General features: G+C 40.3%; 1 protein-coding gene across 4 annotated transcripts; it reads left to right on the forward strand.

The window, feature by feature from the left end:
- Nucleotides 1-42,909: 42,909 nt before the first annotated feature.
- On the forward strand, nt 42,910-103,497 carry nsmfb (NMDA receptor synaptonuclear signaling and neuronal migration factor b). 4 transcript variants are annotated; one of them, XM_019365610.2, is made up of 16 exons: nt 42,912-43,649; nt 64,050-64,111; nt 65,969-66,733; nt 66,896-66,968; nt 68,038-68,043; nt 71,783-71,851; nt 75,583-75,635; nt 76,898-76,987; nt 77,541-77,668; nt 77,764-77,847; nt 81,171-81,204; nt 81,458-81,528; nt 82,576-82,655; nt 84,227-84,329; nt 94,680-94,755; nt 99,911-103,497. In XM_019365610.2, the coding sequence occupies exons 1-16, from the start codon at nt 43,579-43,581 to the stop codon at nt 100,006-100,008; spliced, it is 1,863 nt and encodes a 620-aa protein (XP_019221155.1). In that variant the 5' UTR covers nt 42,912-43,578; the 3' UTR covers nt 100,009-103,497. The 4 variants fall into 4 exon arrangements, with proteins under 4 accessions (XP_019221156.1, XP_019221155.1, XP_019221157.1 ...); XM_019365611.2 differs by lacking the exon at nt 76,898-76,987 and having other exon boundaries at nt 42,910-43,649; XM_003458997.5 differs by lacking the exon at nt 71,783-71,851 and having other exon boundaries at nt 42,918-43,649.
- The last annotated feature ends 901 nt before the right edge of the window (nt 103,498-104,398 follow it).

Genomic DNA, 104,398 nt, shown 5'->3' on the forward strand with positions numbered 1-104,398 from the left:
GACAGCTCTATAGCAATACTTGTCTTAAGTACATGTTGGAAATATAGACTGTATATAAAGATGCACAAACACACTGTTAGTTCACCCACTGATTTCTAGACTGATCATTTTGAAACTTTAGTATTAGCATATTGGCAGCCCATGTTGAATGAGGAGTAACTTTGGAGTAGAGAGTGGTCAGATAACACTAGCATGGTTATCCATTTAGTTTCTCAGTCATCCAGGCCATGGTAGCCTTGCGTGCTTGGTTAGCAATTTGTATCCATAAGCTTTACAGGTACAGGTAACATAACTTGTCCCTTTGATACAATTATGAAAAGGGCAAAATGTTTTTATACCAGCTGGGTTATTTTAACATGGGAGGTTATAGGGATGGACTTACTTTTAGAAACAACCTCAAGTGTCCATGATAAAACCAAAATGAACCAAGCAAAACAAATTAGCATAATTAGCCACAATCAGGAAAAAAGTGCAGATAGGGAAACATAGACGTGATGGGAGTTTATGTGATTTATAACACATGCTTCTTTGGTGTTCTTTTTGGCGAGAAGATAAACACACTAAAATTATACGTTTTCAGTAAGTTTTTTTAAAATTTATTAAATGGTTGAAGGTTCAAGTTAACATGGCGCCATAGACATTCCTGTGTTCAGTGGACCAGACAGACAAATGGTGCCACTCGCAGGTGAATAAAGTTTTTATATTATGATACTCCATAATTCACACTCTCTCATCTCAGGTCCCCGGAATCAGGAAAAGGAAGAAGACCTCGTTAGTGCAATAATCTCCATCAGCCTTCCTTGCACAGCACTTTGGGCCCACTGCAACACCCCTCTGCAGAGCCAGAGACCACACCCCTGCCACAGACCTCACAAGTTAACTGATAATCTGCCTTTCTATTTTCCGTTCATCCCACAGTCTCCGGAGCTGAGGGAGGAGGACGATGCATTCTATCTATCCTGCAAAGAGATCAAACAGAACAGGATTAAGAAAAGCAAGAGAGCTCTGAAGAGCATTGTAGCACACAGCAGGTATTGTTAAATAAAAAGGAAAGCAGCAGTATTTACAGGTGCCTGGAAACTCCTGCTGGGAAGGCCTCCACTGAAGTAGCTTACTGTATATACAGTAATACAGATTTAAAGTTGGTTACATCAACAAACAGGTACAATAGGAAATACTTTTATGCATTTGTAGAGAAGTTTTAAACTACAAAAAGTGCATTTTCATTTTGCTTTTGATAGAAAACCAGTGCAATGATAATAAAACTCTTACTCAACTTCAAAACTTAATTTTCTCCATTTGTTCAATCAAGTATACTTTTTATGTATGATTTTTACTTACTTTCACTTCAGCACTGTTACTTACACAGGGTACTTTCACTTGTATCTACTTGTAAAATATTCTGTTGGTTCTATTGTAAGGTATATACACATTTCTGCAAATACAAATTTTAAACAAGCTTCTATATGAATTTGCCCCAAAACACCACACGGTGGGAGCATCAGAAAACAGCTCATGTTCAGCCACTTGAGGTAGATGAACATGTATTACAGTGTTTCAGTGGGAGCAGCCTCGGAGCTGGGGGAGCTGGGGGAGCTGGGGGACACCAACAGACTGAATACACTGATTAAGAAGGTTGGCTCTGTGACTGGCTGCAGACTCGACACTTTTAAAGCTGTGATGTGGAGGAGGTCACTGAGCAAACTGTTACCCTTCATGGATAATTGTGACTATCCCATGCTTCACTTACTTGACATCCAGCAGGGCAGCGGATAAGGACAGACAAAAAATCCTTTATACCTCTTGCTGTCCCCCTCTGGCATGTTCTCTGTATTTAAAATTTTCATTGCCATTAAAAAAATACCCTATTTATCTATCATTCTATGAGACAGTGAGAGAGATGAGACAGAGAGTGATGAGATAAAAAAAAAAAAACTGTATATATATGTATATTTAAAATTTCCCTGAATATAGAATAATAAATATAGTAAATGAAATGATGACTTGTTATGTCTACCCTTTAGGTAATTTGACATAAGGTGTCTAAAATAGTATAGCCAGTAGGCTTAATTAAAGTTACAGCTTCGCATTCAGAAATAAACCATTTAATCCAAAACCTGAAAACATATAAACCCTTGGTCCTGGGATTTCAAAGTTTTGACATTATCTTTTTGTCTCTCAGCTTGTTGGTTGGAGCTAAGCTGCATCTTTAAACCATAGAGGTGCAGGGTAAAGCTAAAACTGACGCTCTAACTTCTTGGACAGTGTGTGCCACACAGTGGCCATATTATTTGTCAGATAATACCATATAAAATGCTCTAACATGCACGAACAGCACACATCCTGTCAAGAAGTCTAGCTCAGTGACTCTAATTAGTGAAGTAAAGCCAAGGACACCGCTATCAGTTATAGCTTTAATTGACAGGTGTGCTGACAAACCTGTCAATTAAGGCATCCACTACTCAAACTTCAAGGCTTACCACTATCAAAATAGAGGAAATATATATAAAGAAAATTACCTGCACACAGACGTGTACAGTTGTTACTCTAGCCTCAGAGAGCAAAACAAATTTTAGTAAAACAGCTGTAAAGAGTGCAGTTTCACATTGGAGGAGCTGCAGTTCCTCATATTGTCTTCAAATGTCACCCCCAGTGCTTCCTGCTTGGAGTGGAAATTTGCGGGCTTCCCTAACCCTAGAAAAACATTCTATCTGTATGTAATGGCATAAAGGCATACAATATGTTAAATATCAACACTTCACCGAGTTCTTTTGATTCCTCAGAGGCATCTGATGGAAGACAAAACACTGCTCAGTAGACCGTTTAACACTTTATTACTCTTTCACATTACTTCTAGAAGGGAGATGCGTCCTGCATGACATGCTGCCGCGGATCTCAAAATGGTGGTGTGCCCCTAACAGTTTTATTACAAAAGCTCTCTCATTCTAGTCTAAACAATAGTGTCTCAGTAACTTTCCACTAGAGATGGTCCCCTCTTATCTGCATTTTCCCAGGCAAGCATGAGCAAGAGTCTGCAGCTTTCTACTCCCCAAGGACACATGGTCAAATGCCTTTATTTTTCAGGGCTGTGTCCGCTTAATACTACACTATATAACTTTATAACACTTATTAATAAAAAGCATAGCATTATTGAGGCACTGCAAATTATTTAATCCGAACAAATATTAGACTTGTTCCATGTGCAAATTAGCATGCATATGCTTGGTTATTACGGAAAAGTGAGCAAAGAGCTTATTCAGACATGAGTTGTGTTAAATTGCTGTTAGATTACACACATTAATTGTGTCTACTTACAAATTATAGAATATTTCTTTTTCAGTTCAATTTTATTTATATAGCACCAATTCACAACAACAGCGGCCAATCAAATGACCTCCTATGAGCAAGCACTTGGTGACAATGGAAAGGATAAACTCTCTTTTAACAGGAAGAAACCTCCAGCAGAACCAGGCTCAGGGATTGGAGGTCACGTGCTGCAACCAGTTGGGGGTGAGTGGAGATTCCTTAAAAGATCAGCCTTCACTACACAAGTATCCAGATTCAGTAACTATATAGGTTATATGTATCACTGTAGGATCTTTATCTTACAATATAACAGAGGTTCCCAAAGTGTGGGGCCCGCCCCCTAGGGGGGGGCGCAGAGCCATTGCAGGGGGGCGCGGTATGAAAAGGAAAAAAAAAAAAGAAAGAGCGCTTGGACACTGTGGACAGGTTTTTGACGGGGCTCCCACATAAACGCAAAGCAGGAGATGAAGCATCGCCAAATATGTTTCCAAACCAACTTCCTTCCAAGCCAAAGACAGGAAAATATGGTGAAGCATATCTTCCCTTTGGCTTCACCTGCACAAGTGCCAAGGTAGGTCTCCCTGCTGAATTAGTTTCCCTGCGTCAGGAGCAGCGCTGGGCTCTCCAAATCACGGACAAACAGGATCCCACATTCTTGATTTTTAGTTCACAAACACTTCTTGTAACGACTAACTACTCCTGACATTTTGGACATGTTAGCTCTTTATGCAGTAAAGTTAAATAATATCAGGCTGATCCTGCCGTAATTTGTTCCCCCGGTTCAAATCACGGACAAACAGCTGTTTATGTGTTTAAACCCATTTTGCACAGAGAGGGATTTTTTTGAAAAATGTATTGATAGCAATGTTGAAAATTATTACACAGGAAAAAAAACAACTACACGTAAAATAATTACACCGTGACGCCTCTGCCTTTCTAAATGCAGGGACAGTAACTGCGTGTGTATATGTAAGCGTGTAAAACCTGCAGATAGTCAGATTAACAGTAACAGTGTTTTGTCTCTATCTGCCATTCTGCAATTCATCTCATGTAAGCAATAACGTGGCGCACAGCGTGACGTGAAAAGAGGCACATACCTTTGACGTTGCGTGACGAACTCTGTAATCCTCGTCCACACGTAAACGCAAAAAAGGAGTTTTAAATAATCTCCGTTTTCGGTGAATCGCAACGCCGTTTACGTGTTGACGAAAAGGCCAAACGCATAGAAACAGCTGAGTTTTCAAAAATACCCGTGTAGGTGTGGACGCAGCGTAAAAGAGTTAGTAGTATATTTTATTACTACCTGTAATTTATTGCCGTTTACTTGTATTTGCTTAATTGTTTACTAAATGTTTGAGGTGTGAAATAAACCGCAATGGAGTTTGTAAACAAAATATGGGTGTGTGTGGTTGGAGGATGTGTTTGTGCGGGGGGGGGGGGGGGGGGAACATTTTTCTTGTAAAAAAGGGGGCCTGGCAAAAAAAGTTTGGGAACCACTGCAATATAAAGTGCCTTAAGACGACTGCTCTTGTGATTTTTTTATTGTATAAATAACATTTAATTTAATTTAATTTAATTTAAAAATGTTATAACTGTAATTTGATAGGTCATTTTTGCAGTGCATGCACAGTCACATGCAGTTTCACACATTAACTACAAGCAGCTATCCAGCACATTCAGTGTTAACACCCTTTTAACTACAGGATGACACAAGACAGCCAGATATGTAGCACTGCAGCTATCCAGACAACACACACAACACACACCACCTCCCCTTAGGGAAATGAATGATATTCTATCTGGGCTAGTGGCCTGCATCATTCTGTTGGCAAACGGTGGTTTCACCTCCACCATCACACTCTTTCTCCTCCTCCAGGTTTCTCTGGGCTTCTGTGCCATCATATGTCATCTACAACGTAAAACAAAGCAGGTCACACAGGTAAGTAGGTCATCGCACAGCTGAAGTTGCGAATCCCTCCGGCTTCAGCACATGGCTATGTACTGCGCATGTTGCCACTCTGCCAACTGCTCCCGAAAGACATCAGACATGTGGAGACAAGGCACGTTTCTCTGCTGGAGACTCAATGTGCCATGTGACCTGCTCGTTTTCCACCCGCATCAGCTCCTGTTTTAATTGAATAACAGGAATTCTATTTTTTCCTCTCTGTTTGTCTACTTTCTTTACAGCATAGTTTGTACTTGGTGGTAACAACAAACACATTCATTTTATATCTGTAAACTGTACTAGTTACATTTTCAACCTGGAGCAGAGAAATTTGGTCACAATAATAAAAAGAATAGTTTTCACCACAAACAACTGCATCCCTATGGTTATGCCGGGTTGCCAACTCTTTTAACTTTAATGCTTTTGGTGTCTGACACATTTAGTCTCATAGCCACAGCATCCATCCATTGAAGTAGAGGGAGCCTCAACCAGGCCTGTGGTTTGATTCCGAGCTCTTTGCACATCGAAGATACTTGGCAAGAGACTGACCCCCTGAGTTACCACAATGTGGACATCACAGTGTGTGTACATGTGAATGCTTAATAAAAAGTGCTCAAAGTTTTGAATGTGTGTGTGAAAGAGATTTGAGTGCTCAGTTACAGTAGAAAAGGACTGTTTAGGTCCTGGTCCATATTCTCAGTACTTAAGGAGTTCAAACAGCTTTTTTCAAAGAGATGAGTTTAGCGTCAGCAGCAAGGCCCGGTATAAGATGAGTAAGGATTATGTTGCACTGCTTTATGCAAAGCTACTCTAATAGAGTCCAAGATATGAAGGTACGCAAATGTGCAGAATGGGTTACCTTTTAAGAACAAGTCCCCCTTGCCTAAAGAAATATACTCATATATGGAGAGAGAGACAGACAATTTTTCCAACCTTTCCTTTTTGAGATTGCACACTAGTTGAGTCAGAATAATTATACACATGCACCTGCTGCAGGTCTTCTTTTCTCTACGGCCTGTAATTAAATCCTGCTGAACAAGACGAAACACTCTGTGGTGATGCCTCTATGGACTCACATGGTTCTTTTTCTTTATGGAGGTGTGTAGCCAGGGGTGAGAGTTAATAACATGGTCTTAAGCACATGAACTAAATAAGGTTCCTGAGCACACACTTTGTTAACATATACACTGACCAGGACAGAGGAATAATCCACTGAGTTTAACAGATTAAACGTATTAATAGACTAGTACTGACTTCAACTGACATAACACCTAAATGTTTACCTCTTCTCTTTCCCCTTTTGTAATAACATTAGCATGTTTGAGCACTAGCTCAGAATAACAGTTGTATAGCATGGAGTCAGCTTTTTTTTTTTCTTTCCAATATTTAAAATAAGATGTTCATAGAGCATTTTAAAAGCATTGTTTTTCTTAAGAAATACACCTACTGTGTAGTAAAAGGTTGTTTCTTGTACTGGTTGAGAATGTACTAGCTTATTCTATATTTATCTATTTTAGGATGCCATTAATGCTGATTAATAAATTTAATTTTCATTGATTTCTTTTTTTTATGCTCAGTGTAGACACTGCAGATGACTAGCTAATGTTACCAGTAAAGAAAGACAGAAAAAAGAAAGAAAAATTTACATGTATTTGCATGACGATGCATTCAATCTCAGCATTTAACCATTTATCAAATTAGCCGTGGATTCATTAAATTAATTCCCATTTCATAATACATTATAACAATTTCTATAATTTTTGATACGCCTAAAACGGATTGCTTGATTGAAGTTGTTTATTTGATCATATTTTTGGTTTAAAGTTCAGATTTTTGATAGTATCATTAAAAATTTAAAACTTAACTAACAGATTCAGTACTAACTTGTAATAATATTTACGTTATTCACAAACTAAGCTTCGCATGATATCATTCTACTGCTTACTAATAGTCATTAAACATGAAGTACAGCTAAAGCTGATGGGAATGACAATTTGTTCATTACAATAATGAACTGTGAAGAAACTGTGTTATAGCTTGGAAATTAAGGTATTACTGTCACTTATGAACCTACCATATTCATAGATGCAAAGGTTATATATTTATGGTTATCATGGCTAATGCTTTGTTTACATGCTAAAGAGCTGCACACTAATGGCCTAAATCTATTTAGCTGAGGCTGTTAAAAATGTAGTTTATAAGGTTGTAACCAATTACTGTAAACTGGCACTGCAATTAATTTGCAATTAATGATTGCAAAAGATTAGATGTGAGAAAATGTTTTGTGTTGATAATTTACTGCTAGGTTTTGTTATGGAAATTCACTGAAAACCAGATCCAGTACTGTCAATTTCATAATTGTTATAGAGAATTCTTACCCTACATGAAGCTAAAACTCTAACAATGACCTTAAAAAAAAAGCAAAGATAATATACTGCAAATCAGCAGTGGAATATTAAGTTCTGCTCTTTGTACAGGTTCCAGCTGGACAGTCCTGTTGGGAATGGATGCTAATTTGGCAGGATTTGCATAGTAATAAGAAACTCAATCTCTAGACCCAGGGACAGTTTAGCCAACTTATCACTTGACTGACAGCTGGAGGGAAAACAAGTAAATAGCACAAACTGTCCTTTTGCTCTGTTTTGTGTCCCATGCTCTTGTGTGATGACTTTTGTTGTGCAGCTGAATGAGTGGAAATAATAAGGCTAACTAACAATATATCTCCTTGGGCTGGTTCCCTCTTATCTGTGTGTTTATATGTGTAAAAGCTACCACCAGTATAGCCTTCGCTCTCACAATGTTGAATGATTGTCCCGTGAACAGAATTGTGAAAAAATAAAACTCTTTAATACTCTGCAACTGTTTCCTGGAATGATCTACAGAAGGAAATGAAACTGTCTTCTTATAGTTCACTGGGATTTAGGGGTCGAGCCTCACCAGATGCAGAATGCATGGAATGGGTTTCTACCATAGAAGTTCAGTCCATGATGTTCTCCATAGACTGTTCTTGAGCCAATTTGAAGGCAACATGAAGTTTGCAGGTCTGTAGCGATTGACTGCAGAAACTTGGCGACCACTGCACACAGTGCTCCTCAGCACCTAGTGACCACGCTGTGTTATTTTACATCCCCTACCACTTCATGGCTGCCATCATTCCCAATCCCTTCTACTTTATTATTATACCCCTAACAGATGCCTGTGGAACACTGTATACAAACATAATAAACAAAAGACTCGTCTATATCTGCATTGTATTCATAACTAGCCTAGTGTACTCTACTGGACTCAAGTAAACAGATAAGGTGCTAAAAACTTGCAGGTAAAAATAGAAGAAGAAGGAAATACAGGTTCCACTGTCTTCTAAATCTCTATACCAGGGGTCGGCAACCTGCGGCTCTGGAGCCACATGCGGCTCTTTAGTCCTTATACTGCTGCTCCGGGTGGTTTGGGAAAATAAATTAGAAGTATTTAGCTGAAGTGTGTTTTATTTGTGTTTAGTTCTTTTTTAACTTGTAGTTCTAAATTGGAAGATTATTGTGATATTGAAATATAAAAATAAAATTATATTTTATTATTTTTCGTCGTTCAAAATAAGCGTCACACTCGCGGAAGCCGGTATACCCGCCAAAACGCCATGCATTTATTGAGACTTTCAACCCCAGATAGGCCAATTATGGATCTTCGAATCCACATTATGTCAGCAGCTATTCTCCACCGTGAACTCATGTTAAAGACAAACACCGCTCACGCCTCACAGATGACAGCTTACAGTCCTGCGTAAAGATAAAAGTGACTTCATACAGCCCCGATTTGCAGACGCTGTGCGCAGAGGTTCAGGAGCAGAAGTCCCATTGTAAACATACCACGGCAGACCCGACGATGTTTCCATGAACACGCTTTACAGCTTCTCTTTATTGAGCACGTTTCACACACGCTTGCTGTACGCATACAGCCGGCTGTAGCTTTTCAGCTCACAGCCTGACATACACCAACAACAACACAACAGCACAGACAGCGCAGACTTTAAGGCGGCGAGGCGTGATTGCGGGTGCCGCTGAGATGCGTCCGCCTCCCCTGCAGCGGCGCTGCAGACCACGCCCCGCCACAAACATTAACCAGGTAAAATACATATTTATGCAGAATTTTGCAAATATATATTTTTCATTTTTTTTGTAGCATAGTGATTTTTTTCCAATTATTTTTTAAAATTCAGGTCAAGGCTCCGCTACGTTCCAAAAGCCCAAAGGCGATATAAGGGTGGCGGCTCACAACAGTTTTTCTTTGCTACATGGATCATTTCAGTTCAGCTGGGTGTCTTTCTTTTTGTTATATTTCTTTAAGAGTTGAAAATGTGTTAATTACATAAATAAAATGTAATTTTCTCTGTAGCACTTCATGGATTTCATAAGCAACACACTTTAGTTGTTCACAGAAAGCACAAAGGTAAAAAACAATATATACAGTGTTATCTTCATTTTAGATGTCAAAAAGTATTTGCGGCTCCCAGTGTTTTCTTTTGCGTGGAAACCGGGTCCAAGTGGCTCTTTGGATGTTAAAGGTTGCTGACCCCTGCTCTATACTAAGCCACAGATGACATCCTGTGTTTCAGTGCCCAGCCTCACCTATTCCTGTGTCAGAGCTGACCTCCCCTGTTCTGGTGTCTAAGGTGGCTCCACCTGTGACTGTCACTGTGTTGTTCTCCCCTTTTCCTCTTCCATTCACCTGCCTCCCTGTCACATTGCCAGCCTCACAGTTTCTGTCACAGTGCTGGCCCCCTCGGCTCCTGTCATTCTGCCACTCCAAACATTTGAAAATGTAGGCCAGTATACCTGAGATAACACCTGGGTTAACCAAAGAAGTGTTTCTAAGACCAGAAGTTTTCTTTTGGAAATATGGCATCGGTGTCTTCTGGCTCTTTGGGTGCTCACAGACTACTTCCAGTATGTTGTGTGACCCAAAGAACAAGTCAGTTTAAATGTTGTTTCCATGTACAAGTACACATCTGTGTATGGCGCTTTTGTGAAATATAAAAAATCAATATGAAGGCCAAATTTGAAGATATGTGTGAGCCAAGATCTTGTGGCAGGTGTGGTTTCCATTTGTATGTGCTTGAGCCGTCTTTTTCATTTCATTCAGAGTAGCTTGTTTCCTTTGATAGTGTGAATCATATTTTCACTGACTAAAGGAAAGAAAAAAAAACAGCCTTTACAGGCACAGGTTGTTGAAACAACTTGTTGTTATTTCTCGGGGTTTTTTTGCTAATGCTGTGAGGGAAAAGAGATGAGAACATCTTTTCTAAATCATTGCTATAAATAGCAGGTGCAGAGATCTGTGTATGTCTATTTTGGTTCAGTGATGCTTGCATGCTGAGTTGAGAAGTTTGGGGATGGGGCTGGTGGGCCCTCTTGGTGTGAGTCATCGAGTAGTCAGACATCTAAAAAAAGCACACTGATCACAATCCTCATGTCTGGCAACACCAAAGAGACCCAGTTTTCACAACAGGTGTAGAAAGGTCTGAAAGTTACTGCAGCAACACCTCGACTCACAAGTTCAATAGTATTGCTAAATTTTATAGAAAGGCCTCAGCGTGAAAGAGCTCGAGGCTGTGTGTGATGAATGACTGCAAACAGCTGTTAATTCTTGTGTCTGTCATAAACATATTCACAAAATCAGAACATAATGATTTTAATGTATGCTGGTGTGCTCTGTTCTGTCCATCTATTGAACCATCAGTAGGGGTTTTACCTTACAAAATAAAACGGACATGTGTGATTACAGTTGTTGTGATTTGGTTCTATATATAAAATATATATATAGATAAAGATAATATAAATAAAACTGATCTGAACTGATCTGAACTGAACTGAATCTCACTCTGGGCTTAATCCTTTGTCTCCTTTGTGTCACTTAGATTGATACATTAAATTAGTTCAAGAAGTAAAGTCCAAGGGGCAACCTCTGCAGCTGAAAACTTCAGCCAGAATTGGCAAAAACTGCAGTTCTTCAACAGGCTCTAAAAACGGCAACTTTAAAACCATATTTACAGCAGGGTTCAGCCTGGTTGTTTTCTCATGGTTGCTCCCATTAAGGCAGTCTTCTGTTTTCAGAGGCAGAGGTTAGTAAAGGTGGTGGCTCATCCATGGTTTAAAATTGTGGAATGTATGAATATTCTGTATAGGCTAAAACAAAAGAAATTCAGACTATGGACTGGGTGTTCATGACAAACAGGCTGGGTAGAGATGGCTTAAACGGTGAGTTCTCAAGCTAGTAGGTATGCCACCTCTTCACTATCCCACTTCTGGTTCCTATCCTGTTTTTACCTATGTTGCCTCTGTGTCTGGATGGCAATCAGGCAAGTCCTTAGCAGCTCCTCTGGAATAAGGGAAGTTGGAGGCAGGATGAAGCATTTAAAACCAATTACTAGTATTTGTTCTTGGTTGTCTGTGGAATTTTGTTTTGATTGTAAAAAGAGGTAGAAGTTCAGAAGAAGTATGAAATTAAATACATGCCTCCATTTTTTCCCACATCCTCCTGAGGGATCCCATGATGTTCCCAGGACAAACCAACTACATAATCTTTCCATTAGATTCTAGATTCTAGAGCTGCTTCTAGGTGGGTGTGCCCATTAAACCTCCAGAGGGAGGCACATAGGAGACTGGGGTAGCTGTCTGAGCTCCCTTGTCTCCCCATCTCTGAAGCTGAGCACCAGCATTTTATCAATTGCTAGTCCTTCCTATCACATTGGCAGGTAGTTTTAAATAGCACTTAACAATAAAATAGCAAATTTTAAAAAGTAGTTAATAATAGTTTATATATGTGACAGGTTGAAGGACTACTGTTGAAGGACTACTGCATATAAAACTGTTCTATTAATACTAATTCATATCAGTTGATATAAGGACAAAAATAATGTAAATATGGTAAGAAAATGGTTAAGAGGTTATTATTTTTCATGTTATATTAATGGCTTTCATGTTACTTAAGAGAACCGATCGGCTAGTAAGCCTTTTCTGGGATCAATTAGCAGTGTCTCTATTCTCCACTAGGGGGCTTTCGCGCGTTCTCCTCGCTGCAATAAACGACTGCATGAGAGATGCAAGTCATAATCACTATCGTGATTCTTTTCCCCCTGTTTTCAGGTAAAAGTGTTTAAAGGTTGATATATTTTCAATTTGTACACTGTTAAGATATTTAAGAGGTAATCCTTCATTGGTTTGTAAGCTTTAGAAGCATTGTATTACAGTTTTGTGCACATATACATGGCGGTTTTGTTTTGAGCCTCATTTTTGTACTGTGTAATGGCCATTAAGATAACGGCAGGAGCTAAAAACGCCTCTATTGTCAGCCATTTTGTCAGGAAACCTGTTCTGGCATATATAGTAAGCACTTTAGTATTTTGGTTTATTATTTAGTGTTTTTCTTCCACCATGTGACATTAAGCAGTACAGAATGTGAAATGTTTCTGTTCATTTTCACTGCAATAAACGACTGCATGAGAGACGCAAGTCATAATCACTCTCGTGATTCTTTCCCCCCTGTTTTCAGGGGTGTAACATATACAGTTACATAAAAATAATTATTAAAAATGGGAAAATAACATGTACCGCTCAACTACCTGTCACAGACCAGGCCATCAACCCACCCACCCCTTTAAGGGGAACAACAATGTGACAACACTCCCCATATCCCAATCTGATCCAGGATCTTTGAGACTTTCCAGTGAAAACTGGAAGGCACATTCACAAAAGCCTCGACCATAGAACCAAAAGTCCCAGTTCCAGACTCTGCAGGATGCCCCTCAAAGTCCTAGGTCTATGCTCCAACTTGTCAGAGTTGTTTTGGTGGAAGAAGGGGGAGCTACACAATCTCAGGGGTGAGTGGTTTTCATGTTGTTGCTGACTGTATTATCTGCTTCACCATCTAGTTGCTATAAACCTTCATGGACTTGCGGTCCAGCTGCTTTTAAGCAAAAAGCTTATTACTTTCTGATCTTCTTGTGTACTTGAACAGTGACAGCAATAAATTGATCACAAAACTGGTAAGAAGTATGTGACTCTTCACAAAGACAGAGAGAGTGAGAAACTTTAACTACTGCCAAAAAAGAAGAAGTTCAAAATGCCCAATGATCTTGAAAGAACAAGTTCTAATAATTGATTTAATACTATATGACACAATCCGCAGGTGGGTGTTAAATATTAATCGGTTTATTAATCAGACTATTTAAATCACACATAATAGACAGCTAAGGTGAATAACTTTTGTCAGGGGAAAATCTCCCAAATAGAAGGCTGCCAAAGTAAAACAGAGACACAGTGAGACAATATAATCAATCACATGTACATGGGGTGAGCGTCTCAAGAGACAGTCACACCAGTACTCTTCTTTATTGCAGTTTATATAGGCATGTAGGTTACACAGCAGACGGAGGCAGTCTCCGCCTGTTCTCAGAATATAGATTGCTTAACTGACAAATGCATATCTTACTAAACATTCTGTCCGTACTATACTAAACGTCTGCTTAAGTGGCATTTTCCGTTGCTCTTTGCACAGGAACTTGTCTTCACAGGCATATGATAAGCATAGGCAAGGTTTCATGTTTATCAGGGTGAATCGTCATTCAGAGTTTACACAATCACAAGCAAAGCATATCAGAATAATAAACAAAATCTTTTCACATTTCCCTCCTGTTGTTTAACTTTCACACTAGTTAAAACACCATTGGTTTATTATCTGTGCATGATTTCTTGCAGCGCATTTTTAATCAGCACGTCATACATTGGTGTATCACAGCATTTCAGTGTCAGGTAGATTATCATCATCTTCGTCCATGGGCAGTGTCAGGTATGCCTGCACATGGACTGCAACAACTTTATTAATCATTGATTGTGCACATGGCAAAATACAAGAAGTAAAACAACAGAGTAGGAGTAGAAGAACTCCTACAAAAACCAGTCCTTTTATTAAAAGAGATTTCCAGGAACCACTCAACAGCCAGGTAAGCCAATCTTCAGTGTTCGTGACATAGTCCTGTTGCTGAGCGTCCCTGAGTTGTCTCAGCGTGCGTAAGGCGTCGGTCATGTTGGAAGAGTGAACATTATCTGGAATGTATGTACAGCATGTGTTGTTAAAGAGTATACAGAGTCCTCCTTTTTCAGCTAGAATCATGTCCAGTGCGACTCGGTGTTGCATCACAGTTATGCGCAGGGCATCAATCTCTTCATTTTGTTGATTGTTGATTTTGCATGAGGCATTCAGGAACAGTCCAAAGCGGTAATCCAAAGTTTCAATTCTTAACATGTTCTTTCCGGTGCCCACCCATGGAAACAGTGAGTGGAGGACCTTTTGTCCGGTGGTCCAAAGCTTAAATTCCTCTGGCACATCACTGCCATAGATGGGGTCATGTGGTTGTACTGTGGAGACGTCTCGTCGTCATCTTGTAGTCTGAGAGCTATTTACAGCTGACATCCTGAAGGTGTGGTCTGAAATGAAGATTGGGGCACAGGTGCCCGTCCATCCGGGTGGCAGTATGAAGTAGGCACGTTGTCCACACAGCCAGGCCATTCCCTGCACCCAGTAGGTGCCGTTGCTGGGCGCGGACATGTTTACAGGTGCGCCCTCTCCGTTGGCAGCGGTTTGGTTACAGTTGGTGGTGTCGCCTAGGGGTCTGTTACCGTTGTCTTGTCGGTAGCACATGGAGTGGTTCTTCTCTGGGGTTTGGTCCAAGAACACTGGGAAGTGAACGGACGTGTTCCGATTCGTCACGTTGAAGTTGATCCAGAAGAGCTGGTCACACGTTCCGTTGTCAAGTCCAGCGTTTTCGACGGTGATTACCTCGTATTGGGGTGGTCCCTGAAACATACTAAAGAAGGTTAAGCGCATAGATGACAGAGCTTGTCTCATCAATGATGATTTTCTTATGTTGATAGCCAATGCCCGTGAAGCTGGCAGCGCACTTGGCTTGTGTTTTATTCATGTAGTTTCCATAAAAGGTGGGATGTGTCGAGGTGCATGGCATGTGGGAGCAGACGTAACATGCAGTGTTATTAGGCTCTCCCTTAGTTCTGTCATGTACGTAGCGGTACCATGCGTTATTCATCCATGGGTGAATGTGGTCTTGTGTCATGTCACGGAGGTGTGAATTGTCATGCGTCCATCTCGTCCGTAGATGGTGCTGTTCGTTTTCTGTACCATCCTCTAGAAACATGAGGAGTCCTGCTGAGAGTAGGAGGACAGCCACGAGGACAACAGGAGTCTTCATGGCGACCAAACACACCTAGGTCCTCAGGTGAGTAGACTACTGGCAAGAAGCAGAGGGCGGGATATACCCGATCAGCCCTCCCTTCACCAGTCAGATCACCTGAGGGTAGGGGTGCCGGCGCCTAGGGGTCTGGGCTGTCACTCACTTTCTTGCAGTGGCTTTGGTGAATCCAAGATGGTCTTTCTGCTATCTTACAGGCAGTTGGTGTGGTGATAAGCACTTGGTATGGGCCTTCCCAACGGGGCGAGCTCCAATTTTTTCTATGGAGAACTCGAATCAGGACCCAATCACCTGGCTTCAACCTGCAAGATACTGGAGAAGATTCAGAAGGCAGTTTATTGTTCAAAACAATATCTTTGTTTTCTAGTAGCTTCGACATCCATTCTGCTAGTGTAGTTTCTCTGATTGATTTATCTAAAGGTTCACTTGTGATTGGCAGTGGAAATGGTCTGCCATGAATGATTTCAAAAGGTGTAAGTTTTTGTGAACCTTGTGTTAATTTCATCCACATTTTTACTAGGCCCATGCACTCTGGCCACGGCCTTCCTGTTTCTTCCATACATTTTCTAAGCCTCTGTTTTATTGTGCCGTTTGTCCTTTCTACTAGGCCGGCACTTTGAGGATGATAAGCACAGTGATATTTGATGCTGAATCCTAGTGCTTCAGAGACTTTGCTGATTACCTCATTGACAAAGTGTGTCCCATTATCTGATCTTATCAGAGTGGGGATGCCATATGTTGGAATAAAATGGTTACATAAGCATTTTGCTACTGAAATGGCATCTGCTTTCTTTACTGGATAGATTTCTGGCCATTTTGAGAATACGTCTATGATCACTAGAGCGTATTTTGAGCCTTGGCATTCATTTAGTTCAATAAAATCCATGTGGATTGTGTGGAAAGGATGAGGTGGTGTGGGAAAATGACCTCTCTTTGGTCTAAGATTCCCTTATACATTGTGTTTTTGGCAAATCATGCATGTTCTGACAAATTCTTTTGCTGAAGTTTTGAAATTTAGAGTGTAAAAGTGTTTTGGAGATTATATCTCCTATCCCTCCTGTTGACGCATGGAGAGTAACTCCATGTGTCACTAAGGCTGCTGTTTTGTGTAGAGATTTTGGAAGTATTATCCTATACTGCTGATTCACTGCTGATTTACTGTGAGTGAGTTACACTGTTTCACGACATTTCATACTGCCGAGTTATGAAGAGAATATTGTATTCAGAGAGTAGGGGCCTCTCTCTTTTTTTTTGTGATAGTAAAGAGAACAGAGCACATGCCACGGGAGCGTCACCCCCACCCTTGGTGGAAGCAGAAAAACAGGGAGCCAAGGTCATAACTCAGGCTCACAAAGAGTCAGAAAGAATGTGAATACTTAGTTTTGTGGCTGTGGCGCATTTTGTATAGCTTTTTTTCTTTGTTTAGTAGCTTTCTGCCTTCACCTGAGGGTGTGCCCTAAGCATGTGACTTCAGGTCTCCATAATTGGAGTTTATTTAAAGATAAATAAGATGATTTCATATATTGCTCGCAGATCATGCACTAGACGATATGTTGCAGTATTAGCCTGCTTCAACACTTAAACAAAACATCACTCTTTGTTTTATTATTATTGTTATTATTATTATCCTGTCTCAAAACAGAAAATGAAATTGTAGTTGTTCTTGGCTGAGAAACACAAAACCTCTCTTTTTTTTTTTTTTTTTTTTTTTTCAAAACAAGAACCTAAGTTTTAATTTCTCAGCCTTGTCACATAAAACAAAACAGATAACCCAGCTCTCAGCTGGCTCTGGACTTATCATCATCAAGGACACATGGTGAGAGCTACTTCAGAAGTTACAGTGCTCATCACTCAAGCAACATTTAAAAAAACAAAAGAACAAAAAACAAAACTCAGCACACTACACAGAGAACAACAACAAGACACAACTGAAGATGTTGTTCTTGTTTGTTCTCCTTGAATTTTAGAATAAAGTTATTACATCTGCATTAGTAAATCATATGCCTAATCATTCTGTGCCACTGTGATCCACAAGTATGATCACAGATTTATTCATTTTTCAAACCAACAAAACAAAAAACAAAGACAAAAAAACAAATTGCCGATGGCATGAAGGCTTTACACACATGAGTCAGGACACAAAAAGAAAAGAAAAAGCTGCTGCCAGAAACAGAGCAGAAGTGTGAGGAAAAAAACTGAGCTCACAGACAGCTGCATGTGTGACCTTTAATATGCAGCTTCTGCTCTAAAAAACAAATAAAAATAAAAAAATGTGTAACTTGCTCATCAGCTTGGTAGTGTCCACATATTTAATTCATTTTATTCAGCTTCTCAAACCTGTAGCTTTAGCTGTTGTATACAGGGTTTGGCTTATTAGTTGTTAGTATAGGTTTGCTCTTCATCTTAACAAAGTCTCATCTAAGATGACAGGTTTACAAGCAGGTCAGGTGTCTCTATGCACCTGATTAGTGTAGTTATTTCCTTATTTTCTTCATCTCCTATATCATTGTACTGAGTTTGAGCAAACCTTAAGCTTGAATCAGACTACTTTTAACAATCTTCCACCTCACATCATAACTGACTGAGGTGCCTCTTCCTATTAATAGTATGTCATTATTAATGTTATCATTGTATTGTTTTTCCTTTTTTATAACAGCAATAGTATATTACAATACACTACTTTACTACTAATATACAATAGTATATTAGTTTATATTTTATTATGTATCCATCAAAGGCCTGTGTGAACCTGCAGCTTCACACCTTCCCAAGCTGGAGACATTTTCCTTGGCTGAACAATGACACAGCCTTAATACACCTTATGCATCTCTCTTTTTTATTTGATATATTTTGTGTGAATTATCTGGTTTCACGCATCCTATTCATTCAGCTTGGTTGTCTTCCCAATTTTGTTTCATTGCTTTAATTTAAGTTAACCTTAATTTAACCTTTTGTTTATTCCACTTCATTCCTCTTTCCATGCTTTAAAATATTACAACTCTTGTGTATGCTTTGATTTCTTTTTAGCTTCCTTTTCAGTATTTATTTCTGCTTGGAGGGTTTCTTATAATTTAGTTAATGCATTTTCCCTCCCACGTGGGACATTTAGGTTTTCTTTGGATTTCTCCATCTATATGCACTAATTTGTCCGGCGCCTGGACATTTCTTTTCTAGCCACTGCTCGTCAGCAGTGAGTTTTGTTGCTTTATTACCCATTATTAGTTTATGCTTCTTTTAGCGCTTAGTAATACACACACACCTGCGGCGCTTTCACTGGCACGAGAACAGAGAGAGGTAGCTGACACGCCCTTCTACTTTCAAGCTATTCTTGAAAGCGGTGTCACCTTTACGTGATAAAACACGACCTTCCTCTCAGCTCACCAGTACTTCAGCGACCAACAGTAAACAAATCAGTGGAATAGTTCAGCCTCCTTATTGTGCTGTAAAAATCAACTTATTCCACCAAAAAAAGACAATAAAAGACAGACAGTTTTAACGCGCGTTCACGCTACCAGCCTCTTAAGGCGAGCGTAGTGCTTCCAGCCACTGCGGGCGAGCTAGGCCTATTTTACCCTTTCGGGGAGCTACCAATCACTTATGACGAGCTCAATATTTATTTTAGTGCTTCCAACCCTCTGCGGGCGAGCTGACTACCAGTCCTCAAGACGAGCTTAATGCTTCCAGTCTGTCTTGGACGAGTCTTAAGTTTCGTTTTCGTTTTTGCGCAAACCTTTATTATCTCAAAGTAGTCTGTCTTACCATGGCGCTGGTTTCTTCAGATGCACCTGATCAGCCCCCGACGGTGCGGACCACTTGTAAAACGTTGACCAAGACCCGAATTCACGCTCTTGGGTTTTATCACACACCTAGTGCGTGAGCTGCCGGCAGACTTCAACGTGGGCTTCTCGCACCGACGGGACCTGATGAGGTGCTCTCTGTGAGAGCTGCTTTAAATAGGCTGTCTCATCCGGTTTCGAAGGACCAAGAAATGTCAGGGGAAAATCTCCCAAATAGAAGGCTGCCAAAGTAAAACAGAGACACAGTGAGACAATATAATCAATCACATGTACATGGGGTGAGCGTCTCAAGAGACAGTCACACCAGTACTCTTCTTTATTGCAGTTTATATAGGCATGTAGGTTACACAGCAGACGGAGGCAGTCTCCGCCTGTTCTCAGAATATAGATTGCTTAACTGACAAATGCATATCTTACTAAACATTCTGTCCGTACTATACTAAACGTCTGCTTAAGTGGCATTTTCCGTTGCTCTTTGCACAGGAACTTGTCTTCACAGGCATATGATAAGCATAGGCAAGGTTTCATGTTTATCAGGGTGAATCGTCATTCAGAGTTTACACAATCACAAGCAAAGCATATCAGAATAATAAACAAAATCTTTTCACAACTTTACATACAGGCTGGATCTGGATCTAAGAAATATGGAGAATGTTGGTTCAAGGATATGCCATCCAAAGCATAAATTGCAACTCTTAACCTCTACGCCATTCTTGGCATGCTCTCAGCATTGCTAGACTAGTGATATATAAATGCATTAATACAGAACTTCCAAGGTTAGAATTTCCCTTTTAAATCAATGAAGGGCAAATAGATCTCTTGGCAAATAACATTACCGTAAGACTAAAGGCCGGTAATGATAAGAAACTGCTCTGCTACTTCAGTATCCAATATTGTCAGCTGCACTTTTTCAGTTGCACTTTTAACACTGGTCAGCAATACATCTTTAACATTTATATTCATAACTCAGGTGTTTGGGAAGACTGCAACACCAATTGGTCCTTGAATATTAATTTGTAATTTATTCATGTGTCACAAGAGTCTGCTCCCATACATATAAGTTGGACTGATGACACCAAAAAAAGGTTTTCAGCAAAACTGCTGGAACTGGAAAAGCCTGATTTAAAACAGCAATTCTTCCACAATCATATGTTGACCTGCAAGTGACCTACTACACAAAACATTTGAAAATATGAAATGAGGTTAGAAAATACGACTTGGACACTGTGAACCTTTGCTATTTCTTTGTCTGCAACCCTGTAGTTTAACAAATCTGCTAAGTGCATTTCCTGCCTCATAAAACATTTATAAAACAGATTTTTAATACACTTTAATCTGACATCAGTGTTTTACACCATGCAGTCTTCTTATTAGCTAGCTTTGACATCAAATGTATGAATCTATGTTGGAATGTATTTCTATCTTTATACCATGGTCTTTAAATTTTGAGTGCAGTATGTCTTGTTTTTATGTTCACATATTGTAATGCTTTGCCTCAGAACATTGTCCTAGCAAATAAAGTTTCTGCATAATATTGGTCATTCATGTTCTTAACTGTTTGTCTTCTATCACATATCTTTGCACAGATACCTTCATTGCAGCGTGTTACCTATATCTATCTGTCTGTCTGTCTGTCTGTCTGTCTATAAAACCATATGATTAGGACATTTTGTTCTTCTTTCTTGTTTTTATCAGAGGAACAGGTGAAATAGTTCCACATGTTCTCAGTATTACTATGGAGGTGCTATCTCATAGCTTGGAACAATGGGCTGCAAGACAGACTAATTACAATTACTGTGACACATATGAGTCCCACTTGACAAAGACAAGACCTAGTTTGATCTTTTCTGAATAAGACTCTTCATGTCAGCTTGAAAGGTCGAGTTTAATGGCTGAAAAATGTCTGCATAGTCCAACCACAACGGTGGTTCTCAAAAAATTGCCAAATTACTCCAAAAAATGCAGCTGTATGTGGATCACACATTTGTTCACATATCTTTATTTGTCTTATTTTCTGAGCTAACCTAAATATTGTTGCCTTGACACAGATGGGAAATGGCCGGCTTATGCTGATGTCTGGAAACCAGTTTTACTCTCCAGGGCTCTGTGCTGTATGAATTAACCAATTTGCAACCAGTGACGGATGTGGGGTCTAATTTTACAAATTTTACAAACATATATATGTTTGTATATCATTACATCATTAATTAGTGTCAAACAAAAATACAACTGAGGCTGATGAGATTGTAAAAAGTATTTAGTAAAATGTATTTATTCAGTAACCAAAGTAATGGACTAAGAAAGAAAGCTGAAAGAATCAGCTAATGATTAAAAATGAAGCTATTTTACTCAAAATCACAAACATGGACCACAGGGTGGACCGTGAGGAAAATCTGGAGTATTTAAAAAGTCAGCAGAAACCAAATAATCCATGGCAATCCTTTCACTTTTTGCTGAGATATTTGAGTGTGGGTCAAAAGTGATGGTTTGAAAGACTGACATAAATTGCCATCCCTGGAGTCAAGCAATAAAGCTACCGAAACTACTCTTTCTGCAAACAGCTCCGCTAGTTCAGTATCCTACTAAAAAGTAAAACTAATTTACATCTTTAATCATCTGTACATTTTTGTACATTATTGAACTCGGTAAACTATCTTTCTTTTAACTGCAGCAACACTCTAAATTTTGGTCAAACTGAGGGAGGCTGGGAGGCAACCTAATTTGCAAAGGTGATGCCATAAAGAACGGTGGGATTTTGAAAAATGCTGCAAGATTAACAGATTAAAGGTTAACAACATTTTCTCCACTACACAGAAAGCAAAACACAGAGTCAGAGTGAAAGAGCACAAGTGCTTGAAATTCTTTTTCTATTCTGGTTCTCAGTGTTTCCATTTTCAGCTCTTTCACTCCAGATGTCCATGCTTTACATCTGTTTAATGACCCCTGGATTATTCAACCCAGATATTGTACCAGCATAGAACCTTATAGTATATAGCATACAGTTATGGCTGGATCAGGTTACCCTGAATCCTCCCTTAATTGTGCTATAACAGGTGTAGGCTGCTGGGGGATTCCCATGATGTATTGAGTATTTCCTTTTCATTCACCTTTCTCACTCACTATGTGTTAATACACCTCTCTGCACCGAATCATACTTGTTATTAATCTCTGGCTCTCTTCCACAGCATGTCTTTTATCCTGTCTTTCTTCTCTCAGCCCAACCGGTCGCAGAAGATGGCCCCGCCCCTCCCTGAGCCTGGTTCTGCCAGAGGTTTCTTCCTGTTAAAAGGGAGTTTTTCCTTCCCACTGTCACCAAAGTGCTTGCTCATAGGGGGTCATATGACTGTTGGGTTTTTCTCTGTATGTATTATTGTAGTGTCTACCTTACAGTATAAAGCGTCTTGATGCTGTATAAATAAAATGGAATTGAATTGAATATAGACTAAGATGCTCATTATTGAATGGATTATATTTCATTACATTCGGTTTAGTTGGACGTGCTTTTACAATCTTTAGTACCAAAAACACTGTCAATTTTGTTAAGGTCTAGGGGCAGATCTAGAGAAGTTTTCTTTGGGTGGCATGAGGATGGCATAGAAATTAGATAGAGACATTATCGAGGAATTGAGAAAAGATTATATCATCCTTATTTCAAAAATAATAACAATAAAATTGATATGTATTTGTATTTTGAGTAACAAACAAACACATTAACCCAATCACATAAGCTTGATGGTGGCAAATCTCTCTTTACGCAATCCTGGGTATGTTTTAGTCTGCAAATGTTCTTGATTTGTTTACATTATCATAAGATTAATGGATAAAACTTGCTGATCAGGGCACCCCATATGGTGTAAAAATTTAGGTTTTTACTATAAAATTCTTCACAGTCCTAAATTCTGTGTAAATCAGTGGTATTATAAGGTGTTCCCTCCCACTGGTTAACATCCACATAAATGCAAATAATTCTGAGCACTGAATTTAGATCTAGATTTAGTGCTCTTCACCCATCTTATTCAGTGCTTTGGCAGTTACATTGCGATAATGAGGTCAAAGTGATTGAGCATTGCCTGAGATTAGCAAGAGACTCAAAATTTGATAAAACATCAGTTAAAAGTGGAGACTGACTGTTGCTGCACAGCAAGAAGTGCCTGTTGCATCCTTGCCTAGGGGAAACCACAGCGCTGTACATACAGTATGTGACTGCCGTACTCCTTCTCCAAGGAAGGACCAGTGCTACTGAGCACTGATGGGACTCCTCCCACGGTCAACATTTTTCTTAAACATGTTGATGGGACTTTTTCTTCCTATCGGGTGTCTTATTCACGTAATCTGTGTCACTGAGTTAGCACTCACCTTATAAGGAACACTGAAGACTGGAAACAAACAGGTAACAGAACTAGAACACAGTCTACTGGCTGACAATGGCTACTAGCTCATAAGCAGTGTGCAACCTTTTCCTAAGGGAACTCACATAGCTTGTAATATGCTAAGCATGGGCTGATCGGCAAGCCACTTCTCCTGCCACAACCACAGTGGTTTACATACAGTCAGCCTGAAAACCAGCTCAGCTGGACTAAAACCAAGTGACTCCTATGTGGTTTTACGAATGGCAGACTACAACAATGACAGCCCACTCTTTGGACTCTACACAATATTTTTGCAGCATGGATTTCGAAGCCTGATAAAAAAAACCCTAGCACCCCCTGACTCTCTCAGTGATAGGCACCCTGTGCTTCCTATTAAGCACAGGGTGATCTGTTGATCTGTTCAACAGTGAAAACACATACACATTACATGTGTATGTGTCCAAGCGTGTGTCTGAAGCAGGCAATGAAAATAGCATCAGAATGCTGAGCTTTTCTCTAGCTATAGCACAAACACAAATTATCACTTGGTATTACATCAAATTACACAAAATTACTTTTTATTTCTGTAGAACATTAGACCCGTTCAAGAATGTCCACCAAATCACCAAGCTTATGAGCCTGGGCACACGTAACGATGCATGCCAGAAAAACTGAAGAAACATCAAGCGCAAACTCAGCATGAACACTCACATCAGTGAGTGGTAAGAAACACTTTCCCTACAGCCAAATCATTACCAAGAATCAGGTCAACCTAGCAACAGGCAGCTGATCCCGCACTGTGCTAGAAAAAAACATAACTGCATGAAGTGGCAAATGCAAGACACTCATTTTTATTCCCCACACCATCAAATATGAGCCACAGCATGACTGGCTAGAAAAAAGCACTACATCATGTAGTTCCACATAATGCTTCACACCGGTATCTCTCAAAATAGTCATCAGAACTGAGTCCACCTCATTGTCAGACTGTGAAAAGAAACCCTGAAACACTTCATCTGTCTCTGTTTCATGTGACAGCAGAGTGACACTGAATTGGCCCTACATCAGACAGACATGGGACAGAGGAAGACTGGTAAAAAAATGATATATTTCGAGGTGAGTAGAAATATATATTGAGGTGAGGTGATTCTGGATGAGCTTTCAAGTGTAGCAGAGAAATGTGATGTTTTGGGTGTATTGGTGTCTCCAGTTGTCTTTGCAACTCATTAGATGAATAAAAATATGTGTTTGTGTTAAAACATGGGATTACATTACTTGTATTGGTTATCAAAGATGATAAGTCTTGCAATGGCAATGATGTGGACATTGCAAAACCTCTGTAGTTTACTTGAGGCATGAGAGGAGAGGGAGAGAGGAGCTGGTTTGGTGGCATGGCATTACAGTGCAGGTAAGAGACAAGAAATGACAACAGGAGAAAGGGGAAGAGACTTTTGACATTTATATCTCAATGACATTTGGGTCCACCACAGGGATATCCAATTATCCAAACTACACTAAACATGATCAGAGCTCACTAGTTGAGTAGCATCATCAGCTAGTCTGAGCATGTGCTGTGCTTTCACGTTCATGAATGGCTCCCCCACAATTGTTCTCATTCCTCTGCCTATCTTTCATCCTTTCCTCCAGTCCCATTCCGTACAGTGGCTGATAAATGGCAGCAAACTATTGGAGAAGTGGGAGCATCGGTAAGTCCTTGTCTCCAGTCAATCACAGAATCTTGGTTTAATTGTTTAAAGAGGTAGAGAAGTCAGAGGACAGGAACAGAGGAGGTGGGGTATATTTAAATAGGTGCTCATAATCTTCACCAAGTAGTTGACTCATGGAGATTGAATTAGACTGCATATCCTTGAGCATTTGTAAGCAGCCTGAATATAAAAGCATCTTTAATGTGCCCCACATTGCACTGGGAGAGGTGCTCACAGATGGCCTCTATAAAGCTTTGGCAACCAAAAATACAGTAACTCAGATTCAAAAAGTAAGCAAGACTGGGAAATCTATGACCATATTCATTCAGGAATAATCTGGAGTATATAGTGCAAAGTGGTTCCAGTGCTAACCCCCAGACTGGAACAGTAGCTTCCAAAACACAATATTAAGGTTAGGGTTAGGTTGAGATTATCACCGGTAATAGCTTAAACTTCGCACACACTTAAAAAGCATGCCACATCTGAGGGTTCTTCTGCTATGTCAGGGCTTGCTGTATGCTCATTCAGTATGAATAAACACAGAGATACCAGGCCCAGGGTGACAGGGTGGTGACTGCAAAGTAGCAAACAGAGTAACACTGAGACAACGGTTACTCATTCTAACTTATTGTATTTCATTGTTTAAGGCATTTGTGTGGCATATAAAGCAGCATGCCTACCAATTAGGGACAAATTAGGCTGATACAGTTGTAGTCAGGTTTATGTTACAGGCCTTCTGTGGGGTCTGTTTTTTTAACAGAAAAGCAGAGACAGGAGACATGAGTTGCGTTCGGTCTGCAGGCTCTTCCTCATCTAAGGTCTTTTACATCAAAAAATGTTTTACAAAAAAAATTACAATTGTGACCATGCACTTGAAGGTTTAACGTTCACTAACAGAAATTCTTCCGATAGCTCCTCCTCTCACGCAAACATGCAACAATTACACTCCAGCTCTCTTAAAGCTGTCAGGAAGCGTTCTGGAAAACAGGCATCGGGAGTGTAGTCTAAGGAACTTGTAAAGAAAATGACTGGAGTTCTTTAGTGTTATGAAGACATTTCACCCTTCAGCCAAGAGGCTTCTTCAGTTCTAAAACCAAATGGTGGAGAGTCACAGGTATTTAAACCCTATTGTGGGCTGTCCCGACCCATCCATTGATCATGTGCCTTATCACATGAAGCAAGGTGTGAAAAAAGGTATGGGTCATTACCACCAGAGGCTTTGGGTGAAACCACTGTCATCAAGGTTGCTAGTGTGTTTTTTTATTATATCATTCCAGACAATATGAGGCTGTAGAAACCAGATAGTGTAGTGAACTCAGGTTGATGGTGTTTGTTGTAGAAGACGAAGGGCTTTATTGCTTCAGTTAAAATTCACATCCTCTCCAACTGTATTGCTGCAGTGTGCACACTTTCCACCTGAAATACTGCAGCTGCAGCATATGAAACCTGTCAAAGTGATTACGATCTTCGCTTTGAACCAGGTCAGAGTGTTAAGGGTGGTGAGTTAGTGAACCCAGACGCGGACCTCTCGTTAAAGTTGAACAGTGTCTTTATTTACAGTGAAGCCAATCCACAGTTATCCACAGTGCAAAGTCCCTTCAGTGGTCCTCTCCCTGTCTCCCCTCGTGTCCACACAACTCTCGTGAATTAGTGACGTCTCTCCTTCCATCTCTCCGTCTCGTTCGTTTCCTGGGAAAAGGCAAAACAGACGCGATTAGCCTCCCTCCGCTATCAAACACTTGCACAAAGGGCTGGTCCGGACAGGCCTCACCTGGGATACATGAAAAACATTGTGAATTCTCATGGAACGGGGAAGAGACAAACGGACAGTCACAGGGTTCAATATGGCTTGGATGGAAAGGGGTCCGATAAAGCGTGGAGCAAGCTTTTTAGACTCGACCCTTAGAGGAACATGTTTCGCAGAAAGCCATACCTGTTGCCCGACCCGGTATCCGGGGGCCGGAACGCGGCGGCGATCCGCTAGTCTCTTGTTCTGCTCGGCGGTCCTCATCAGGGCGGTTCGGGTGGCGCGCCATGCCTGTTGGCAGCGCCGCATGTGGTGCTGGACTGAAGAAACCGACAATTCCCCTTCCATCACAGAGAGAAGCAGGGGCTGGTACCCCAGGGAGGCCTCAAACGGGGAAACTCCAGTAGCCGCTGATGTGCTAGCATTATGGGCATATTCGACCCAAGACAGTTGATCGCTCCATGATGACTGGTTGGAAGAGACTACACAACATAGCATCGTTTCGAGTTCTTGATTAGCTCGTTCCGTTTGCCCGTTAGTTTGAGGGTGGAAGCCGGACGATAAGCTGACCTGGGCCCCCAGTTCCTTACAAAACTCCTTCCATACTCGGGACGTGAACTGGGGACCCCGATTGGACACAATATCTTGGGGAACCCCATGGAGACGGAACACCTGCTGTGTCAGAATCTTGGCAGTTTCCAGGGCTGAAGGGAGTTTAGGCAGAGCAATGAAATGAACAGCCATCCTGACCATAAGCCGATTGATTATGGTCAGGATGACTGTGTTACCTGAGGAGGGGGAAAGACCGGTAACGAAGTCCAGTGCGATATGAGACCACGGGCGGCTGGGTAGGCAATGGACGAAGGAGACCAGCAGGAGGTGAACTGGAGACCTTGTTTCGGGCACAAACGGGGCAAGCTGCCATGTACTCCTGAGCGTCCTTCCCTAGAGTTGGCCACCAAAACAAACGTTGCAAAAAGGCAATAGTGTGGTTTTTACCTGGGTGGCAGGCGAACTTGGCCGTATGGACCCAGTGAAGGACCTTACTTCGGACCGCCGTGGGAACAAACATCCTCCCCTCGGGCCCTGTGCCTGGATCAGGTTCTGACCGCTGAGCGTCCTTGATGATCCTCTCTATCTCCCAGGTCAGAGCCCCCACAAAGCACGAGAAAGGCAGAATGGGTTTCTCCTTCGCTTCTGGGTCGAGATCCGGGGCGAATTAGCATGATAAAGCATCCGCTTTGAGATTGCGGGAGCCAGGTCTGTAAGAGATGGTTAAGTTAAACCGTGTGAAAAATAGAGCCCACCTGGCCTGCCGCCGTTCAGTCTTTTGGCTGCTTGGAGGTAGGCTAAGTTCTTGTGGTCTGTCCAGATTACCACCGGATGCTCGCTGCCTTCGAGCCAATGCTGCCACTCTTCAAGAGCCAACTTAGGCTACGTTCACACTGCAGGCGAAAGCGCATCAAATCCGATTTTTTTGACCCTATGCGACCCATATCCGATCATGGTATGACAGTGTGAACGGCACAAATCCGATATTTTCAAATCCGATCTGGGTCACTTTCATATGTGGTACTGAATCTGATACATATCCGATGTTTTAGAAAGCGACTGCTGTTTGAACGGTCATGTCGCATTAAATCCGTCTTTTACGTCACTGACACAAGACAGACGCCAATTATCAGCGCCGGAAAAGACATCGCGAACGCTTCCTGGCCATCCAGTGTAGATGTCAGTTAAACTGTTGGGAAGACAACGTTGGAGAAACGTGAACATTTTATTTGTACTGTATAATCTGCAGATTCTGACAGAAATCTGCAACTATCCTTTGAAGCACCGATCCTCTAAAACAGCAATAAGGATAATTATTAGGTTATCTACATTATTATGTAAATAACAAAATAACTTAAAGCAAAAATTGGGAAACGTAAAGTCTGAAGTCTTTATATTAAGGGCCATCAGTCAAACAATACAGAGTGCGTTGTGTGTGACGTCTTCTTTTGCGCATGTGGGCCGCTTTGAGCATTCACACTAGAGCGCGTTTGCTGTCGCATTTTATTTGTAGTGTGAACAAGCAGACAAAAAAATCGGATTTGATCAAAAAATCGGAATTGAGCATTAAGACCTGCAGTGTGAACGTAGCCTTAATGGCGAGGAGCTCCCGGTCTCCAACGTCGTAATTGCTCTCTGCAGGAGATAAGCGACGAGAGAAAAAGGCACATGGGTGTAACTTTGTGTTTACCCGTTGGGATAGGATTGCCCCCACACCTGCGTCTGAAGCATCCACCTCCACAAAAAACGGTTGACTGAGGTCTGCCTGCACCAACACCGGAGCTGAGGAAAAAAGGTGCTTGAGTCTCTCAAAAGCTTGTTCAGCGCCGGGAGACCACTGGAACGGCTGTTTAGGAGAGGTTAGTTTGGTGAGGGGCAGGGCGACCTGACTGAAATTGCGGATAAACCGTCGATAGAAACTGGCAAATCCCAGAAACTTCTGCAGCTGCTTACGGTTCTTGGGTTCAGGCCATTCCACCACTGCCTTCACTTTTGCTGGGTCTGCCCGCAGCCGTCCCTCCTCGATGATGAACCCCAGAAAGGAGATTGTCTGCATGTGAAACTCACACTTTTCTGCCTTTACAAATAGCCGGTTCTCCAACAGGTGTTGCAACACCATTCTCACGTGCTTGACATGTTCAGCTGGGCTCCGAGAAAACACAAGGATGTCGTCTAGATAAACGAAAACACAGTGATTAATGAAGTCCCGTAAAACATCATTTATCATGGCTTGGAAAACCGCTGGAGCATTTGTGAGCCCGAATGGCATCACCAAATACTCAAAGTGCCCAAGGTGCGTGTTGAACGCCGTCTTCCACTCATCCCCCTGGCGGATTCGGACCAGATGATAAGTACTGCGGAGGTCAAGTTTCGAAAAGATGGTTGCTCCCTGAAGGAGTTCAAAAGCAGAGGTGAGTAAAGGAAGCGGGTATTTGTTCTTAACGGTTATCTTGTTTAGACCTCGGAAGTCAATGCAGGGGCGGAGTGTCTTGTCTTTCTTCTCAACGAAGAAGAAACCTGCCGCAAGAGGAGAGGTGGACGGCCGGATTATCCCGGCCGCCAGTGAGTCTGTTATGTAGCTCTCCATTACCTCTCGCTCTGGTTTCGAGATACTGTACAGACGGCTTGTGGGCAAGGGAGCGCCGGATAGCAAGTCTATCCCACAATCGTATGGATGATGGGGGGGAAGAGACTGGGCCTTTTCCTTACTGAACACTTGGGCTAAGGTCGTGATATTCGGCTGGAACTGTAGTCAAATCGGGGGGAGCGTCTGGTGAAGACTGGTGAAGACTGGTGGGCGTCTGGCTAGCCAGGCGCGGACCTCTCATTAAAGTTGAACAGTGTCTTTATTTACAGTGAAGCCAATCCACAGTTATCCACAGTGCAAAGTCCCTTCAGTGCTCCTCTCCCCGTCTCCCCTCGTGTATCCACACAACTCTCGTGAATTAGTGACGTCTCTCCTTCCATCTCTCTGTCTCGTTCGTTTCCTGGGAAAAGGTAAAACAGACGCGATTAGCCTCCCTCCGCTATCAAACACTTGCTTTACACTCGCTGAGCTCGAGTCACTACCAGGCTTGGTGGAATACTCCAGTGCTGTCTGTCACTCAGCCACACCATTAAATAGCTCTGCCAGCGATGGTAGATGATTGGCAGCAGCTGGTGGGACAGCTCAGAGTGGCAGCACTTCCGGGTCGGAGATCTCCCGTTGCTACGCAACCGCGTAACAACCGCAGCGGAGCCGGAGAGAGAAACAGAGCGAGAGAGAGGAGAACAAACACACACATACACACAGGTCGCCGGTTGGGGCACCGTCAGACCTGACACAGAGGGCTGAAGTCCCAGGCCTCTGCTGCCTGGCTTACACTTGCTCCAAGCCTTAATTCAGTGGAGATGAATTGATATCAATTCTAAAGTCAAAAGAAAGTTAAGTTAGAGGTTTCTATGCCAGTCTGTAAAAAATATCATTTACAGCATGACATGTCCACACTTGTATTCTACAAATATGTCCTGACAGAATACCACTGGAACACTGCATAACTTAACCGACGACCTTAACATGATCCCCTGAATGTAGCACAAACTGCCTTGGTTTTGTTGGTATTACAGTGGAGCCCGATGTACTTTTCAGTTGCAGCTGGGTAAAGAAGTAAGGACGGGAAGCATAAGACAGTTGACAGAACACTGGCTTTATTTGCATTTATTGTACATCGAGTTATTGTGACAATGTTATTTTAAAATGAATACTAACATGAACTGGCATTGCTGAAGTAATTTCTGCACACAACTGCACTTATGAAGCCATTGATGCATTAAAGATATGTTCACAAAGCCTTAAGCATTAAACACAAAACAGTGTTTTCTAATCACTTCTTGGTCGAAGCTTGAGAGGGCGTGCAAAGTAAATGGACGGAGTGCTTTCCTTGAGGACTCAAATCACTTTATACTACAAACTTCACTCATGTACAAAAGGATTTTCCCCCCATTTGCATTTGACAGTTCACAATCTTGTCCAAGTAATAGTAGTAGCAGTAGCACATTGGCGACAGTGGGAAGGAAAAACTCCCTTTTTTAACAGGAAGAATTCTCCAGCAGAACCAGGCTTAGGGAGGGGAGGCCATGACCAATTGGGGGTGAGTGAATGAAGACAGGACAAAGACATGCTGTGGAGGAGAGCCAGAGATTAATAATAACTAATAATTAACTGGAGAGTGTGTAAAAAGGTGACTGAAGAAGAAATACTTGATGCATCATGGGATTCCCCCAGCAGGCTACGCCTATTGATGCACAACTAAGGGCGATTCAGGGTCACCTGTAGCGAAACGTAGAATCCAAACTGGAAGCTGGTTTCACAGAAGAGGGGCCTGAAACTGAAGATTCTCCCTCCCATTCTACTTTTAAATACTCTAGGAACAACACGTAAGCCTGAAGGACAAATCCCTGTCAAAATTGACTCCAAGGTTCCTCACAGTGTTACTAGATCCAAAGGTAATGCTCCAGAGTGAGGTTCTGGTTAGATACCATATTTCTAAGATTTTCAGGGCTGAGTACAACAATATCTAGTAAGATTGATTAATTTGTAACTCTAAATTGCCCATAGATATGAATGTTAGAGTGAATTGTTTTACTGTCTCTATGTGTTAGTGCTGTGACAGACTGGCGACCTGTCCAGGCTCCAGCTAACCGTGACCCTGACAAGGATAAGTGGAAGAGAATGGATGGATGGATGGATTTTTTCATTTCAATATTCCAACGAAAGTTAAAAAGGGAAGAACATTCTGTAACTGCTGAGATTTATGTGTCCATGTATAACCATAACAACTATTAACTACTATCCTCAGAAAAACAAAAATCCTTGTAGCTACAATCTCTAATAATCAAGATTAATTAAAGATGAATTAACAGTTAAAACACAAAAATCATAGTAGAAGCAAATTCTAGTTCAAACCTTGGGATGGTCTCCCTGTGTTCTTCCTCCCACAGTCTAAAGACATGAGTGTTACATTAAATGGGGATTCTAAATTGCATGTGAAAATGAGATATGAGTGTTTTATCTGTCAATCTGTTTTAATCTCAGTTAGCTGTAAATAAATGTTTTCTAGTTTCTGTTTTTCTAGTTTCTTTTTATTAGATTGTTTAGTTACTTTAGAGGTGCAGATCCCTTGTTTCTCTCAAAGCATGCTCCAACCTCTTTATGACCTGTGTTCCCACGATGCACCATGCACGATCACTCCTGTTTCACTGTTTCAAAGACTAACAGGTGCCTATCCCTGCAGGAAGCTGGAAAAATATGGTGGGACAGACAGATTTTGTGACAGTGTTTAGATCCACCTTGAACTCTGTCCCAAAACAATACACAGAGGCAAGACATGTACATTTTCAAGATTCTCTAAAACCACAGTTGTTATTTTGTTTGAACGCCACTGGTGGATATAAATCCATCTGAACAGATAGGAGTCAAATTTGACTTGGAGCAGCCGCATAGTACAAAGATTTATAATGCCTTTTATTTTGCGGGACTTTAGGAAAAGACATTAAATTTGAGGGTAATAGAATGACATTTCAGGTGACCCAAATAACAGTTGAGGGTTAAAAGACACAAATCTCATGTGAACAACAAGAATTTAGGGGCTAGGTCTGTTTTTTTTTTAAGCACTTAAAGCATTCTCACCAGGGAAAGAAGATCAGACACAACTGCTTCTGAGGCAGCTTCCATTGTTTTATTGATGATGGCACAGAGAGCACAGCAGCAAAATAAATTGTGATTCATATGCACATCCTTTGCTTGGATAAGTTCAGGGAAAGTCCCTCTAGTATCCCTGAGCAAGTCGTCATTCTGCACCTCAGCAGTGAGCCAAAGTACCCAAAAAGCTCTGATTAGGCACAAAAACTGTGCTGAGTATTTTACCTGCTGAAAGGTGATTGAAGACAGAGAGCTCTTTAAACACCAAGTGGCACTGAGGTATGAAAAAGGAAAAAACAGTCATTTATATTTGGTGGCAGGGCTCTATTCTAAGACCTCCCTGATCTTTCACATGTGACGCAAAAAACAAAGCAATGACAACAGATATGACACTAATTTAGTGAACGGGCACAATTTGAACTCAAAGTGTTTTAAATACTATGTCTCAATCACCCATTCACACACACACAAACATTGGGTGAATGTATTTCTAACAACTTAGGATTCAGTATGTGGCCCGAGGATACTTTGAAATGCAGACTGGAGCAGCCTTCCAATTAGCAGATTACCTGCTCTACCTCCTGAGCCACATCCACCCATGTGCCCACTGCAAAGTGTTTGCCGATATGCAGCAAAGGTTGGTGGCTACACCTGCTTTAATAACATGCCTTGCATGAAATAACCAACTGGATATGCAGAAGGGTCTGCCACTGGCTCATCCACTTTAATTGCTCTACAAGACTGTGCTATCAAATATTAGAATATATCCCCCTTAATCCTGTGAGATCGAAGTGATCACTTCTATGACCTTAACCCCTGTGCTATCACAATAGCAGAGTGACGCCATTGTTTAACATGGGCCTGATCAGAAAACCTTACAGCCTAATATTTGCACTTCACCATGTCCCCTACTTTGTATGAATAATGTGCACTTTGTGCTTATATTTAATCATTCATTTTTAATTCTTAAATGTTTCCTATACAGCTGTTTGTTGATATGAATTGGAAAGCAAAAATAATTGCTTTCTAATTATTTCTAATTAGTAGATTGCCTGCAGTGGATAACTGATGCTTGTATTCCAGGACAAACAGTCTAATAGCTTTTAAATGAAGCAGCAGATCATAAGTAATTTCCAGACAGACAATATTGAGCTAAAAGTATAGATCTATTAAACATGATGATTCATTTCTTATTCACTGCGGCACTGATCAATCAAAACTCTCTGAATTCTCTTGCTGGACTGAATTTGTTTTAGTGTGGAATTTTATGCAGATTTATCGCCCACATGGTACTCAGAGGTCATATGAAGACAGTGATCAAACCTGGCTTCAGGCTGCCGATTTCCCCCCTCAACTAAGGCTCCCAGGTAAGATTGCAGTGTTTAATGTCCCAAGACCCCCATAAAACCTCTCCTAGTCACTTGTAGAATTGCAGATGAGGATCTGCCAGCTGACACTCAGCAGACCTTCAGGGAGGTTCACCCTCAGGTAAGAGAATGCCTCTGGTTATGTTTTTTTCCTTCCCCTGTGCCTGTCAGTCTGCTTCAGATGTCCTCCCCTTATTACTCGACGTGCACGTCGGTGATACAGACAACATCAGTGCAGCTGATCAGACATGCCGTGCTGCTTTTCAACCTGAAAAGTGTACTCCACAGTTAATCATAATTGCCTCTCCTTATCATCACACCAGACAAAAAACAGCACCTACTTGTGTTAAAAGGTTTTAAATGACTGCAGGTTTCCTGCTGGCTTTGAGTGCATTGATGGTTCCTACTGGTCTAAAGGTGTGCTTCATGTAGTTCAGCTTCTGCAAACTCTAGTATTTCAGATTCACAGACAGAAGCCTCCAGTGACCTTGTGTGACTGTTGCCTGGGTTTTGTAGATGGGTGTGTGAGGCAAAGATCAGCAGCAAAATCATTGGTTGCTTAAAAATTCATACAGTCAATTTGTTAAAGCGCTCTTCTCACCACTCTGCTCACCACTGCCATATCAGCTTCACGTACTGCAGGAGGATACGAAAGTGAGAAAAACAAAGAAGAGGGAGGAAGGCAGGATAATGAGGGACAAGGAAAGGGTGCAGTAAAGGATAAGGGGACCGAAGGTTCTGTCCACTCACACGCACACATCCATACAGCAAAAAAGGTGATATGACAGTGCTTTATGAAATTTGGGCTTGCTATTTCCTCTTCCTGATGCTCTCCACTGAGCTCATTAAGATGAAAAAAAGCATGGATAATTCAGTGATGTATTTAGTCTTCAAGCCAAACCAAATAGCCCTCCTAAAGCTGTGCATCCAGGCTACTTTGAAGTCTGGTCACACTGCTCGGTTTGTATACTCATCAGTCAGTATTATCTGTCACTTCACTTTGTAGGTCTGGGAGTTTGGGCGATCTGTCTGACAGATGACAGCACTTTACTCAAACAAATCATGCCATTTATATTCACAGCTGCTGTCAAGGTAATCCAAACCCTTGACTTGCATACAAGATGTTTCTAGCATTGGACTACCTGAGTTTCCACTTTAAAACACTTTACAGTTGCAGGAATTTATAGATCGTGACTTTAGGCACCAAAGAAGTGCTTGTTTGTGTGTGTGTGTGTGTGTGTGTGTGTGTGTGTGTGTGTGTGTGTGTGTGTGTGTGTGTGTGTGTGTGTTTAGTGTAGTGTAGTGATCTGCTAAAAGGCCTGGACAAGCTCAATAAGAAGCTTGACATTCAAAGTAGAGAAATTTGTAGAGATCACACTAAGATACCACTGGATCTATGCATGTAAGCTTTGCTAACCAGTAAGTGTCACGTTTTGTTGTGCTGTTATGTTATGTAGTTGTGTTAGCGCATTAAGCATTTGTGTATATTTAACCCCGTATTTCTCAGAAGAAAGGGAAAAAATTTGCAAAAATTATTCAAGGTTAAGATTGAATAAGGTTCAGCATAAACCATTGTGGAATCAGTGGTGTTGGCAACGAGCAACGAGCAGCAACATGAAGCTGAAAATGTGCCTTTCTGCAAATTGTTACATAGACACTAACTTTAAAAGCAGTGCATTTTTTTAAAAGATCCAAAAATAAAAGCCTGTGATTTTTTGGCAAACATTCTAAATAGCTGTTGTAGCATTTCAGCTGAGAAAAAAGTTCATTAAGCAAAAAAGCTGATACTGTTCATGTGGACATAAAGTGTTCAGTGGGAGAAATGTTTTGTCACTCATACAGGGGACTTCTTCAGTCTCAGTTGACTGCAGGTTTCTCCAACATTATAAACAGAAGGATATGTTCAGGGAAACCACTGACACCACTGACAATAAACTGATTCAGAGATGGTCTTTCCCTTTTCACATAAATGCCCTTCTTGACTCTCTGCTCAAACCAGCGTTCCTCCCTGTCCATGACGTCTACATCCTCATCATCCACAGAGTGTCTACTGTAGGTGTAAAAAGACGTAACAAGCTGTGCCTGTGTTGCTAATAAATGACTTCATCACATCTGCTGTTTGTGACCCACTAATTTGTGCTGTTCCTGATAGAGTGTGTGTTGGCCATTATTGGTCATTATGCATTAGTCAGTATCTGCGTTCACAAATTAGGTCACTTTCCCAACCCATCCACAATTGTGGCCTCACATTATTGGACCGGCCACTTAGTTTCAGAATTGTATTTTAATCTGGACAGGAAGAACCTGAGACAGTTGGAAACAATGATGCAGACTCACATTCACTTCCTGATTAAGTAGCAAGCGAGTAGTATTGATTCTTTATAGCACTTTTCACTGACAGGAGTTACAAAGCGCCCTACAAGAGAAAAAAAAAGAAAATGAAGAAGACAGGAGATGCTCGTATACCTTAGATCACTTTATCCTTCTTGTGTGAGTAGGTTGCTTTATTTGCTTTTGACCTGACTCACAAGTCTAGTTTTGCACTACTGCCAGAACTGCCTTATGCTCATGTGTAAGGGTCCCATTATAACCACCCCATAGTTGGCTTTGCACTTGACATCATCACACAGCCATATCTATCAATGCTCACCATTGAGGCACAGGTTCCCACTGCAGTATTCTGCTGAACAATCGTCACACAGACAAAACTTCCACATCAGCACAGGTATTGGAGGAGAAGTCAATAAAACTAAAAGCAAAGAGGTTTTTATTACACTTTGTTCAAGTCTGATGTTTTCAAACTGTTCCAACATCTCCTCCTGTACAATCTGTGAACCTCTGAGCTTCTGGACTGATATATCATTATACTGATATATAATCTGGCTTTGGTAGCAGCAGCACAAAGCACCAGGTTACAAAAATCAAAAGGTGCATGACCAGCAGAAACAGCAGCTTGCGACAGCAGGTATATTGTCAGTTTGATGTCCATTTTGTTGTACGGTGCACTGGACACTGTATAACAGGGCCTTCATAGTTCCAGCTCGTCATCCCTTCAAGCCTTACTTTCTGCCACTCCTGTCCTTCTGCTGCTGTATTGCCTAGTAACCCACCAAGCCCTTTTACAATTGTCACTGTTAGCAGTGGCATGCTGTGATTTTAACAAAAAGGCAAGAAGAGACAATAACAAACAAATGATCAGTTTATAATTTCAGTGGTAGGTTTATTTGACCAGTGAGAGACAGAACAGTAACCAAAAAAATCCAGAAAAATGCATTTCAAAAAAGTCATAAATCCCTTTGCATTTCATGAATGAAATACGTATTTGATCCCTTTGCAAAACGTGCTTTAGTACTCGGTCTTGGACATGTCTTGTAGTTGGCCACAGGTTTTGCATACATCTCAGGGGAGATTTTGTCCCACTCCTCTTTGCAGATCCTCTCCGAGTCATTAATGTTTCGTGGCTGATGTTCAAACCTTCAGCTCCCTCCAAGGATTTTTTATGGGATTATGGTCTGGAGACTGACTAGGCCACTCCAAGACTTTAATATGCTCCTTCTTGAGCCTATCATTTGTTGTGTTTTGGATAATTGTCATGCTGGTATGCACTATCTGAGGGAAGGAGGTTCTCACCCAAGATCTGACGGTACATGACCCCATCCATCCTCTCTTTGATGCGGTACAGTTGTCCTTTCCACTTGGCAGAAAAACACCACCAAAGCATAATGTTTCCTTCCCCATGGTTGACGATAGGGATGGTGTTCTTGAAATCATAGGCAGCATCACTGAGATGTTCAGTGGCAAACTTCAAACAGGCCTGTGTATGTGCTTTCTTGAGGAGGGGGACCTCGCGGGAACTGCAGGATTTCAGTCTTTCACGGCATAGTGTGTTACTAACTGTTTTCTAGGTAACTATGGTCCCAGCTGCTTTGAGATCAGTGACAAGTTCCTCCCAAGTAGTTGGTTCTACACCATTTTTGTTATCATTGAAACTCCACAAGGTGAGATCTTGGATGGAGTTTGGCAGTTATTTTATGGTTCTTCCATTTGCGAATAATCGCACCAACTGTTGTCACCTTCTCACCCAGCTGCTTGGTAATGGTCTTGCAACCCATTCCAGCCTTGTGTAGGTCCACAATCTTGTCACTGTCATCCTTGGAAAGCTCTTTAGTTGTGGTCATAGTGCAGAGTTTGGAATCTGGATTGTTTCCATAGACAGCTGTCTTTTATACAGGTAACGAGCTGAGGAGGCTCCCAATGTCAGCTTGGCACCTGTATAAAACACACCTGGGAGCCAGAAATCTTGCTGGGGATCAAATACTTATTTCGTTCATGAAAATGCGAATTCATTTATAAATTTTTTGAAATGCATTTTTCTGGATGTTTTGGTTGTTGTTCTGTCTCTCACTGTTCAGATAAACCTACTGACAGTGACTGTCAGGAACATGAAATTATAGATTATTGTTTTCATCACTATTTTACAAACTTCTGCATAACCAAGGTGGTCCAAAAGACGTTGTTCCAGAAGTCTTGTGTTTTGTTTAATGCAAGTTGCAACTACAGATAAAAAGCTTTCCCTTAGCACCCCTTCCAATCAACCCATATTTGTTCAATTTTTAAAATTTATATTATGAATTGACATATTTCCTTCAAGACAAGAATGAGAGTCCTAGATGCCTACATTACACTTATCCTCATGTATGGAACAAAGCGTAGACAATAAACAAGAAAGCTGTAGACACCATCAACGCAGCGGAGTTGTTATTCTTCAGAAAGAACATCTGAGAGAGACAACCGAGATTCTTGACCGCATTATGAGAGGGGTTCCGGAATATAACGTTATATCTGGAGAAATAAAAGGGAAAAGAGGCAGAGGCAAAAGGAGAAAAACCATCACTGACAGAAAAAAGGCTGATTGAAGAAAACACCAAATGAGTTGTTGCGCTGTGTGACAGAATGGGCACCCTGGACACAGACTTTTTGATCTGCTGCCCTCTGGCAGACGGTACAGAAGCCTGCAGACCAGGACCACCCGACACAGGAACAGTTTCTTTCCCCTCGCCATCTCCCTTCTAAACAGTTGACCTGTCACACTGCTCCCACTGCCAGACTGCAACTGTACCTTATGTACATTCTGTAGTATTCATTCCACCTCATTTCATTTCTGTGTTTTATGTATATACGTTTAGATTAGTTATTTATAGTTGGTTTACACAGCTATGTGTATGCATGTGTAACGTATATATAGATACGTGTGTGTGTGGGTGCGTGTGTGTGTGTGTGTGTGTGTGTGTGTGTGTGTGTGTGTGTGTCTGTGTGTGATTTACATTGCTGTGCTCGAGAGCCACCATCTACCGGAACCAAATTCCTTGTATTTGTCTGCACATATACTTGGCCAATAAACACGATTCTGATTCTGATTCTGATTCTGATTCAGAGTGCCATGATCCCCAATGCCATTCAGTAAGGCGCTTAAGAAGAAGAAGAAGATGACTGTCATGAACTTTGACATTTAACATGCCAACTGAGGTCTAGACATAGCTCTTGGGTTTTGTGATTATTTATATTTCCTTTTGTCTTAAAAAAAACAAAAAAACAACTTTTGAGTAACTGTTACAGTGTTCCTGGAATTATTGCAACTTTGTGTGTCGTGCCCACACATTTAATTAGCAGTGACATTCAGTTTTTTTCCCCCACTTATATCAAAATCAGGGGCTCACGAATCCCTGCCCAAGCACTCAGGGTGATAATCCTAAGTGTTAGAGTTGAGCCCCAGAGTATCCACACTCCAAGTGGACAGAAATCTGAAAGGTCATGAGCGTTATGTTACATATCTTACATGCTTTCATAAACAGAATGATTTAATATTGAATATTGACGCTGAATTGATTTTGTTTTCCCGGTGAGCAAAACATATTCTGCAAGACTCCCAGGTCAATAGATACCTCAGTGGTAGTGGAAATTGATTTTCTTCTGTTTTTCTGTTCTGCTGTTGTCTACTGTTAATCTAATCTAATCACCATCAGCAGCTTTTGATTATTTGCTTGGAGGTACCATCCAGTTGGTTAAATCTTCAGCTATTGCAATGTCCCAATGCAGCCTAGCCATCATATGAATGAGCAGAAAGTAAAATTAGTTGAGTCATTTTAAAATACAAAATGCGATAATAAAGCACAGTTGTGGATAGCCCTTATCACAGAGTGCAGACTTAACACAAACCATGTTAATTTAAAACATTCATATTTCTTAATTGCATGTAGACTGGGCTGTTCCTCAGAAGTAGGGCAGTCAGTGCTGCCAGCAAAGGCCAGAGGAGATATATAGAGAGAACTTTCTATGTATTTTCAAGTCGCAGAGAAACCTCATTTTGACTTTTATAGCAATGCATACTTCATTTTTGCTTCATTCTTTTGTGTATTTGCATATGTTCATTTACAAGGAACAAGCAAGAAAGTAGATAAAAAGAAAACAAGGGGCAAACTGCAACTGTTTATCAGATTACAATCATTGAACTGATACATTTGTGGCTCTAATGACTAATGACTCTGATCATCTCTATCTCTGATTAATTAGCAGGAAAGTTTCATCAACAATTATAATTTAAATTCCAATGACTTGGTGATCCCATAACTTTTTCTTCATTAGACCTAAATTTTGGTTACTCTGATTCTTTGTACTATTGATTTTTTTACACCAAAGATCAATTCACATCAACAAACAGAAAAACAAACAAACAAAAAAAAACTGAATGATGGGAAGAGAAAAGCATGGATCTGAAACAAACATGGTGGAGGCAATGTTGTTGCATTGGTATGTTGAATGCCGTCACAAGTGTATGACTTCTAATAGATATATCTGGGTGAACTGTGAAGTGCACAGGGCTATACTCAGCAAAGCTTCAGCTTCAGCTTAGATTCAGCAAAATGCTCCAAAACTATGTGGACAGAAATTCACAGTTAAAGGAATAATGAGCCAAAGTACACTGCAAAAGCAACCCGAGGGTTTGTCAAGGCAAAGAAATGAGATATTCTTCAATGACCAATTCAGTCACTTTATCTTCACCCAACAGATCGTGCTTTTCAGTTTCTGCCTTCAGTTTTTCCTTCAGTGAGCACCACAAACAAGCAGCAAGTAAAGGCTGCTGCAATAACGACCTAACAGATAATTTGAAAGTAGGAAATGTAGCATATGCTGATGTTGCATGGGTTTGCAGCCACTGCCAGCAAAGAATCTTCATCCAAGTATTAAAAACAATGCTTATTTTAAATTATGTTAGTTTGTCCAATTGTTTTTGTACCTCTGGAAATGCAGGACTGTGTATAAAAATGGCTGTAAAGCCACTTTTATTAAAATTGAACATCTGCACTTAAATCATTGACTTAAAATAGTGCATGAAAGCTAAATTGCAAAAATCATGTCATTGTCCAAATACTTAAGGACATAGATAACTGTGTTATCCTTTCATCAGTTGGAACATTTTCTCAACTGCCATTCCAATTCAGGGTCACTGAGGGGCTGAAGTCTATCCCAGCTGAAATGTGGGGTACATCCTGAACAGGTCACAGAACTCAGAGCAAAATTAACAGTAACAGATATGTGTCATCTTTATATGCTGCAAGGGCATTCAAACCTGTGGCAACGAGTACATTTGTTTTCCAACTGAACTAGCTGATAAAGATTTGACTTAAAGGCTTTGCTAATGAAAAATAGGACATTACCACCCTTGCAGTAGCAAAGTTTCTTGTACATTCTGTGTGTTCTAGTTGAGTGACTCACACTCATTTAATGTTTGCAGACTTCCAAACAAACACCAAATAAAAGCGGAGTTTTGGTGTTTGACAGATTACTAACCGTCTTTTGAGGATCAGTACTAACAAGTGACCCAATAAACCACAGACACATGGAACTGCTACAGTTCAGACTGGGCCACATCCCACATAATGTACTAATGCAGTCTCCATTCTCAGATGCTTTTGCTTGTTAAGAGAACTGCTGTTTGGAGGAATGGACACTTTGTACTGGAATAACTTTCACCAGTAACATTTATCAGAGTGAACAATAATTCCTAATAGCAGAAAAATGTGCATGGGAAATGGGATCAAAGTACAGCACACATATAAAACATTATAAATGCACCCTCCCGCCCTCCCCCCCCCCCAACCTCAACCAGTGACACAGTGTGCTGTCACACCAACCCAAATGTTACCAAATGTCATTATTTTTATGTAAAAGCTTTGCCACATCTCACTGATATGCCACCTCAGACAGAGAATTTTAAAAAGCCCCACTCACGATGAAATCACGAACTGTTGGAAACAAAGTAAAAAACAAGAAGTATCTTGTGTGATATTACTGTTTGCGCCTGTCTGTCCCCACAGTCTCTGAATACCACACACGTTGTTTGCAGATAATAAGCGGCGTGATTACTTGTGGACTCGAGTGTCCACACCTCTTTTCATCTCACATACACCCGTGTAATGAAGCAGCGTGTTCTCCTCCTCTCGCTGCTGCCCACCCCGCACCTGTCCGCGCTGTGCGGCAGCCACAGGGCTGCTCTTCCTTTTATGGTCTGGCTTCCTTTGTGGACGCGTTAGTTGGATGAGGAGAGCAGAGCAGAGCGCGGTGGTCCACATTCCCCGCATCTTCCAGCTGCGCTCCTGCGCTTTACGCAGAGTCTGCGGCTCCTCTGGAACACTCAGCTTTCTCTTCCTAAACACCGAGATGAACATGAGATGATTGAGCTAGTGGGCCGTGCGCACTGATGCTTCTCATTTTGCCGTTTCCTCGCGGTTTTTTCCTCTCCTGTCTGCATCCTTCGCCGACCAATCTGTGGAATGGTCTGCGTTTTCTCCCCTGGGTTGTTTCCACTTCAGCATGGGAACTGCGGTGTCCAAAAGGAAGAATCTGAGGAGTGATGCGATTTCTTCCGTGGCCGCAAAAGTTAGGTGAGTGCGCCCGAGGTAGCGAGGGATGTGAAGCGGAGGTCTGAGCGCTCTGAAGCCGACGGAGCAGAGAGGAGAAGACTCTGACAGCCGTAGAACTGATAGTTTGCAGATGACTGCACGCGATTTCCTTAAACTAGTTTAAAGGGATAAGGTTCACATGTGAATAATTACTGTAATTTTATATATTTATAATATATTAATGGATACACATAAATTAGGATATATTTTATGGTGTAAAAACAGCTCCACTCTCTCTGGGCTGTTTTAGAGCTTTTAATTGCTACTTTAATTTTGCTTCTCTTCTTCTTGTTGTTATTATTATTATCTTTATTATTACAATTAATATTTTTTTTTTTTTTTTACTTTTTATGTCTCTTTTAGGTAAGTTGTGACAAAATGTACCAATCTCTTTTTGTTTGCATTGTATAGTGTACTTATATTTCTAAAGTCTTGCATAAGCTTCTTTGCTTTTTGATTCATGCGTGCAACCTTATGCTTAGCAGAAGTAGTGAATACAAAAGAATCAAATCAGTTCGGGTTTTTTTCAGTTTTTTTTACCATTATTATTATATATATGTTTATTTTTATGCTTTTATGTTTGATGTCTGATGTAAGCCAAACTTTAATTTCAGGGCATTTGGGTTAATTTAATTGTGCCAGAAGCCTGTTGACAGATTGATGACCTGTCCAGGGTGTATTCAATTCAATTCAATTCAATTTTATTTATATAGCGCCAAATCACAACAAAAGTCGCCTCAAGGCGCTTTGTGTACTCTGATATGTCCTCTAATTCTGACTCTAACACAGGTCATTAACACACTGGCATTAAATGATACACACACGGTATAGCTGTGACATGTGAAAAGCTTTATTTATCCTCTTAACATCTACTAGCTCACTGGGGACCTATTTATGGAGGTTAGGAAAGTGGAAATCTTTCTGTGACTCACCACATTTCAGTTCACCAACTTAAAATGGTTTAAGGGTCAACAGTTGCAGCATGTTATTCAGGGGCCCCTAAACTGTGTGTTGCACACAGGAAAAAGAACAGAAATCAAACCCCAAATGGGTCTATTTAAAAAAAAGGCTGGCCTCAGATCAAAGGTGGTTAGGCTTAGGTGTATAAACCAAGCATTTGGGGTTAGATTGGCCAGGCCCTCTGAGATCTAAGTCATCATCATCAAAACCCCCTAACCATAACTGTAACCCTGTGATTGGAATATGTATTTTCTGGTTTTATTAAATAATTCCAAAGTCTTGGCAAACAGATAACAAAAAAATAAAATAAAATAATTATCCTAATCAATACACATCAAAATCTACTCATTATATAGACTGTAGGGTTTTTGGTAGGATAAGCACCTGTGATTTAGACCACCATGTTAGAGTTACAGTTTGACCCTCTTTAGGGTAAAACAAATTCACTTCAAAGAGATCAAAGAGGAAAAAAAGAAACAATTGTAAAACAATTAAGTTAAACAATTGTTCTTAGCAATCAGGGGCAATAAAACAAAGTCATTCTGACACACATTAATAATTATTAGCATTTCCCCCCCAAACTGTCCTTTAGCCCAAAACATGTGGTCAGGGTCATAAATTACACTTCCCAGGGCATATAATCTCCTCAAGCCTTTGAGATGCCACCTGGGAGTCTTGAACAGTGACATGTAATTACGTTATATATTTTACACTGAACAGTTAAATGATTGAACTAATGAAGAAAGTGATATTTACATTAATTAACGTTAAAAATGATGACTTGCCACCTTTGCAAAAAGAAAAAAAAAACTATGAAGGAATAAAGCTTTTGTCATTTTTTCATGTATAATTTCTGTACAAATGAGAATACTATTGAAATGTACGTGTAAGTATTACTTCAGGATTTTGCTTTTGTTGCTAGATGGCGTGTGCACTTTTTTTTTTCTTAGGGACCCACTCGGTTCATCTCACTCGGCTTGTGAGTAATTCTGATGACTTTTAGCTTTGAGTCATAACATTAAGGTCACGTCATGGGTGTCAGATCAGTGCGTTCTCAGTCTGAAGGACACAGGATGACTGTGCCTTATGGTAGGAGATTTTGTTCGTGTAACCCTCTGATTAATTTCAGACACCACGGTCGAATCAAGCACTTCATCTCTCAGTGACCTATGCGTGTATGTGCTTTTCTTTTTTAAGTGATCATCCAAAGCATGTTTGAACTGCAGCAAAGGCAACATATTACCTTTCCATCTACTTCCACAGTCACCTCCATGCTCACTTTTGCACACATTGTCCAATTCTGTTTGTCCTTGTCTTCCTTTTTCTATTTGTATGTTTATCTCCTTCCTTGCCGCCTCGCTCACTTTTTCACACCTCACGCTTTAACTCTCCATAAATCATGCTGATCGCAGCCGGTAGCTCAAGACCGTGCATGCGGACCACAGCCAAGGCTTGAACAGTATACGCTATACGTCCTCTCTGTCAGCGATCGTGAGCAGCACTCCAGTTGATGGGGAGTTTAATGGCACTCTGAGAACAATAGCACTTCCCCCTGAATCCCAACTGAGCCGGATTAGTAATGTCTCCAGTCTGCCAGATGATCTGAGTTTATCTGTTGTGCAGTGAATGAGCAGGGCAAAGCCATTTCACCTTTTCTACTTCCCTATCTTTGTCTTTGTGTGACTGTGAATAGCAAAAGCAAGGAGATCGTTCTAGAAGCATGTCTAATAGGCCCCTCTTCTTCTCTCTGACCTTAAAACATCTGCCTCTGTGTAATGTCACTCTGTCTCTTATTTCACTGTTCTGAGTTATACGGGCCAGGTTGAGTAGGAACAGTTTTTAACTTTGTCATCTGAAACTGACATTCACATCGCCTGTTTTCACAGTGATTCTTATTAATCACCAAATGAACTAGAATAGAATGGATGGCTAAAAGCTCGGTGGTTTATGAGCTGCTTTTCACCCCGTGAAGAGGGATGAAATCTAATTCTGAAATTAGGGAAACTGTGAACAAAGACCCATGATTCGTGTTCAAAGTGTGGGGCCTTAAAGTTAAAAGAAAATCCACATCGACTAAATTAATCTCACATTTTCAGTCATTTTACATTCATATACATTCATTCAGATGAATGTCATTGATGTGTGATGTCATTAACATTGAATCACCTCAAAGAAGAAGAAGTCAGCTGATCTGAAGTCAGCGAGCTCCCTGTCCTGAGAAATCTGGGCTTATCATTTTGTTTGTTTTCCTTTCCTGTCGTTTGCTCACTCTTGGTTGGAATGAATCAGAACCGCCAAACAGGTTGACGAGCACCTGTGTGCTGTTTACTGACAACACCTTGCCGGATTTTTGGGGATATTCCTGATGATATTCAGTTTGGAGGATCTCAGCCTGTTGACAACACAAGACATTGTTTTATGGTTTATGAGGATCAGTCCTGCTGTTGTCATTATTCATGACTGCACTAAATATTGTCATTAACCAGAAATTAAACCATGGAACTAATTATTTCCAGTACATGCAGCCATGTTCCAGAATGCATCATACTTGTTTTGGCTGCATGTGTGGCCACTTGCTGGCAGAGCTGGGCTCATCGGGAAATAGGGAAGAAGAGTTTCCATGCATAGAAATGCAGGAAAGAGAAAACAGACATGCATTCGAAAATTGGCTGATTCTGAGTGGACAGTCTCTTTTGCATTTTACTTGTCTCTTGCATTGTAATGCTGGCGTCTCTGCACTGGCTCTTTTTTAATATGCTCAACAGATGTGCACAAAAAGAAAGGTTAAAAAAGTCAATGAAAGTCTTCTAGGCTTTAGGCTTGCTGTCTTTTACTATGCATTTAATTGTGTGTTTTAATGACCACTTTTTAAGCGAAGTTAGAGGAAAATTAGTTGTCCTTTCTGCACCCTATGCCTGAAGCACTTTAGTAATAGGCCAAACTGTCTCCCTGCCCTGTTTATGACAAACCTTTGTGGAGGAGTACGCCAAAACCAACCCGTCTGCTTTGATCAGCCACTCGATAGGAAAGATTACAAGCACTTTAAAACTAATGTTGTCTTTAATATTTCAAGAATGTCTGAGTCACTACTAAAGGAATTGCACAGCACAACACTTTTCAGGCCTTAATAGTTTCCACTTTGGTGAAAATGTGATTTCATGGGCTCTTTCCCACAAGGCTCTGTGACCAGCAGCCACCCTGTACTCACTGCTGCACAAATTAGCTCTAGCCACGGTCCAGTGTGGACGTTAGCTATAAAACATCTGGGCCCCTCTCTAAAGCATAAACCTGTCACTGGAGGAAAACCATATATGAAACTTCCAAGGTCAAATATAACAGAGTTTTTAAACCAACAGTGTTAATAGAGTCTGTTTAGAATTCTTAATACTGGTGTGGTGTGTTTGAGTGTATTACATAGGTCATTGTTATATTTTAAATCATATGCAGAGAGGCGAGTGTTTCAGGTCATAGCAGATGTGTGGATGTAGCAACACAGACTCACCTTTTCAGGAGAGTCCACATATTTTGAAAGCTGTTCACAGCTTTGGGAAGTCTTTTTTGAAAGCGTCATTTGAAATTGTTTGTCATCATAACGCACACTAGGCCCCAGGCACCCTGTTTAGGATTAGTGTTACTGGTCTGGCTTGGGTAATGTTTTCTTACCTCCACCAAGGAGGTTATTCTTTCTGTCTATAAATATGATAGGTTTAAAAGCTTTGAATAAATCCTGATAAAACACTGTAGTGTGTGGAGTGGGGTCATGTTAATAATCCATTCAAATTTGGCTTACACCCACCACGGTCTTAAAGGTCAACTCAAAGATTTATTGGTCGGAAATTGACAGAAAGCCTATAACTTGAATATTATTCTTACGACTATGGCGTGTATTGTTGACACAGGTATAAAGATTTTAAATATCATGTTACATCTGACCTCTCCTTTAAGGTCAATAGATTGATCTGAAGGTCAAAGTGACAATAACGCGGCATAGAGCTACTGTCATTGTTTGTATTGGCAACATATAGACACATAGGGAATCATATCTGGGCATTGTAAATATCACATTACTTTGGACTTCAGACCTCGTCTTCAACGTCAAATAAGGGCCAACTTTCATCAAATTTAATTTACCATTTGTTCACAAGTGCTCAATTTGTTGTTGTCTGGACACACAGCATACATCCATACAATGGTCAAGCTCATCCCATAATTTTGTGAGCATGCCTGGTGTTACTGCTGTTGTTGTGTTACCTACTGCCAACCATGTGACACTCACGAATCCGGTCTCTGTATCAGTCTGTGTTTCACTCGTTTCTGGTAAAATAAACACTGCTCAGAGACACAGTCAGATTGCCTCTTGGTTCGAACATGTTATGGTGCTATTGCACTGGAGTTTTTTTCCAGTCTTATTTTTTTATGATGTATTACCTGGTAATCTTCCTTTTGTCACCCTCTTTCAGCTTCAGTTTCAGTGGCAGCAAGCCTCAGAGCATGATACTTTTTTAATGATTATTACTTTTTGATTTTATTGTGTCTCTCACAGTTGGGAAATGACAGAAAATGTTGGTTGAAGAATGATAAAGAATGATACGCAATAGAGTTGGATGCAAAAAGGCTGAAGATTTAGGCCAACCATGGACACCTTAACATTATTTTAGGTATTGTGGTCATGATTGTTATCCTCACTGAGTAAAGTTATGTGCATAATGAGTCACTTTCCTCTGGTTTAAGTCCAGTGGGCCACTTTGTTTGAAGATGACAGAGCTGTCCCTGTCAGACCTTCAATCAACTAGGGGCTCACAAAACATAGAAATTAGAGCTCAAGTCTTACGAGACCCCCGGTTGGTCTCATAACAGTAAGCCTTGCATTAAAGAAAGGCCAACAGGTCAACCTAGTTTTCTGCTCTCAGTATAACCCAGTTGAGCTTTTGTGGGAGATACATGCACCTTTGTCTGGTTTTTGCTCAGGTGAAGCCTGTCTGCCTGCCTGCTGTCCTTACAGGTCCTCAAGAGGTGTTGACAGGATAGTTGTTTCTGAGGACAGCGAGTCAGTCAGAGAGAGCGACTCGACATTCCATTAGTACCAACATGCTGTTGATGTCTTGTCCTCAGAAGGAATTCTCATTAAGGGAATAGAGGTCCAGCTGTAACCAAATGTTAAGTGTTTGAGTTCCTTTATCACTCCACAGTTGCCATGACTAGATATTGAACCTGAAACAGGAAATGATTAAAAACAGAGCAGTGAACATTAATAAAAAATGTTCTCATATTGAGATTAAATTTAGACAATTATAGCACACTAAAGTCAGGGATATTTAAATTACTTTGTTTGGGGATACTTAAGGCTTGTATGTTTCATTCAAGTTTTCTAGACTGATAATTACAATCCTGCCACACTGTGTCATAATCATGCTGTTGGTCAAATAAGTGACAGGAAATAATATGCCTGTTTTCAAGAGAGGAAAAAAACTCTGGGATAGGTTATGGGTGATTGCTACTCACACTCTGTGTTGTAAATGGTCATTAAGTCTTCAATAACCTTTGCTGACCTTCATCAGCTAGAAGGAATTGGAATATCAGTGAATCAGAGCCATACTCCACCCCACTCCACACTCTCCTGTTAATGGCTACTGAGCTATAATTGACCTTTTCATGAGAATCTAATTAAACAAAGCAGCAGAGGTCAAACAGAAATGCATTATGAGCAGATGATGCAGGCTTCTTCAGTTTACTTCAGCACCAAGAATGTGAAACTATCCATAGTTTGTTTTAGAATGTTTGTGAATTGTGTTTGGGGGTTTGGGGAGTATCTTGAAAATCAAGTTGGTGACAAGGCTGGGGAGAACGGGATGGAAAGTGAGTTTTGAAAGCCTCAAAACTCATAACCTGGCCAATCTCCAGAGAAATATATTATGGTCATTTAGTGCTTAAGGGCAATAAACCTCTTACCTGGTGCCCCTTTAATGAAAAACCAATAACTGCCCAGTAAGTCCTTGGAGCAACAGAAAAAAATTTCACCCCATGTGAACCTGAGACTGCTCTGGTTAAGCCTAGCATCCTGCCTTGTGTCTCTTTAGATTTTACACTTTACAATTTGTTTTTTTCATGCCCTATTGTAAATCTCCTGGGAGATAGGGTAATTGCCTGACTCCTGGCCTTTGGAGTGCAGCAGAGCAAATGTCTCCTAATGAAGTCATCTGCCATTACCAGCCAGCCTTCACAGTGTGTGCTTTGCACAGACATGAGGCAAACACGGACACAGAGAAGTAACAGTGAATACAGGTCAAACTGGCGTTGTATAAATTTAAAGTAGTGCCCACACTCTGCACCACTACTTTGTTTTGTTTTTTTCTCTGCTATCAATTTGAATAATCATTTAATTCATTTCCTTAATAAATTCATAAATCAATTCAATTTTAATTATATAGCGCCAAATCACAACATTAGTCGCCTCAAGGTGCTTTATATTGTAAGGTAGACCCTACATTAATACATACAAAGAAAAACCCAACAATCATATGACCCCCTATGAGCAAGAACTGCTGTTTAATAGAGGAGAATATGGAATCAATAACAATAAAACTTAAAAAGATGAATTTCCTCACAAAAATAAAGTCAGTAAACTAAACTCCCATTCACACATGAAGAAATTCCCTCGTTCATATGACTTTGTAGGTGATGTGAGGGCATTCGATGGCCTAGTTTCCTAGGCAACCCTTAAATCTATTTACCACCCTGTCATATGTCAATCAACTGTATCTTTTGTTCTTATTGGTAGGTATTTCAATTGACCACTTTAAAACTGGGAAAAGTTTAACTACCCATTTCACATTCCAAGTTTCCCATAGTTCCTGAATGTCACTGACATTTTACAATGTTGCTGCTAATTGCTTCTTGTGTCGAAATCCTTACATCAAAACTGAACCAGTCTAGTTTTTTTTCTTACCTACCCATCTCCAGTTAGAGCTATGGTAGGGTTTGCATGCATGTTACATTCACTCCCATTTTATAGAATAAGTGCCTCTTTAAAACAAGTCTTTGATGAGAAAAAACTGAAAACCTTAGATTTATAGCACTCCATTTGAAACTTAACATCTTTTATTTTCTTAAAACTTTACTATTTCACGTGTGGCTGAATCAAACCCATCCCTAACACTAGACCTGGTGCATGTTAATAGGTTAAACCAAGTAGTTAGTCAGCAACATTGGCTCAAGTTTGTAACTCACCTTGTGTGATGGTTTCAGTCAATGTTACCTCTAATTTTTCATGTGTCTGAGCGAACACACAAACTCCCTGAGCGATCCCTTGGACCACTGTGAGCGACATCAGACGTGTGCACTGTGGTCACGTCAGCATCTAATCCATCCAAGTTACATGGTTTATTAAAATAATCAAATTACAGCATTTACATTTATGTTAGACTACTTTTAATTAACTGCTTTAGCCCACTTACAATGAAAATGTAAAAAAGTCTAGTCATTGACCTGTGCAGTATGTTAATATTATTGGAAGTAAAATAACTTGAACTCCAATTTTGAAAACACAACTTTTATATACATATATATATATATATATATATACATATAAAGCTCTGACTTGTATTATGAGTCTGTGGTCTGGGAGAGAGTCCTGTAACTCTCTGTCTGCAAAATACAGTATATAATGACCAATGTTGAGCAATTAATTATATAGTTACTTCTTCAAAAAAGTAACTCAGTTTGGCAAACAACAAAGTTTTTTGCAGTTATTTATTTTTTTTAAATGCAGCCAATGCGTTGTTAAACAAACATTTCAAACTATTTACAGAACAATCAGGTGTTCTGCATCAAATTTGATGCCACACAAATTATTTGTGCCACTCCAAAAAATAATTTCTGTCCACTATGAGATAAAGGAGAACAACAGCCTGATACCTGCAGGCCTGGCAACAGGAGATGTATCAGTCCTGTAACACCTGTAACATTCAGCAGTCGCGTCATTGTTCTGACACACCAACAAAACTATTGACTACACTACACACTAACAAGATTTGCGCTAAACGTCTCAAATCTCTCACGTCTCAAAACACCGCCGTCACTCCTAAAACTTCCCCCCGTTTCTTAACAACTAGATGCCACGTTGCCATATCATTTTTTGATTGGTCGACATGGTACTTTTTTCGACCAATAGGAAAGGGTGGGGGGTTTTTTTGGTTTTGTTTTTGCTCACAGGCGGAGAGTGCTTTCGAGCCTTTTCCTTATAAAACGTAGTTTTTACCGTTTCTTCCCTCAGTAAATATAAACAATGATAGTATTCAGGAAGAAAACCAAACATTGCATATATTTTTTATCATAACTCTGGTTTTACGTGGCCTATCAACACAATTTAAAAACTGGTATAAAGTCCACACTTTTTCCGTCAATTGTTCCGTCTGTCCTGCTCACATCTCCAATGGTTGCACACGTTGTCATTAACTTTGCTTCCCTCCACATCAGCCACGCTGCTTTGCTAGCTAAAACACCGGTGTCGGCACATAAGAACGCTGTCATAGCCTGTCAACAACGTTGATTAGCTGTGTATATACAAATGTGAATCGCATTATTGGCTGGACTGTGGGATAAGGTCGTTCTAATCCCATACGGGAGCAGCCAGTCACTTACTGACTGACACTGCAAAACAGAATTGTTGAAGTTTTAATTTTAATTTCAGTTCAGGTTAGTTTTTTTTTTTTGTGCGCAACGCAGATTTTCTGTGCGCAGAGACCGTGCCAGCAGTGCGCAATTGCGCACGTGCGCAGCTTAGAGGGAACATTGGTTTCAGTTACAGCCATAGCTGGACTGGCCATCGGCCATACCGGGCATTTGCCCAGTGGGCCGCTGGCGATTTTTTGTTTTTATGGGCCGATGGATTTTTATTTTTTTTTTAGGAAGGGTGTATATATAATGAAAGGTGTTGGATTGGCCAATTGGTCATGATCGACTCTGGGCTGGACCAATTACAGCCGAGGAGGCCGGATGCACCCTCCCCCTTGTTTAGCAATCTTATAGACGAACTAAAGAAAATGGAGAACAAAAAAAGGAAAGGAGGTGTTTATGAAAATATCACTAAATCTGTCATTTATTAATTTTGATATTAATTAATGATCATGTCTCACCTCTAGTGTTCTTGGTCTTAATTTAAGGTTTTTCCTATAGCGATTGACAGATCACGTGACTTTCGCGCATTGCATGCCGGGAACTCGAGGCAAAACAATCCAAGTACCGCATCAAATGCAAGCATTTGCAGCACCGCAAAACGTTCATTCTCCGGTTCCAATACCTTCTTGGTTTTTCTTTGCCGCACAAAAAAGGAATGTACAAAACTAAGGAGAACAATGCCGGTCCGTACAAAGACAGACTCGACGAAAAGGCAAAGAAAAGATACGAGGAAAAAAATCAAAGGAGTGAAAGGGTCAGACCCTTATGAGCACACAGAGTGGACAAAAGATGTTAGCGTGCTGCCCAACTTTCACCACGCTCAGATTTATAATTATACGGTTCTTGGAGTGAGTGCATACACTCATGAAGTTTTCAGTAACTTCAGGTCACTGCAACAAGCCCGGGTACAGTTTACCAACGGATGGGTACAGGACCTTGAAATGCACCCTGTAGAACGACCATTGTACAAACAAAGGTAAGTTTACCAGTCTCACAAATCGTCTTCATAAATACACAATCGTTAACCGTTTATTAATAGGACCTTTGAGCTCAACGGTAATTAATTAGTAGTGGAAATAATTTCTGGTACGCATTACAGAAATGTAGCAGTGACAATAATATTGTATGTTGTAATCGCACTGGGCAATTAGTGATACAAAAAAACTGTTTTATCCTGTGAATAAAAGTATATGTTTTTGTCAATGTACCGTGGTAATAACAGAAGCGAAACGCAATATTGTGTCAGGACAATTCACTATTTATGCACATTAAACAAAGGAGCATAGCGCAACAATTTCTGTTCAGCACCACACTTGCTTGTAACCTATATCACCAATTATGTTATGAAAAATGACGTATTAACTACTACAAAACACTGACCTTTGTGGGAATGCTTGGAGCAGACTAACATGTGAGCAGGAGTGTTCTGAGACGTTATATTTGGTATATCCAGACCATCCGTCGGCTTTTACTTCGGAAACATGGCTTAAACAATTTCTCTTCAACGATGTAATCCGATAAAAAAAAACGATCTCTTTACCCTTCGGCTTCCCGTGGCTGTCATGCGACCGGCTATTGCAGTTAATAATACAACAGCTTCTTGCCATTTTTGGGGTTTCTTTTTATCGCTGTGTAACTGAGTTCAATTGAAAGCCTGCGTGCGCTAGTACCGCTTGCCTCAAGTTCCCAGAATCCTTTGCGGTTTTACCCCTGAATGACGTCACATTTTCAATCCCTATCCTGGTGGGCTGGTCTCTAGTAAAAATGCCCGGGCCGATTTTTTGTCCCAGTCCAGCCCTGGTTACAGCCACACATATTGGGTAATATCAAACATCACAGTGCTACAATACATTTATACATAACACTACACTTACATTTTTCTTTCTTTAAATAAAGGATTTAATTTACAGGGTAATAAAGAATTGGTTTTGGTTTATTTACTCATACATTCACATAATACTGTATTCTAAAATAAGTGCGGACATGTTAGTTTACACTGTTATGTATGTATGATTTAATCTTTCCTTGTTTTCTGAGTTACATCAGTGGCAGCTGCTCCCAGTCCCTTGGTTGATGAGCTAAGAGGTGGAAATGGGCGGAGCAAGCCTATATAGCGACCTGCAAAATGGGTCATACCATAGCTCTGGATCTTTGGGGGTGGGTGGGGGGTGGAATTTGTTATGTTAGTTTAAGTTAGGTGTTTGTGTGTTTTACCCCTTTTTGTGCTTTTGTGGGCTGATCAGCCACTATTTAAGTTTCCACTTTGTCTCATTTAGATATGACACTTTGTTTGAGTTAGTAGTATTTTTTGTTGTCAGCTTTTGAGTAGAGTACTCTTACTTTGACCTCTTTTATGGGCCTAAGATTTAGATTTTTCTAAATAATTTAACCAAGTCTGTTTCTGGGTTAAAATAAAACTTTGTTTTTTGGACTTTAACCTGTGCCTGACTTTCCTTCACTGCTCGGCCCATCACACCATAGGAGTAGCATCCTTTCCAGAGTACATGCAAACTTTTCCCAAAAGGTTGATTCTGTTCATCTGGTTGTAGCCTTTTCAGTGGGAAAGCCACTGACCATGATGCTTGAGCATGCATCAAGATATTTGCAACTTTTGTTTTCAACCTTTTCAAGTAGATCACTGAATGAACTGTAAGTTTCTTAAGACAAAATTATTTTTCACTTGTATTACAGGAGTGTACTATTGCTGTTCTGTAGTGATGAGATGCACTGAGGTAGAATAACTGAATTATTACGTTTTCTAAACTAAAACTGTTAAAGAGGCCAAAGAAGAGTTTTGATCAATGAGGCTGTGCTAACCTTGTCATCTGTTGAACATGTTGCAGCACCATCAGATAACCCAGTGAAGCCTCCTGCTGCCTAAAACAGCATCAGACACTCATTTAATCATTTTAACCTCTGTGAGGATGAAAACTTTGCTGTTGTGGAGTTAAGGCATTCTGCCAGAAATCTAATTCTTTTCCCTGTTACGACTTTTCAACAAGGTCCCAGCAGGACAGCAACGTGAAAACATGTTCAAGTGTGCCAACCGTCATCATTTTTATTTATTTAATGGACCGCATAGCTGAAGAATACGAAAGAGAAGAGGAGAGGTAGGGAAAGTGATATAAAACTAAAAAAGGGCAAAAAGAATAGAGCAGAAAAAAAGGACAAGCAATGAAAATAGTACTGAGAAGGCTGGGAGATATCTTTTCTTTATTCTATTATCATCACTATTAATGATCTTGTTTGTGAATTTCACCATCCTCCTATTTGATGCAAACATTTCCCCAGGCGTCTGTAAGCTTTGCTATTTTTCATATGCAAAGTCCTCCAATTCCTCCACAAAGAAGGAGGCCTAGCATATGACCAAATTCTAATATCAACTCCTTTCCAGATCATCTGTCTCCCGGCTGTCCCCTACCCCCACTTCCTTTTTTAATAGTCTTTCTTTACATATTACGCCTCTGTTCTTCATTACACTTCCCACCCTCATCCCAACTTTCTATTTTGGTTTTATAAACACATTTCCAGCTTGTTGGCTCTTTTCAGGCCACAGTGAGAGGATTAATACTATGATGTATAATTCACAAGCTAAAAATCTCTGACACGTTATTATAACTGTTGTTTCAGAGGCCTCTGGAGTTATAAAAAACATCTATTGCCAAGATAAAGCTTCTCTGGTAATCACTTTGGCCTGAGGGGTGTGTGCTAATGTAATACATTAGTGTGTTTCTTTGTCTGAATCGTCCTTATTAACACCCGACTATAGAAAGACAGATTCTAAAGATATGGCTTAAATTCAGCTAAAAACATTAATTTTGACACCAGTTAAACTCTCCATAAAATGTTAATTAAAAGATTATTATAGTTTAATAATAAATGTGTAAATGTTGATATGGATATTAGCAGCCATAATATAAGATATTGTCTGTAAACCACTAGCTTCACCAGTTTTCATTGTCCAGTGATGTTTCAAAAATCTTTTCATGTATGTTGTAAGCCTTGAACAAAGCGCATGTGGTGAATCGTGACATAAAAGATTTGAGTTGGTTAAAAAAAAGGAAAATCAAAAACTGGCAAACTTACAAATTTGTGTACAGACTTCTATTTTTTAATGGTGAAAGAACAACTTGATGCATTTTCAATCTGTTCATCTGGACGTAGCGTTTGGTGGGAGAAACGTTTCGTCACTCATCCAAGTGACTTCTTCAGTCTAAGCTGACTGCAGGTTTCCCCAAACCTTATAAACAGGACATTTGCATAATGACTGAAACCAGCCCACTGAAGGAACAATGGGCTGTGAGGTCAGTTCCTTAATCATAATTATGCAAATTCCCATGACCATTGATCAACAATCACTGACCAAAACCCACTGATCAAAGAACACTGATCAATGGCCATGAGTACCATTCACAGAGTGTTGGGGAATGGCTGCAATCACAGCATTGTAAGATGGTGATAGATGTACCCTTAGGCCCCCTCCTCGATTCAGAGATGGTCTTTCCCTTTTCACGTAAATGGCCTCCTTGACTCCGCGCTCAAACCAGCGTTCTTCCCTGTCCAGGATGTGTACATCCTCATCATTGAAAGAGTGTCCACTGGCCTGTAGGTGTAAATAGACTGCAGAGTCCTGGCCTGACGAGGTAGCTCTTCTGTGTTGTGCCATCCGCTTTGCTAGAGGTTGTTTGGTTTCCCCGATGTATAAATCCTGGCAATCCTCCTGGCACTTAACAGCGTACACTATGTTACTCTGTTTGTGTCGGGGGACCCAATCCTTGGGGTGGACCAGTTTTTGGCGCAGCGTGTTTTGGGGTTTAAAAGCCACAGAGACGCGGTGTTTAGAAAAAATGCGTCTCAACTCTTCCGATACTCCTGACACATATGGGATCACTACAGGTTTTCGCTTGGGCAGCGATTGTCCTTCTCTCCTGGATCGGCTGGAGCTTTCTTTAGGTGTCTTTCCAGCTTTGACAAAAGTCCAGCTGGGATAACCACATTTACTCAGGGCCTTCTTGATGTGTTGTTCTTCTGCCTCCCTGGCCGCTTTGCATAATTATGATTAAGGAACTGACCTCACAGCCCATTGTTCCTTCAGTGGGCTGGTTTCAGTCATTATGCAAATGTACTGTTTATAAGGTTTGGGGAAACCTGCAGTCAGCTGAGACTGAAGAAGTCACTTGGATGAGTGACGAAACGTTTCTCCCACCAAACGCTACGTCCAGATGAACAGATTCAACTTTTGGAGGTGAAAGAACAACTTATCCCAGAATGCCTTGCAAATCCCAGACTTCACCACAAACTTGCATTCCCAAAGTCATCTGATGTTTGTGGGAATGTTTGCGTAAACCTTAATGTGGTAGGAGTTGTCAGGTTTATATTGTGGATTGTCATTTATGCTTAGAAATATATAACCATATATTCTTAGAGGTGTATAATCGATTGCATAATGATAGAGGTCTGATCCTTAGTAGTCTGCAAAGACTCTGTGTGCCTCCCAGAGCACTCTGAGATACACACACATCTTGGGGTCATGAGAGAAGTCGTACCTTCTTTTATTGTTTTATGGTATGGTAAACACATCTATGTCTGTTTTAGTATAAGTGCCTTTTGTTTAAATGAACTGTTGGACTTCCAGGCCAGCAAAGTCGTTCACAGGGTCACATCTTGACCACACACACACACACACACACACACACACACACACACACACACACACACACACGCACACACAGACAAGGTACTCTTGGTTCACATGTATGCCTGTGTAAAATGTCATATGTTAATGAACCTATGCATATTCATGTAACCAAAATAAAAGGAGCGCTACAGGGAAACTGGCTGAGAGTCTGACAGAGGTCAAGTGGGCGGAACGACACTCGGCTCCAGTCGGGTCTCCCTTGTGCACGAGTAACACAAAGAACTTTGGTGACTTGCGTCTTGCTTTTGCTGTTGTAGTAGAATTGTCTCGTTCCAGCGAGGGGTTGTGCTAGACAGACCCATCAGGAGAGACCAATCAAAGCCCTCGCTGTTTCACGTGGTAGAGTAGTTCTTTTCAATGAGTAAAATCTTTTTTGTTGTTGTTGATACAGACACCTAAAGACTTGTGGTTTCTACAAGAGTGCATACCATCGTTTTTTCAGTTTGGGTGGTTCCAATATTATCACTCATAGCAAAATCCATATAGCAAATATAAATGGGATTTTTACTTCTTACTCCTGGAACCTCTGTGGAGTCTACTTGCTGGTTAACTTCTAAATTATTAAATTCAGTTGAGTTCAGTTTTATTTATATAGTGCCAAATTTCAACAACAGTTGCCTCGAGGCGCTTTATATAGTAAGGGAAAGATCCTAAAATAATACAGAGAAAACCCCAACAATCATATGACCCCTTATGGCAGTCCATTATTATCATTTTAAATTATATTTAATAAAATTTACTAAATAGCTAACATAGTTAGCTAACAAAATTTCTCACCTAACTATGTGTCAATGATTCACAGCTTTTTGGTGAAGTGGTTTATATTCCAACATAGGCCATTAAAAGTAAAAGTAAATGATATTTCATGATATTTCATGACTTCAACGAACTGTTCCTTCTCTCTTTGACCTTTGACCTTGACTTTGTAATGCGTGAATGTGCATGTGATTCCTGTGGGAAACACTGCAGTACAATTTTCTTGATCAGTATAATCATGACAGTGAATTCTAATTGTTTATACCAATCTCAGCTTGAATGAACTTCTGTGCACTGCTGACAGACGGTGCTGACCTTTGAGAGCCACACAGCTAAAAATGGAGGGAGCAATTATAAGTTATTAACTGTGGCTACTTTTCCTTTTATTTTCTATTTGAATATGTACTATTTCAAAACTATGTGGCTTTCACAGTTAGCTTAACAAATTAACAAAGTGGGTAAAGTGCTCAGAGAGGTTTATCTGCTCTTTAACTTTAAATTTGAAAATTAGCCTTAGTGTGAAGTGTCAGCCAATGCATGGGGCCAGTGTGATAGCTCAAACGAATGGATGTGATACCTAACAGAAAGCTGTCATCGCTTCATTTTTTAGCCCTAGAGGTTGCTACATGTACCACATCTGCTTGAAGAAGACATTTCACAAAGATGCACTGTCTGCACACTTAAGAAGATAATTTCAAATTGTAGTTAATGACCAAAAAAATAAAAGAAGGTAGATTCTGACAAAGATGCGGAGCCACATGTTTAAAGCACCTAGCTTAACCTTATACATTAATACTTTATCAACCACTGTCAAAACGGATGATTCCGTAAAAGCTAATGATATTAACTACAATCAGCTGTGCTTCTAAAATTCCTGCATGTGTTAGCTTGGGGCACTCTGCTAGTTTGTCCTCTGTAAACCCTGCTGTGTTTTGATATCCTCCTTCTCTCAGCACAGCATATGGAATTTTTATTGGGGGAGTGGACACAGTCAAGCAGATAGATCACAGATGATTGCATTTTCTTCCTCATGCCATCCTTTGCCTCCTCCTACTTCTCTATATCAGCCAGGGTAGGAGGGAGTTTTCACGAGGAGTGCTCCACGTGCCGCCTCATATTTAATTACTCAGGCATATAGGCTAAAGCAGCACAACAATTCCATTTCACTGCAGCCCCCTGAGATTTTATCCCTGTGTACAAGGCATGTTGCATGTGTGTGTGTTGCGTACCCTATTTATTTCTCTGCCTGCTGTTCCACATGGAGACTCTGAGCATGGGAGACCTGGTGTGTGTATCTGTGTTTGCAGATGGCAGGAATGCCAGGTCGGCGTGAGTGGGAGGAGAGTGATTACAGGCTGTGTTGCTTCTTTATAGGTGTGTTTGGGGGTAGCCTATATCTTTTATAAGATTGTTATCATATTGTATTTGTATGTGGGTGTTTTACATTATAGAACAACTGCTGATCTTACTGTGCCTGTTATATGCAACAATTAAGAGTCTCACTTCCTTGCAGGATATTATGATTGAAATATATAGCTGAAGTGAAGGCTTTTTCTTCTTCTTCTTTTTAAATTGAGCATAGCAATAGCTCAGATAGGCCGTGAAGTCTAGCTCAGTTGCAATACTAGCAGATCAAGTTATCTTTGTTCAAGCATGCATCACCTGATGCCTCAGTTGATTGTCTTCTATCCAGCTGGCAAATCTCTAATGTGTGAACTCACACAATACAGAGCATCTGCAAACCACACTGCAACCCACCTCCACCCCAGTGCCTCCTTCCTGTATTTGACATAATCAATGTAGGATTTGTTGTTGTATTGTTTTATTGTGGAAAGATACAGACCTCTGCCTGAATCTTTCCTCTTTTTTCATCTTCTAAATATATATAATTTCAATCCAAAAAATATAACATTATAATCTGTAATTTCACAGTCAAAACAAATTTTTGGTAGGAAAACATATGCTTCATGATGAAACGTATGTATCCATCATATCATTTAAGTACTTTTTTGTTTAAAAAGACAAATGATGTTGCTTTACATTTGTAAAGCACAAATAGTGAAAAAATATGCAAAGCTGAAAATAAAGGTGCTGTATTCTTTTTTTTTTAATATTATATTATTTTAGAATACTTTGATGAACCCACTCCTTCCTGCCGTGTTAGACTAAATTAGTCCTTTAGGTTGTCTTCATTGAGTGCTCTGTTCTGTGATGGGTTTTGCTCTTCATGGCTTTTTACGGTCCATTATTGCACACAGAAGGGTGGGAAAGTTTCAGAACAGAGTTATACCACCGTATATAAATTACTGTAGGTGGAACTGGCAATCTTCTCTTGGCAATAGAGTTGTTAACCCTTGTGTATTTTCAGTTTAAACTATGAATAATTGTGTGACTTATCCTCAAACAAGGGAATTTCAGGCCAACCAGGCCAATACCAACCATACAGTGAAGCATTGTGCTGGTGTACTGTGGAGACGTTTTTTGACTGCAGGAACTGGAGCTGAATGCAAGCAATGTACAGAGACATCCTTGATGATAATCTGCAGAGCAAAAAAAGGACGACGACCCGAAACACACAGACAAGATAACAAAGTAGTGGTTTCGGGAACACTCTGTCAATGTCGTTGAGTCGCTTCAGCCAGACCCAGAGTTGAACCCAACTGAACATCTATGGCGAGATCTGAAAATGGCTGTGCACTGACCCTCCCCATCCAAGCTGATGAAGCTTGAGAGGTTCTGCAAAGAAGAATGGGAGAAACTGCCCGAAAATGGATGTGCCTAGTTTGTAGCATCATACAGAAAGGCTTGAGGCTGTAATTGCTGTCAAAGGTACTTCGATAAAGTACTGAGCAAAGACTGTGAATACTTCTGTACATTAGCATTCATATTACACATTTCAACCCACTAGTTTATCGTCATTATGGGGTTTTGTGTGTAGATTTTGAAATGAAAAATGAATGTAATCATTTTTTGAATAAGGCTGTAACATGGCAAAATGTGTGACATGATGCATTGAATATCCTTGTGTACAATACACCTTCACACAGAAAGTATGCTGGCAAGATGGTGGCTCAGTGGTTTGCACAGCAAAAGACACCTGAGGTTGAACACTGGCTAAGACCCTTTCTATGTGAGGTTTACATGTTGTCCCTATGCTTGCACAGATTTCCTTGAGGATTCGTGATCTCTCCCAACATTAAAAAAAAACCATGCCGTATAAAGGTGTCCTTGACCGTAGAGTTGGTCCCTGGGTCCTGCATGTTTTCCACAGCTAATTCTTAGGATGTGTTAAATACAGAGAGTGAATTTCCCTGAAGGGATTAATAAAGGATAACATAATTGATACAGCACAAAGGTTGACTGACCCCATTATTTGCTAGAATAAGAGTTTCTTTTCTTTTCTTTTTTAATTAGCAAGGCATGAAGGCCTTTTGAATCATAGATATGGTTAGTGAGCTAATTGCACTTAATCAAGACTGTTTCTCATTTCAGAGGTAGTACATTGAACTGCTGTGACTTTTTTTCTTCTGCAGACCCACTCACACTCAGCTATATATTTATTGTATACCGTGCCAGTTTCTCAATGTTCCTGCCATATGGATGTTTTTATACCATACACATGATTGTATTTATTTCCTGTTTTTCTGGGTGGCAAAAGCAACAACACCGTCCTCTGTGTAGGGCAGGGGAGAAGGATAAGCTTTGTCATGAAAGAAAACTAGAGTAAATTTATGAATTTGTATGTCTTTAAATTGTTATATATTTCACTTATTTTCATGGAAAATAATCATAATTAAATAAAAAGTGAATGTCATGTGTGAGAAAAATACTAAAGTAGCTACTTACATGAATCAATCATATTGATATATGAGACACATTGAGCCACTGACCACTGAAAGTATATGAAAGCACTTAGAGTGGTTATTAAAATTGGAAAATCTTCATATAAATTCCAGTTCATTTCCATTTCCATATTTTAGTAAGCTATAAAAATATGTAATAGAAAGCTTTCATATTTTTCCTTCCAGACTCTAGCCAAGATCAGCCTGTAACTGTGTTGAGTGATGGCAGATAGCGAGTATGGATTCAGGACATTAACGACTCCTCTCACAGAGTGCTGTGGTGGTGTAACCTACTTGCAGTGAAGAGGGCCTTAGAGAGAAAAAGCTCAGACAGGCTGTTTAGGTGGAGAGAATCCTGTGAAATGTTTGTGAGTCACTTTGCTATGTTTGACAGCAACAGTTGTGTAAAATAGCTCAGAGGTCTGAAGTCTTGCACTTGTGTCTCTACAGAGCAGCCAGAGCATTTGGAGAATACCTGTCCAATACCAATCCAGAGAACCGCAACGGAGCAGGTAGGTGGCACACTTAGTAGTCCTACACCAATACTATATCAGTAGTATAGCAATATAGTATTTAGTGGCAAATATCAGTTTCTCCGGCTTGACACGCATTTCCTCCTCCAAAAAATGCCTTAAAATATTTCTGTGTGATATATTGACCTGTGACATGTTGGGTAATCGGTTATTAAAATATTTTAAAATTGCTGATGTTTATGTAATATACGCTCAGCTTCAGGGTGCAGTCACACCACAACAGCAATGTTCCACAACCATAAGTATTTGATCACCCTAAAATCAGCTGCAGCGAACTATACTCTGTCACCCGGTAAGTGTTGGACATATTATGAATGAATTGGAAAATGGGCAAGTGTAAGGCTCTGAACAATTTTGACAGGGCCAACCTGTGAGAGCAGGGTGACTGGTTCTGAAAATCTCCAAAACAGTACATATTGTGGGTGGTTCCCAGAATGCAGTGGTTAGAGCTTACCAAAAGTGGCTGCAGACCATGTGGACAAATTCAAGGCATCAGTGTTCCTTGATGGCAGTGGCTTCTTGAAGGACATGGTATGGTATGGTATGGTATGGTATGGTAGGGTATAAGAGACTTGAGCACCTACTGCAGATTGCTCTATCCTGTTGCTCGATCCTGTTGTGAATCCTGATACCACAGGACACCTTCAGAGGTCTTCTAAGGTCCATACCTCAACCATTCTAAGCAGGTTATTTTAATGTTGTAGATTAATGGTATATCTGCAGTTATTCTGCAATATTTGCAAGTTCTTCCCCCCTGCTGTTGGCAAGTGCTGCTCATAGAGGATTATCTTATTGTAGGGTTTTTACTTTAACATGTAAAGCACTTTGAGATGACTGTTTTTGTGAACTGATTATCAAAAAACAAAACTGAATTGGAATTTTAATTGAGGATTGATATTTTCAGTAGTAATTTATATTTGTTAGCATGGCTGTCTTCTGGGACCTCTATGCTCTTTTGTGTGCAAACATGTGGAGTACATAAAGCAGCAGCAAACATGACAATGGAGCTGGGGCTGAAGTTAGGTGCAAAGTGGCCTGCAGATACGCAGCATCTGTGGGCATGCTAAAACGGCATTAGTAGTGTGCTTGCCAATTGGGTGTCTGGAAGGGTATCAAGTGAGCTATCAGATGATGTGGGCAGGCACTGAGACCAGCTTACCTGCTGGGATTGTGGATGAGCCTCACTTAGTAACCTACTCAGTCTAATTCTATGCTCAGTTTAATTATATCCTGGAAAAGCTGTTGTGACTAACTATCACTTCCCTTTCCCCTATCTTTGCAATATCGCTTTCCTATGTATGATTTCAACTTTATAAAAGGGAATCTTACAAATCTGTTTGCTTTCCGCTCAGTTTTTCTTCAGTATAACCTAGCACTATGCCCATACTTGTTTATCCACAGGACACACACAATGAAAAGCTAGCATGAGATTACACTTGCTTTCAACCCTGCAGCATTTCAGCCATTTATACTGTGAGAAGAACTATCCATCCTTCATGATCCTGCAGGACAACTGGGCTTCTTGGATTGTACCGGCTCATCCATTTCCAAATCTTTCATCTTTCCGCCTTTGTTTTTTTCCATCACTATGCCACCTCTCTATTTTCCTCATGTCCTCACAAAAGCTCTGCAGATAGTAAATGTTTACCACTCTGCTGCCAGAGCTACAAATCCCAAAGAGACACAAGCAAGCTCCCTGTTAACTCTATTTACATACAAAGCATTTATCTGATGTCCATTTATAAAAGCTATATAGAAAACAGACAACATGATTTATCTCTCACTTGCTTTGTTTTCTTGTTAATTTTGCTTCATTCTTTTTCTCTTTATCTCCAGATCATCTACTGTCTGACACTTTCTCTGGCCAGGACTCTCCAGACGTCAGTCACTTGCATAACAACAATCTGCCACCACAGAGCCGTTGTTTACCCATAGCTAAACCCACCCAGTCCAGCCAGTCTAATCCCAGCACTAACCCACAGTCTCAATCTCAAGTCAACACTCTCCAGGCTCAAGCATCACTTGGCCCCTCCAAACGGCGACTCTCTGCTGAACGCAGTCTTTCCATAGAGGAACCACCTGCTTCCAGGGGCTCACAGGGGCCTGTTGCTTTGAAGCCAGCCAGGGTGTACACAATCACCAGGGAAGGCGGGATGACCCTCGGGGGCCGTGGCAGTGAGGAGAGCCTGGAGCTGGAGGTGCTGAAGGGCTCCCGGGAGCAGCCTCTCTCACAGAGCACTTCTGCTGCCAGTCATGGACTATCCTGCACCAGCCAACCAACCGCCTCAGCTGCCCGTGGCAGCCATCACCGTAGCAGCCATCACCGCAGCAACCAACATCATGCCCAGCAGCATCACGGAGGCCCAATGTCATCATCGCAGCCGCTGCAAAGCTCGGGTAGCGCTGGCAACATTCGTGATTGGGGAATGAGGAGAGGTGGGTCGCGGGATGACTACACCCCAGACTGCGTTGCCTGCATTCGGGCTCCATGCCAAAGTCAGCGCTCCCTGGACCTAGATACCTCACCACGAGATGGAGGGAAGCAACGCAAAAAACTGGAGAGAATGTACAGTGAGGACAGAGCATCTACAGATGACAGGGGTATAAAACGAAATGTGAAGGTTTAAACGAATAAACAAATTGAGCCTGAATTTAAACACTTTCTCACCATATTTTTATTCACCTCCACTTCTATTTGTAAGGCCTGTGTTTGAATGTAATGCTCACTGACACACACCTTCCTTTTTATATTTGTGTTTGCAGAGGACAATCCTAACAGCTGGTTCCCCAAAGAGAATATGTTCAGCTTTCAGACAGCCACCACCACCATGCAGGCGTGAGTATGGCATGGAAATCCACCTTTACTCCCACTCTGTGCATCACAGCATCTCGCTGCCATGTTGGCAGGATACGGCCCAGTCTTTTCCTTCCAAGAGACAAATGTAACATTCTAATACAACGTCTTAATGAGCTTTCACACATTTCTGCTCGTTGGTTTTATTAAGCCACTTTGACATTTTTTTTAGAAATAAGCAGTTGCGCATAGAAAGACTGGATGTTTTAGATCCGTACTGGTAAAAGCACACGTCAGTCATTTTAATAACATGGTCCAACAAGTGTCCCAGTAAACAATACCAGTTGAATGGAATGCACCTGTTTTCAGTGTTGTGCATAGCACATGTTCCTCTAAACTCAGCAGCCAAGAATCTTTGAATTCAACACATTTAGAAAGCTGGAAATGTGTTGGTCTAGATCGTGTACATGCCTTAACCAAGACACACATACATGCGCACACACAACTCCGTTCCAGTCTCGGTGACAGGTTAATTATCACCTATCACCCTGACCTTATAATTATGACTCTCAAACAGACAAAGCTCACCCACCATGATCTTTTTTTCCCTTCTTCTCTCCCACACTCCCTCTTTGCTATCCATATGTCTCACCTTCCTTTTCCCATCTGTTTCCGACTGCCTGTGTCCGTATTAGGGTCAGACTGATATATGGGTCTGACTCTCGCTTTTGATTTAAATGGCAGGCTGAATGATGGATATATCGCAGTTTAGATGATTACACATTAAACTAAGTGTTTGTTTATGGCCAGTCCTTGAGAACCAACTGATGAGATAAGAATTACATACATGTACATTTCATCAGTCATCATCTCCTCTTCCTCACTTCTTTCAATGTGCATGTCATATTTGAATGCCAGTCCTTGCTCACTTATTTATAGGTAGGATTCTTCCATTTCGTCTCTCCTGAAATTGAGAACTGGAACATAAATCTCACTCCAAAATTTGGGTATGTAGAGTATTTGGCTGGCTCTATTGCTAACTTCTGTTTCATTTTTGTCTCCTCTTCTTCCTCTCCACACTATGTGGCGGCCTTCCAAACCACGACTGTAGAATATCGTGAGTAAATCTTTCAAACGCCCCCACTGTTCTTCCTTGTTGCTTTTTCTTTTTTTCTTGCTATGCCAGTTAGGTAACATGCATTGAACTCTGTTCCTCATGTGGCTTTGTGCTAGTCAGTCTACTGTGTCCTTATTCCCCCAACCTCAGTGTCTGCTGGATGGGATGTCAATATGTGGATGTAAACTTAAAGGCAAGGAAGGTTCTGTACAGTAGGAATGAAAAGTAGGTCATTCAATGCATTATTTAAATAGCAACAATTCTTTGTTGAAATGAACTCCTTTGATATTTTTCTGATAAAGACAGTGTAGCAGTGGTGACTTGACTACCAAAGTTATGTCTGAAAACTAAAACCATGAACTCAAAGCTGTTTTCTTGTGCGTAAAGTCTAAAGATAAGTCTTAGTAATGCTGTTTGACCCTCTGAGGTCTGAGTCGTACAGCAGCCCTGAAAGGTGAAATACACAGCAACTTATGAAAACAATGGCAAATAGAAAAAAGCTGAATAAAACACAAAAGAAAAAGGAAAAACACAACATAAGATCACAAAAAACAGCAGAGGCTTTTTTGGGGAGACAATCCGATAAAAAACTTGCAGAGATAAGTTAGCTATAGCTAGCTAGCTATAAGCAGTGAACAGCTAATAGCAAACATGTTTTTACAGTGTTTTATAAATCATGTGATTGAAACACACATCACCTGCCTCTTTTGTCCCTTACAACACCAATGAAACCTTTGTTTCATTCTTATAATGTCTCAGTGCAATCCTTTGCACATTTTGCTTCCTGTCCCTTCCATAGCTATACTGTCACATTAAGATCTCTACGAAAACACTTTGGTTGTTTTATAAGATTTTATTTTTTTCTACTTATGTTTTTTAGTATTTCTATTCTATTGTGTTTTATTCAACTGTTTGTGTTTTTTGTGCATTTCCAGCATTTTTGTTTGTCCTGGTGTTTTGTTGCGGTAAGGGCCACAATAGAGTTGTTATAGGCGACAACCCCAACCCAAGTCCTAAATCTAAGAGAACAAAGATTATTAATTATTATTCTTAACAACTACTATTAATTATTCTAACTGACACAAATTTAAAACAATCACATTTCTTTCACCTTTGATTGCTTGGAGCTCAGAGGGTTAATCTCATGTACCAAATCAAACACATCGTCTGACTCAGTGAAACTAAACTGTATTTTAGTAGGCTGTCAGCTTTTAAATATTGTGATGATGGTTTCACAGTAAGAACCAGACTATAATGTGTTTTAAAGAGGTTAAGGTGAGAACAGTTCAGTGACCCAGCTTGGGGCTTCAAAAATGGGAATTCAAAAACAAGAAGGTTTGGTGGCAACGTCCAGCTAGTTAGTCTAAGAGTGGGCATTTAATTTTCCCAAGGGGTCACAATTAGGACCTAATTGTAACATCTACTATTACAATTAGCGGTTTATAAAGGGATAACATTTCCAATAAATTTAATCTGTAGCAGAATTGGGCTGAATATTCAGCCCTCCATAGCAGTCCCAGTTTCTCATTTCCCTATGGGAAAATTATTTTCCCGGCCCCAGCAGCCTATGGTCACATCACTATTTTCTGCAAAAACAGTTTTCTCAGTTTTTTCAGTATCTCACACCATTACTTACATACAGGGGATGTGACTGTGAATCACTTATCCTTAAAGGAATTTAATAAAGAGGCATGAGCGTTTTCATACATTATGTGTTTGAACAAGCAGTAATCTAAACTTCAATGTGACCATTCAATGACCAGGTGATAATTTTAGCCTTTTTTAAAAAAATAAGGTTGATCACACATGTGATATCCACTCTTGCTGGTGTCAAAATTAGACTGTATGGCTTTATTGTAAAGAAAGAGTCTTTAAGGCTTCATCTTTTGATTGCTAAACATTCCATCTATTAAGGTAAACTGGGAACTCCTATAAAACTTACTGGACTCGGTTGATCTAATTCTGGAAAAAACATTTTTTCCAGGTTTGTTGGTAGACTTTTAAGGTAACAATGCATCATATGAGACATCATGACATCATCTAGTTACCCAGATCACACACCTTTTCAAATTTCTGCTAGCTCTAATTTTCAACTACCAATCTAGCTGTCAGCAGACATAAAGCCGCCCCCAGTACTGCTTGAGTTCTTTAGTATTATAACTTATCTTCTCATATTTAACTCTCTAAGGTCTATGTCATCATCATCAGCGAATAACCCTAACCTTAACTCAGAATATGTAGGTCACTTTTGCCTTTAGTGTTTTCACCTTTGATGGCTTAGACTTCACAGGCTTAAGCTTATGTAAACCACTGTTTGAAACTATAAAACTGCATGTGCCTACTGCCAATGATAGCATAAAATCTGTTTTTCTTCTTCTCTCTCTGCTGGCTGCTTGATTAAATTTGGCAGAAAATTTACAGGATTGCTGTACAATAGAGCACAATAGAGGAAGTAGGCTGTCAGCTTTTAAATATTCTGGTGATAGCAGATGGTGGAAGGAGGGACAGGCTGAAGGAAACATCTCTTCCAACCTGTTTGTTTTTGCAGTGAGAAGGAACAGAACGTGAGTGAATTCACGAGGGGAAAAAATTATGCAATAGCAATGCACAGAGCTTTTGGATAATAATCAGACTCCAGTGAATTCAGCCTCATGTTTTGTCATCCCAGGGCTCATCAGCTGTCTGCCTGTCTGTCTGTCTGTTGGTGAAAACCAGACCGTAGGACCGGACTTTGTTTTTGACATACGCTGTCACAGATGATTCTCATTATGTCTGACGCCCTGTCAGAACCATTACTGTCCCTACTGGGAAAGGCACCCCGGTGTTGGCATACTGTTACACACTTGGCAGAATGGTTAATAATGTGTTGCAAAAATTTCAGTGCAGAAATATTTCTCAGTACATCAAAATGTGAAACAAAGGATGTCACATGTCAGCACTGGTCTGATAATTCATTTCCGAAGTTTAACTGGGTTCTCTTTCAACCTCCTACAAGTAAGGGAACACAATGAGTTTCTATACTATCAGGAAGTAGCTAGTCTTTCCTAGCTGTGCCAGAAGACAGCCAGGGCAACAAGTTCTAAAAGTCTTGATTAGGCCTGACCTTTTTGAGACCTCCCCAAAATAATAAGACTCCACCAACCAAAGAGAAAAACCCAGTACATCCCATAATGGCTGTTGAAGCTGCACAAAAAAGAATTTAACATTCATATTTAAATGAATATAAAGTCGTGTTTTGTTCCCTCAGTGTCTTTTCCTACGTTGTGGTTGTAGTTTGTGAGTGTGTGTGCGTGGGTGTACATGCGATTATCCTCAATGTCCTCTGCCTTTGGTGGATTAGATGTCCCTGTGCTGCTAACTTTAACTACTCACCATAGCTAACTAAACCCTCACTAACCCTAGTGGACTTCAAACCCCTCACCTTTGACACCTTTAGTGTCTTCCCATCCCACCCTAACTAAACTTTATGCCCGAACCCAACTAGACCCTATGGGCTTTAGTCTAGGTAGTTTCCTTTTGTTACGGTGTGGCATTTTAGTTAGCTTTGTTTATAACAAACATTAAATTAAAAGCTACATTCATTTCTAAGCTGACCAGATATAGCAAGTAATAATGGAGTTTTTTACCCCTTGGGTCAGATTGGGTTCAGACAAAAAAATCCTTGGTTGCTGTCAGGTGCAGCTAAAACGTAAACCTACATTTCCAAACAAAACAACTTAATGCTTTGACGTCCCGGCAGGGCTTTCCGAGGCATTGCTGAGAGAAAGAGACGGAAAAGAGAGCAGGAGGCAGCCACCATGATGGAGAGGTACCGTGCCCTGTCCTGTCCTGTGTGGTGCCGTTATAGTTACCCTATTACCTAACAAAGAAAACAACTTCTTGACAAGAAATGCCTTCAGCCTTTTATCCGATTTTTAAATCATTTTTTTCGTAGTCTTTCTAACTTCTATTTATATTCCAAGTGTTCTAGACCAGGGCAACTCTGGGCACTCGTGCTGGCACGCGATGGGTTAACTGATGGCAGAACACACAGAGAATTAATCTGAGAAGGTGCATTAAAAAACAAATATCTATGACCAATTCACATCACAAATTAGCTCCACAGACACATCAGTTGCGCTGTTTCTTAATGATTGCACCTTGGCTAACAACCCCACCCACCGGGTTCAACTTGTAATTGACTAAAAATCACTTTGCCTACCGGCAAGAGGAATGTTGCTAACTAGTCAGTCCTGTGAAATATGGCCTTGAAGCGAGCGAAAAAAGATAATTCCCGTTCTTTTATGACGATTTGGCCAGAAGACTGGGGTTTTGTGCAACAGAAAGATAGTGCTGTATGTTTGATCCCCAGATAACAGAACTGGCAAATGCAAAGCAGGGTCGGGGATCATATTAACATGTATATCCCTGTATTAACAAGCATGTCTTATTGGCCCAGTTTATTTTTTCTTATCATTGTTGTGAGGAGGCCATAAATAGCATTTGCATTTTCTGTTGTAGTTTCTTTGGTGTTCTTGTTATGGATAAAAAGTGTTTTTAGAAAATAGCTGATCTGCTCTTTGCCAACATTTGTGTATCAGTTGCTATGCAGCGTTATTAAATTTATTGTTAATACAATGGTTATTATGGCACATTGACTTCACTGGACATGATTTGAGCTATGGTGCATGTATTCTATGATAGAAAAATTGCATTGAAAAGTTTTTTGGTATGACCACACAATTTTCATTTACCAGCTGTCCTAATTGCACAACTCGTGAGTTCATTCAGTTCCACACGATGAAATGAACTTTTTTTTTTTGACAAACTGGAGGACAACTACCCTCTATTGCAAAGTCACATTTACAAAGGAACATGATCGGACTTCTATGGCGTGACCTAAAAATCTCTGAAAATAGTTCAGAGTTGCAAGAGAAGATGACCTTGATGTGAGATCAGCCACGTAAAAAGAAAATATCTCCTAGTAATGACAAATGTCTAATCTTACTTTCTGTATTGATGTTCCTGTTTCTCTAATCTAGACCCTCTGAATCTTGATAGGGCGATGTTTCACCATAGACTATGTCTAACCAGTGCACAGTAAACCCAGCACAAACCCAAGTGTTTTTCTTGTTACCATGTTCTGCTCCGACTGTTTGCTGGTGAACATTCGCTTTGTGTATTTTGACTCTCTGCACGAGGAACTCGCCGTGCCTTCCACTCCCTACCTACGGGGCAATCACAAGTCTCGTAAAAGCATTCTGCGGCGCACATGTTTGTGTGTGTGTGTCGTGAATCGTGGAAGCTGTGGGTGGCAGGTTTAATAAATGTTCCTCACTGAACACTGAAGTGTAAAAACGGGTCTGTCAATACACTGCTGCAGCTCTGCACTCTGTGGCTGGCAGTCAAAGCCAATGAATCGATCAATATTTGGCAACGGGCCTCACATCCACCAAGGCTGAGACATTCCATATGCTATGAGCTTGTGTGTGTGTGTGTGTGCGTGCGTGCGTGCGTGCGTGCGTGCGTGGTACATCTCAGTTAGTTTCAAAAATTAAATTATGCATGGTTGAATGATAATTTTGCAAAGTGTTTTGTAAGGTCACAGCAGGAAAGCGAAGGTTAGGGGCGATATATTTGCAGAAATATGAATTCACACATATACATACTGGCAGGAATTTGACTTTATTGTCTTGGTGTGCGGGTGGTAGATTTAAAAAGCTAGTTGTCACACAGTATGAAAATACAACTCTGACTGACGGATGGGTCCCCCTCTCCTCTGAGTCATCTCTCTATTTTAGGCTCTGCCTTCACCATTCCTGCAATCAACACTGACATGTCAGGGGTGTTTTTGGATTGCCTCCAACTGTGCTCTGGATTCAAATACCTTTAAATGATGCGTGTAGGGATGTGAGCCTTGCATTTAGCTTTTGCACTTTTGCTATTTGCTATTTAGCCATGATGAAACTAGAATATTATGTTGGTAGTTGCTTTTGTTGCTATCTTAGCCCTGCATCAGATTGGTGACCTGTCCAGGGTGTACCCAGCGTTGTGCAATGCCACTAAAAACAGATACTATATGGGACGGACTAGCATTAATAGAGGTGGGGCTTATTATAAATAATTAGCTATAGGGTTGCGACCCATTCTCATCAGTTTCAGTGAACCTTATCACAGTACCATGTGCCTCAGCTACATAGAGCAGAAGAGTCCACACACTGATTTATCCGTTTATCCTGTTTTTGATGTGATTTTTGCAGAAAGCTAGATAGGTAACCTTAGCTACCCAACAGCGAGGAAGACAAAATAGACACATAGAACAAAATAGAATCTATGGCTTAACCTCTAGGAATAGAAGCAAACCAGTGCTGTTGCCTAAACTTATTCTAAAACTTATTCTGCCTAAACCATATTCTAAAAAGATAACTTAGTGGTTTTGTAAGCATAAAGGCCTTTAAACACTGAGCACATTGCAGAAAATTTAAAAGATTCACAATAATTAAGATATGATTGAAAAAGTTCTTCTCACAAAATGCACTACAAAAAAATATATATATATAAAAAATACTGGTGACCACCAATGCTCACCCTCTGCCTGGTATGAATATGAAAATTCTAGGTGACTTCCTTCTTGAGTTATACCATTCGTAAGATTTTCACAAAACTTGACCTCTAAGCTTGACCTCGAGGTGGAGGTGACTGTGATTTGAACTTGCTGTCAATGTGCTGTATATGTCGCATTATTGGAGTCAAAAATGGAGTCAACATCAAGCGATTATGAGAATGTTGTAATGTTTCTAAACAAGTGAAGGAAGAAACAGAGATTCTGGGTTCATCCAGTTCTCACGAGAACAGAGCAGCAGGGAGAATTTCATGGAATTCGGAAAACTTTTGTTCATATTTCAGGATGTCAGTGGGACAGTTTGATCCCGTCTGATTTACATTGAATTTATCTCAATTTTTAATTTCTTTTCATAAAAAAGAAATTGCTTGTGTGAATGAGACATGTTGTATAAAGCACTTTGAGTGTTCAGGTAGAGTAGAAAAGCCCTATATAAAGAGCCAGTCCTTTTACATTATAAAATATACTGTTAAACGCCCGGTCCTCTATCCCCGATTAACATCAACTTTTTTGTTTTGGGGGATTTTTTTTTGTTAAATGATTTTCTATTTGAGTGGCTAAAACAGCCACTCAAAAAATTCTATAATTCTATAAAATGACAATTGGTGACAATTCTATAAAATTCTATAAAATGGAACTCTATAAAATGGTGACAATTCTATAATTCTATAAGGTGACAATTCTATAAAATGTTTCAATGTTAAGCACCCCACTTCCTAACCCTAGATGGAGTTCAGTCCATATGCACAAAACACCCACTGGATATTTAGATGTGATAACTGGTAATTTATCAGTAGCCTGACCCTAATCAAGATGCTGCATCATCTTCTGTTCTATTCTTCTCTATCTATGTTTTTAAGTTTGAAGCATTTTCTCTCTCATTTATTTTATATTCTTGATATGCTTCGTCTCCTTCTTTTTTTTCTCTAAATTGATAGAAATTTTCGCAAGCACCTTCGGATGGTGGGCAGCCGCAGGATGAAAGCCCAGAGTAAGTCTTTGTGTTTGTTTCTGCTGGCATGTGTGTGCATTGTCAATACATTACCATGCATTCATGTTCTCGAGTGTGTACCATGACATCACAGTGGATGTTCATTTAATCTTTTTCATGCTTTATGCACGTAGCATCAGTAGTGTGCACATGTGTATATATTTTGTCAGAGTACACTAATTATTCTTTAAACTCCTAATTGATGGTAATTTTATCGCTATGCGGTGTTTAGACGGTCTTTGTATTTGTTCATTATTGTGAAATTTGTGCCATTTGTATGATATTGATTGTGCACTATATTGAACTGAAAGGCAATTTCTGTTTAACAAGACAGAATCCCAGCTAGTTTATGTGTGGTGTTTGTTTAGCTGTGCAATTCTGTGCATGTGCTATTTTTGAAATATCTGATATGTTTTTTGTTTTTTTTATGTGTGAAGTATTTCCTCTAAATATATTCAACTATTCACATTGTTATTTAACGTTAAGGGGAAAAAGCCTCCTTGGTTTGAACTCCCACCAGGCTAGTCTCAAGACTCAAAGATTTTATACATTTTATTACAAATGATTTAAATATCTACGAAATACAAACATAAAGCAAAACAAAACAAAATACAGCTGTAAAGCTTCAATAATTTAAAGATACTTGTGTTTTGGGTATGTTCATAGAAAATCTGTGAAATCCATCCATTGACCAGACTTGGGTGATATGGGGTGATAAATAAATGCTAAAAAACAGTTAATCATCGTTTTGTACCAGATGAAGGTCAGTTATAGACTGAAACAGCACGATTCAGTGAAATGGTGTTAAGTGAGAAAGTGTGTGGTGGAGGTTGTGTTTCTTTTGAACTCTTTTCTTCCTTCTACACATCTGTCAGGTGTGCAAAGAGTCTGAACTAGTTAAAAATACTGATAAAACAATCAATATGTATTAAAGTGTATATAACAATGCCTATAAATTAAAAGTGCATTAATGCAATTTCGTTTAAACAACTTTTTCCATTTTAATTGCTTTTTTATCTTGGAATCATTAAGACAACAGAAAAACTGAAAAATGATCAACCATTTCCTAATACAATGTAAACTCTTACTGTTCTGTTAATATGAAGCAACATGACCCGATATCCAATAGGGACAATGGAATCGACTGATTCACAAGCTAGGTCAATAAGACAGAGCTCTTGAGTACTGGGCTTGATTATCCTTTGGAGACTGTATATATGTGTGCGTGTGAGTCACTCTCTTCCTCCCCCCAACTTCATCAGCCTTCGTCGATCGTCGAGCCAAGAGCTTCAGCCGCTCGTGGAGTGACCCCACCCCCGTCAAGCCTGAGTCACTGCATGAATCCAGAGACAGTGAGTCCATCCTCTCTTAGATACTCACAAGCGAACACACGGTATACAATATATACCTTAGGATTTTCTTAAACTTGCCTTCTTACACATGTATGTATAAAAACCTACAGGTAAGCACACAGACAACTGCACTCAAGCATAATAAAGCTGCACACACATTAAAACCAGAACAAACACAGACTGACAGATGCCCTGTCACGCAAACATGCTGTCTCTTATTATTTTATATTGCCATTTTTAAAGTATGCTTTATTCTGTGTACCACTACTCAACTATCGCCATCCATCCGCACAGCTCTACTCATCCTTCGGCCTGTCGTCCATCTGCCTGTTGTTTTGTGTTGTATCTGTCTGTATCTGGCTGGGCAGATAAGGAGCCTGTTATTGTGTCGTTTTGTGTCATGTGCCGTTTGATTTTAACTCCTCCATTTCTCCCCTCTGTGCTGGGAAAAGAAAATAACAGGTGCAACGTTTTCAAACGGAGCACCCCGCTCTACTAATCTTGTTTGTGTATTATCCTTTCATCTCGCCCTTTGTTCTTATGTGCGAACCAGGTGGCGAGCTTCAGACCTCCTCAGGGACGCTGGATGAAGGGCTGGACGAGGATGCTGACTGGGAGGAGGAGAAGGATATGGAAAGAGTGGCCTGTGACGGAGAAGACTTTATCCCTCCCAAAATCATGGTGAAGTTCCTGGCAATTAAATTAACATATAGATTAATGAAGTTTTAATATATGTGCAATCAAAGTCTCTCTGCATGCTTTTCTTCTCTCCATAGCTGATATCTTCCAAGGTCCCAAAGGCTGAATATGTTCCCAACATCATTCGTAGGGACGACCCCTCCATCATCCCCATCCTTTATGTGAGTATCTGATAGTGAGTTTCCACTACATATAGATTTTGATTGACTGGTAGATTTTTATTTGGTTGTGTTTCTTGATGAGATGCCACAGGAACTGATGGATAAGTGTCAAGATTCACTTTTTTGAGTCTGTCCCTGGCAGGTTGTTGGGTTTTTAAAGCAAGCTAGCCAACATAAATTTGGCTGAAATACAAATCGTTGGAGCCTTTAAATAAGTGTTTCAACTTCTCTGTGCAATCTGTGCTGAGAGTGGTCTGTTTAGTAAAACCATCTCATCGTTTTCGAATACACTGCATGGAACACTGACATCTGTTAGTACCATTAGATAAAGTCAGGTGACGACATTACTAGAATTCTGTGGGTACCTTGAAAATCTGTATTAAATTTCATACAAATCCATTTGTGGATAAAACATTATAGTCAATTTAGAAACTTTAATGATTTTTTTTAACTTCCAGTTGCTTCTAGTTTGTCAGTTACAAGCAAAGACCAAATGGAAGCTCAGTAAATGATTCGTTCAGTCAAGTGCTCAGAGTTCATTTTTGTTCGAGTGTAGAAAAGCACCGTCAATCATCCACTTGAAGTGACATGTCTCCTCAGCAAAATACAGACTCATCACAGCCTGGCTTTGAGGTTCTGCTAAGTGGCACCATGTTGATTGTCTGCTCAGATGAAAATATAAAGGCAATCTTTTGCTGTGTACCAGCTGGCATTTTCCAGTAAAGAGAAAAATACAACAGAAAGTGCAGCGTTCTTTCAAGTACTGCCAAAATACAAAATTCTTCTTTTTTTGGTTCTAAATGACAGTTCATTATAGAACCGTAGTTTCCCGACCTTTCTAGCAACACTAAAGAGTCCATTTGGTTTTCTGTTATCTCGGTGACTGCTGGTCAGATTGCTGTGGAATTTTCCATGAAAATTTATGTTCCTATCAGGGTAAATTTCAATATGTTGGCTTTTCCTTTTTTAGCAATATCAAGTCATAATTTTATTTTGTCCACTATTCTGGTTTATTACCTTATTTATTACGTTATCCATAAGCCCCAAATGACTAGAGCTAATTAGCAAATATTCATATGCCACCACACTAAAATAAGACCATGAATTCTCCTGACTAAACCATTAGATTCTATTAGAGAGAGATTAGATGAATTTTAAAATATTAAACAATATAGGTACTGTATTAAATATTGATGTGAGTTACCATTTAGCCTATCCTCAAACTACATGACAGTTAACTAAAAGGAAGCGAGGAAGACAGTGAGACATGCATTGCTCTTGTGCTGTAAGAAAATAAAAGCACAAATGTGAGCATCGAAACTGTCCTTTTAACAACTAACAAATTGGAAACTAATTATACTGTTTTTATATTAAAGTTCCTTTCTTTTTACAGCCAGCAGTGTCAACCTTACAAAAAGATTTCCAGTTGTATCAAAATCTTTAGGAAATCGCCTCCTCAGCTGCCTTGCTCTTTGACTTCGGGAAACCCTTTTCTGATGAGTTCATTGACTCAATAACTAGTTGTGAGTAATAATAAATACAACATTAAGTTTATCTTGTGAACTGTGGTCCCTCTAAGAATCAGAAAGGACGACTATGCAGCGTATGTTCATTTGCTAACAACAACGCAGTCAAACCCAACTCATGGTCATCATATCTGGCTTCAACACATATATAGTTTTAAAACTCGTGTAACGCAAATTAATGTGGCCACTGTCTTTTTTTTTTTCTCCTGGCATTTAACACTAACAATACAGAACATATCCAAACTAGCAAACCAAAGAGGGAGACTGGGGACACTGAGTCCAAATGGACCATGTTCATCACCACCATTGCTGAAACTGGTGCACTGAGCTGCAGCTCCAAGCTGCCTGTCGCAGTGGTAACTCCTAAACCAGATGGTGGTCACCGCAGGTGAAGGAGCCTTCATGCTGAAGAAGGAGTCCCTTGCTTTAAAGTCCTAAGCTTTGTTATCCTGTGCAACTTTGGAGGCAGCCAATAAGTACTGACAGGCCACCTGGCTCGGGCAGCAAAAACTGCTGTGGGAGGTGCTTCAGGAGTACGGTGTGTCTGGCCTGTATCTGGTGCATTGCTACAAGCCATTCAGTCCTTATACAGCTGTTGCATAGCTTGGTCTGCTTAGCTGGCAACAGGTTGAACTCATTCCTGGTGGTGTTGGACTTCACCAGGGTTGCCCTGTGTCATCTATTCTGTTTTTAGGAATAGAATTACTACAAGCCAAGTGGCGGAAGGCTTCCATTTGGGTGGTCTCAGAATGTCAAAGCTGCTTTTTACAGATGATGGGGTTTGGTTGGCTTCATCAGGTGGTGGCCTCCAGCTCAGATTGGAGCATTTTGAGTGTAAAGCGACAGGAATGTGAATCAGCACCTCCAATTTTGAGGCCATGCTCCTTAGCCGGAAAAGGGTGGAGAGTCCACTCTGGGTACCGGTCCATTGTAATGAAGAGAGAGCTAAGCATAAAAGTGAAGCTCTTGGTTTACCAGTCAATCCACGTACCTACCCTCACCTATCGTCACAACATTTGGGTAGTGACCAAAAAAATGAGATTGCGGATACAAGTGGCGGAAATACGCTTTCTCTGAAGGGTGGCTAGCCTCTCCCTTAGAGATAGGGTGAGGGGTGGTTCGGCCAACCGCTAGGGGCTCAGAGTAGAGCCGTTACTCCTCCACATTGAAAGGAGCCAGCTGAGATGGTTCGGGGATCTGACAAAGGGTGTCTCCTGGGTGCCTCTGGGTGAGGTGTTCTGGGCATGTCCCACCAGGAGGAGGCCCCAGGGCAGACCCAGGCCACCTGGAGAGATTATATCTCTCGGCTATCCTGGGAACCCCTTTGTCTTCCCCCAGACAAGCTGTAGTAGGTGGCTAGGGAGAGGAAGGCCTGGTCTTCTCTGCTTAGGCTTCTGGCCCTGGGTGGATAGATATTAGCAAAGATGTTGCCAGCACAACTTAGCAGGTTCACAGCTAACTAATCAAAAACAAATCTCACTCAGTGGTTTGAAAAGATATACATGACTGCATTTTGGTTAGCCTAAAATATCATCATTAACTTATATTATTGTGTACTGTAAGTTTGATCTGTATTTTTCTCATTAACAGCTTATTATCCTCCAGTTTTACTGTTTGGTGGGGTCCTTACCTGAGGAACTTCTGTACTGATGTACAGAATAGAGACTCTATTTAGTGTAAAAGTGTATCATGCTGTAATCTATTAGAGTCAGCACTCAGAAAAAGCTTGTTGTTCTTTTAGATTCAGTTTTTGAATGAATAATTTTGTTGTTCCATTGTTTGTTGTTTTATTTAAAGGACCATGAACATGCCACATTTGATGACATTCTGGGTGAGTGCAATACTTGTTTGTTTTTTTAATTTTAGAACTCAAGTGAAAATTACTCTGCGTAAATGTGGACAGGATGAGGGTGGAATAAGTTTCATCTTGCTGGAGTGCACAGATGACTCATTGTTTTTCCACTCCTCTATGTGTGTGTGTGTGTGTGTGTGTGTGTGTGTGTGTCTCAAGGGACAGCCAATTTGTGTGTGTCACCATTATGGCTGAGTGAGAAAAGTGACACCTCTCTTTCTCTCTCACCCAGAGGAGATCGAGAAGAAGCTGACTGCCTACAGAAAAGGCTGTAAAATCTGGAACATGCTCATTTTCTGCCAGGTGAGTGAAAACGAAGACAGAGTTTGAAAATATTTTGACATCATTGTGTCACATGTCCCTTTAAAATAGCATTCTATTAAGCATTCTATTATGATACATGATGTCACTGAATGAGATTATAAGTGTCTGTATTCTTTTCATCACATCAATAATTGGTGGCTATATAGTACTGTGCCAAAGTCTTGAGCCATCCCTTATGTCTATATATTTTGCATGAAGCATGAGAAATAGGTGAAGTGATTTATTGAAACATGTACAAACATATATGGAAAAACGCGCAAAAAACAGTTTATACAATTCTAATGAAAGTCAATATTATGTATGAGTGCCTTTATTCTTCAACGCAGCCTGAATTCTCTTAGACAAGTTTTCTTGTCATTTTTAACAGCAGTTTTCATTATTATTTTCCAGGTCTCTTAAAGGACCTTCAAAGAATACTCAGACATTCAAATCTGGATGTCTGGAATCCATAGCTGATTGTGTTCTACTTTGTGTTTTTCTGTCCAGACGTGTTTTTACTGCACATAATTAAGCCTTTTAAGATATTTTTTGGTATCAGAATTCCAAGAAGATTTTCAGACGCAGGTAATACTAGGAAGCTGAGGGATAGCACCACAGTCTGCCACTTGTTCTTTTGTCCCCCACTTGTCCATTTTTTATTTTATTTTTTTGCTTGTTTTTTAAGGACATTGAACGCTATAGTGAGATATTCAATGTTTTTATGTCTTTGTATTGTTGTTGAAACAGTACTATTTTATGTCAGTCCGATCTGTGGTATCTTTGACATTTTTCATAGAATTATCTAAAGAAACAAATGTGTTTTTGCAAAAAGGCTGCTAACTTTGAATAATCTTCAGAAAACCTGGAGAGCCTTTCCTCTAGAACAATTTAAAAAGCCAGTTTGCTTTGAAGCTAAATATGAAGGCGTGAGGGGCTGTTCAAGACATTTTCACAGTTTTGTGTATGCGATGGAATAACCCCATCAGTTTCCAAGTCTACAGCGTACGGTACGAAGTTGTCTATCATAACACAGACACCTTTCTTCAGGGAGGTCCAGGACATTTATACCTGCTGAAGAATAAAGTGGCAACCTTTGCAAAGGTGGAGAAAGAAGAAGATATGATCCAGTAAGTATCGCCTGAGGGAAGGATTTATGGTTCTTTTGTAAAGTACGGGTGAAGCAACAAACTTTAGTTTATGAAAAGAATTGTGACATAACTGTTAAAAAAAAAAGAACAAATGGAAAAAAAAGAGACAGAATTCACTCCAGTGCATTAATATTAATTTTCCATTCGTAGCAAAAGAGTAAAGTTGTAGGTTATAACTTATGACATAGGTCATAAGTCACGTGTTTATTGTTCGTCTTACACATAACATAACATAAAGTATTTTTTTACATTTTTTACATGATTTAATGTAAATGGGTTCTGCTCCTCTCGTCGTGAATATAGTTAATACAGCTGTGGAAATGTCTGTGTCAGCTTAGTTCAGTACAGGCTGATTCGCTTAGAGGGATGCTCATAGTCAAGACTGCAGTCCTTACGGTGGTCTGAAAATATTCATTTCAAATGGCATTTGAAATTTGAACTTGAAAGAAAATAATCTGATTTGCATCTGCTGCTACAAACTTAATCATTAGTTGGAATATCGAACCATCAAGAGGCCTGGGACCAGAAAATATTGGAACAGACATCAATAAAAATAAAATATATAAAGTGGATTAGAGTTATTCCAGGCCACATGCATTTTGCATTAATAGTGGTTTAATGAATCAAATTAACTTTTCATTCTCACATTTCTTTTTAATTTGCCCACAAACACACCAGTATGTTTTCATGTGTGAGCTGAGATTCTGCATGTAGTCCTGATCCCTATTAGGCTTTGAAGGTTTTTTGGTTTTTGTTTTGCTTTGTTGCAGTTACAAGATAACAAGGCAGGCAAATACAACTGAAACAGGAACAAACACTTTGTCCTAAGATTGAGTATTTTAGCTATCTGTTATCTAACTTTTAAATATATAAGACTGTTATTTAAATATATGATGACTGTTTTTCATGTAAACCCACTTTGAAAACCTTAACCTTAGGCAGGCACCTCAACTTCTTGCTTCTTCGTTTTAGCAGGGTCCTTCAGCTTTGCAGTAATCTGTTTTAGATAGTATTATGCAAAAGAAATTTTGAGTAGTCTTAATGTGCATCACCACAGTTGACTACTGTGGAGGTCACTGTCTTTAAAGGTATGGGGTGTGATAGGGTGTAATACATGCATTCTTGAGTGCACTCGTAGTTCTTAAGCTTTTAACTTAACCTTAAAACCACCCAAGTGGGTGGAATCCCAATTTGGTGACATTGTCATTAACATTGTACTACCAAAATACGGTACCTAAAGCACCATAATATTTGGTCTTTATAAGGGAAGTCTTGTTTGAGCCTGTGTTATGCTGAGAGCTGATCAGCTTACTGATTACAGGTTTCTAACATAGGCCTGGTCAGTGTTGCTCACTGTTGACAGACCATAAGTATCGCATCTGCATTATAATAGAAAAAAATCACTCTATAGGCTATTGAAAGCAAAAAAGATTCACTTCTTAATCAGCAAGCTAATCTGTTTAAACACTGGCAATAAATAGTATTTTATTGTAACCTTAACCTTCACCTATGCTGATTGTCGTCACCTCTCACCTCTCCTGTGTGACCAGGTTCTGGCGGCGGCTCAGCAGGCTGATGAGCAAGCTGAACCCAGAGCCCAACCTCATCCACATTATGGGCTGCTATGTGCTGGGAAGTGCTAATGGAGAAAAGGTAGCTGTCTTTGCTTTCAAGGTTCAAGGTTCAAGGTTCTTTATTTGTCACATGCATAGTTATACAAGTATAACATACAGTGAAATGTAACCTGACACGCTCCTCGACTTGTGCAAAAATGGGGGGAGGTAGAGGAAGGACATTATATATATATAATATATATATAATGTATAATGTATCCTTGAGAACAAGTAAGAATCCCATAGTCCACCGACTCAGTGCAAAAGTGGACAAAAACTGTCTGCATGCATTTGCAGCATGCTTAGTTGATATCACAGATATGCACGCACACGCACTCCCAGCCAGATACTGTCTATAGGCACATGCAGAGAAATTATTTTTTTGTTTTTTTGCTTCTTGATATCACAGCTTCTCACAATGTCTAATGAGGTCACTGCAGGAAAGCTTTTGCACATGCACGGCAAAATAATGAACAAGAAAATAGGAATTTTAGATGCAAAGGGATAAATTTCGACTTTACCATCACCCCCCAGCTCGCTGATCCAGATCTCATGCTACTACACAGCATAAATGTGAAACTGTGAAGGGAGTGGAACCAAGTAACTGCAGAAATGATAAACCTTATTATGGTGGCATATTTATAATGTTAGAAATATCAAGTGCATTAAGACAATACACATATTGACAGATGATGCATGATGATATTTTGTACATTATGCAAAAAAAAAGTTCAACAGAATGGACCTTTTTACTTCAGCTTTATCATAACTTAATTAAAAACTAAATGACAGCTTTATAACAATGACTCTGTGACACTGATGTTATTGCATATGACATTTGAGGGAGGTTACAGCTTCTCTATCTCTCCCCTGAGATATTTTGTATAGCATGCAGCTATTTTTTGACTCTTCAGTAAAATCATGAGTGACAAATGAGCCACTTGATTATGGTACTTCAACATTTCTTTTGTAAATCTGTTTCCATTTCACTGTGTCACACAGCCAAGAGGTTGAAACCCATACAGCTTTTTTAATTTAATGTCACACTTGTATTATTCTCTAACAACGAGAAAAAACACTGAGAAGTATCTACTCCTTTGTGCAAGGAGGATAATGATGAGCTACAAAGTGACCTCCAGCATGCTACTGGTGTGAAGGCCTCTGACCAAACAGTCAGAAACAGACTTTATGAGGGTGGTCTGAGGATCCAACATCCTTTAGTGAGTCCTGTTCTCACTGCTTGGCACCATGGAGCCAGATTGTCATAGAATACCAGAATGGTCCACCACTAGCACCCTGTTCTTCTCACAATAAGGCAGGTTCACCCTGAGCACATGTGAAAGTGAGGAGGAGCCGGGAGAATGTTATGCTGCTAATGACATCATTCAGCATGACCGATTTGGTAGTGGGTCAGTGACGGCCTGTAGAGGCATATCCACAGAGGGATGCACAGATCTCTGCAGGCAACAGCGCCAGCTGCCATTAGGTATCAGATCACACCTAATGGCAGGCAGGACTCATTGTCAGACCCTGCTGTAGTACAGTGGGTCCTGGGTTCCTCCTGGTACATGACTGCCCGGCCTCATGTGGCAATAGTATGCAAGCAATTCCTGGAGGATGAAGGAATTAATTCCACTGACTGACTCCCATGCTTTTGTTTCTGTCCATCCAATGCTGTCAGGTTGCACTTTAGACTGTTCACGAGCTCAGTGATGCTCCACATCTGGATGGAGATCCCCCAGGACACAAAATGGGGGCCCTACAAACTACCATTTTGAGTTGCTGCAATGAAATGCAAGCGATTTTTCACTTTGAATTTTGGGGCGTCTTTGAGTTCAGCACTCTGTAGGTTGATCATTTTATTTTCTATCGAGCGATGTGGCATCCTTTCAACCCTAACACATTTCCCAGTCCATATCGGTGTAGCAATCCAGCATGATGTTTTCCCCTTTGAGATTTGATGTGTTTTCTAAGTATCAACAGTGTCAACATTTTGAGCCTAATAGTTCTGAATCATAAAGTGAATCCATCGTGAGTGGAGTTCTGTGAGCCTGCGGCCATTAATCTCTATCCCGCTCTTGATTTATTTTAGGGAAATCACAACAACATGTTAGCGCTAATTGGAAAGTAATGCATAATGCTTCAAAATGCAGCTTGTAGCATATTTATTGGAATCATTGTTTAATTGTGTGTTGGATCTGTACCTTCTAGAACACCCAGCAGCGTACTATAATACTCCCTCTGACATTTGGCTTCTCGTTCACGGTGATTCAGTTCAAAGACAAAGAGGGTGGGCTTGGCGTGCGGTGGCAAGGAAGGGCTTATTCGCTGCATTTAACAATTTTCCCCCTGCTGCTGCCTGTGTGTGCTCCTACAGGCTCAGCTGGAGAGCCACTATTAATAGACTGACTGACGGAGCTGAGCTGAGAAGATGCTCCACCCCACTCATCAGTCCTTATAGCTCTACTATTCTGTTATCAGCCATCTTATTTAAGGGTTTCCAAAGCCAATCCGTAGAGATCATATTAATTCTCCTTCTTCAGGAAGATTTTAAAGAGTTAGATTTTACTTGAATTTCTGTTTTCATGTTACTTAACAGTTTACAAACCAGACACAATGTCAGACAAATTATGTCATCACTTTACGACAGCATACTTTAACTTAGAATTATAGAAAGAAAGCCCATCAGTTATGGCGAGTACATACCTGGTAAGTGATAGGACAGCAAACAATAGTGTGCCAAAGAAGACATTATTTTTACTAATGGGTGACCACAGTGGATCGATCTGCATGACAGAGTTTGGCCTTCATGACACAATCATCCCATTAATCCAGGACTGGGTGTAGTACTAAGAATATTGTTAGATTTGTATTGTTTATTGTCATTTATGCTTAGAAATATTTACTCATATATGCTTAGAAGTATATAATCATTTGTAGATTGAAAAGAATGTCTCATCCTAGGAGGTCTGTAACAACTCTGTGTAGTATGAAGAGGGGAGTGCGTTCACTCCTCTTCAGAGTGTTCTGGCATAGATCACACACCTCCTAGGAGAGGTCGTATCTTCCCTTGCTGATATATGGTATAGCAAACACACGTATATCTGGTTAAGTATAAGAGCCTTTTGTTTAGATGGACCGTTAGACTCCTGGCACCAGCTTTGGGGAGTCTTCACAGGTTCACACACACACACACACACACATACTTACACAACGCACAGGCAAGGTACTCTTTGTGTGTATGTATACGTCATATGTTAATGAACCTATGCATATTCATGTAACCACAATAAAAGAGCAGTGTTACGGGGGAGCGGACGAGAGCAACTGGGGTCAAGCGAAGGAATGGCGTTTGTCCGGTTCTCTCCCGTGCACGAGAAACATGAAGAACTTTGCCTACTTCGTGTCTTGCTTGCTGTCTAATTACATTGTCTTCAACGTTCCGGTGAATAGGTTCAAGCTACAAGCCTATCAAATATACTAGGATAGGTTTGTGTCTCCTCCCAGTCTCAATTTGGGGATCCTTCATGTGTAAAGCAAATGAGTTAACCACTAAACCAGGATGCCACTGCATGAGCAATAGTACATGAAATCGCTTTTTCTTTTTTTTTCTTTTTTTGGCAACATAAGCCTGACCCACATAGTATTCATATTTTTTTTTTATTTTGGCTTATCAGTTCAACTGATACTGATCTGACCTCGCCAAGCATTAATATGAAACGAGTTTATAGTGATGACAGGTTGCCAAAACAGGCCTAACCCAGTGAGGTATAGACTCAACTGAAACACAACAAAAATTTGCTACATTTCCAAAAAAAAACCTGTTTTACCTCCATCCATCCGTCCACCCATAAGCGTCTTACGCTTATTCGGGGCCAGGTCGCCGGTGCAGCAGCCCAAGCAGAGAAGCCCAGACCTTCCTCTCCCTGGCCACCTCCTCCAGCTTGTCCGAGGGAACATCAAGGCGTTCCCAGGCCAGCCGAGAGATATAATCTCTCTAGCGTGTCCTGGGTCTGCCCCGGGGCCTCCTCCTGGTGGGACATGCCCGGAACACCTCACTCAGGAGGTGCCCAGGAGGGATCCTTGTCAGATGCCTGAACCACCTCAACAGACTCCTTTTGATGTGGAGGACCAGCAGCTCTACTCTGAGCCCCTCTCAGATGACTGAACTTCTCACTCTATCTCTAAGGGAGAGGCCAGCCACCCTTCGGAGGAAATTTCCACCACTTGTGTCTGCGATCTCATTCTTTCGGTCACTACCCACAGCTCATGACCATAGGTGAGGGCAGGGACATAGATCGACCGGTAAATTCGCTTTACACTACATCCGCATCACTGCAGCCAGATCTGTCGATCTCCCGCTCCCTTCTGTCACTCGTGAAGAAGACCCCAAGATACTTAAACTCCTCAACTTGGGGCAAGAACTTGTCCCTGACCCGGAGTGGGCACTTCATCCGTTCCCGGCTGAGGACCATGGCATGGCCTGTTTTACCTGTTTTCCAAAATAGGGTTCCAGTTAGGGTTAATCAATCTCAATAAAAACGGGATTTTTAGGACCACCAATACTACGTAACAGCTGTTTTGTCACAAACCTTATATTTTTAAAACTTTAAATTAGCCCAACTATGTTAAACAAACAAAAAAAACATATTTACAAGTGGTGGAGTGGTTCTTACATAACAAGTTTCTACTGGAGCACTCAAACGCACTTCAACATACAGACTGAAATAGCCAGGGCTCGACCCACCAACCTTCCCATTGGTAGATCACGTGCTCTTAATCGTGATCTATGCTTCTTTTGTAGCAGCATGCTAGGTTGACATATTAAGATATAATTTACTGTTAAGTCATATCTTGGTTTTGTTTTTATCACCATCGGATGTTCTGAAACCATATGGTGTTCCTAAATTTAAAATGTAGCACTCGAGCTGATGTGCTCCATATAACTCATGGGCTCACTAAGATCACATCTATATATATTCTATAATTTTGATTTCCCCTCATGTCAACTAATTTAAACATTTTATTCATACAGTTTTTGTTTTGCGTGATCAGTATCTAATTTTCATTATGTTCATTAACACATATCTTGTGTCACTGTCTTTTGTAGCAAATGGAACAATAATCCTGACATGACTTAATATGGACAATCTTTCAGCTACACCTGTATTTTAATTTGGTTATCCACTCCTTACGCATGGAGTAAGGTGTAGAAGAGAGGAGGGGGTCTGGCTGTGTTTTGATTGATCGATGGTGTAATTCTAAGCGCTTAACTGTAAAAGGGACGCTCTGAAGTAAGGACATTTAGCTGCTAGTTGTTAGCATGAGGCCATATTATCTACCGTGGGAGTTTACACATGTTACTGTAATAGTGTATGTCCTCTTCAGTTATCCAAACTGTTACCAGCAGATTTCAAACACAGTATCCTCAGGCCCTTTTTCTGATCTCTGGGGATTTTAATCATCTCTCCCTGTCCTCCACTCTGCCCACCTTTACCCAATATGTTACCTGCCAAACCAGAGACAATAAAACACTAGACTTATTGTATGCCAACATCAGCTCATCACCTCTCCCTCCTCTGGGGCAATCACAACCTGGTTCATCTCCACCCTGTGTATAAACCCTTTTGTACACAGAGAATCAGCTGTGTTACACACAGCGAAGAGTCTGAGGAGACTGAAGCTCTGAGGTACTGCTTCAGTTCCACTGCGTGGGAAGAGCTCTGTGCTCACATCAGGGAGGATATTGACAGCATAACAGACTAAATCACACTGTGCCCCTCTTGAAGTTACGGTGTTTCTCCAATAATAAGCCCTGAATTAACCCTGAAATCAATGCTCCCCTCAACTAGAAGAAGAGAGACTTTAGATTAGGAAATAAAGAGGAGCTGGGACCTGTACTGAAGGAGCTGAGAAGATGGACGACCAACTGCAGTAGAGCAACATCAATGTGGTTTGGAAGACGCTGAAAATAATTTCAAGTCACAAACCAAACTCCCAGGCTCTAGGAGATTTAGGGTGGGTGAATGATCTGAAGAACTGGTTCAGATAATTCACCCACCCACAGACACTTACCCCTCCGGCCTAATCATTTCTGCTGCAAACCTCCCATCTTCAACGAGTGCCTGCTTTTCTTCCCATGACTATACACCTCTCAGCCATCACCCAGCTCCTCTGCTTTAGAATACTCCATCACATAGCCCACCTCCCCCACCACCATCCTGTCCCTTTCAACACAGGTGGGGAACGAGCAGAAAAATATCAAGGTGCTGTGCAGACCAACTGTATGGTACATGTTCACATGTTCAACATGAGCCTGAATTTGGGGAAAGTACCACAGCTGTGGATGACCTCCTGTGTAGTACCAGTGCTGAAGACCACACAGCCAAAGGACCTCAGCAGCTATAGGCCAGTAGCACTCACCTCGCATCTGATGAAGACCCTCAAGGGGCTGGTCCTCAAACATCTTGGTCCCCTGGTGAGGTCTTTGTTGAGTCTGGAGTGGATGATGCTATATCATCTACCGCCTGCATGAAGCTCTGACCCACCTGGAGATGCCTGGAAGCACTGTGAAGATAATGTTCTTTAATTTCTCCAGTGCTTTTAACATCATCCAGCCTGGACTTCTGAGGGACAAGCTAGAGCTGTCAGGAGTGGACCTCCATCTGTCACAGTAGATACTGGACTACCTCACTGGCCGCCCACACTATGTGAGGTCACAAGGCTGGTCTGCAGTATGGGGGTCCTGCAGGGAACTGTGCTGGCATCGTTACTGTTCACCTTCTACACTGCAGACTTCTCCTTTAACTATCCAGGCTGCCATCTACACTACAAAATCCTCTGATGATTCTGCCATAGTTGGCCTCATTACAGGTGAGAACGACCCAGAGTGCAGACAGTGGATTAAGGACTTTGTGGACTGGTGCCAGCGGAACCATTTCCTGATCAATACAGGGAAAACCAAGGAGCTGGCAATGGATTTGCGCAGGTGCAGACCCACCACACCAACACCAGTGAACAGTGCCCTTACGTACTGTACAGTCTCTTATTTCTTTTGTATGAATCTGTCACTTTGCTGCTGCAACATTTGAATTTCCCAAAATGAGGGACAATAAGGGATATTTCTATTATATTTTCTATTCTATTCTTTCTACTTGCACAAAGTATGTGATTCAACCAGTATGTGAGCTACTTGTGCTTGTGCTGTTGTTGGTCCTTCAGCCTTGCTGGGGAGAAGAGCAAAGTTATAACATACAAAGAGGTGAAGTGAAACCAAGTGGTAAAAAACAATGAAAAGTGTTCACTGCAACCTCTGGCACTGTGTTTCATGCTTTGTTTTTGAAGTTCTCTGTGAACTCTGCTGTTCACCAGGAGTGGGATACCTTCCTTCCCAATTCGACAGACACATAGGTCCTCTACTGCTAATGTGTATGCAGAGAGACACATTTGCTGAACCATAAATTACATTTCAGTCTGCACCATTTCTCAGATCTGCTCCTTTGGCCTGAAGCTCACCTAATTTGGCTGCTCTGCTCTGGGTTTCACTCCTTTATTTGTTTGCATTAGTACTCCACACTCTTGACTCTCAGACTTTCAGAATTTCTGTACAGCTACAGCATCATCATTGCTCTCTAATCAGTATACATTACTACCAGACAGAACTATTTTATGGACTTATTTATCTTATAGTAATTAAGACTATAAGCAAGATTTAACAATGTCGTACAAGCAAATTATTTAGTCATGGGCTGTTTAGCATTTCCTGTTTACCAAACATGCATGTCTCTGGACTGTGGAAAGAAGCAAGAGTACTTGGATTAAAACCAAAGACACTTCACAGAGAAACATCCCAGCCAACCACAGGATTTGAACCAGTAAACTTCTTGTTGTAAGACACTGCTTCACCATACCAAAACAGTGTCTCGAGAATTTTTTCAATGTATTTTCTTTTTGCTGGTCTAAAGAAACAAAACTAAACAAACAAAATTGTAATATTGAAGTATCAAGCGGTGCCAGAATCAAGATGCACAAAGCCACATCTACAGATATGATACAGCAGATGTGTCTGTCTTTCATCCAACAGAAATCTTTGTGCACACTACTCGACTTGAGAGTAAACATATGCTGCCCCATTTCAGGGCCTGTCATCTATCAAATCCCACTATGAAAGTTTTTCAGGGGCTTCTCAGTTACTGCCAGCAGAAGCTGCTTCATTCTCCAAAATAAACTCAAACAGCAAATGTCTTTGAGGGTTGGGGGAGGTAGTGAAAATCCTGTGGTGAATTCACTCTGGACAAGTCTTATTTAGGTTGGTAGCACAGGGTTTGCCAGCGACACCTTTGTAGGCCACAGCCTCTGAAGACTGTCACAACTGAAACAGGACATAGCTGGGTATAGATCCTGTGGGAGATACGGTGGTAGAATAGTTTGTATATATATATATATATAGGTAGATAGATATATAAGTGAAACAGTCAAGTCATTTTTTACAACATTTAGTAAAATATTTGTAACTTTTCATATTTAAATCTAAATGTTAAATGTTAAATCTAAATATTATATTTAAATCTAAATGTTAAATGTTAATTGTACGGATCAACGGAAATACCAAAATAAGAGCTTTACGAAAACCTCCGGTGCAAAAGTGTGTTGGTAGTGGTCAGATGGACGACCAACTGCCGACCAATATGACAACATGCACAATATTTTAGAGCATCTAGAAGCTTTCATACTGAAAATCAACGACTTTCCAGAGGTGCCCACTGTGTTCCTTGTGGCTTTGTCCTAAACATACTTGCTTGGTCTTTAGATTCTTTTTGTCTTTTTTGTTAGTACTTAGCTGCATCTTTGATTGTATTCATAGTAGGCACAGGTTATTGCCATTTTAGTAAGGAGAGATCATTAATAATCTATCTGCTCATCAGACTCCAATGAAACTACACAGCAGAGCTGAGTCCAACAATAGTAAGAAGTAGGGCATGACCCACTGATGTTGACTTGGATAAGAATCTCTGTCTGGCTAGGCTGAGGTTGAAATTGACACGAGGTGGGTCACATAAATGAGAGTCTAGAAGGTAAAATGACACAAGCACTGAGATGTAAAGCGAGCAGAGACCAACTCGAGAAAATGACTGGGACTGAGTGATGATGACTGTATTGAGTTTGACAGCGTGGGAGAGCAGAAGTGTTGTGAAGAACAGAATGGCAGAATTAGTGATTACAGATCTTTCCTATAACCTTACACATGAGCTTTGTTTTATCACACACATCATGGTGATGCATTAAAAATTGAAAACAAGCACATTATACTTGAGTAGTGCTTATTTAAGCTGCACAGTACTTCAGTTAATTGACTCAAAAGGAAGAAAATGGTAACTAATAAAAAAATTCAAAATACATAATTTTTTTAAAAATATATAAACAAATTAATTTGATAACTGTCTATGTAGGTTCTCGGTCATTCAGGTCATAGTAATCTTAGGAGCCTGGAAAGAAAAATCATCTGGACGTTTCCCCTCTCATCCAAGAAGCTTCTATAGTTTTAAAACCAATTGATGGCGAGTCCCAGGTATTTAAGTCCTACTGGGAGTTTTCCCCTATCAGGGTTGTTGACCCACTATTGATCATTTACCTCATCACATGAGCCAAGGTATGAAAAAGGGTGTGGGTCACTATCAGCAGAGGTTTGGGGTGAAACCATTGTGAGACCTTGCCCCACCCTACAGTATCATGTGATTTAACTGAGATCAACAGACGCAGGATGTGAGTGGGCGCTAAGGTGTGGGCCCATGGGAATGGATCTCATAACTGGATTCTAGCTGGCAGACACCCCCTCTGTTCAAACATGGTCATTCACAGTGGACATAGATGGCTTCTTTCACTCCTCTTTCAAACCATCTGTCTTCACTGTCCAAAATGTGACATTGGCATCCTGGGAAGACTGACCTTTGTCCTTTTAGATGCAGGTGTACAGCTGAGTTTTGTCCTGTCGAGGTGGCTCTTCTATGTTGTGTCACGCATTTATCAAGTGGCTGTTTGGTTTCTATATGTGAGGTTCACTATATGTAAATACGTTAAATGACATCACCTTCACATCTGTTCAGTAAATGATTATTTAGAACCACAAGGTCTGGCTCAGCATTCAAAAGCAGCTACAGTGAGTTTAGGTGGGTTTGTCTTTCACTATAGCTATTGTGCTGCAAGTGGCACATTGACCTTTTTCGCATACACCCGGCTGAACAGAAGTGCTGCAGGGCCTGCTCCAGCTCTCTGCACACAGTGCTATCTACCGCATTACCACTGCTTTGTTTGTTTTCATCTCACAGTGCTGGTGGCATTTGGAACAGAGCGTTCTCTCTGTCTCTAACTCTTTCTCCTTTCTTTCCTGCAGCTTATTCAGACTCTGAAGAGGTTGATGAGACCCACCTCCGTTGAATTTAAGTCTCCACTAGAGCTGTCGGCACAGGGTGAGAGTAAAACACGCTCATCTGTAAACGGTTTCATTTAAGCTCTGGTAATAACTTTTTGCTGCAGATAATGCACCGATTCGACCTATGATGCAGAACCATAACGTGCACACATACTAAAAAACACATGTACAGTGCTTGTATTGATTTAATGCTACCATCCTCAGTGGTACTCTTTCTGAATGTTAATAGTGGGTATTAATCAATGCCAGGAAGCTGCTTAGCTATACAGAAAGCTCGTTAGGGAATATGAGCAAACACAGACTTGTGAACTCTTCTGAGCTTTTAACAGATACCTCATCAATCATTTCCCTGACATCTATTGATGCCACGCTAATTATTTTCCTATTAAAACATAATTATCCTAGCTGTGTTTTTTCCCATCCTCCGCTGACCCACCACACTCTGCTCCATCACCACGTTTGTCTCTTTTTCTCCACATACATAGAAAATGCAGCAGTGTGATAAAGCATGAAGCACTTTGTGTCAAAAGAAAAAAAAATGACGAGATAATCCAGTAAGCCAGAGATCATCTCATGAACCTGATGACAGTCAGAAAATGAAACTTGGCCTCCACGTTGGAGTTTATTATACACATTTTAAGGTCAACGTATGCAGTGTAGATTGCATTCTGCATATTGAATAGTTGGCTAAGTGCACATATATTGCTTTGAGCACAGTGAAGCACTCATGTTTTCTAGGTCATTGATGAAAAAATATGAATTCCATAAAATCAAAACATGAACATAAAATCCGTGTATATGAGGGGAGCAATTTTATCCTCTGAGAAAAGAACATCTTATCCGTTTTACCTTCAAGAGGTCAACAGCAACTAGAGGCAACTGACGACTCAAAAAAAGGAAGAGAAGAAGAAAACCAACCTGCGGCATCATGTTCTTTACAATAGCTGCCTATTAAGCTCCACTTTTTGTGACTAGTAGACAGTCTATAGTTAGCTTTGGTCCTTGTTATGCCATTTGTTTGTTTATTGCAACCAGTTGTTTTATGTAATATATTGATCTCCCTCTGTTTCTCATAAAAAAGGACCTCATTGCCCTCAATGAAGCAGCTTTCACTTTCTATGAGCCATCTAGTGTTGGGGGTAGAGTTTGGGTTCATGTCCAACCCTTTTATATATAATTTTCACCTATAATTTGGATTACACAAATAATAAGGCTTATAACAAAAAGACTGTAATGTAAAGGCAATGTATCGATCTTTCAATGAAAGGTAACATCTAGTTTCTGAAAAACTGCTTTTTAGCATGTGATTAAATCAAAACCCAACCCTAAAGCTACTCCTAACCTTAAACTGTTTGCTAGTGACCTGGTGGATGTTAAATATGAATGCATTCTCTTTAACTTCAAAGCACTGTTCAACTGAAAGAAAAATCAAAGTATTCAACCACATAGTCAGACCTGCAAGCAGCCAATCCAGTTCTGTGACTTACCTCCAAGTGCAGATAAGTGAATTCAACATGCTGAGTGCACTAGGGCTGCGTGACATATCAAAGGCTCATTTAAATTTTTGATTTTGCACCATGTAAAAAATGCCTCCTCCTCATCAGCGCTTCATCTCTCTAACAATAACAGCAGCAACAGCAGTGAGAGTCACGACATCAGCCTGAGCTGCTGTTGTTAGCTTTGCCAGTCAAACACACATACACACTCCCAACAGCTGCTGAGAACCACGAAACAGGACCAAAAATGTTTCTTCAGTGATGTGGAAACTCTTCGGTTTTACAAAGTCTGACATCAAACACAAACTTATCCTGTGGAAAGTTGTTAAACCTCAGTTTGAACTAAAAGTGGCAGCACAACATATCTGTTCCAACATCTAACACTACAGTACCAGTGAAATGACAGTAACGTGTCTCGTACCTTTTCATTTCCCCTCTGGTCTGATTTTTTTTTTTACATTTTCTAAATAATAATTTATATTTTTTCTAAATAGACTTGAAACCAATGTTATCGTGAGCATTAAAATAGTCTTTCAACTCCATTTGGTTGGAACAGTGGCAGATTATACCACCACACACAGCCGATGGCCCCAACTCTGACCCATATTTTGCTTCTTCCATAATCACAGTGTTGTCAGCTAATTACAAGGCGTGTCCGTTGTTCATACGTTCACATTCATTAGGCATGTTTTCATCTACCTTTATGTGCACAACACTGTGTGGATAATCTGAGCCTAAGATGAATCACCTTTTTGAACAAATTTATGAAAAAAAACATTCATCCTATTATGAAAATTTATGTTAAACTGGCGGTGGCACTCCGTTGCAAAGTGAGTTGCAGATGCAATGCAGTCATGTGCAGGTTAAATCTCACCAAGAAATTTAGACTGGGATTAGATTCTGACTGGATGAGCCATCAGCTGATGTGTGCTTATGTTGAGAGTTGCCTGGATTGCTGCTAAATATCTAGACCTACAAATACTAACATCCAATTTCAGTCATCATAAATTTCACTAATTTCATGTAGGTCTTTCTCTGGCCTGTCAAGGCATGGATACAGGACTTCTGTAGGGGTTCTGTGGTATCTGGCACTGGAACTTTGGTAGCAGATGCTCTGCATCCTGGGGGTTGCATGTTGAGGCTTGTTCTGGCACATTCTATAGATGCCTGATTGGTTTGGGATGTGGGGAGTTTGCCATGCTCCTTGGACCTTCTAAACCTTTGAAAATGTCTAAATAGTTTTTCATCAACTCTCTGGGTGAAGAGGGGAAGTTAGCTACTGCTAGGGTGTATCTGATATGCCCATTGGTGTTGTTTCTGCATCATCATAATAATGTTGGTCCAGGATCAACATTGCAATTGATCAGTCATGTTGTTTGCAATATGGGGAAAAACAACGCATGCCTTGTTTATGTGAAACTCTCTTCTGGAACACATTTCAGGTGTTTCTTCATTCATTTATACAGTATAGTAAATATGTTATCAAGTTAGGTTCACTGTTAGCCAAATTTAGATTGCTCATGATGTTTGCTAGTGACAGTTTTTACAGTTTTTCTCAGTCGCTTTGGTGCGTTTCTCAGAACACCATCAACATTTGCACAGCAGTTAGTGCATTTCCCAAAACAATTAGTGCAAACTGCAAAACCTAGTGGATAGCCTGCAAAAGCACGTCACATGCACAGAATTGATTATCCATACCGCAAAAGCAAGTATCCATGTCAATGAAACTGCCAGTGCCATCAAAATGAAAAGTCTTGACACCATCTGTATGAACAAGATAGTCAAATGGCATTGTCATGTTTCCACTATGACAGTTTATAATTTCAGTGTTTCCCATTGCAAAAACAATTGGTGACACCTGAAAATGCTGACGACAGCACTATGGCCTACCTGTACAGCCATCTGAAATGTGCAGTGAAGTCACTGTAGATGTTATGGGAGTCTTGGGAGTAACTGAGACACTGAATACGTACGTTTCACATTTCCACTGTGTAGAAGTGTTTGTAATCCTACAGAATTGTGCAAAAGAAAAATATGCTACAGTCACTTGTTCACTGTAGAATACATGTAAACATAAAATCACCCATTTGGTAGAGCTGTGCACTAATGTGAACAATAAACAGCACATGTAACAGTACAGTAAATCATTCTGGCACATCCAGACGTTCCTGTCTGTCTGGCCACATATTTTCATCTACATCACAACAGATGTTATCCCTCGCAATGCAGCGAGGAAAGTATCTCCTGGAGTGGCGAATCCACCCTCTGCAGGACTCTGCTGTGATGTCATCACAAGCTTTTGTAGATTCAGTATGCACCTCATGCCAATCCTGTCTGTTGGTTTACATTATATATATACTTGTAGAGTAGGGGATACTGTAACGCGATTCACCTATGACTGGGTAGAAGAGGCTTTTCATTGGTTGCAAGTAAGAGTAACACACACCAATTTTCATTAGTGTGAGATAAAGTTCACCTGAGAAAAGTAATTTATGGAGATTTTCATGGAAACTCCTTAAAAATAGGGTTTTCAAAATGGATGTACAAATTGTTTGACAAGATGTTCAACAATTTTGAGTGCACTGACACAAGCAATGACATGAAGACTATTAGTTGTATGGACAATGACTATTCAGCCGGTACAAGTATAAATAATTGTGACATTCATGATAGAAGCAAGGAGATAGTGATGAATAGCAAGTCAAAAGTGACCATTCTTTAGATATTTGTACTTACTCAACTGCTTCATGTCCAAAGGCATTTGCCTTTGGACGAAATGAACATGAAACTGCCACAAGGTTGTGCCAAAACGACTATATGTTGTGGAGGTTGAACTAACTATTGTGCAAAGTTTAATTCTGTTGTGAGAAATGCACCAAAGCAACTGAGAAAAACTGTAATAGGATTAGCTAATTTCATTCCTAATGCTAACTAAATGTTCAGGCCACGCCATTGGTCAGTTGCATTGTTGATCCTGGACCAAAATTATTATGATGACGGGGACATTAGATTGTGCGCTGTCCCTCAAGCCTTTGTTGGCATTCAAAATGTGGAGGGTGGGGGTGGTGACTCAGTCTGCAGTAGTGTTTAGGTGGATGGTATGCTTCAAAGAAACATAGCTTCAATCACACCAATAAAGATGAGACTGAGCCAAATATTGAAAGCTGAAAGCACACAACCCATATATTTTCTAAAGATACAAACACAATGTAACTCATCCTCAGTTATACGGTGTGGAATTACTGTCACACAAGCCTAAACATTGTCTTATATTCAGGCCAGTATGGCCAAGGTAAATGTGAGTCAGGTAAAACCACACAGCAAATGATGCCTCCAAAACATTTTTAAGAGTTAAGAGTAATTTGCTGTTTACACACTCTCCATTTTCTAAGCGTGTTTAATCTCTCTTTGGATGGATGCCAACAGCTGCACAGGTCAGGCAGATAAACTGAAACACCTGAACACAAATGCACTCTTTGTGATGTGCTCATTATTTGAGGTGAATGACCTGCAGTGTGCACAAAAACACTTATGTGGTCCCCAGAGTAACAAATAATGTAGCAGGCAAAGGATGATGTAACATGCCTGAACTGTTGGGGTGATGTTGGATGAGTTCAGGTGATTTTGCCAGTATAGTGTGTGTGTGAGTGCATGTGTTTCTAACCAAGGCTTCTTTTTGTTTTCCTCTGGCTGCAGGCAAAGAGATGATCGAGATGTATTTTGACTTCCGCTTGTTTCGCCTGTGGAAAAGCCGCCAGCACTCCAAGCTACTGGACTACGACGACCTCTTGTGACACCACCCAGTGTTCTGTTGGCTTGTCGGCCAGTTATTGCGAGTCTGAGCCTACCTTTGTACGGTGTCAAGGCATTTGGTTAAAGTGGAGGGGCTCCTCTCCTCTCCGGAGAGGTTCCTAGACCGGCTCTGTGTGCGCAGCTGGAAGCTGGAGCAGCAGTGGAGGCAGCAGCAGTTGGGTGTTTTTTTTAAGCCCTTCTGAAGCGACAGGGTGTGGCCCTGTAGATTCAGCCGGCGGTGTGCTTTTTCTCCTGCACCTATTTTCACTTTCTGCCTCTGCCTAACCCTAGAAAAGAGAAAGAAGGGGGACAAGAGTGAGTTGGAGAAGCAAGTGACTCATCATCCTAGCCTAAATGTGTCAGAAACGCCAACTACACTTAGATTTCTGAGTACAGAGAGGCTATTAGATACAAGAGTGACAGTAGAGAACAGAAAGATCTCCCTCTGTCTGAGATTTGAGGATGTTTTTTTCTTGCCCCGCCTTTAGCCAACCTATCTGCTCTTGTTAGGAGGCTTATAAGGATGGATTTACAATTTATTTACAAAGGAATTAGAGCTTATATGTAAATAAACAAGTGCTTGCTAGAGCATTAGAAAATACATTTTCAGCATCTCTCTCCATGCTGTCATGTGATAATCTAGACATGTGATTAGTCTTATTAAGAATTAGAGTTGTCTATTTACTGCAGTCTTTTTTTAAACCTTCATATAAATGTAATAGTATTTCTTACAGACTGTTGTAATAACTCAGGTCAAATTCTTTTGTTTTCTACTAAGAATTGTACTCACCTGTACAACATACTGTAGATCAGAATCAAAGGCCTTCATACTCCACACAGAGTCATCTTCAGTGGAACATCAGGGATGAGCGGAGCTTTTCTCCATTTTCATCTCGCCTTTTGAGTCAGCTGTAGCCAAACAGACAGATGCATCCATGCATGTTTTTCATAACATTACAGCATTATGTTTTAGCCCACTGAGCCACTGCTAGCTGATTTTTCTTGAGCTATTGGTTCGTGGGCTCAAATCCTTTTGCAGTGTTTGTATTGCACATGTGCATTCAAACCCTTCTTGCATAGCTAGCCTTTAAAGAGTTTTCAGTTGGAGGCTGACATCAGACTCTTTACAGTGAGTCTAAGTTATATAGTGCATATTTAGTTCATTCCAACAGTTTTTTACATTTTTGGAGAACTTTCATTCTTTGTTTAGCTTGGACATCCAGTGGAGTGGTAGAGGCGATGCTATCCTTTGACTTATTTTTGTTTCCCCTCACCACCAGCTTGTTGTTTCCATCTCAATATACTCTTAATCTTAATCATATAACAGCAACAATGTGTCCCAAACGCTGTCTTTTCCATGCTTATTTCTAGCATTACAGTCTACTGTAAAATGTTTTGCTGTAGCAAGATTTTAAAGATGCACTGGTTTGATTTTGTGTTTTGCTGCCCTACAGTTGGGGCGTTTAAGTCCGACTGTCAAATGGTTCAAGCTGAAGCAGCAGAGGCTGAGATAGCTTCATCTTCATTCTACTGATTGTTCCATTCACAAGAGCCTACATTTCCCACAATGCAACATGACTGCTTTTTTTTCTGTAGTTCCTCCTGGAATGACAAATGTCTGAATTACTGAACTTAAACTTTGTGTGACACAAAGTTGTATGGTACTTTTTTTCTTTTCTTTCTTTCAAAAAATGTGTCATACAAGCTGAATGACATCATCTTTAGGAATATTTAGCTCCACCCAGGGGCTTAGTGTTGTGTAGATCCACAAATACAATAATGCCATATAGCTGATCATTGCACACTTACTTAAATAATAATTAAAGTTTTGGGGGACTGTGCTGTTTAGAAATACATGTACTGGTACTGAATATGAGTATTGAATATGAGTAAAAATGGACAGGATGAGTGATATTTACATTGTTTCATCTCAAGCTTGTGCTGACGTGGTCATGTCCTCTGTTATATAATCACTTTTTCCTCCCTGCTGCACCCTCAGACCTAAGCACTCAGCACAAGCTGAGAAAAAGCGCTTTGTTTCTTGTTTCTTCGGTGCAGTTTGCTCGCAGAATGAAATTTAGTGTTTGGATTTGGGATGAGTCGTGATATTTTTAAAGTAACACAAGGTGTGTTGTTCATGATATGTTTACTAGTGTCTTATACTGTGTCCTGTCTGCACTGTAAACATAGTTCACTGCTTATTTTTCCACAAATTCCAAGCTTTGTTGCAGCTTCTTGGGCCATCCATGTCAGCTGACCTGGAATTAGTTTTCATGAAGCAGTCTTGATAGGTACAAAATTACAAAAGCCCTCTGAAATCTATTTTATTTACTACATTTAACTACCAAACAGCTTAAAATTTGCCCCTCCTATTTATCTGTTATTGCGAGAGTTTTTGTGTTCATGGGACTGAAATCTCAAATTTAGAATAGTGGGTCATAATTATCAGTGGTATTATATAAGCTGCTGAGATAAGGTCTCTGACATGTTTGACTGAATGCAGTCTTCTTCCACATATACCTGTTACCATGACATTTGCTGTGATTGCTGTCTCAAATCACATACTTCTATATTTACACTCATTAATTTGAGTTCGACATTGTGTTCACAATATCAAGTTCTGCTCCACAAAGTGCTGCTTGAGTACCTAGAAATGTGGAACATTTCTCAACTCAAGGGTCACTGTTAGCTAGCAGACAGACTGATAGCTAACTGGTAGTCCTTCCATAACAGAATTTTTTTATTTATTTTTTTTAAGGGTAGATTTTTTTTCTTCAGGCACTGAAACTAGCTTTGTTAAATTGTTTTGCATATTGCAAATGCCATTAATGGTGAGTGCATAACTGGTCAGCTTTGATTTGAAACAAGCCTACGTGGTAAATCCATTTACATACATAAAGTGTACATAAAGCACTAAATGAAAAAGTATTTGAATTGAGACACACTGTACTTAAACAGGCAGGGATACAATGCTGCTACATACTCTTTTATTCCACAAAGCATGTATCACCCGATCTCTGTCACAAGCTGTGTGATAATTTGGTGTAATCAAAGGAAAAATGAAGACCTTGCTAGTTCCATGGCTGCTCCTGGTTTGCACCGTTAAGTCATGCAGCATACTGTCTCACATGGCATCTGGGTCTTTGAATTACCTCAAATGGAGAGAGAAACAGGGATTTATTTGTTAGGGAATATTTAATGATATTTTCTCTACTGCTACTTTTTTAATTTTCATAAATCTTGTGCTCAGTAGAAAATATTGTACATTTTCACTTCATGTCAGTTAGTTTGTGTTTTCTTTTTTTGTTTGGTGTTGATGGATTATGTGTAAGGACTTCATTATACTTTCCATGTGAGTGAGTCTATTAGGTTCAGGTAGAGCTGGGCGATAAAACGATAACGATATGTATTGCGAAATAACTTTTTCTCGATAGAAAAATTAAACTATTGCGATAGACCTCATCTCTCTTGTCCTCTTAAAAAAAAAAAAGAACAGCCAATCCAAATTAAGTAGCGCAGAGCCGAACCAATCACAGCCGCAGAGTCACGTCACGTGACTTGTTACGTACAGCACAAGCGCCAAGGCGCACATGTGTATTTGTTTTTGCAGCCGTGCAGCCCGGGTAATGAAGGAAATGAGTTTGCCGACTAGAGAAAAATCAACCGAGAGCGTGAGCGAAGGTTACCGAAGAAAAAACAGATGATGGTTCCAATGCCGGAGAGCTTGTCGAACAGAAGGGCCATAGAAGTTCCGTAGTGTGAAGGTATTTCGGCTATTTCAAGTCTGACAAAAAACAGAGTAGCGCGCACTGTAAATTGTGCCGAAAGCAAGTCTGGAAATACAATAAAGCGGTGCATGCTCAATCTCTGACTGAAAGTGCTAATTCGTCATTCGGCTTTTGTCAGACTAAAGTAACTGTTAAAACTGTTTGAAAAGGTAAGCTATACAACAAGGAGAGATTGAGAATTTCCTTTTAGTTCTCAGTTTATTTGATATTGACAAAAGTTAGTCAATTTTGTCTGTTCTTCTGTAAAACGACCTAAGATTTATTTTTAGAATTAATATTTTGTTTCTAAGTGGAATTGACAATTTAGTGGTCTGTTTTGTTTGTTCTATTTTGAAACTTAAACGCTTTAGCGGCTGCCTTTTGTGTAGTTTGCAATATTTGCCTTTATTTATCTGAAACTGAAGTCTCATGTTCCTTAAGTACATCTACCCTGTTGAACTTATTATGGGAAATAAATATTTAAATCAAAACAAGCTGCTGATTATTTCACATTTTACTTGTGAGCAACGGCACATTTAAATCTTACAAATATAGTTATTTGGCTTATATCGTGATATATATCGTTATCGCCTGAAATGAAAAAAACATATCATGATATGAAAAA

The sequence above is a fragment of the Oreochromis niloticus genome, linkage group LG12 (assembly GCF_001858045.2).
Source record: "Oreochromis niloticus isolate F11D_XX linkage group LG12, O_niloticus_UMD_NMBU, whole genome shotgun sequence".
Taxonomy (NCBI): Eukaryota; Metazoa; Chordata; class Actinopteri; order Cichliformes; family Cichlidae; genus Oreochromis; species Oreochromis niloticus.

What these genes read in the sequence shown, in the direction of transcription:
- nsmfb (XM_019365610.2), top strand. Translation starts at nt 43,579, where the DNA reads ATGGGAACTGCGGTGTCCAAAAGGAAGAATCTGAGGAGTGATGCGATT. An exon ending in ACTGCATGAATCCAGAGACA is followed by an intron (nt 76,988 to 77,540) that starts GTGAGTCCATCC and finishes TGTGCGAACCAG; the next exon opens with GTGGCGAGCTTCAGACCTCC. An exon ending in CACATTTGATGACATTCTGG is followed by an intron (nt 81,205 to 81,457) that starts GTGAGTGCAATA and finishes TCTCTCACCCAG; the next exon opens with AGGAGATCGAGAAGAAGCTG.